At 40.3% G+C, this 144,179-nt stretch overlaps 1 protein-coding gene across 5 annotated transcripts; it reads right to left on the reverse strand.

The window, feature by feature from the left end:
* Positions 1 to 315: 315 nt before the first annotated feature.
* On the reverse strand, positions 316 to 98,932 carry LOC126339094 (armadillo segment polarity protein). Of its 5 annotated transcripts, none has more exons than XM_050001602.1 (15): positions 97,469 to 98,915; positions 97,120 to 97,348; positions 91,768 to 91,830; positions 41,033 to 41,260; positions 40,127 to 40,314; positions 39,867 to 40,016; positions 39,576 to 39,730; positions 39,167 to 39,468; positions 38,879 to 39,027; positions 34,471 to 34,932; positions 29,454 to 29,621; positions 23,024 to 23,174; positions 17,954 to 18,105; positions 7,665 to 7,770; positions 316 to 1,311 (listed from the first exon to the last, which is right to left on the reverse strand). In XM_050001602.1, the coding sequence occupies exons 3-15, from the start codon at positions 91,802 to 91,804 to the stop codon at positions 1,088 to 1,090; spliced, it is 2,472 nt and encodes an 823-aa protein (XP_049857559.1). In that variant the 5' UTR covers positions 91,805 to 91,830; positions 97,120 to 97,348; positions 97,469 to 98,915; the 3' UTR covers positions 316 to 1,087. The 5 variants fall into 5 exon arrangements, with proteins under 5 accessions (XP_049857559.1, XP_049857562.1, XP_049857560.1 ...); XM_050001604.1 differs by lacking the exon at positions 7,665 to 7,770 and adding an exon at positions 14,830 to 14,929 and having other exon boundaries at positions 1,223 to 1,311; positions 97,469 to 98,932; XM_050001605.1 differs by lacking the exon at positions 7,665 to 7,770 and having other exon boundaries at positions 97,469 to 98,929.
* Between the last annotated feature and the right edge of the window lie 45,247 nt (positions 98,933 to 144,179).

Raw genomic sequence — 144,179 nt, forward strand, 5'->3', positions numbered from 1 at the left:
CTCCTTTTATGCTACTCCCACCCCCCACCCTCGGTCTAACCTGCAGCACTTCACTGTCTGTCACCCCCATCATAGTATCGCTCCCCCTCCCCGCTACAGTGTCCTTCATACGCCTGTGTGTGTGTGTGTGTGTGTGTGTGTGTGTGTGTGTGTGTGTGTGTGTGTGTGTGTGTGGCATCTCTGCTATATGGTGAGTAGCAACTTTCCTTCTCATAATATTGTTACATTCCACCTTGGATTTTCCACTGTTTGTTTGACGACACTTTTTTTACTTGTGAGGGAACATTTTCTGAATAGCAATAATAATCAAACTCCTTATATTTAATAACTTTATTTGATGTTCTGGCTAAAGTAAGAAGAAAAATATATGGTCCCTACATGTAATTAAAGAATATCCAAGATACTTTTCGTCTGAAGTAGGAAAGCAAATGGACCATTCAACATACACGAAGCAGAATTACACAGCTAAAAGTACTCAGTATTATAGCAGATTTCACTACACATACATAAATGTTTTGCTACTATGATCACACACAATTTTATGACTGAGTGATATGAACAATAACTAATGATATCCCCTGCAGTGCTCAATAACAGTTACATCTAATTAAATAACTGTGCGTGAAACTCACAAATTTATTAAATGAGACACATAATTCTCACTTAAAACTGCATCTACACACCTAATGTATCAATTATGAGGCTATTAATGCAGCAAAAAAATCATCTTTCCATAATGACAGTGGCTTACACATCATTCTGTTTACATAATATTCCAAAATCTACATAACTCAGTAACATTTGCTTCCAATTCATTCATACAAAATGGAATAATGAATCAAAATTATATGAGAACACTCAACAAAATTGTTTATAAAATTTTGGTTATGAATTCTCTCAAAGCTGTCATGAAATAGGAATGATAAACCTAAAATTAACATGTGAATGAGATATCTTCACTGTGGTACAGCCAGTCTGCCACACACAATAACCTTCTAACATGCAAAGTATGTCACTCACTTCACCATGAACATAAAAACATACACACGTTAATAACACTCCTGACAGACACCGCACCAAATTTAAATTACAAGTCAGTGTCATACCAAGCAGCCACTTGGTTATTGTCCTGTGGTGGCTGTGGTAATTCCTCCAAGTGGTCAAAGTTGAGGTCTGTTGATTCAGCACCTGGTACATCCATGGTGTCCATGGGTCCATAATTGGATCCACCACCGCCGCCACCACCACCAGTGGCAGGGTGAGAGTTTATGTCAAGTCCTTGAATAGAGTCTACTGGTAGCGTGTCATAGCCTGTAAAATTACTTAAATGTAAATCTACTGCTTTATGATGAACTGATGCATATAAAATTTAAATAGGAATCTGAAAAACAGTTCTTAATATGGAAAAAAACAGAAACATAGCTGAAAATTAGATCTACAATTTGTCTTGGGAGCTACAATGACTTTCTCCACCTGAAGCTTCAGTATTTGGGAACTTTGCTAATGAGAACAAGAGGAGAAAACTGAACCAATTGCCAACTCAAAAAATCACGCAAAGTACTGATTTGGAAATATAAAAATCTGGTCATTTACAGTACTCAGGAGTTGAAAGTTAAGTTAAAAGTGAAGCAGTTGGGAAATAAGTAAAAGTAACTTATTAAGCACGTATTTCCGTACTTGTGATTTCGGTTCAATTCAAAAGCTGATGTCAAAATAAACTGTTTACAGGTCACCTGCGAACAATCAATTTCCTCTGTGATATCTTTCCTGCCTGGAAACATGTTGAGAATATAGCTCATCTAAGTCATAACAGTGCTCAAATGTAATTAATTTTAATTACAGACAACTGCTCAAATATTCATTTTGTAAGATTGTGAGCTCTACACAGGTAGGACCAAATTAAAATTATTATATTATGAATCTGACATTACCGTACTTTATGCTCAGCTGATCACTTTAGACAGACTGATCTAGTCTGCTGATGTCAGGAATACTTTCACATGATGCAAGCAGTCTACAGCCGTGTGTGTGTGTGTGTGTGTGTGTGTGTGTGTGTGTGTGTGTGTGTGTGTGTGTGTGCGTGCGCGCGCGCACTCGCGCATAAGTGCGCTCTTATAAGAATCAATAAGGATACGAGTTTCACAACAAGTTTTATTAACTGGGCACATTAACTGTACATAAAGGGCAGTACAAACAAAGGACAATGTGGCTTGCCCTTTACGGTGGAGTAATGTACGTGAAGTATCAAATACATCAAAGCTTCAGATGAGTAGGCCCTATTTAGATTTCCATCTCCCCCCCCCATACACACACACACACACACCAGTGAATTCACATACATTTCTTAAAGTCTGCACTAATGGTATTTTTTCCTCAAAAACTTAGTTAAGCAAGACCAAAAACTTAGTTAAGCAAGACAAAACAAACCTACCCATGTTTAAAGAAACATGTGAACTTATCAAACTTTTATCATAACATACTACAAGCTGCTATGATTATTATTCCACTAACACTGGATTTATTACAAAAAATCAAACAGATTTAGCAAGTAACATGATAAAACTACCATACAAATATTTAGTCTTTGATATACTTTTTAGTATTTTACAGTGATGATGATGAGCTATTTACTCTTCTGTGCATTTGCAGTGCTTATAACATGCTACTAAATACTTACTAAGACATAAATTTCTACATTCTGCCACAAATATATTACAATAAAAAAAGTAACTCTCATACTATATCTTCAATTAACACAGGTATTAGCAGTATTGTGTGTGAACACAAACTCTATAAGCAGTGGAAAGCAGTCATTAATCATGCAGTGTACTATGTATGTGTTAATATGAAAGATACCAACTTTACTAATTTATGAGTTAGGAACTGGAGATATACCGCAACTCCCTGCTCGGTGGTCAGCTGCTATACAATACAACTGTTGTTAGATTCTTGTTGATGTTATAGCACAAATACATTAGTTCAAGCTACCAAAATTGTGATCAGCATTTCATCTCAGGCACACAGTTAAAATGTTATCTTTGAATTAGTAACTGCACAAAAATTACCTACAAACTATATTTTAGTAAATCCCTAATAACAGTCACAGTGGCTTGAAGGTCAAGCCAAGACTACAAATGACTACCTGAGAGTTCAGTTCTTGGTCAGTTCTTCCATTTTTTCCTAGTACTCAATGTGATTTTCTAGTGTTGGGAAATATTTATAACTGTGAAAAATTGTATGTCTGGTGGCCAAGTGAGATAGTTCTAAGGTCAGGGGAAAGCAAGGGCATACTACCCCTGACAGGCTATGCTATAGAAAATACTGTGATGATCTTTGGTTTATTGGCTGAAACATAATAAATGGTGACATGGGTCAAGTATGAAACTGTGTTCTGTATCAATTCTAGTTTGTTTTTTGGGGCTTAACACCAAAACTAGGAAAATGGATATTTAATTCGGTCTATCAAAAGAACTATCTTGCCTAATCATGCCTAGAAAACTATGAATCAGTATACTGAAAAAGAAGACTGTGAAAGAGCACTGTATCCTCAATGGTAAGGCAACCGAATTTTATAACAATAGGTAACCATTGATGCAAGAAGAACATGCAAAACTATGAATGTGCAAAATATGTGGTAGACAGAAAGCACAGTAAAGCTGAACTGAAAGGGAGGAGTAGTAGTTACATGGAAACAAGAGCATACAGCAGTTGTTGGGGAACAGACACCCCAACTTTTGATGTTCAGAGAAGATGAGACAGGGGAAGCATCCAGATAACATAGGTTGGGAGGCAACAATCGGAATAGCTGGCAGTGCCTTGCAGAATAAAGTGCTCTGGTATCAGATGGTCCTTGCTCACAGGTTGTCAGCAGTTATTCTGAACGACAGTTTAATGGTTAGTGATCCAAACTAAAAAGAAGCCACACAGAGCACATGACATAAAATATGGATGCTTTCACAAGTGGTTATCCCTCTGATGGGATAGGAAGCGTTTAGCGAATTCATGAACAGGTGCTGCCTCTGTACCATTCATCAAGGGCATGGGAGGATACAAAATGGCCGATCTATAACACGATTTGAAAAGAATAAGTGACAGTGACAGCTCCAGTCTTTAACAATCAGACTCCCCTCAGCATTTCTCCACTAATTAACTATGAGCTATAACAGCATTATCTGATATTAGTGAAGATAAAAAGGAACACCCACACAAGAGAGTGCAGCATGATATACACTGTGGTCAGAAAATATCTGAAACACTTGTAGGGATGTTGCAGGGCAGGTTGTACTGAGGTATGAATGTTACGAAAAAAATTCGGTACGTTGTGCTGTTTCAGAGTTATTTAGCATTGAAGTTATCCAATCAGATCGTCGCACGCATAAATTCAAGTTTCAGCTAACGAAACAAAGCACTCGTTGGGCAACACTGCTCCTGGCAGGCCACTTGAGTGTGAAAGCGCGACGCCACGATTACATAAATTCTATGCTAAATACCTTGGAAATGGAGCAATGTATCGAGTTTTTTTTTCTTAACATTTAAGTCTCAATACAACCTGCCCTGTAATATCTCTACAAGCATTTCACACATTTTCTGACCACCCTGTATTTCTTTTTGCTTATGTCAAGGTCCTTCTCATGATTAAGAATAATTTGGAATCATTTATGTTACTCTTAACAAATTTGGCTGGTGAATTTGTTTCTCTCTTTATTTGTTACATTAACTTTTCTTTTAATTTACTAAAGACTGCAAATTTGTTCATTTCTGCTACAGATAGTGACTTCTCTGCAAGTTTATTCTATCCACACTGCAACACTTGAAAGCTAGTAACCTTAAAAATGTTACACTGTATTTATAGTTGTAATCTGTTTTATTAACAACTGGCCAGGAACCGTAATTTACTGTAGTCTATGTGATACAAATTTCAGTAACCCAGTTCATCTACAGCTACATGATTACTCTGCAATTCACACTTAAGCGTCTGGCAGAGGATTCTTCGAACAACCATCTGGCTATTTCGCTACTGTTCCACTCTTCAAAGGCAGGTAGGAAAAATATCACTTATTTTTCTGTATAACCTCTGATTTTTATTTTATTATGATGATCATTTCTTCCTATACAATTAGCAGACAGTAAAATATTTTTACTTTCAGAGGAGAAATTTGGTTACTGAAATTTCATGAAAAGATCTCACGGCAATGAAAAATGCCCAAACTCGCTTGCCATATCCATGACACCTTCTCCCCTGTTTTGCAATAGGCCTAATATTAAACGAGCTGCCCTTCTCTGGATTTTATTGGTGTCATCCGTTAATCCTATCTGGTAAGGATTGCATACCACACAGCCAAGGTCTTCAGTAGAAATGTTGCATCTTCTAAGTGTTCTGCCAATAAAACACAATCTTTGGTTTGCCTTCCACACAACATTATCTATGTGATCATTACAATTAAAGTTGTTCGTAATCGTAATCCCTAGGTACTTAATTGAATAGACAACTTTTAAATTTGTGTGATTTATTGTATAGGTGAAACTTAACAGATTTATTTTCATACTCATATGGATGACCTCACACTTTTCCTTTTTCAGAGACCATTTCCAGTTTTCAAACCATACAGATATTTTGTCAATCATTCTGATGATGATGATGATCACGATGATGTTTGGTTTATGGGGCGCTCAACTGCACGTTTATCAGCACTCCTACAAATTCCCAACCTTTTCTCAGCCCAATCTCGCCTCTTTCATAAATGATGATGAAGACAACACAAACACCTAGTCATCTCGAGACTGGTGAAAATCCCTGCCCCCACCGGGAATCGAACTTGGGACCGCGTGCTAAGGAAGCAAGAATGTGACCGGAAACCACGAGCTGCGAACTCAATCATTTTGCAATTGGTTTTGATTTTCTGATTAAATAACAAGATGGTAAATGACTGCATCATCTGAAAATAATAGAACTGTTCTGACTGTCTCCTAAATTTTTTATATAGATTAGGAACAGTGCCAGAAATCTTCTGGAAATCTAGAAATATGGAATCAATTTGAGATCCCCAGTCCATATCACTCATTACATCATACGAATAAAGAGCTAGTTGTGTTTGACATGAACGATATTGTCTGATCTGACATGTCAAAAGGTCTTTTTCTTCAGGGTAATTAATAATGTTTGAAAACAATATATGTTCCGCAATCCTACTGCAAATTGTCATCAGTAAAATGTGTCTGCAATTAATAAGATTACTCCTACTTCCTTCTTGAGTACTGGTGTAACCTGTGCAACATTCCATTATTTTAGTATGGATCTTTTGTCCAGTGAGCAGTTGTATATGGGGCTATTGTATTAGAATCCTCTGAAAGAAGCCTAACTTGTATATGATCTGAACCCAAAGACTTGCCTTTATATGTGATTTAAGATGCTTCGCTACATAAAGGATATCTACTTTTAAGGTACTCATGTTGGCAACTGTTCTCGATTCGAATTCTGGAATATTTACTTCACCTGCTTTCGTGAAGTAACTTTACAAAACTAAGTTTAATAACGCCATCTTACGACGCTGTCACTGATAATATTACCACTGGTATTGGGCAGTGAAGGACTGAGTGTGTCTTGCCTCTGGCATACTTTAAATATGACCAGAATCTCTCTGGATTTTCTGTCATTTCAATGCAGTTTTTCCACTACAAACATCAGCTGTTTCACTCCATGCATAGAATAGCTGAGATTATGGTCTTATGCCAACTACATGATTGTTGCAATGTGGAAATGAATTATGCACCATTATTGGGATTAATCACACCAATATCAACTAAGTTTTATCGAATGCTGAGCAACACTGGCTGCTTTGAAGTAGTTTCAAAACACAGGTTATCTTATGTGCACTATTATTTTACTGAGCCTTGTTAGGTACTTAGCCTGCATCTGAATTGGTTTTGCTGAAGGACAGGCATATCTGGAAAAGTAACTTACAAGGGAAAATTAAAAATACTAGCTAAGAGGAGCATTTCATCAACCAATGTCAATTGCTTACAACTTCTGGTCAGAATATTTTCCTCTGTATCTTCTTGAGGCAAATAATTAACAATTGTACCAACTCTTACATATGGATGCCACAATGTTGCAATGATCTAGGTGGTCCGATGAATGACAATTTTAGCACTGCAACCACCATATATCTTTGAGCTGACAATAAATAGTTACTTAAAACCTCAGTACTGAAGATGATATGCATTCTCTTCTTCAACAACCCTTACACTACCAGATATCTTAACTTTTTTTAAAAAAAGGTTGGAGCTGAATTGACAATATTAATTGCTAAATAAATCGAAGTGTCAGCATCAGCAATGGGGCCGTAAATATTAACTGCAAACCGGTTATCATCCCTGTGCTAGTACAGCGGCATTTTACAAATAAACTGGTTGGGCTTTATGACTGACCCAATATAAAATTACTGATACAGTAATTAAAATGGTCATGGATTTTTGAGTGTGTCAAAAAAGTTTTATATTTCATTGATTCAAGTTGATAACATATTTAAATGAAATTCTCATGCCTGTTAAGAGAGAGATTTATATGAGGTAATAATTCCTTTCTTGTGGCCTGAAACACTGATACAATTTTAAGTAGCTATATTTACTTGCATATATTTTGGAGGATGAGGGAACGAACCTACCTTGCATCGGATACTGACGACCTCCATGACTGCTGTGAACACTAGGTGGTCCCTGTCCATACATTACTGCTGAATAGCCCTGGTCTGGGCCTAGTGCAAGCATATCCTGCAATGGGGTAGCAGATGCAAACAACCACATACAAATCATGCTTTATAAAACAATAATAATAAAAAACCATCACCGCTGGACTTTGGCACAGGCTTTCATAACTGGGCCTCTATGTATAACTGATGGGAATTTCTAATATAACAATTTTCATGCAAAAATAAAAGCTAATGAACTATATATAAACACACAAAACACATACACATAGTAAAACAAGTTCAAAATACTAATATATGTATATGCACTCTATAACAATGGAGTAACTTTTAATATGATAGACAGAATTTCATACATTAATGTAGTTTCCAAGGTTGCACTAAGATAGTTTTTCTACCTCATACTACTGCATATAGGATGATCATCATCTTAAAGATTCTTCATTTATAGAATAATATTTGCACTGTGCTCCTTACACTGGCAACCTTTAATGTAACTGAAGTATTTTGCTCACCTTACACACCACAGACCAATGATCCTTGAACTCGGCTGTGTAATTTTTTGTTTTCTTTCATTTTCATTTTGCTCAGAAAGACCAGCAGAAGACATACATTGACCTGATGATCCAAGTGAATATTGCATAACTCTCATTTTATTATAAAGTGAAAGAGCATTGTAATATGACTGCTCCATCTTCATCACTTCTTACAAGAATACAGTGTGGAGCCAATAGATTAATTTCCCAGTACTGATTTCTACTGCAGGTTATCTGCTGTAGGCTCCTTGACAATGGCAAATTGTAGAAGCTGTTCATATTGTCACCAATAATGTTGAAAATGTTACTTACGCTGCATACATAACTAAAAAGTACATTACGATGGATACCGAATTTCTCAATGGCACTCCTTACCAGACTAAGTTCACATTAATTTCATGTGACTCACTGGTCTGGTGCAAGTCTTTCAATTGGACGTCACTTCGGCAACTGGCGTGTCCGTAACTTACCACAGTTACCAAATGGGGGAAACAGGATCTACAGTTTAACATAGAATTTGAGTTACATGTCATTTTCAGTGACTCCTCGCGTTGTTGAGAGGTGAAGGCTAGGTTAAAATGCAAACTGAAAAAGCCAAGGTTCAACCAGGGTTTGAAACCACGACCTCTTCATTTAGAGTCAAGTGCTTCACTGCTAAACCACCAGGCCTAACTAGGTGTACATTCATCCAAAATTTCACAAGGAAAGAGAGATTCTTCTGAAATAATCCAATTATTTTGGAACCTCTTATGACAAAATTCACTGAATCCTATCATGAAAAAAGCATACCATTTACTCTTGTTTCTCAAGAAAGGGTGGTACTAAAACTGAAACAAATGTTTACAATGAGTGATTTGTTCAACTCCTCACAAGAGCAGTTACAAACACATAGCCAAACTACTTTGAATGCTACTTTGCGTGATTAACAAATCCAGAAGCATCCTCACATATGAGCATGCCAATATGAAACTATTAGCTAATTAGCAGCAGCTCCAAATAATGAAATAATTCTTGATAAATAAGCATAAAATAAGACCTCAGAATCATAAAAAACATGCTTCTACATCATAGATAATTTAGTGATTTTTTACCTTAAATACACAACTTAGCCTTGTCAAGTTGCCAGTTCAAGTATTTGATTACCTTGAGGAATATTTTCAAACACAGAGGGCCAAAAGTAAGTACACAGTACAGGCTTAAGAAATGAATTATTTCTTGTGAAGATATCTGAAGTAGTAGCAAGCTATGATATTGACAAGTGTGTAGTTTCTTCATGTAACAGCTTTCATTAGTTACATCAGACGATTTCCTACAAGACACTGAGAATGTTAAATCTTGTACAACCAAATTTACATTACAAAAACTGATATACTGCCTCTGCATCTCATGCTACAAGTAATGCAGTAAACAAATATCTTATTTTTGGAAATTTCTCAGTATTTTCCCCAATTACTTTTAAAACAGCTGAAGTTCACCATTATTATGCAAAATTCTCAATCAATATATGTGGAGAAGATGAAGGGGCTTGATATTTCCTAGTTATTACAAATGTACAGGTGTATTCCAAAAGCAGCCAAATGGAACCAGACTTTTCAGTCAGCTATCAATATACCTTTAAAATGTAACAGTACACAACCTACATACACGGGGTATTTAGGGTTTCTATAACTGAAATGAAAAGGAAAAAAATGGCCAAATTGACCTGCTATTCAAGGTTTCTAAAGCAGAAATATACTAGACAAGAAACTACTCACTCAGGGGAAGTTCAATGAATTGCTATCTTCTAAAGAGAAAGCACACACAATTCTCAACACTATTCATTAGGGTTTTAAAAATCGCAATTACTTCAGACCATGCAATCCAATATGGTACAGCAGAAAGAGTAGCACAAGATGTGGAAGGTATAAGTGTGTGTGCTGTTGAAGTACGCCTGGTACATGGAAAAGCGAAAGGGTAAAATGACATACGCAGCCTTTGAAAAACTTAATCTGACACAATGGAAACTTAAATTATTCCTCAACTAATATTTACCATATTATGAAAAATAAGCAAAACATACTGCACAAACTTCCATGAACTATGAAATAATTTGAAAATAAATCACAGCTGGACAAATGAAAAATAGGAAGAAAATTGGAAGCAGGCAATGAGGAATGAAAAAAAAGGTAGGTACGCAGGTAGGGGATGGGGACAGGGTGGAGGGGGGAGTGGAGGAGAGAGAGGGAGGGAGGGAGGGAGGGAGGGAGAGGGTGCGGGGAGAGAGAAAGAGATGGGAAACAAAGTGGATGAAGGGAATGAGCAGACGAATGGTGATGGAGGAAGCAGCAGGGGACATAGTGTAACAGATGAAGGCCAGGGGGAGCAGATGTAGTGAGGAAAGAGGGAACAGGGGATGGGAAGAGGAATGGGGAGGGCAACACGAGGAAAGGAGCATGATGGGAGGAAGGGAGGGTGCGGTGGGAGGAAACAGGAGCAGAGGGAATAGAGGGTTGTGAGGGAAATGGAGGCTGAGGGTGGGAATGGGGGCAAATGGGGTGATGGGGAGAGGAAAGGGGAGCAAAGGGGAGAGGAAGGGTGGGGAAAGGGGAAGGGAATGGGCAGAGGGGAGGGGAAAGGGGGAGAGGATGGGGAAAGGGGATGGGTAAAGGGGAGGGAAAAGGGGGAGAGGATGGGCAAAGGGTGGGGGGAAAGGGGGAGAGGATGGGCAAAGGGTGGGGGGAAAGGGGGAGAGGATGGGCAAAGGGTGGGGGGAAAGGGGGAGAGGATGGGCAAAGGGTGGGGGGGAAAGGGGGAGAGGATGGGCAAAGGGTGGGGAGGAAAGGGGGAGAGGATGGGCAAAGGGTGGGGAGGAAAGGGGGAGAGGATGGGCAAAGGGTGGGGAGGAAAGGGGGAGAGGATGGGCAAAGGGTGGGGAGGAAAGGGGGAGAGGATGGGCAAAGGGTGGGGAGGAAAGGGGGAGAGGATGGGCAAAGGGTGGGGAGGAAAGGGGGAGAGGATGGGCAAAGGGTGGGGAGGAAAGGGGGAGAGGATGGGCAAAGGGTGGGGAGGAAAGGGGGAGAGGATGGGCAAAGGGTGGGGAGGAAAGGGGGAGAGGATGGGCAAAGGGTGGGGGGGAAAGGGGGAGAGGATGGGCAAAGGGTGGGGGGGAAAGGGGGAGAGGATGGGCAAAGGGTGGGGGGGAAAGGGGGAGAGGATGGGCAAAGGGGAGGGAGAAAGGGGGAGAGGATGGGCAAAGGGGAGGGAAAGGGGGATAGATGTGGAAAGGAGAGGAGAGGGGGGCAAATAGGGGAGAGGGGATAAAGGGGGGATAGATGTGCTAAGAACGGTAGAAAGGGGCAAAGGGGGGAGAGGGGAGAGAGGGGGATAGACGTGCAAAGGGAGGGGCGAGAGAGGCAAAGGGAGAGGAAACGGAAGGAAAAGGGGGCGAAGGGCAGAGGAAAGGGGGCATATGGGAGAGGAAATGGAGGGAAAAGGGGGCCTAGGGGAAAGGGGAGGGGAAAGAGGGCCTAGGGGAGGGGAAAGAGGGCATAAGAGAGGTAAGGGCGGTGTAGGGGGAGGAAGGGGAGAGGAGGAAAGGGAGGCATAGAGGGAGGAAAGGGGGTGTAGGGGGAGGAAGGGAAGAGGAAAGGGGGTGTAGGGGGAGGAAGGGAAGAGGAAAGGGGGTGTACGGGGAGGAAGGGAAGAGGAAAGGGGGTGTAGGGGGAGGAAGGGAAGAGGAAAGGGGGTGTAGGGGGAGGAAGGGTGGTGTAGCGAGAGGTAAGGGGAGAGAAATGGGGGTGTAGGGGGATGAAGGAGTGATGAAAGGGGGGTGTAGGGGGAGGAAGGAGTGAACAAAGGGGGTGTAGGAGGAGGAAAGGGGGGAGTAGGGGGGAGGAAACGAGGGCGGGGCGGAGAGAGGAAACGAGGGCGGGGCGGAGAGAGGAAACGAGGGCGGGGCGGAGAGAGGAAACGAGGGCGGGGCGGAGAGAGGAAACGAGGGCGGGGCGGAGAGAGGAAACGAGGGCGGGGCGGAGAGAGGAAACGAGGGCGGGGCGGAGAGAGGAAACGAGGGCGGGGCGGAGAGAGGAAACGAGGGCGGGGCGGAGAGAGGAAAGGAGGGGTGGAGGATGGGAAAAGGGAAAAAGAGAGAGGAAAATTTGAAAAGTAAGCTTGACTGGCATTCACACTAGACCCTCAGCTTACATGTTCATCCTCGAATGTGATAGCCAGTCAAGCCTTGCAACATACTGCTCAGTTAACGTCCTGTACGCCATTAACCCAATGCAATAGAGGTAAAATTTAATAAATGCTCACCATGGATGTTTATTTACCTCTTTTTTATCGTTGGCTCAATACTTAAACGCTTTCTCTGCAGTCACAAATATTGAAACGGATATAGAGAAGGCTTTTACGTAAGTCTGTGGGCTTTTGTGGCCGTTTCACTGTTGGTAAGACCTTCTAGGACTGTTGGTAAGACCTTCTAGGTTTTTGGGCTGGAATAGGTTCCTCTTCAGTTTCTTCTTACACAACTGATATTCGCCTCTTCTGTTCCACTTTGTTCAGCTAGTGAGAACACCAGAAGATCTTGAAGAAAATCCTATCAGAGGAGTCAATTATCAAGCAGAAACTGAAGAAGGATGCCACACAGCCTAATGACATACGATATTTTACCCTAAAGGCTTTTATTTTTGTGTATTTGTGGTTATATGCCTAATGTTTGGAAATGCATTAAGTAAAATCAGATTCTGTCATTCAGAATGATCTATTTCTATAATTTTCTTCTGTGTAACGCATGACCTTTACCTTGAGCACTCTTATTATTACATATGGGATCAAAAATCTCTTTCGAACTTTCTCAATGTGACAAAAAGCAGGCATCAGTAACTACTAACACCAACACAGAATTCCTTTCCATGACACTTTGTTTTGTTTTCAGACACATAGGCAATAAAATTATGATACAAACTCATTTGCCTCCCCCCCCCCCCCCCCCTCAATCCCTAAGCACCCAGTCCCTCCAAGCCCTACACAAAACTTTTACTAACAGTGAATATCTCTCGTTTTCAGTTTTGCTGAAGCCAACGTATGTTTTTCCCATTACCTTTATGTTTAACAAAGATTTAACTCTTGTCAGTTGTTACTAATACATTTAATGTATTGGGAATTATTTGGACAGCAACTTTACCGATTATTTAGATAAGGTAGTCATCGGATAAAAGTTGAGGATTACCAAGTAATGCAGGTATAGTTTTTATGCAAATTGAAAATATCACAAAAAGTAACATGGTTTTTTCCAGACACAGAAAGTAAGGAAACTGCTGAAGAATATGGGCTCAGAATGAAGCAACACACTATTGTGTGCATGTAAGATCAGACAAAGTGCCAAGTATGAATTACGACAATAACTTTTTTAGAGACAAGCACATCAGAAATGCAGATGATAACTCTTCAAAGATTAGACAGGTGAGTGGAAACTTAGTAAGCATTTATATTACTAAACAGCTATAATGGTCACCCAGTCACAGCTACAAGTTTCCCATCTAATGGCTTCCAAGGCAACAAAAATTTGTTTTCAGTATTTCATATCTTTATTGACCAAATTGAAAACAATAAGTTTACAATGCTGTTATAATCTACTCATTAAGGTTTTACATGTTAGCCCGAAATACAAATTAACTGATTAGTAAAGTATCACATGTATGAAACTGTTTTAAATACGTTAGTTAATTCTTGAAAGAAAAAGAATTTGGGTTACTGGTTGTATCTGTTCAGCTAGTAAAGTACCTCAGTTGTTTAAGACACTGAACTAGTAAGTGGAAGAACAGGTTCAAATATCCACCTAGCAATCATGATCTGGCTTTTGCCTACCGTTTCTAAATAACTTCAGGAGAATGCCGAGACAACTCCTTGGAGAGAAAAAAAAAAGGGGGGGAGAGGTGCTGTAGATTTTCTACCTTGTTCTAGGCCATTTTCAATTTGGTGTCGTCTCTAATACTCATGTTGTACTGGAATATCCAATATCCAAAAGTTTTAGTTATCAAATTTGTATGTCTGACTTGGGTGGGGGTGGTGGTGGTGGGGGTGGGGGGGAAGAAGGTTACATCCTACTGTCCACTAAAACTACTTATGAAACACAAAACAAAAAGAATAATAAACTGGACAAAGACCTTCACAAGAGATGTTATTTACAAGTTGCTGAGTTAACTATTTCAGTGGCTTACTTTAAGGAATCTTATCACTGATATTGAACTTGCAGTTCTTATTTGTCTGATCTTCCATTAAACACTCTAAAACCTTTCCTGTAGAGGAGCTGATCCCATTCAATGAAGTATCAGATGGCTGTTTATATTAAGGTATGTATTGCAATAAAACATGATAGGATACTTAAGAAGAAGTGCTGTATGTTTCATGTCATAGATGGTTTCAAACAAAAACTGGTATTTCCAGTTTTTATGAAGCTCTAAGCCCAACTGTGAAACCAAGTTATCATGTACAAACAGTGCTGAATGAGATACTAAAGGGTGCAAAGTGTAATCAAAGGCTGCGTAATGTACAGAAGAATCAAGTGTGAAAATGGTATATGTGCCCTGACACACTGCGCCAATTACCTCTTGAGTGACTTCTTCAATCATGTGACTCATCTGGCAGAAGAGATGTCATATGAAGGATGTAGTTGTTCCTTGAATCTTGATCTTGCAGATTTTGCCACTGAGTACACCATTGTTTATGAGAGCAATTAGTGAAATGATTACATATATGAAATGAATATGGGTGATTATACTAACTATACACAAAGTAGTTTTAGAAATGATTTCAGCATTAAAATTTTGATAAACAGCATTAAAAACAGCTGTCTGGAGAAAACGAGTTGCTTCTAAACTATTATTACAGAAACAGTGTGGGCTGACAGGAAAGATAATCAGTATATAATGATACAAGTGTAATGTAGTTATTCAGAAGTCAGTAGAACCCCAAATCAAAAGATAAATACAAGGTTGCACAGCGATAAAATTGGCAAAAACTTCCTTTTTAAGTTGTTTGTGCTCCTTGTATGTGTCATTTGAGGTTCTGAGTAACTTTACTTCTCATATCTACACATCCACTTGCAATTTATTTTTAAATCTGCTCTTACCTTAGATCACATCTTCTTGTGGACAGTAACCATCACCATCTACCTGTCTAGTTGCTAACCAACCACATGTGATTGTTTTCTCTCAGACTTTGTTACAGAGAATGTTTATGTTTTTCACTGCTGACAATAAACACCCTGGAATTTGGTGACTGCGTAAGGCATACATTCTTGCAATAAGAATAATTTGATTACTGTATGAACCTTACGGATTCATAAAGATGGAGAATGTTGCCTTTCTTTCTGTCAACTCTGTTCCAGTTGTTCCAACTTCAATTATTTGTATGCAGGCACTTTTAGTCTGCTTTACACAACTGAGTCACATTTTAGATTATGTTTGCTTTTAACTCTTCTAACAGATATCTGAGATTTAGGGGGGGGGGGGGGGGAAATGAGATTACGATAACACTGAATAAAAGCTCTGTTTCTGTAGATGTTTTCAGTGTTTACAATCTAAAACTGGTAACCTCTTGAGTTTCTTAGAAAATACAAAATACTAACATTATCACACAGCACACACTGTTAAGACATGAAGATTCTAAACAGCAGAAAAGATCAGTACCACAGGGGCACAATTTAAGCTGTCAAACAATTCCAATAAATGTTACTTTATATCAATGCCCTTTTCACTACTATCTGAAACCATAAGTGGAGAAAAGAGATTCACAGTTGAGACACTAATTATTGTTTTTATAGTAAAGTACCAGTTTGCAGTTGAGACTGGCAACAAATCAATAATGTGTTAGGAGCTATAAGGGGGGAAAAAAGTACAATGAATAACTGAAATGACGTTACATGGAAATTTTTGTAAACTTTAATCAAGTAAGAGTGTCTTTTAACACTAATATCATCACTCGTAGAAAATACCTTTATTGCTACAACAAACACAATACATATATATTTAACACAATAGCGTCTTTTGTAATGCCACCTAAAACAATTACTTCATTGTGTTAATATACTTCCCATTTTTCATTTATAGCTAATTTCCCCTCATTAGATGTCAGTAGCACCTTGACCGAAGTACTTGAGTAAAAACATGTTCTTGTATTTTCTTCCTTTTTGTGAGTTACAACTCATTTTCAGTTGTTAGAAAATAAAGCAAATTAAAACAAAAATATTACACTCCGTTTGGTGTTTAGTTCAATTGGAAAAACAGGCAGCTACAAAACTGTTCTTTCAACTACTTCAGCAGCAATGAATGGTTCTTTCATGTCTTTTATCAGCAATGTTGATTAACATTCTTTAAGAAAAAAGGAGTTTAATGATTTAGAAAATAGCCATCATTGCTTGCTCAAAGGCGATATTCATCCATGTAATGTCAAATGCTCACTAGTTATGACTGCTGTCGGAAAAAAAAGGTAGGCAACCATTTGAAATTAATGATAGTAATGGCTCTTTTTTTAATCAGGCAGCAACAAATTACAGCTGTCAAAACTTGTTTCTTTCTCCAAGCATAAGAAAAAGGCTTTCACATTATTGTTTTAAGTGTTTCAAAAATATGTTAGTTTATTTTCTGTTTCTCTATTTCTGCAAATAAGACACACTACTCTTTACAACAATATATGAAGAGTGCCGGATTTGAACAGAACTTTAGTACTACAGATTATTTGAAAGTGTTAGGCACCTGCTCTGGAGGAACAGAGTGGAGAGTAAGAAAAAATTTCAAAGGAATTCTCTTTCAAAAATTACTAGTATATGTGAAGTTGACAATTACAGCACCTGCAGCAAGTGGAAAGCCTTTTAGGAGATGAAGAAAGAGAAATGAGCTTGGCAATACAACTTCTTTAAAAAAAATTATATCACTATTAGTGATGAAATATGTTATTTCAACCACAAGGTTAATCCGCAACAACAGGCACAAATAGGGACAAAAAATTGGTTTCAAGTAAAAAGCATAATTGGATCAATTTCAGGAACAGACTCTTAACACAATTACGGAAAAAAGCATACCCATACATGTAGTGATGTAGCATCCGATGTGTAGCAATTGTCACCCGTGCATATAAGGGCCAAGTAGTGATGGGATATGTACAGTCCCCCCCCCCCCCCCCCCCCTCGTTACTACTAGTCAAATGCTACATAATGTCATGATAAACTATGCACACAGAGAGATAATATATGAGAAGTAATGTGGGAGGCAGGAAGGAGTAAGGAGAGGTGGAGGGTAGGAGGAGAGGTAGAGGGGTGGAGGAGAAGTAGAGAGGTGGAGGAGAAGTAGTACAAACTACGACTATTCGAGTTTTCACAGATTATGTCTCAGCAAAGCTTATTAAGTTCATTAATAAAGTATGAAGCCACTTTTAGTTAAACAATATGTTATCTATTAACTCATCTCAGATCTATATGGGAGTGCTGGCTTTCTTGGCAAAACCATGAAGACTTCATCAATTTTAAATTTCTTCACAACTTTGCCACAACATGTAACACAACCACAAAACTGGTGTTAAATTTTTTATACTTCTACCTATATTCTTCAAAACTGCTATCTGAACTGACAAAAATGCTACATTCTAGTAGTAGTGTCTGCAACAGCAATAAAACGCAACCTTGACAAAGGCTAAGTCTGATACAATGCAGATTAATAAAACCAAAAGTCATACCTGCAAATCTGGTCCTATTGGTATGTCACCTCCATTCCACATAATTTGTTCCTCTCTGAACAGAGAGTTTGTTAACTCCATTGACAGTCGTTTTTTGTAATCTTGTGGTTTGTCTTCAGACATTCGGAATAGAACAGCTGCGGCATAGGTTGCTAACAGAAACAACAAATATTACTAACTTAATAAAAAAAGAATATAAGATACAAGCTTTCACAACTACTGTACATACTCTTGAGAACTCCAAAGTTAAAGTTTATCATATGGAGTTAGATATCCACTTGGCACATAATTCTGACACATGGTACTAAAAACACTACTTAGTGAGAGCAAATTTAACACCAGTTAATCAACAACACAGAAAGAGAATATAATGTACAATACAACATATTGTTTTATGCCCATTTGTAGTGGACATACTACAATACAGTTACTCAACCTCATAATTTGCACTGAAAGGAAATCAATTACCCAAAAGAAGTGAAGTGGAACTCTAAATATTGAAGTCAGGGTCCATAAAACACTGGTAATATATCAACTGTAAATTACTTTATTTATATTTAAAGCTATGGAGCATATATCATCACAAGTTGCAGTTAACTCCACCCTCCCCCCCCCCCCCCTTTTTGCACCTTTCTTTTGTCCAGTGGTATATTGAGCCATGCAGTATTTGTGTGTGTGTGTGTGTGTGTGTGTGTGTGTGTGTGTGTGTGTGTGTGTGTGTGTGTGTGTGTCTGTCTCTGTCTGTAATGGTACTTTGACTACCGCGCCTCCGCCAATACAAAGATATAAATTACGAACGCGCACGCAGAAGAGCGCTGCGCCAGCGACCAATTTTTAAACATAATTTTGTTCGGCATTTTACTTTTGTGTAGGTTTTTGTTTTTAACAACTAATTGATTACACTCTCTCTCTGGTCTTCATACGAAAGACGTGTATTTTTCGGTGCTGAGTTGAATGCGCTTTTGGGTGGAAATTAAAATTATATTACAAAGCGAGGTTGTTTCAATAGTGATTCGAGGTGGATATCACCAAATTTGTAAACTGATCATGACAGTGACAACTAGAAGAAGATTTCAACAGACGGAGAAAAGTGAAAGACGGGTCGTCCTACAAGAGAAATTAGGAGGACAGCCATGAAGACTATATTGTAATTAGTACTGCGTTTCTAACAAGATTATAAGGTAAATTTCAGTTAGTTTCTGATGCTATTTCCGTATAGTCGCTTTTTGTAGTGTTGCCGACCCGGTCTGCTATGAATGGTCAAATTGCAGCACGATCTCAATCAATAATATGAAGTCCGCCTTATCCGTAACTGAAACCACCAAAATTCAAAACCCAATCAGATTTTCTATTTTATATTTTTCATGGCAGAACCCCGAGAAAAGGGAACACAGCAGCGCGCGCGCGTCGAGATGCCGCTTTCAAAATATTCCTGAACTACTTATAAGAATAAATTCAGTGTATGTTGTGCCATTTAAAATTATTCTGAATGAAAATACAGTTTGAAAATTTTGGAGAAAGAACAATTGCAACAAGAAACAATGTTTTAACGTATATATGTGGTGCCTCTTCTTTCAGAAATGTCTGTTGAAATGTGCGAGTAATGAGGATATTGGGCAAGGGGCACTACATTGCCAGTGTGGCGATAACTTGAGAATTTGGGTCTGACGGGAGGTGTGCTGGAGTAGTTCGTGCAGTTGCAATGACTACTGTGTCTGGGTGGCTTAGCTGTCAGAGCATCTGCCTAGTAAGCAGGAGACCTGGCTTCGAATCAAGGTTCAGCACAAAATTTTCAATTTTCCCCACTGATTTCAATCAATGCCTGCTTACATCCATTTCTGTAATTCCTTTGTTTCTTAATATAGTTTATGATCTGCAGTTACCTGTTGTCAATTACAGCCATTATCGTCTGAACCAAAATCTGTCTTTTAGGTAAACCTTAATGCACTACACCATGAAACTGTATGAATTAATTAATTGGGACTAACTCAATAAATGGAGGTGGAGCAATATAGCATTGTCACTAATACTGAATAGGCACATTACAATTTTACAAATATGGACAAGTTCATCCTGTTTCCAAAAAAGATCAGTCCACTCCATACAGCAGTATGAAATATTCCTTTTCCACTGAACGAACAACAGAAAGTGAAGTTTCCAAAATGCAACAAAAGTTACAGAGAGAATGATACATCAATCAGAATCTTCTACTGTGAGACCTGCACACCAAAAAGTACACACAATCAAGAAAATGGGTAAAATCACCTCAATTTGTTACAAGCAACTAATGAACAGGATGGTATTGAGTTGCACAAGCACTTGTACCAATTCTGGCTGTTCATTGAACTTCTTTGACATTCATTTCTTAGCGATGTATTTCCTGGTTCTCGCTAGGGAACAGTCTTGCGGCTCTTTGAAGGATTTTAATGGCAAGCATAGCTCCCTGCAGGGTCTTGCTTTGCTGGGTGTTCTGAATGCTAACAGGGGTTTGGTTGCTGGAGACTGAGACCTGCTTGATGTGTAGTGATTGGTGATCATTTACTGTGAAGAGTTTGCCTGCACCACTTCAAAACTCAGGGCTTCCCTCTACCTTTGTGATTGTCACTTGTGTTTTCTGAGCTGGCACAGTTCACATTTCTGCTGCTATGGTTGGTGGATGTGGTCTTACCAGCATTCCTTATTTCACCTATTTTTGCTGTACAAATACAGGGTGAGCCCCTCGTTTTGCATGTGATTAAGTACTGGATGTAACTCACGAAAATCCCTGCTCTTTGCTGAGGCTTTGTCTCTGAAATCTGTTTTAGATTCATACCTATAGCTTTGTGTAGCTTTTGCTAGTGGCCGTTATTTTGCCTGTGTTTTTGATGTGGATCAGCACCCTTGGTAACTTGAATATGCCCAAATTATTCATAAGACAATTGTAACGGGGCTCACATTTTGGCCAGTTCTAGTTCCAATATACCTGAGTATGTACAGACATTGAATTGTTACAATGTCTTATTTGAATGCTCAACTGTTCAGACTTTTAATGAAAAATCTCTTGTATTTAAAACACTCCTGCATTTATTCTCTAAGATTTTATGTGCGTTTTATTCTGACCATCCTGGTATTCAAATTGATTCATAAGATTTTTATTTTCAATTGTCTGGTTATCTTAAAGCTTGTATTGGTTAAACATCCGCCCCCGGTAGCTGAGTGGTCAGCACGACAGATTGTCAATCCAAAGGGCCCAGGTTCGATTCCACGCTGGGTCGGAGATTTTCTCCGCTCAGGGACTAGGTGTTGTGTTGTCCTGATCATCATCATTTCATCCCCATCGACACGCAAGTCGCCAAAGTGGCGTCAAATCGAAAGACTTGCACCAGGCGAACCGTCTACCTGACGGGAGGCCCTCGTCACATGACATTTCATTTTCATTGGTTAAACAAGCACAGTACCTTTGTTTCCAGTTTATTACGTCAAGGCCAAAGACCAGTGTGTGATCTGCAATTTATTTCTGTTATGTAATTTTAATGTGTATTCTGTATTTGTTTTACAGTCTGATCTGAACCAAGCAACTGTGTGATGTGTGAGCTCAGCTCAAGCCAATAACCTTATGTTGGTTGACGTATTCATTTCCAACTCCTTGTAATTCTGTTTAAGAACTGTCAAACAATGTGTCTTTTTTTTGCTCTTTTCTCAAGCATCATTTCAAACATTTATTTTCTTGAAACTTCCTGGCAGATTAAAACTGTGTGCCCGACCGAGACTCGAACTCGGGACCTTTGCCTTTCGCGGGCAAGTGCTCTACCAACTGAGCTACCGAAGCACGACTCACGCCCGGTACTCACAGCTTTACTTCTGCCAGTATCCGTCTCCTACCTTCCAAACTTTACAGAAGCTCTTCTGGCAACCATGCAGAACTAGCACTCCTGAAAGAAAGGATACTGTGGAGACATGGCTTAGCCACAGCCTGGGGGATGTTTCCAGAATGAGATTTTCACTCTGCAGCGGAGTGTGCACTGATATGAAACTTCCTGGCACATTAAAACTGTGTGCCCGACCGAGACTCGAACTCGGGACCTTTGCCTTTCGCGGGCAAGTGCTCTACCAACTGAGCTACCGAAGCACGACTCACGCCCGGTACTCACAGCTTTACTTCTGCCAGTATCCGTCTCCTACCTTCCAAACTTTACAGAAGCTCTTCTGGCAACATGCAGAACTAGCACTCCTGAAAGAAAGGATACTGTGGAGACATGGCTTAGCCACAGCCTGGGGGATGTTTCCAGAATGAGATTTTCACTCTGCAGCGGAGTGTGCACTGATTACACAAATTAAATTTTGTCTGAGTAAATATTTTCTGTATTTTTCAAATTCTGCTTACGTGTGATTCTAAAATATTATTCTAATTTTTTGTTAATCGTCTTTCGATTGCCTCTGGGGCTAGATCATAAGTATTGTCACATTTAAACAATACACTCTTCAAGTTGAAAATTTAAAAAAAAGACATAAAATGTTGGCTTCAGTGCCAGAGACTATTGTGGTGTGTGTATGTGTGTGTTGTCACATTTTAACAATACATTCTTAAAAAAATAAAAATAAAATAAATAAAATAAAATGTTTGGCTTCAGTGCCAGAGATTGTGTGTGTGGTTTTTTTTCCCTCTACAAAGGCCTTGTTGGACTCATTTCGTGAAGCATTTTGCTGTGCCTATCTGCTACTCAGGCTCTCCTATATGGTGAGTAGCAAATATATTTTTCATAATATTGATATATTCACTCAGCACCTTATCATTTCCAGTTCCAGGCTTCTTACTGTTTGAGGTATTGCGTGACAAAACATGCATCACTGCCCTACACGAGAGGATGAGAGGGGGGGAAACGATATTTTCAAAGGAAACCTCCTTGCACTTGCCTTGAGCAAGTTACGGGAACCACAGAAAACCTAATTCTCTACGGCCAGACATGGATTTGAACCAACAACCTCCCAAATGTGAGTCCACTGCCTTACCAACATATCACCTCATTCAGTGAACAACAGTTGCTCTTTATGAGAGATCATTACACATTCAGCAACAAATAAATAACTCACCAACTCCTTCATTCCTTGAATGCAATAATTCTGTAAGGGGAGCTGTGGCACCTTCTTGTTCAATCATTTCTGCTCCTTCTTTGTCTGCTGCTAGTTCGCAGAGGACTCCTGCAGCAACTCTCTGTATGTTCTCTATCTCGTTAAACAGAAGCTGTATGAAGATAATCAGAGGTTTACATAACAGAAGAAAGTTATGTAAAATAATTATAATAAATGACTAAAATAAGGTTTCAAATTAACTGGAATATTACTTGAATTAATATGCAAATATAATATTTCACTGAACCAAAACTGGCTTTGAAGCACGCTTAGCAAGCTGTTCATTGCTCAATACATCCAATCTACATATTAATGAAGGCAGGAGGCAAAAGAACTTCTGGAGTAAAATCAGCAATTTATCATGATATATCAGAGTATACAGCGCATGAGAGCCGAAGCTAAAAGCAAATTTTATTCCATACAAAATATACTGTAACACTTACTGATATAAAAATACATCACTCGAAGCAAAGCAAATTATCAGGGCCAAGTGTACTCTTACTGATACACATTGCACGCTTACAAAGCCCCCAACTCAATACCAGTTTCACCTTGCTTCTGCTTTCTTTACAGTACAACTTTAAACAACATTCATAAAAAAGTAATCAAACTGTATGACAAATTACTTTGTGTAGAACAGATGACATAACAAGTTATAGAAAATAATCATTTGTCTGGGAAAGGTTTAATAACATTGGTGTTAATCAAATATTAACCTCTGACATAACTGAACATTACATAATTCTCAATTCTGTGTACACCAACATACTCAATGAAAATTTATAAACTGGTTTGTGCGGAAATGTGGTCTATGTACTCTAGCTTTAGGGACCATCTATGCAGGCATCTGCTCCCTGATCTTGGTACAGCAAGGATTGTGAAGAAACCTACACTGCAGTGTCAGTAGCAGGTGTCCTGCAGCAGAGCAAATGATATGCGCTTTAAGAATGTTGAAATGGAGAAGTCTGTGCATATTGGATTTGAACTGACACAGCTCACATGGATCAACAGGCAACACATAGTCCAGTATCATGCAGGGCTGATAACTCCAGATTGCGTAACGTTACGCTGTTCAAAGAGTTTGACTGGAACAGATGGAAGCAGTACGCTTATATTTTGAAGCGTATTGTTAAAGATAAGCTGGTGACTTTAAACATAAAGAATAAACTCAGCCTAACAACCAAGCATTGCTGCTTTGCGATAGTGTATGAAGTGAAATGTATATAGGCGATGAGGCATTATTAAGTTCTTTGAATACTGTTCACATGAATCGTCACTATTAGCCTCTGTTTGTTTGTTTGTGAGGATGGAGAGCATGGATATGTTGCTGGAGAGTGGCATAATATTATGTGTGGATGTCGTAACTTCGTCGGAGGATGAGACTATGATGTCATCTGCTTAGGAGACAAACAAAGAAATGTAGGCAAAGTGGACCTACACAACGATAACATTTTTAATGTAGAATTTAAGCATGGTAATCAGCCTTTTGGTACATATGCTGTAAATTTAACTAGGATTTCAAAGTATGAGATAGAGGAAATGGTAATCTTTAACAATATGTTTGATAAAGTAAGTATTTATACGTTTAGGGTGTGTGCTTAGGGCACATTTACGAACTGAATATACATCTAAGGACACTCAAGCTCCTAAAATAATACTGAAGAATAAATGGTGCATCCAACTTAACTACAAGCTTAATGTCTTTGGGTGTACCCTAACAGATGTGTGTGAGTATGAGTATGGTAGATAATCATAAGTAGTTAGTTTCTGCTTTAAGTGAAAGATTATGGATTACTACCCCACTTAGTTCTCTGGTAGGATTGTTTCTCCTGGTTATCAGGAGGTCCCTACGTTATAAATAATCTTGTACATCCACTGATAGTTGGTTCTAGACAGTGGTGTGAAATTGTGCAAACTTCATGTTGAATTTCAGAGGGGAAACATGATGGACACAAGCTGTTATTTGGCCCCTGGGTTGCCTTTGCACTCATGGAAAGAAAAAGAGGAAGCAAACGGATGAAAGAGTGGTATAAGAAGAGAGGAGCACTGACCATAAAATTTACTGAGACACTTGGGGATAAGCAGCCCAAATGACTATATCAACTTTCCAAAGACAGAACTCACTAATTTAATGTACTTTTGTAAACGGTTATATTGATACTTGAAAAAGATGCTCATTCTCAACTCAGTATCTCTCAATCACTATACATTATTTAACTAAACTTTGCACTTAAATGTCACCTCAGTCAAGCCCAACTGTGATAGGAAACTGCATAGCTATTACAGAAAGCTTGAAATATTACATAAGGCAAGGAAAGGTTTGTATATGTTTTTAAGGCTCAAATTTTGGTTATACTTGAATTAGAAGGGATTACGTAGCCTTGCAAAAGTTCATGACAAGTACCAAAGTGTTGGTTGGACACGAGTAGCCCATCAACTCAAGTTGTTCTTTTTTTGCACTTACCATAATTAGTCCCCAATGAATTTAACTTCTTTACTACTCGTTGCTTATTTGTTTACAGATAATTTTCCTCACAGTATTGCTTGTTTTTATTTTGTTTGTTATTATACTCATTTACACACCATACACAGCTGCAAACCCCTACAGAAGTCTAGTAATTCTAAAATGAACATGTGTTACAAAGATTTTGAGGACACTTCTACGATGCAGTTTACACAGGAAAAAAAAAAAAAAAAAAAAAAAAAAAAAAAAAAAAAAAAAAAAAAAAAAAAAAAACGCAAAATAAATAGTTTTGCACTCAACTGTGTGGGACTGCACTGAAAAAATATATACAAAATTAGCCAGAGACTACACAGTACAACCAGTTTTTACAACAAAAATCTAATTTCAGTAGATCTGTCAACATCAGTATGAAGTATTATTACGAGAAAAGGAAAGTTGCTACTCACCATATAGCGGAGATGCTGGGTCGTGATAGGCACAATAAAAAGATTCACACAATCATAGCTTTTGGCCATTAAGGCCTTTGTCAGCAGTAGTGTGTGTGTGTCTATTGCTGACAAAGGCCTTAATGGCCGAAAGCTATGATTGTGTGAATCTTTTTATTGTGCCTATCGCGACTCAGCATCTCCGCTATTTGGTGGGTTGCAACTTTCCTTCTCTCGTATTGCTACATCCCATCCTGGATTTTTCATTGCTTAATTGATCAATATTAATGACAGTCTAGAGGCAGGTGTAAACACAAAAGCCAAAAATATTAAAATCGGGAAAGTTTGAAGTGTAGGATGTTGGACACACAATCAGAGAGATGCAATGTTTCAGAAGAAGGGGGAAAACTGGAATGGAAACAAAACAAAGCTGTCACATTGCTTTGGAATAGCAAATTGTAATTGGAAATTGATAGAATTTGAAGAAATTCTCTTTACATTAGGAAGAACTATATGGAAAACTCAACAATGAGAGAATTGCTTATAAGATGTTGCAGCAGAAGCACTGTATTTAGTGTCTGAAAAGGAGAAGGAGAAAGGACTCTGAATGACATGCTTAAGTGTAGCCTAAAGAACATGATAGGAATGGACGCTGAAAACGATCAGTTGAAGGAAATGGAATGAAGAAGACAACTGATATTGTCAGCAGGAGTCACAAAACTAAAGAATAACACAAAGCACTGCTTGATACAACAATAAGTGCTCTGAAAAAGTGGGAGGGGGAGTGGAAAGAGAAAATTGTTAGAAAATACAGTACTCACTTATCTAATTTTTCATTCAGGAAAAATATAGTACGTTTTTTAGCAGATAGCTGAAACATAAGATACAGCCAGTTCTTGGATACTACAATTTTCATTTTAGGAAAGTTTGTAGAACCTGATAAGTAACTAGAATGGTGACAGCATTAACAGTCTGAGAACAAATTTGTGTCAAGAATCATTCAACAGGATTGGATTGACTTGTTCAAGAAGCTGACAGCAGTTTTCAAAGAAATTTGTAACAACATAAGTGAGAAATATTCATCATCAATCAGATTAAGAGATACACAAGAAGATTGCTCCCTATCATCTGACCTGTTCTCTTTAAATGGAGAATACCTTACAAGGCTTATCTTAGTCTCACAAAGAATAGATCTAGCAACTGGATGGCAGTGCCTTTGAGACTATTTAGTGAGTAGGTGATATAGTGTAAGTATGGCGCGGGAGGGGGCAGTGGCATGCATGCGGAGGGGATTATAAAATGTGATAAAATGGCTGGTGGATGTAGAGTAATTATGGTGTCAAAGTCAAATCAGATACTCCACAAGTAAATCATATATTTTTATAGCATGTGTGAAGCAGAAAGAGGAACATAACAGTCACTACATTGACTCACATAGTACGTCAAAATGCTTTGTGTTGCGACAGTGGGAAAGGCATGTCGCTTTGCATACAAATTAGGAGATGTTCAATATAAATCACATTTGGTGGGGTTTACAAGTGTGAAATCATGTTCATAGGTCATTTTCAGTGGCAAAACTCTCAAAGCTGTTGTGGCCCCACTGCAAAATTTGTGCTGTTCTCTGATCATATGCGATCAGTGAAGATGGACATCGATAGTGTGATTTGTTTAAGAGTGGAATGTCAAATATTCATTATGATGTGAAAGTATCCATCTAGCCACCTGCCTGTAGCCTAAAAAAGGGTGAAAACTGACAGTTCACATGATCTCAACAGTCTGACAATTTTTCTCAGATTTATCTACATCTACATCTACATCTACATTTATCAGTGTGTTTTGGATGAAACTGTGACCAAACAATTACGATCCTACAATTTCTAACGAAGGAAGATTAGAGATTAACGTCCCATTGACAACAAGGTCATCATGGTGCCCAGCAAAGCTAATACACTCCCAAGTGCATTGACCCTGCTGGAGGGCAATTGTCCAGCATATGTAAAAATGTAAAAAGTGTTGAGGAATTTTGATGAAGTGTGCCTTGTGCAACGAGACCCAGCCGTTGCCCAACCCAAATAAAATTGATGGCGAGCCATCTGCTGCGGTCTGCTACTGTGGTCACAGCACTGGCTGCTATCACAGTAAGACACTTGCGGTGCTACTAACATTCAAAGGTGAATCATAAAACAATTTTCTTACTGCTATCAGTCACTCTCAGGAACGATTCTCCGCTTTCATAAGCTGATTTCAGCTAAAAAACAATTTCTTCTTCAGTAAAAAGATCATTTATATCACTGTCCATTATCGCGAATGAAGCTACAAGCATGGAACCACTTCCAAGCACTGTTAAACACATAATAAGGCAGTAACAATGTGCTGTGGCTGCACGCACTTTTGTATTTACGCGGTATTGTTTACAGTATCCATAGATTGTAGATAGGCAGTATTTAATTCTCTACAGTTCTGCGGTATTGCCATCTATTTATTTGCTGTGACATGTACGCGGCATTATTTTAAATAATTTTTTCATGGTAAATAATTAAAAATTCATCATTAATGGTGTTAAGAGGAGATGTGCGTACAGTCAACGACATCATCTGACTGAAAAGTGAAAAATTGGCAATTTGTCAGTTACGCGGTATTGTTCTTCATCGATGATATGTAGCTTCTATCTGAAACAAGACATCAAATTTCTGCTGTGAAGACACTGATGAAGTGGTCAGCATATTTACTTCAAGAGACAATCAGAAGGAATGCATGTACTATTTATGACTAGGCAATATGAAAGACTGCATTTGACCAAAACAAAATATGTATGCTTTCTATTACATCAATCCCTTATGCTTCACCAGTTACAAATGTAAACGACACTGAAGGAAAAAAAGATAGCCTGGACAGTCTACACACATACTTTTCAAGCAATTGTTGATTCTTGATTCACACTTAGGAATGAATGACAGAAATTCACTGTCTGCATAATTGTGATGTACAAATCTAAGCCCAGAGATATTATGCAAAAAAGATGAATCTATGAATTTGGAATGAATACTATGGTAGTTGTATCTGGTAGGTTGTGTGTATGTATTAGGTAGCAAAATCAAATGACAAAAGCTATGCTGCATTAACCATTATTTGGTTTGTATCAATCAGCTTTATACTTACCATGTGACTGCTCTTAGCAGCTTAGTGCAGCTCTGCCAGATACTGACAGAAGTTTTGTGCTCTAACAAGTTGATGCAGTCATCATGAAACATTATACTGCTTTATGTGTATTACCAATGCAGAACTTATCCTGGAATGTTAAAAACATCTGCATTTCATGACAAGCACGATCTCCAGTACTTAATTCAATATTAATCCCCAGATGAAGGCAAATTTTTTTGGCCATGTTGCACCTTGATTACATGGCAACACACAAATTTTGTATAGTTTAAATTGCTCTTTTCTCCTTGGATTGAAAAATGATGTATCTGTATTACTACATATAGAAACAAACAACAAGTACCTGAACAAAGATTGGTATAACCATCTGTCCACGGATAATAGCTCTGTTGTTCGATTCGCGTGCCAAAATATGCAAAGCTCCAACAGTTCCTTCAACAATTTCTTCCATGCGAACACCATCAGCATAAGCTCCTGGCTGCTGGCTGCCACTGCTGGCTATAGACTGACGCTGCAACAAAAACTTCAGCTATTGAATATGAAACCAAGAATTACACAAAACTATGCCCTGGCCAAAATTAATTTAGGATTGACGGCTATGAAGGAAGTAGTTGGGTGAGGCTCACACAGGAAGTACGCATTCTGCCAAATTCACAAGACCTGTACCTGAATCAATCACCAGCAGTTCAGTTCACAAACCTTCAGTCCCACCACTTCAAAACTTCCCACATCTACAATATTCAGCATAGCTAATCTCATGAGATATATGGCTGTAGTAATGACCAACAGTCACCAAACCTTCACTCATATAACTACAAAACTTACCTCTTACACTATGCTTCAGTTTCAGGCAGCTTGCTATCCTCTGTGATTATTCGTTGCATGCTGTGATTTTGTTTGCCTTCATTTCTTATGCCTGTGGGACTCAGTTTAGGTGTTGTGTGATGTTGTTGTTGTTGTCTTCAGTCCTAAGACTGGTTTGATGCAGCTCTCCATGCTACTCTATCCTGTGCAAGCTGCTTCATCTCCCAGTACCTACTGCAACCTACATCCTTCTGAATCTGCTTAGTGTACTCATCTCTCGGTCTCCCTCTACGATTTTTACCCTCCACGCTGTCCTCCAACGCTAAATTTGTGATCCCTTGATGCCTCAAAACATGTCCTACCAACCGATCCCTTCTTCTAGTCAAGTTGTGCCACAAACTTCTCTTCTCCCCAATCCTATTCAATACCTCCTCATTAGTTACGTGCTCTATCCACCTTATCTTCAGTATTCTTCTGTAGCACCACATTTCGAAAGCTTCTATTCTCTTCTTGTCCAAACTAGTTATCGTCCATGTTTCACTTCCATACATGGCTACACTCCAAACAAATACTTTCAGAAACGACTTCCTGATACATAAATCTATATTCGATGTTAACAAATTTCTCTTCTTCAGAAACGCTTTCCTTGCCATTGCCAGTCTACATTTTATATCCTCTCTACTTCGACCATCATCAGTTATTTTACTTCCTAAATAGCAAAACTCCTTTACTACTTTAAGTGTCTCATTTCCTAATCTAATTCCCTCAACATCACCCGATTTAATTTGACTACATTCCATTATCCTCGTTTTGCTTTTGTTGATGTTCATCTTATATCCTCCTTTCAAGACACTGTCCATTCCGTTCAACTGCTCTTCCAAGTCCTTTGTGGTCTCTGACAGAATTACAATGTCATCGGCGAACCTCAAAGTTTTTACTTCGTCTCCATGAATTTTAATACCTACTCCAAATTTTTCTTTTGTTTCCTTTACTGCTTGCTCAATATACAGATTGAATAACATCGGGGAGAGGCTACAACCCTGTCTCACTCCTTTCCCAACCACTGCTTCCCTTTCATGCCCCTCGACTTTTATGACTGCCATCTGGTTTCTGTACAAATTGTAAATAGCCTTTCGCTCCCTGTATTTTACCCCTGCCACCTTTAGAATTTGAAAAAGAGTATTCCAGTCAACATTGTCAAAAGCTTTCTCTAAGTCTACAAATGCTAGAAACGTAGGTTTGCCTTTTCTTAATCTTTCTTCTAAGATAAGTCGTAAGGTCAGTAGTGTGATACTGAACAATATTAGAAGCAAGTTAGTCACATGTTACAAGCGGAGAAGTCTGACTTCATATAGCGGATAGCAGCAGGTGGTCAGTCGAGAGAAACCGAATAAAATATTCTCAGCCTTCCAGCTGCGTCAAGTATTTAAAATGCTATGGGCTGTCAAACAAGCACTCTTTAACCAATGTTAAATGGAGTGACTGATTATTGATGGGCTGCTATTTTTATGTCCTCCTTTCTTCTAGCTGCTGGCTGTGACATCTCTGGTGTTCATAGCATCGCCATGTATGGGCATACACTGACTTCATCATGAAACCCCCTTTGTGGCTCACACTGATGGTTTCTAGAACTGTTTAATTAAAGAAGCCATTGAAGTACAAATCACTGAAAACATCCTTAATGATGGCAACCAGCAAATGTGAAGTCAATGTATGTCCTCATCAAGCAATGGCATGAGCACCAGTGACAACATATGTGGCAGCTAGAATATACAACATTGTTCCTGCAACAGTGATTCTACTAGACAATAGTGAGTTGAAATTTGTGGTACTTTAATCACCTGGTGTGGCTGGAAGCCTGAGAACATTTTATTCAATGTTATTGTTGCGAGACTCTGCATTCTTACAGTTGAGAGAATATTCTGTGCATTACATGCCTAAATAGAGAAAGAAAAACTTAATAGTGGATCACTTTTTTCAATTAATTAAGTGATCAAATGAACTGCTGTAGCTTTCAGTACAACAAGGAAACTGCTGTGGAGACTAGCAAGTACGTGTTTGGGGGAGGGGGGTTGGGGGGGGGGGAGTGTGTGTGTGTGTGTGTGAGAGAGAGAGAGAGAGAGAGAGAGAGAGAGAGAGAGAGAGAGAGAGGAAGCTGAAAACTTAAGGAAAATTCCCAACATACATTAATTATACAGATAGTGCATAAAACATCTAATTATTGATTATCTTTCAGGGAAGAAGTCAGTTTCAATGCTGGTACACAATGTTACCTTCAGTTCTACATGCACAACTAGGAGTTTTGCTATGGACATTTATGTGGCAGTGTTGATGGGCATGTAAGATATAGGTAAGGGAAGTCCATAGAAATAATTTCAATGAAATGGTGGGACCTGATGAAATGTGGATCCATTCTGGCCATGTTCTCAAGCAGGGCTCGACGGATAGCACAATTAAAGGAAAAATGACCGTATCATATAGCAAAGGAGGCAGACTACTACTCCTGCAGACAGACACCTCACAAGGTTTTCTCACAAACTGTCCCCAGATTTTTAAATCAAAGAAAACAGAAAATTGACTTTTTACCAAGTTGTTATTGATTATGCTTCTTCCTGTTCTGCTGTTGAAAAGGCATCTACCAAGCCAAAGAATCATAATTATGAAGTAAGTGGTACTCTTAATAGGTGAAACTTAGGCTGCTACCTTATCACTGCCATTTCAATCTGACAGAAACAATATGGACACAAGTTAAAGATTATGTGGGCAGGTATAATAATAAATTTACTCCATCTGCAGATGAAGCACTCACCAACAAAGCTGTTAGGAAAGTCACCTTGAGAGATTATAAGTAAGTTGGCTACTATTCACAGCCTACAATGGAAAAAGTATGCAGAATGAAACTGTTTTGGAAAATTCAGCAAAGAAAATAATCATTTCATAAAAAAACCAGTGACAGTGACACTTCAAGCATATGCGATCGTGAAAAGAGCCTAGTGTGTAAGCTTCCCGCACGTATATTGAAAAAGTGGAGATTCCTGATATTTTAATTACAAGATCATTAACAGCAACCACCTACAAATGAAGATAAAAAATCTCACGAATTCAATCTTTATTACACAAAAGAGATATAACTTTGTGATGCTGAATTACTATATTGTTTACCACTATGCAATCTTTATTACACAAGAGAGATATCACTTTGTGATGCTGAATTACTGTATTTTGTACCACTATTTATCTTTCTTGCAATTCCAGTTAGCCTGTTTCAGACAAATTTTCGTACCTCAATTTAGCATGCATACATATTAATTTTTGGTTGTTGTTATGTTTGAAATAAGTAGAGTGATCATAAAATGTAATAACACATCGATTAAAACCTAGGGATCTGTTTCTCATAATGAAACCAAACTGATGATCACTACTGACGTAAGAGAGGAGCATTATGCACCACATTTAACTCCAATTATCTCGTGTTATACACCAAATTTTAGTTAGTGAATATATGATTTATTGTGAAGATTTAAATTGTATAATGTTCATCTAATTTCAATAACTAAAAAGTTTGCTTGCCACATATCAACAATTTGGCAACAATCAGGAAATACGCTATTGCTGTCTTCCTTCCACATATCATCTAAAACATCGATATTTTTAAACAAAATTAAATGAAACTACAGTACATCTGTTCTGAAACACAATTACTCTAATTCCATTTTTGTACAATTAGTAATCTGCAAGTTCGAACAAGCTGAGTGAAGGGTAAGTTTGTGTGTGAGTGTTCCATTAACTCTGTTCTGCATCTCCACATGCACTTGCTGAAGCATCACTGCTAGAGTAAATTAGAACCGAGTACAGGAATGGCTGTCCCCATCATTAAGTAGAGCATGAAAGCACAACAATGCACACAACATGTTATGTAGACAAAATGTAAGATGCAGTATATAAAAAAAAAAGGAAAGAGAGACTAGAAACTTTATGAAAACCAGGGAACTGGATACAGTGCTCCAGGAGATAAGTCCACTACAACAGAAATGTTGAGAAGTTAGAGAAGATCTGAAGTTTACATACAGAACCATTTTACGAAAAAATGGACATTCTCCTGAACTCTAGAAGCAATTATCTATCTTCTGTAGAATCAAGGTTGTGGAATCTATCATATTTGTACTGCAAAGGATAGGAAGAACAAACACACACACACACACACACACACACACACACACACGCACATGGGGCCCCAAAAGCACTAATTAATAAATAGTGTGATGGCATAATGGTTAAGGCACAGGGCTCATTACAGTGATGACCAAATTCTAACCAGCTCTTTTGATTATAATTTCTGTGGAATAAAATGAAGTTTGGATCAAACAGAAAGAATAAAGCCACATGAAAGGAAGGTGACATTGGGAAGAAAAAATTAAAAAAAATAAATACGAAATAGAATCTACAAAACTATAGAGTTAAACAAATTTTCACGACTTAGACTTTCATATGGAACATTATACTAAGTAAGTACAGTTCAGAGAATGTGTGAGAAATAAATGACTTTGAGTACTTACTCTCTGCGTATCCTGGAATGCTCTCATAAGAAGTCGCACAAGATGATGAATTGCACCATGTTCACGCAGTGGAGCATGATTGGCAGGACACAGAGCCAAGTTTCGTATCAGTCCAATGACTGCCTTAACAAGAGGCCAACGAGATGGTGCCTGCAGTAACTTTACAATGACTTGCATTCCATAGTTAGCACGAACTGCATTCTGTGCCATTTCTGCTTCAATATGACGAGATGTCAAGTGGCGAAGTGCACATACCGCAGGTTCAGTTATTTCTTCACGATCACCAGCATTTCGAATGGTATTTACGAGGGCATCTACTCCGCCAACCTGACATACTGTAACTTTGTTCCGCTGGTTGTTGCAAGTGAGATTTGAGAGAATACCAGCAGCACATGTCACAACATTCACATCTGCTGATGCCAGCAACTGCACTAAACTCTGCAGAAGACCTTCCAAACCATCCTGCAATTGAAAGAGCAATGCCTATTGTATTAGGTACACACAAAATTCTGCTGTAATATGAACAAACAAATATTGCTGGCACTGCCAATGGCAAAAACAAAAATAAAATCCAATAGAAAGAGTTTCTCAAGCTGTAACCCACCAGTTTATCTGATTACAATCATTGCTCAATTTTTTGATACTGCATAAGTAATATGAGATTGTGTTCAAATCTATGAAGTAGGCCTTGACTTCATGTTAAGCTTTTCAGTGTTGTTTTTGGGATATAAATTCTCTTAGAGAACCAGTACTGTATTATCTCACATTTGGTTCTTTATTATGGCATAATGCTATATATGCTAGAAGATTAAAACGGGCATTTGAAATGCAGCGAATAGTTGAAACTACACTATAGTGTGGAATCTACCCTTCCTCGAGTGTTTGAGATAGGACATCAAAAATTTGCAAAAATCGACTTTTCAAATATATGTTAATTTTGTAGTGCACATCTTTTTGAACAGTCCGATACATAAAAACATATATGATCGAGAAAATGTAAGACATGTTATTTGGTGTTAAGTGTGCCAAAGTGCAGTGCCACGCCTCTTCACACAGCATTCTTCTGCACATCACCGTATTTCGCTCTGTGCAACTCAAATGTGTATATTTTGTAATGCATGCCACCAAACTATATTCAGGACAGTGGAAATTAAAATGTCCTGTGGTGCCTCCCCAGCTCCCACTCAGCCAGTCTGACATCCTGCCCCACTTCTTTTATTTAAAAAATAAATAAATAAAATAAAAAATTAAAAAATCACAATTAATATGGGTGGCGTTAATTGTAACCAGGAGAACAAGAACACTCAGAAAATTTGCACACTTTATTGCCTATTAGCTAATAAATTACTATTTTGTGTGACATAAAATTAAAAATAGACTACATAAAACCAGTAAAGACAAGAGACAAGCAAGACAGTACACATTTCTTCAATCCTTAGGTTCTAGCATTTTTTCCCTCTAATGTTGCTACAGCTTTACATGGCATGCGTTGCTTTTTGTGAAAGAATCTGTTACCTCATCAAAGTTTTGCTACATGAAAAATCTAAATGTCATTGTCTAATACTGAAAAAGCTGTTACAACAAATAATAACCTAAGCCTAGTGTGGTTTCTCGATCTGATTACGTCTATTTTGTCACTGTCTGTTAGATAAAACAAAGTAGGCCTTTCTAATATTGCAGCAATTGCAACACACACCAAATAAACGACACTGTTTTGGCAAAAAATGTCATTTTTAAAACACTACAGAACATAATTCACGAAGTACCAATATCAAAAGTTTATTAGGCTTACTACAAGCACAAAGCTTTATGTTGGAAAGACAATTTCACATTTCATTCATAGGCACCAGTTTCTCAAGTGTGAGATCAAAAAGTAATAGCATAAATTTTTTATACTAATTTGGAATCACCATATTCCTCCATAATTTGTGTGATGTCCCTGTTTCTTCTCCTTCCGCGTTCTAACTAACAATCTTGCCACCATTAATTCTGTAACTGTTCCTGCCATTGTGAAAAACCTATTCTCCAGTTAATTTCACTAACTCTGCCAGAAATACCAGTTTAGTTATCCCGTGACTATTCTCCGGTTAGGCATTATTACGTGTTCGTACCAAGCATTTTTCATCCTACTCCAAGACAGAACTTCAGCAGCTGCTAGCTGGGGACTGTACAACCGACCCTTACTAGTGTAGCAATCTGGCCAAACATTTTCTGCCAAAATTTCATTTTCTTGGATACACTGAGGAGATAATACGTAATCTTTCTTACCTGTTATTCCTGTTAGTTGCTTATTTCCACTCTGATAGTCTGAATCTATGGATTTTTTTTCTTTTTTTAGTAATTATAACAACGCTGATCATTCGCAAAACCAGTCAGCCACACAGACAAAGAGCGACTGGCATTCACTCGTACGGTTTTATTATGCTCAGTTTGTAAAGCCCCATCCCCTTTTGTCAGCAGGAAAATTTATTGCTAGATGCACCGAGGATTCCCCTGGCAGAGACATTAAGTACACTATGCACGGATTCAAAAATCAGCTTAGATTTATTCAGAAATCAATTTCAATTTTGAATGTGTCAAAAATGTTTAAAAACTAACAAGGATGCATTTAAAATCATATGAATAATCAATAGACCAACATGCGCTAGATGCTAGGCATGAAAAGAATATGAAAATGGGGACACACCCCCCTCCCCCCAAGATCCGGGCCCAATGCGCATACGTGAATCTGGCAACTTGGTCGCCAATAAAATTTTCCTGGGTAGCATCTGGTTACTTGCTGCTAGTACTTACTCAGCCAAAGGCCACACTTCTGTAGCCAGAAGTGAGAGAAGGTACTACTCATATGCGACTCAGCTGTGTATGCGCATGAGCCTGCTCGTAACTATCAAACGAATCTAATGTAAACAGTTGGAATGTCACACAAATCGGAGGCAATTTGATGTTATGAAGCATTGCGTAGTGTTCCTAAAGCCTTTGACACATTTTGCTGCTGGCAGATGCTTGTATGAACACTGTGTTTTGTTGTTGTATATGGCGTATTTCCTTTGCAATTTAAGTTTTATTTTCGGTTTTTTTTTCTCTCATTCGTGCTTTACCGGTGCAGTATTATTCTTCTGTAGTGGGATACAGTAATCTCCTTTGTTAGAGGATCAGTTCTTACCAACCAAATTACACAAACTTAACTGAAAACTAAAACAATGAAAAATTCCTGGAATTCTAAAAAATTACTGGGTTTTTCCCAGTTTTCTCCTGGATGAAAAAATTCCCGGGTTTTTCCCGGATCTCCTGGGTTGTATACACCCTGGTAAAACAAATATTTTTTGTTCTCCGATATTTTGTGTCTTCTGTAGGAGAACACTAGTAGGAAAAAATACCTGGACCTTGTGCAACTTTTCAGTATGCCACAAAAACAAAGTAAACAACACAATAAGGATTAAGAAGACACGAAATCACAAAATCCATTTATATAGCAGGAGTGAACTCGAGCAGAATATAATCTAACCTCCAATGTTAGCAGACGCCGCCACAGTCCCTTGTTTCTGCACGTGCTTGCAGCATACTTGGAAATTTAGAACTCCACATATGGCACCATGTATAGATCACTGACATCACAGACACACTTGTGTCATGGTTGGTCGCTCATTTACACGCAAGTACAAAAGGTGCATACACTTCGAATAGTCAATTTTGATCAGTAATTTGCTCTTGAAAAACTGGCTTTAGTGTGGTGTGGTGGCTGCTTTGGCTTTTGTGTGACATAACAAGTCGCCTGCTAATAAGAATTCACTAGCCAGAAATGGCTGACATTTCCTTGAATCTGATTGAGCATATTCTTTGAGACACAGAGTTTGAATCTAAAAGGTCGAAAATTGATAGTGTTGCCAAATACACAACATTGGATATACATGCAAATGGCTTAGTCCAAAACACTTTGCAACAACTGTCCTGTTTTTCGATTGCTGCTACAACCTAAGAGTAGCTGTATCATAATTGTGCTGTGAAGATAAAACATTGCAAGCTGTATTGTCAATGCCGATTGTGGATTACAATAGCATTTCCTCTCAACTTCCCTCTCTGCAACAGCCAAAAATATTCGATTAACTGCGCCACCACCTGCAATGCACCGTGCCACTTATAACTTGTTCAATCACATCAAATGTCACTACAAAGAAAACGGACGAAGCCAAGCGAGTCTAGCAAGAACGTAGATTGAGGTTAACCTTACTAGGAAGATGCATAAAATTGGGGAATTTTTTTCAGTGACCTTGGTTTTAAGGCTGGAAATTTCAGGCACAGAAACACAAAAAATGTAAAATCGGAGAACATAAAACTGAAGTTCCACTGTATATGAAAACATTTCATGGACTGCCAGGCCTATGAAGCCTATAAATAAAAATGTACTTACAACTTTAGTTCCGGCATCTGAAAGATTGCGCAGAGTCCACAGGCAGTTCTGGACAAGGCGTTGGCTTGGATGGCCAAGGTGCATAGCTAATGCTTGCATGCCTCCAGCTTCAACAATTGCTGGCTTGTTACTGGAGCAGACTGACAATACTGTTGAAACAGAAATGAAATTAGCTTTATGATTATAAGATGAACACCAATTCTCAGCTACAAATTTATCAATTCAAACCCAATATATGTTTCATGTTTAATGCTGGTAACAACTCTTCCTTTCCAAGCTAATCAATACCTTTCAGAACACGTGATGTTGTCCATAGCAGCTTCTCATAATCATAAGAACGGAGTATGCGAACTAACTCCACAGGCCCTTGAGAGGCCAAGATAATGAGTTTACTTTCTTGGTTTCCATATGCCAATATTTGGAGACAGTCTGTTACTATGGCAAGAAATTTCACATTGTTCCGCTGCAACAGTGCAACCATTTTTTGCAGACCTCCAGCCAATCTAACTGCCATTTTCGAACCTTCTTGGTGCAAAAGAAGATTATGCAGTGTAGTAATGGCATAGAATAGTACAGACTCAACTGGCGAGCTGAAAGAAAATTTAGACAGCAATCAGACCTGTGAACTGAAAAGCACGGGTTGGAACTTCAATATTACTTTCATAAGAATAGGTAACCAGTTTTCTTCTAGTTGTACCTGAGCAGTTTTACAAGAGCTGGAATGCCACCACTTTTGAAAATGGCAAGCAAACCCTGACGATGGTGAGATAAGTTGTGTAATGTACCAACAGCTGCTTTTGTCGACTCCAGATCATTGCTATTTGAAATTGCTCGTACCAAAGCAGCAACCATCTGTAAAGGCCATTTAAAAAGGTGGTGTCAGTGAAACTGAATACCAGGAGATTGGATGAAGAGAGACCTTCATACTTTTAACTTGAGCTATTAAATACTTGCACAACACAGAATGATAAAAATGACAGTTTATTACCTGTGGACTGTTCATGATAGCATGCCTTGATGCTTCCTTTCTTGACAGTTGGTGAACCATCATTGCAGCTTGAGACACTACAACCTGATCTTCATCATTCAACAGTTTTATAAGTTCAGGTATTGCTCTAGTTGCCAAATCAGCATCATCCTGTAGGATGTGAAAACACACATATGAACAATGGAAATCATACAAAGCTACAGGGGTCAATACTACAGGGCAAATCCAGTACACTGAAAAATAATGTAAACATTTCACACCTGGTAATTAATTAGGTTGACTACTGCATGTTTGAGCATCTGGCTTGGTTCTGCTAGACGTTGAACTGCAGTTGGCTGAGCTGGATCAAATTGTGTGGATGGAATCTCTATGCCTTCTTCTAGAGTTTCGGGGAACATTGCAGCACGAACTCTCTGAGAACGTGTCTGACTCAATTGCTGATTCATCTCTGTAAATCCAACAATGAACATAAAATTAATACAACATACAATAGGAAAAAAATGAGAAATTAACATCTATGCAAAAAAGAAATCCATTTTAAATAACTTATAATTTATGAGTTTAATCTATAACCAATGGAATATGAATGCTTTGGAATGAAGTGAGGAGACTGGATAGTTTCACTTCCACAAAAAAATGCTTTTGATTTGAATATTAACATTTCAATGAACTAAGAACATATTGTTTGAAACATCTCAACAAACTTACTTCACAATCTTTGTAGACCTACAGCAGTGTTTATTGTGTTGTACATGGCCACACTGTACAAAATATAGATAATGATAATGCTCCACAGTTAACTTTGATGTAACCTATAATGACATTGGGGTAACAAGTAAACTAACTACGAAATTCAACTAATCGCACTTACTCATTCAAGTATGGTGTACATTCAATGTTTGTTTTCTGAAATATTCTTTGCCTTCTAGAGTTGACACAGTGAAATGTGACTGAATAATAATCACAATGACACACTTATCAAATTATCATTAGACATTAATTCCAGAGTCGACAAAATATTGTAAAACAACTTTGATACAACTCTTAAATAAAAGAGCATAGAAAATATCCATTATGACAAATATATTCTGTAATGCAGTTGTGCCTGTAGTTTTCAATATCATAATTTTACATGTAAACACATAAAGAAATTAAAAAAAGCTTACCATCAACTTGGTCCTGGGTAAAACCTTGGGCAAATCCTTGATCTAAGTCAAACATCAGTTGGTCTGACTCCATGTCTTCTTCTTTTCCAGTCAATGATGGAGCCTGGGTTGTGGCTCCAGAATGGATACCTGAGTCACCCAGGTAAGAGTTTTGCTGCCACATGATGGTTTGTTCTTTTGCTGAACCTATGGGTAGATCACTAGGCTGTTGGTAATTGCCGTGTGATACTAAACAGAAAAAAAAAGATAAATAAAAGAACATCATACACTACAACATGAAAATTCTAAATATAATACAAATCCACATGGCCAAAAACATAACAGAAGCCCTTAAACCAATAAAACACTCAATCACAAAAAGAATAATAATAATAACAATAATAATAATAATGTTGCAACATTACTAGTAATGAAAACATACACATGGGAAAAAAATTAATTTGCAATTTTGCGCTCCCCCCCCCCCCCCCCCCCCCCCCCCAACACACACAAGTGGATGAGCACGCATACACTCCCATCTCCATCCTGAATAATACTATGGCCAAAAGCTTGTATGTAGGTCTTTTTGTCTTGGCTGTCTGCAACTCAATGTGTCACCTTTACAGTGAGTAGCAACCTATCCTTTTCATAATATTGTTAAAGTAACAAATTAAGTACACACGATCCAATGGCAGATTTCAGATCCATTTCCAGGTTATGTCGCTGCTAAAAGAAGTATTATGATCAATTTCTAAGCAAAGACAGTTCAAATTATCTCAAAGATTGCTTCCGAGTTTTTGTAGATCTATAGCAATGTCTAAAATATTACTTCTTTCAATATGATTCCATGAAAAATATAGCTAAGGAGCAATATGGCAAAAGGTTACTTGAGATAACCACATGGAGTGGGGTGCAAATCCCAGACAAATTATTCTGTTTTGGGTTTTCTGAGCTTTGAGACAAATGTTGGTAAGGACAAACGGTGATAACACCAGCCAAAGAGAGGACAGTTGCTTCCTATCACTGTCCTTGTTCAATTAAACTAACACCCTATTCTTAATTATATGGATGCCACTGGAGGGAGCATTATAAAGTAGTTAAATGTCCCACTGACTACAAGACTAGGGATGCAGTACAGATTCTGTTTGGACAAGAATGGACAAGGAATTCAGCTGTGTTTTCCCAGAGGAATCATCCTGTTATTTATGGAAATGATTGAAAATCTAACCCTGGACTGCCAGGTTTGAACCCCATTTCCTCAAATCTGAATCCATTGTTCTTGTATAATCTTGCTCAGTTGGATGTCAGTATGACATTTATAATGATCCAATCTTCCTCCTTTTCGAACTGCAAATATATATAACAAATATATCTACGAGGCTGTTCACAAACAAATCAGTAAGAGTGAGGTGATTCTTGAGTAGTCTACCGTAGTAGTCGGCCGTGGTCCGGTAGTATATGTCGGACCCGCGTGTCGCCACACGGCAGGTCTAGAGAGACTTCCTAGCACTCGCCCAGTTGTACAGCCGACTTTGCTAGTGATGGTTCACTGACTTCTACGCTCTCATTTGCCGAGACGATAGTTAGCATAGCCTTCAGCTACGTTATTTGCTACGACCTAGCAAGGTGCCATTATCAGTTTCTATTGATATTGTGAATCATGTACCATCAAGACCGACGTTCGTCATTAATGGATTAAAGTTAAGTGTTCCACCAGCTACGTCCATTTTTCTAAATTCTAATTTCTTTGTCCTGTTCCAGACCTCACGTCAGCCTGCGTGAGCTAAATCGGGCGCCTTTCGGCCTCCTCTAGTAACACGGTGTTGGCTCTCCTGCCAACCACAACAAGCTGAACAGTGGAAAAAAGATTCAAAGAGTAGTAAGATGCGTCAAAAATTAGTATGTCAAAGTGATCACAAACTACAGCAGTACCATATGTCCAAAAGTCTCTCTGCAGTGGCGAGCCTAATGTGTCAGCACATTCACGTCTCGCCTGTATGTGTTCCATTGACATGCAGTGGAAGGAGGTAGGGGTGGGGGGGGGGGGGGGGGAGGGAGGTTGGGAGGTGTCGTAGTATTATGTATGCATTGCAGCTATTAGTTGTGTAATGGTCTAGTTCTTGTGTAAGCTGAGTGGAGTGAGAATGCTTACCATTGCAGAAAGAGTGTTTTTAGTGGAACAGCTTTTCCATACAGGAGGAAACTTTACAAAGCATGTGAGGTGGCAATTTAGATTGTGTTTTTCTGCTTTGAGATGTTCACATTGTGATACTGAACACTATTTAATTCACAAATTTCAGACAACAGATTCAGTTCATAATGTGACACGAACAGGTAGGCACACAATTTTAACTGAGGAGATTATAGCAACAGACTAAAGTCTCTCATACGACAGCATGTAAGGTCGTAACTGAAAAATTGGGGATGTATCCCTACAAAATTGCTATGCAGCACTTACACTTTATGGGCCATGTGAAACGAATAGCATATTGTGACTAGTTTCAGCAATTTGTTAACTGACACGGAGCTGGTGTTTCAGATCGAATCTTTTCCAGTGATGAGGCTTGGTTTCAACTATCTGGCTACATTACTTACCAAAATTCACAAATTTGGTCATCAGAAATCCCACACGCTTTAAGAGAAATTTGGTGTGTGGGTTGCCACAACAGAGTGGAAATTATAGGGCTGATCTTTCTGGACACTATCGTCACTTCTGGTGGCAACTGTTCCCCGATAAGTTATCCATTTATCGCCCAGATGAATGAAAATATTAAAATACAATCAATCATTCATTTTTCCAACAAGACAATGCTACTGCTCGTATGGTGCACCAGACCCTATGACTTTTAGATGAAATCTTTGAAGATGGAGTAATTACAAAAGGTCTCTAGCAACCCCCAGTTAACAGATATGTCTCCACCCATTTCCTTTGGGATGTGGCTAAAATGTTTGTATATCAAAATAACCCAAATACATCAGATGAACTGGAGACAGCAATAACTGATTATCAGCATTTGATTACATGTGAAACATTGGTCAGGGTGCCTGTTGATTTCTGTCTTGGGTTCTTCAGACGGCGTTTGTCTGACCATTTTTCCAATGTTTTGTCAGCACAAGTGGCTGACGTCAAAGCTTCACTCTCCATTGCTGGTGGTGGACTGCACTTGAGCTTGTTGTCACAGATTATATGTACCTGGCTTGCCAACGTCCAAGGGCTTTTTGGTGGTCATTTCTGGTGCAGTTCTCCTCTAGTTATTTGCATCTTGCAACCACAGTTTACTGTAGCAAAGCAATCCAAGAACCATTCACCTTAAGGCTTTTTTCTTTCTGGTTAAAGCTATTCTCATGTTCTCATTCTTCTGTATTTCTCTAGCTTCTCTGAACATCTGCCCCAACCTTCAGTGCCACTTAAGTTCTGTGATCCTGATGTTGATTGATAGTCCAGTCATTCAAACATTAACTTTTCTGCATGTGCGGGTATGCAGAATATTCTCGACATCGCAAGTGGGTCCCTTTACTCGTTTGCCGATCTGAAACTCTCTTTGATCTTCTTTGTTGGTTTATATATAGTCTTTACGCCTTGTTTGCAGAATATAAGGTCGATTCTGTCCATGATTCTGGGTATGTATAGTTGTTGTTGTTGTCTTCAGTCCTGAGACTGGTTTGATGCAGCTCTCCATGCTACTCTATCCTGTGCAAGCTGCTTCATCTCCCAGTACCTACTGCAACCTACATCCTTCTGAATCTGCTTAGTGTACTCATCTCTCGGCCTCCCTCTACGATTTTTACCCTCCACGCTGCCCTCCAATGCTAAATTTGTGATCCCTTGATGCCTCAAAACATGTCCTACCAACCGATCCCTTCTTCTAGTCAAGTTGTGCCACAAACTTCTCTTCTCCCCAATCCTATTCAATACCTCCTCATTAGTTACGTGATCTATCCACCTTATCTTCAGTATTCTTCTGTAGCACCACATTTCGAAAGCTTCTATTCTCTTCTTGTCCAGACTAGTTATCGTCCATGTTTCACTTCCATACATGGCTACACTCCAAACAAATACTTTCAGAAACGACTTCCTGATACATAAATCTATATTCGATGTTAACAAATTTCTCTTCTTCAGAAACGCTTTCCTTGCCATTGCCAGTCTACATTTTATATCCTCTCTACTTCGACCATCATCAGTTATTTTACTTCCTAAATAGCAAAACTCCTTTACTACTTTAAGTGTCTCATTTCCTAATCTAATTCCCTCAGCATCACCCGATTTAATTTGACTACATTCCATTATCCTCGTTTTGCTTTTGTTAATGTTCATCTTATATCCTCCTTTCAAGACACTGTCCATTCCGTTCAACTGCTCTTCCAAGTCCTTTGCCGTCTCTGACAGAATTACAATGTCATCGGCGAACCTCAAAGTTTTTACTTCGTCTCCTTGAATTTTAATACCTACTCCAAATTTTTCTTTTATTTCCTTTACTGCTTGCTCAATATACAGATTGAATAACATCGGGGAGAGGCTACAACCCTGTCTCACTCCTTTCCCAACCACTGCTTCCCTTTCATGCCCCTCGACTCTTATTACTGCCATCTGGTTTCTGTACAAATTATAAATAGCCTTTCGCTCCCTGTATTTTACCCCTGCCACCTTTAGAGTTTGAAAAAGAGTATTCCAGTCAACATTGTCAAAAGCTTTCTCTAAGTCTACAAATGCTAGAAACGTAGGTTTGCCTTTTCTTAATCTTTCTTCTAAGATAAGTCGTAAGGTCAGTATTGCCTCACGTGTTCCAACATTTCGACGGAATCCAAACTGATCCTCCCCGAGGTCTGCATCTACCAGTTTTTCCATTCGTCTGTAAAGAATTCGCGTTAGTATTTTGCAGCCGTGGCTTATTAAACTGATAGTTCGGTAATTTTCACATCTGTCAGCACCTGCTTTCTTTGGGATTGGAATTATTATATTCTTCTTGAAGTCTGAGGGTATTTCGCCTGTCTCATACATCTTGTTCACCAGATGGTAGAGTTTTGTCATGACTGGCTCTCCCAAGGCCGTCAGTAGTTCTAACGGAATGTTGTCTACTCCGGGGGCCTTGTTTCGACTCAGGTCTTTCAGTGCTCTGTCAAACTCTTCACGCAGTATCGTATTTCCCATTTCGTCTTCATCTACATCCTCTTCTATTTCCATAATATTGTCCTCAAGTACATCGCCCTTGTATAAACCTTCTATATACTCCTTCCACCTTTCTGCCTTCCCTTCTTTGCTTAGAACTGGGCTGCCATCTGAGCTCTTGATATGCATACACGTGGTTCTCTTCTCTCCAAAGGTCTCTTTAATTTTCCTGTAGGCAGTATCTATCTTACCCCTAGTGAGATAAGCTTCTACATCCTTACATTTGTCCTCTAGCCATCCCTGTTTAGCCATTTTGCACTTCCTGTCGATCTCATTTTTGAGACGTTTGTATTCCTTTTTGCCTGCTTCATTTACTGCATTTTTATATTTTCTCCTTTCATCAATTAGATTCAATATTTCTTCTGTTACCCAAGGATTTCTAGCAGCCCTCGTCTTTGTACCTACTTTATCCTCTGCTGCCTTCACTAGTATAGTAGGCCTTACTAAAGATTTCTTTTTCTGATGTGTCACTTCCCTGAGTGTTTGACTGTGTTACATTTCTTATAAAACTGTTGGAGTACCCATTACCTCTCAAAATGCTTGCCAGGTGTTGCTTCTCACATCTGAGGAGCAGCAGCTCACATATTCGTCTTGCTCGCACTACGAGTGCATTAATCATGCCTCTTTTCTGGTTTGGTTGGTGATCTGACAGTATGTGTAGGTATCAATTCATGTGTCAGTTTTCGATACATGCTGTGTCCTAGGTTTTTGCCATCCCTTGTCACCAGCACATCTAAAGGATAGCTATTTATCCTTTTCTACTTCCATGGTACATTTTTCCATGAAGCAGTTGGCCACCACTGGACTAAGAGAACTACCCATGGCGACACTCCCAGCTGTTCACAAAGTTGCCACTCCATGTGAAATAGCTCATGGCAAGACATACATGAAAGGGCTTGGTGATGTCTTGCAAGAAAATGGAACTGGTGTGTTTCAGAGTGTTGCTGAGAGGCACTTTGGTAAACAAAGAAACAACATCAAAGCTGACCAGGATATCGTTTGGTTCAAGTTTTAGTTTCTTTGGCTTCTCAATGAAATGTCCTAAATCCTTTACGTATATGTCAGTCTTCCCCACATGTGGCTGGAGCAGAGAGGCCATGTATTTTCCCAGTTTATACATCAGTGTGCCAGGAGCACTACCAATCAAGTCTTAATGGAAAATTATTGCTATGGATCTTCAGCAATCCAGACAGCTGAGTTGGTGGGGCTCCTGTGTTGCACAGGTTTCTCTGTGTGCCGAAAGAAGAAGCTATGATTAACCGATTCATATTCCATGTAATCCGCTGCATCAGATCTACACCTTGTTTCCGGTATGTCGTTGGATCTAATAGGTTCTGGATCTTCTGCTCATAATCTTTGGTCTTCATTACGACATTCGAATTTCCCTTATCAGCAGGCAGTACCACAATACTCTTTTCGGAATTGCAAGCTGGTAGTTTTGCTTGGCACAGTTTCCTAGCTATTTCAGTGTGTATTTCCTCAACTCGGAATGGTCCGAATGGCCGCTTTGCTATCAATAATGATGCCTTCCATAAGTAAAGTTTTTGGGACGATAGTGAAATTCCTTACTTTTTTGAAGGACAGACTGTTTCTTTTTGGTCAATCATCATTCACTGAGATTGACCACTATGCATGATATGTCGGGAAGCGCCTTGTCAATCAGCTTCTGGTATCTTACAAAATTTTTCTTCAGTCGCTTAGTGCAGCGACATATACATAAAGGATATAGGACATTTCATTGAGAAGCTAAAGAAACTAAAACTTGGAACCAAACGACATCCTGGTCAGCATCCTAGTCAGACTTAGTTCTGAATGCTCCTGTGAGTGATGCTGTTGATCTTGTCCGAGTTGTCTCGATGCATTCTGCTACTTAGTTGATAAATGTTAAATGCACCTCATCCATTCTTGCCAAGTACCACTGTGTTGCATGAATTTACTTACTAGGAAAAGCTCTTTCCATCCTGCCATATATACCATGTGCTATTGTGGTGGTGAAAAGATTCATACATTTGAAAAACTTTGGTGTAGCCCTTTCATGCTGACACCATGACAGAAAGGCAAGAGAGGACATCAATTGTGCTTTCTTCTTCCGTTGTTGGTCACGGCCTCAGTACAACTGCATATCCACTCCCTGTAGAGATGTAGTACAAAATTGTTATGGCTTTTGTGTCCACTTGTGACAAATTGCCTGTGGGCTCCTGTCTTGGGTTCTTCGGCCAACATTTTTTTGTTGATTTTTCTAATGTTTTGGCAGCACGAATGGCTGGCATTGTCAAAGATTTACCCTCCGTTGCTGGTGGTGGACTGGAGTTGAGCTCGCAACTGCAGATTATATGTACCTGGTGTGCCAATGTGGTCATTTCTGGCGTGGTTTTCCTTTTACTGCCTCCAATCATCATTTTCAGGAGCACAGGAATCCAGGATCTGTTCAACTTGGTTTTCCTCTTTCTTCTGGAAACTATTCTCATGTTCTTCTCTAAACAAGCGGGTGTGATAGATCTTCTCTACAGGCGACAGTGAATTTTACTATGCAGTCAGCATCAAACTGTGCTTGCTCTGCCATAGTTGATTTCTTCACCTGCCCCAATATCACACTGGGAATGTACGGCACAAAGGTAGTGTATCGAAACATGACACACATGGACCAATACCTGCACAAACTGTCGAATCACCACCCAAGCCAGAAAGGGGCATGATTAACACACTCATAACTTGAGCAAGACAAATATGTGAGCCACAGCATCTGACATATGATATGCAACACCTCGAAAGTGTTCCAAGGAGCAAAGGGTACTCCACCACGGGTACTTTTCATATTTAAAAAGTGTAAATGAGTCAAGACACATGACACATTCCAAGAGTGACAACCAGAATCGATTGTGTATTGCGCGAACATAGCTTGACAACTGTTTATAAACTGACAAACAAGGATCCACTTGCAATGTTGGGAATATACCGCATACCATGCACATGCAGAAACGTTTATGTTGGAATGACTGGGCGATCAAACAACACCGTGATCACAGAATGTAAGTGGCACGGCAGGGTGCGACAGGCTGAAGAAATTAGTCACGAGAGCACGCACTATGTGAAGCTGAGAGAAGCTATAGAAATACACAAAAATGAGGACACCTTCAACAAGAAAGACGATGGTTACAGGTAGCACGAGGAGAACCGCACGGGAAACAACCTCGGAAAAGTCCTTGGACATTATCGTGCCAGGTACATATGATCTGCGGCCGCAAGCTCAACTCCAGTCCACCACCAGCAATGCACGATGAAGCTTTGACAATGCCAGCCACTTGTCCTGGTGAAATGTCAGAAAAATCATGAAACAAACATCGGCTGAAGAACTCGAGACAGAAGCCAACATGCAGTTTGTCAACAAATGGCCACGAAAGCCTTAATTTTGTACTGGTAGTACATTAAAGAGGAAAACATTTCCAGCATCTACTGTGATAATGGTGAGTACAGTGTATCTAGTTGTAAATTAATTAATTTCAATGTTTTAGTTGTAATAATGTTGAATACCATCTCGCATCACAACTGCAGCCCCTAGGAGTGAATCCCAGCCCCTAGATTATACAGGGACACTAATGTGCTGCCAACATGAAGGCGAGGTGAGACACGCAGAGCTTGCTACTGCTAAGAGACTTTGCAGATGGACTGTAGTTGACACAAAAATGTGAAAGCTTATTCTTAAAATTATAAGTGTGGTCATTTCAAGATAAGGCAAGAAATATATTAACTTCTTCCACATATATCTTGCAAAAATTACCACAACACAGACTGTAGACCATATTGATGCATAACAGCCTACAGACAAGTCCACTTTCCACCCGGGCTTTTATACATATTAGAGGGAAAAAAATTACCTTAAAAAGTGGAGATTATGGGACCTAAGAAGATGGGTGGTATGGTTTGGAAGGAGAGAATTAATAATTCAAGATGCATAGTCATAATTCACCAAAAGTGGAATGGTTTACTACAAAACATTTCAACATCATAAAAATAAAGTAATTGGAAATGATCTGTAACATTTTCTGATTAAGTGCTTCAGCTCTTATCAAATCTTAAAGACAAATTAATTTTGCTGTTGCATGAATATACCAGGAAAAGAAAGAGAGAATGCAAGTCACAAACCAGTAAATAAAACAGTAATGAACCTCGCTTCATAGCAGAAAAACAAAAAATTATAAATATGGCCTATTCCATCAAAACTGTTGTTCACAAGTAATAACACAGCTTACAGTTTCATACCTGCACCTCTGTTGTTATTTTGTCTTTTTTTTGCACACAAATTCTGGGAAATCCGTTCCTATTCAAATATATACCATCTGTAATGTCTTCAGAATGCTTCTACATGTGACTCCCTGCTTACTACTAGCAGCAAATATAAAATTATGCAGCTTGAAATTTTTACTACTTTTCCTACTTTCATTTGCATTACATTATTGGTCCATACTTTCTCTGCATAATTTTCTCTCCTCAAGAAAGTAGTCAACGTGTCAACAAAACATAAATGAAGTAAATTACACTTTATAAATAAATGTTGGCAACACTGCTGGTATTTACTATTTGTCTAGTAATTTAAGATACTTCCAATGCAAGACAGAAAAAAAAGTCCCAAGCGCATTTCCGACACGGTGTGTCTACATAATAATGAAAAATACAACATGCGATATAAAAATATTTTACGACTGTAGACAACCTCCCACAATATGGAGGAATCATAGAGAGTTTTCCTTGGCCATATCAACTTGAGTGTTCATAATCCTCTACACAGAGCGCCCCAGGAAAAATGGTCAATATTCAGGGATATGACAGGTGCACTCGCTCGAAGCAAAAGACTTGATATGGACATCTGCCCCAGTCTGAAAGGTTTCCAAGATAGAACACGTTTATATAAATTTGTTTTTGGTATAGTGGCATTCATCTGTGTGTCTTGCTCATCCAAACTTTTTGATGTTTCATTCTAGCCCAACTTACTACACCACTTTCAACCTCTTATCAGGATGTATTTCCGCCATTAAACCAGCCCACTGAGTGCACAGTTGTCCATGGCATGTTGGGAGTGAAGCAGAGAGAGGGAGTGAGTGCATACTTGAGAGCAACATCAGTTAACTATGTTTGTGTACACATTGGTTAAAATGCAACATATCAACACTAATGAAGAACAAGCACATATGGTGTATGGTTACAGCTTCTGCAGTGGTAAGAGCTGCTGCTGTCAAACCATTGGCACTTTCTGACACATCAAATTCTTGATCGTAGAGTGTTTACCAGTTTCAACAAACTGTGTGAAACAGGCATCCTTTAAAGTTCCCATATCTCTCTCTTTTTGAATTCGTAGTACAATAACCTGTGCAGTAATAGCAACATGTTGCTAAATACAGAGTGTCTACAATTTGAACATTGACAACAATGTCACATGACTTGAATTATGTCAATGGTTAAATGACAGTAATCATCATTTGCTTCAATAAATGCTACTCGCTGATGAAGCCACATTTGCATGGAATGGTGTCAACATATGTAATAATCACTGATGGTAAAGGTAAAATCCACACGCTATAGTGGAAACCAATTTCCAAGGTCGCTTTTTGATCGATGGTACGGCTAGACTGAACATTTTAGGGGGGTGAATGATGGGGCGGAATTACTTGTATTTTTTGGGAAATTCATTTATTGAACATCTTGGGGATGTTTCTTCGGCCATGAAGACTACAATATACATAAGTGATCTGAAAGACAGAGTGAGCAGCAATTTACAGGTATTTGGTTATGATGCTGTGATATACAGGAAGGTATCATTGAGTGACTGTAGGAGGATACAAGGTGACCTCGACAGAATTACTAATTGATGTGGTGGTGGTAGCTTGCTCTAAATGTAGATAAATGTAAATCAATCCTGATTAGTAGGAAAAACAATCCTGTACTGTTCGAATACAGCATTTGTAGTGTGCTGTTGAGACAGTCGCATTGATTGAATATGGAGGTGTAGCACTGCTAAGCAATATGAAATGTAATGAGCATGTCAGGGTTGGTAGTAGCCAAGGCGAATGGTTGATTTCCGTTTATTGGGAAAATTTTGGGACACTGTGGTTTACCTGTAAAGGAGATAGCATTATAGAACGCTGGTGTGACACATTCTTGATTACTGCTCAAGCTAATGCTCAAAGTTGTAATGATGTTGGGACGCCAGTGACAAGACGGGCGACACCTTTGGTGTCATTGGAATCCCCTGGTGGTCCGGAACCCACTGAGGCTTTTGATACGTAACATCTGGCCGGTCCGTCCTCACTCCAGAGTGGGTGACTGGCGGTGGTGGGATCATGTGACACTGGGCAAAAGGCGAAAGAGGGAGCAGGCCATGTGTCTGGCTCCCTACGTCTTTAGCAAGAGGTACAAGGTGCTTCGTAGTGTTGTTGATAATTCTGAGCCAGCACGGTTGCCTTTTCTTTTAGGCCAGTGGTCAATTTTCCTGTCCAGTCTGGACAAGTACAGAGGGTGGGTATGCTAGTCATTGGGAGCTCCAATGCTAGGCAGGTGAGGGAGCCCCTCAGGGAGATAGCACGCAAGACGTGAAAAAATTCCAGAGTGCATTTGGTATGTTTGCCGGGAGGTCTCATCCGTGATGTTGAGGAGGACCTGCCGGCACCTATCAAGCACACTGGGTGCTACCAGTTGCGTGTGGTGGCATATGTTAGCACGAATGCCACTTGCTGCTTGGGTTCCGAGGCCATCCTCGGCTCCTTTCGGCAGCTGGCTGATTTGGTGATGGCAAATAGCAACGCACGCGGGGTGCAGGCTAAGAAGTCTATTTGATTGCGGTCCTCTGGTTTAGAGCAGTGTCGAAGGTCTAAACCAGAGGCTCAGACAGCTCTGTGACGCTGTCGGATGTGAATTTCTTGACCTCTACTATTGCGTGCAGAATTGTAGGGTTCTCCTTAATAGGTCACATGTGCACTACACACAGATACCGGCTACTACGGTAGTGGAGTACGTGTGGCGTGCACATGGTGCTTTATTAGGTTAGAGAACCCCTCCCTTGGGAGCTAACACGAACTGCTTGTTGAATCAGGCACAGTGACTTCACAGAATCTTGGGTCATTGCAGTTCAGAGATAGAAAAAATTAATATGATTTTAATAAACTGCAGGAGCATCCAAGGAAAGGTCCCAGAATTAGTATTGCTTATTGAAGCTTATAATGCACAGATAGTATTGGGTGTGTGTGTGTGTGTGTGTGTTTGAGGTTTACGGGCGCTAAACAGCGTGGTCATCAGCGCCCAAGCGCATAGAAACAGGAACACAGGCGGTGAAGGGACGAAGACGGACGCCGAACAAGGAGAACGGCTAAAAGACACAGGCCTGACGCAGTTCCAAATGCGCACATACAGAGGCAAAACAAGAGGAGAAGAAGCACACTAAAAAAGGAAAGGAAACACAAGGAAAAGAGAACAGATACCGAAGTGAAACAAGGAGGTAATCGTGACTGGCGGACCTCTTACCTAAAAACTGGGTGAGCCAGTCACCCAGCAGCACATTAAAACCTTCTCCCTAAAATCCGAGGCAACAGATTGGACAGGACACAAAACCGTAAAACTTTAACCACAGTCGCTGCGTCGTCTTGCAAAATAGAGGGCAAATCCGGTGGCAAGGAAACCACCGCCCTCTGGTCAGAGAATAAAAGACAGTCAAGTAAAATGTGGCGGACAGTAATCTGGACGCCACAAGCACTGCAGATTGGGGGGTCCTCCCGCCGGAGTAAAAAACCATGCGTGAAGGGACTGTGTCCAACGCGGAGGCGAGTGAGGAGAAACTCATCCCGCCTGTATGACTGGTAGGACGTACGCCATGGTCGCGTAGTGGCCTTTACCAGACGCAGCTTATTGTCAGAAACTGCCAACCACTCCTCTTCCCATTGATGCATAACACGAAAACGCAAAAGGGAGGTTACAGCATGGAGGGGGACGGCACATTCAACAACGTGAGGGAGGGAACATGCATCTTTGGCAGCCACATCCGCCAGTTCGTTGCCCCTAATACCCACGTGCCCCGGCACCCAGCAGAAAGAAACCTCCTTCCCCTGCCGTTGCAGGTGGAGTAGGGCATCATGGATGTTCTGGACGACCGTATCCGCTGGGTACAAGTGTTGAATGGTCTGAAGGGCACTCAGGGAGTCAGAACAGATGAGGAACTTAATACTGGGAACACATCTCATCTGCTCCAATGCCCGCAGTATTGCAAACAATTCGGCATCGAGGATGGTAAACACCGCAGGAAGCCGTAACTTGACGACTCGATCAGGGAAAACAACAGCACAACCAACAGTGTCCCCCTGTTTAGAGCCATCTGTGAATACAGGTACATGGTCCGGATGCTGGTTTAAAATATCGTAAAATAAGGAGGTAAAAACAAACGCCGGAGTGCAGTTCCTCCGGTTCTCCGACAAGTCTAAGAGGATGCTGGGCCTCTGGAGCAACCAGGGAGGCAGGCGGGTAAAACCTTGTCGTTGGGGGGCCACACGCTCCACACCAAGGGACTCAAGCAAATGCTTGGCACGAATGCCAAATGGTTTTGTTGCCCTGGGACGACTGGAAAAGAGACGTTCCATAGGCGGTCGGGCAACGGTAGGGTACGCAGGGGAGGTAGGACAGCAAGGAAATGACACACCCGTCGCACCATGAGGAGTTTCCGCCGGATGGCGAGCGGCGGTTCCCCTGCCTCAGCACACAGGCTGGGGATGGGACTGGTACGGAAGGCACCAGTGGCCAGCCTGATACCCTCATGGTGTACTGCGTCAAGGATCTTCAGATACGAAGGCCTTGCTGACCCATACACGGTGCAAGCATAGTCAAGACGCGATCGGACGAAAGCCCTATAAAACTGCAGCAGACGCGCCCGATCTGCTCCCCAGGACCGATGGCTCAGACACTTCAAAATATTCAGTGCCTTCAGGGCCCGCACCTTGAGGTCTTTAAGGTGAGGCAACCACGACAACTTGGAATCAAAAGTGAGGCCCAGGAACCTCACAGTGTCTCTAAAAGGAAGAACGGTGTCCCTCAGACGCAATTCAGGGGAGGTAAAAAGACGCCGAGAACGATTAAAATGAACACACACAGATTTGTCTGCAGAAAAGGTAAAACCCGTCTTTGCAGTCCATGCCTCTAAGCGCTTTATCGTAAGCTGTAACTGCCGACTAGCACTGACAAGACTGGAGGAAGAACAGAAAACAGCAAAATCGTCCACAAACAAGGAGCATTGGGCAGGACTCCGGATAGTGGACGTGATACTGTTAATAGCAACGGCAAAGAGGGTGACACTTAAAACGCTGCCCTGAGGAACACCATTCTCCTGCACGTACAAATCCGATAGCACATTACCAACCCAATACCGAAAGAGGCGGTGAGAAAGAAAGGACCGAATGAAGATGGGGAGACGGCCACGAAAGCCCCACTCATGGAGTTGATTGAGGATAAGGCGGCGCCAAGTAGTGTCATACGCCTTATTAATGTCAAAGAAGACCCCTAGACAATGCTGGTTACGTAGAAAGGCCTGCTGGATGGCGGCCTCAAGCAGGGTCAAGTTGTCTATAGTGGAACGACATCTCCGAAAGCCACACTGAGAGGGGCTAAGGAGCTGCCTGGTCTCGAGCAGCCAAACCAGGCGGCGGTTGACCATGCGTTCCAACGTCTTCCCAACACAGCTTGTCAAGGCAATACTCCGATAACTACTGGGATGCGTTCGGTCCTTCCCTGGTTTGAGGAGGGGAATCAAAATTGCCTCCCTCCACGAGTCAGGGTACGTGCCAGATAACCATATCATATTGAAACAGTTCAGGAGAACTTCTTTGGATGGCAGCGACAGGTGCCGCAGCATGCTGTACCGGATTTGATCATGACCAGGCACAGTATCATGAGCCACAGACAGCGCAGAATCCAGTTCCCACATTGTGAAGGGGCAGTTACAGGGTTCAGAATTTAGAGACCGGGAGTCCAAGTGACCCCTTTCGACGGCAGTGCGGTAGCGGCAGAAATCTGGATCACAGTTAATAGTGGCGGTAGATTCCGCAAAATGCATGGCCAGTGTCTGGGCAATGTCTCTCGGCGCCGTGAGGAGACATCCCTGATGCAGCAATGCCGTGACAGGTAGCTGGCTGAGTTTCCCGGAAATCCTCCTGATGGCTTCCCATACTTTCGTAGAACTAGTGGAGCGAGAGATGGAATTCAAGAACGATTGCCATGACCGTCGTTTGCTCTCTTTAATCACCCGCCGCGCTCTGGCCCTTGCCACTCGAAAGGCCGCAAGATTGTCAGCTGAGGGACGGAACTTGAAGCGGCGCAGTGCTGCACGGCGGGCACGGATGGCTGAGTGGCACTCAGTGGTCCACCAAGGGACAGGACGCCTCTTGGGATGACCGTGGGATGGACAATTCAGCAGCATGAGAGATCACGGCTGCAACATGGTCTACCCATTCGTGGATGCTGGCACGGTGTTCCAAAACAGCCAGTTGGCTGAAAAGTGTCCAGTCAGCTCTGCAAAGGTGCCACCGGGGCGGCACTGGTAATGCCACAGCCTCATCCAGGAGGCGAATCCAGAGGGGGAAGTGGTCACTAGAATGGAGGTCAGCTGCAGCCTCCCACAGAGCAGAATCCGCGAGTGCTGGAGAGCAAAAGGAAAGGTCAATAGCCGATGACGATCCGCAAGCAGCACAGAAATGAGTGGGAGCACCAGAGTTGAGGAGGCACAGTTCTTCAGACATCATGACGCTTTCCAGAATGCGACCCCTGGGGCAAGTAGTCGGAGAGCCCCATAAGACATTATGAGCGTTGAAGTCCCCCAGAAGAAGAAATGGGCGGGGGAGTTGGCTAATAAGGTCCGTGAGAGCCTCAGTGTCTATCGCATCCGGAGGTGGTAAATAAACAGAACAGACTGTGAGCCTCCGACCCACAAGAATGTCAACCGCAACTGCTTGCAAGTCGGTGACGAGAGGGAGCTCAGATGAGGGGTGCACATCACGGACAAAAACTGCAACACCACCCTTTGCCCTTTGCCCCGTCAGATCATCTTTTCGATATGCGGTATAGCCGCGTAAAGAAGGAGAATCAGTGGCCCGAAAATGTGTCTCTTGGAGACATAAGCACAAGGGGCACTCTCGTATGAGGAGTTGTAATTCGGCCACATGCGTCCTGAAACCATTCAGGTTCCACTGTAATATGGGAGCCAGTGATCAGGGTGGCTGAACTTTCACCCTGCCTCTGTGCTTTGGAGGAGAGACCGTACTGGCCGGAGATTTATTCCTGGGGCGAGAAGATCGCCCCCGGTCGACATCAATGTCCATAAGATCCGATGAGGACCCACGGGAGATGTCAGACAGCACGATGGCATCATCATCGGACCGACGCTGACTAGTCTCCTCAGGTGGCAGAACCTTCATCTTCTGAGGCTTTGTCTTGGGGGGCTTGGAATGCAGAGCCTTGTCAACAGTTGGAGGTTGACTCGCCTGGGCAGAAGGCGCCATATGGGGGGAGGCTGGAAGTACCTCAATGTCAGCAACCACGGCCTTGTCCGATGTAGCGGGGAGAGCCGCAGATTGCAAAACAACCGCAGCAGCACAAGTGCACTGGCAAGCGCAGGTTTTAGTGCTAACACTAGCAACCTCCGTTTGTGTAGCAACAGTGGCCAGTTGTACCGGTTTTTTGAGAGCGGAAGCGAAAGATGTGGAAAACACAGGAGGTTGCATGGCCTTAAAGATCTTCTTGGCCTCACCATAGGGGATGCGCTTAGATGTTTTAATCTCCTGTACCTTCCGCTCTTCGAGATAGATGGGGCAGATCCGGCTCCAGACAGGGTGACTCCCAGAGCAATTCACGCACTTCACAGGCGATGAACAATCGGCTCCGTCATGGGCAGGCTGACCACATTTACCACACGTGGCTATTCCATTGCACCCCAACGTAGTATGCCCAAAGCGCTGACATTTAAAACAGCGCATTGGGTTGGGGAAATATGGCCGTACGGACAAACGTAAGAAACCCGCTTTAACATGCTCCGGGAGTCTCGGGCAACTGAATGTGAGAATAAACGAGTCAGATTTGACGAGGTCCCCATTGACTCGTTTCATAATGTGCTGCACGTCAACAATTCCTTCGTCAGCCCACTCAGATTTTAGCACGTCTATGGGGATATCCACCAAGTCCCTACACGTCACAACACCCTTACTATAGTTCAAAGTGGAGTGGAGCTCGGTCTCGACAGCGTACTCTCCTAGACAAATTGCTTTCCGAAGGGCAGCGACTTGACGGGAACTAGAAGTTTCAACTAACAGAGTCCCATTACGCAGTCGCTTTACAGATTTCAGTGTTCCTGCAATTCCCTCAAGACCCTTGTGGATGTAAAAGGGAGAAACCCTCTCAAAGCTACCCTCCTTCCTTTTAATAATCAAAAACACATTCTGATTATCAGCATGTGCTCCGTTACTACATTCTGTTAAATCTCTAGCAACACCAGGCGCTGGAGGACTCGCAGCGCGTAGCCGCTTTTTCGATTGGGTGTGTTTTCCTACCAGCGGCCCACCCAAGCCACTGGTAGGGGGAAAAGTAGAGGTCGAAGGGTCCATTGTGGTCCCACGAGCAACTAGGGAACTAAAAGTCCGCACAGACAGAGCCCCGCGTGCCTGAGTAAGCTTTATACAACTGGGGTGCGGCAGGTGCCCCAGAGGTTGCCCGCTTGCGACTGTTCCACCCCAACAGCCATGCATCTTCTAGGCGCGGAGCACACCGAAAGATTGAGGGGTTTTTATAGAGGTTGGCCTTCCTCGCAATCCAGGCGGTCAAGCCAAGATTACCATTCCCCGCAGCACACAACGTTTCACCGCCGCGCCGTACGGTGGTCGCTGAAGCATGTCCGGGGGTTACGGTGACAGGACACTGGCGGCGCAGACCAGTCCCCAGCTCAGGACCCCGGGTTCGCCAAGCCCGTACTCGGCAAGTGAATGCTGAGCCCCTGGGGGAATAGTATTGGGAACAGAAAGCTGGTCGAAGCCAGATGTCAATGACAATGAAATCCTAAGTTCAGACTGGAATGTTTATCGTAAGGATAGGTTAGTCGCCAATGGTGGCAGCATGTTTATTACAGTAAAAAATTTGATAAAATCTAGTGAGGTTATCATAGATTACAAATGTGAATTAATCTGGGTGAAACTGAGAATCAAAAATGGTCAAAAATAGTGATTGGACGCTTTTGTAGACCACCTGGGTCAGGATCTGTAGTTGTAGAGCACTTCAGACATAGCTTGCAGAATTTTCCTGATTATGCCAAAGTAATAGGGGGTAACATCAACTTGCCAGGTATAGACTGGGAGTGTTAAGCCAACAAAACTGGTGCCACAGACAGGGAGGGAATCGTGTAGCATTGCTCTGGATGTCTTGTCCGAAAAATTGTGAGGATAAGGTCTTACACCTCCTGGCAACAAACAGACCTGAACTTATTGAATCAGGTAACAAAGAGGAAGGTATCAGTGATCACAAGGCTGCGACAGCATCTATGATGATGGTCCTACACGGAATGTAAAGAAAGGTACGAAGATATATTTGCTCAGCAAGATTGACGATACAAATCTCAGAATATCTCAGCAATCAGCATCAAATATTCGGTGATGAGAACGAAGATGTGGAGAACAAATGGAAAAAAATTCAAAGGCATCGTTCAATATGCCCTAGACAAGTATGTTATGAGTAAGGTTTTAAGAGATGGGAAAGATCCACCATGGTCACCACTGCTTAATAACCGCGTTTGAAAATCGCTACATAAACAAAGAGCATTTCATCTCAGATTCAAGAGAAGTAAAAACCTAGCTGACAAACAAAAACTGAACGAAGTGAGAATGAGTAAGGAGAGCAATGAGAGAAGTGTTCAATGATTTTTAAAGTAAGACGTTGTCAACTGACCTGAGTAAAAACCTCAAGAGATTTTCATCATATTTAAATCAGTAAGTGGGTCAAAATCATCTATTCATTCTCTCAGCGACCACATCGGCACCAAAACGGAAGATAACAGAGAGAAGGCCGGAATACTGAATTCGGTCTTCCGTAGTTGTTTCACCGCAGAAGATCGTAACACTGTCCCTCCGTTCAATCGTTGTGCAAACATTGAAATAGCAGATATTGAACTAAAAGGTACTATAAAGAGTATGCGAAAGAACTTGCTCCCTTTCTAGGGGTAATTTATCGTAGATCACTTGAGCAACGAAAGGTACCTAACAACTGATAAAAAGTGCAGGTCATTCCCACTTTTAAGAAAGGTCATAAGACAGATCTACACAATTATAGACCTATATCGTTTATGCCAATTTGTTGAATTATGGAACATGTTTTATGCTAACGAATTATGACGTTTTTGAACAATGAACAGCTCCTCTATAAAAATCTACAGGGATTCCCCGAACAGAGATCCTGTGAAACTCAGCTCACTCTGTTCCTCCACGAGATCCACAATGCAGTGGACAATGGCAGTCAGGCTGATGCTGTGTTCCTTGACTTCAGTAAGGCATTTGACAGAGTCCCACATTGCCATTTAATGAAAAGAATATGAGCTTACGGAGTATCGGAGCAGACCTGCGATTGGATTCAAGACTTTCTTGTGGACAGAACTCAACATGTCGCTCTTGTTGTTGTTGTTGTCTTCAGTCCTGAGACTGGTTTGATGCAGCTCTCCATGCTACTCTGTCCTGTGCTAGCTTCTTCATCTCCCAGACCTACTGCAACCTACATCCTTCTGAATTTGCTTAGTGTATTCATCTCTTGGTCTCCCTCTATGATTCTTACCCTCCACGCTGCCCTCCAATGCTAAATTTGTGATCCCTTGATGCCTCAGGACATGACCTACCAACCGATCCCTTCTTCTAGTCGAGTTGTACCATAAACTTCTCTTCTCCCCAATCCTATTCAATACCTCCTCATTAGTTACTTGGTCTATCCACCTTATCTTCAGCATTCTTCTGTAGCACCACATTTCGAAAGCTTCTATTCTCTTCTCGTCCAAACTAGTTATGGTCCATGTTTCACTTCCATACATGGCTACACTCCATACAAATACTTTCAGAAACAACTTCCTGATACATAAATCTATATTCGATGTTAACAAATTTCTCTTCTTCAGAAACGCTTTCCTTGCCATTGCCAGTCTACATTTTATATACTCTCTCCTTCGACCATCATCAGTTATTTTACTTCCTAAATAGCAAAACTCCTTTACTACTTTAAGTGTCTCATTTCTTAATCTAATTCCCTCAGCATCACCTGATTTAATTTGACTACATTCCATTATCCTCGTTTTGCTTTTGTTGATGTTCATCTTATATCCTCCTTTCAAGACACTGTCCATTCCGTTCAACTGCTCTTTCAGGTCCTTTGCTGTCTCTGACAGAATTAGAATGTCATCAGTGAACCTCTAAGTTTTTACTTCTTCTCCATGAATTTTAATACCTACTCCGAATTTTTCTTTCGTTTCCTTTACTGCTTGTTCAATATACAGATTGAATAACATCGGGGAGAGGCTACAACCCTGTCTCACTCCTTTCCCAACCACTGCTTCCCTTTCATGCCCCTCGACTTTTATGACTGCCATCTGGTTTCTGTACAAATTGTAAATAGCCTTTCGCTCCCTGTATTTTACCCCTGCCACCTTCAGAATTTGAAAGAGAGTATTCCAGTCAACATTGTCAAAAGCTTTCTCTTAGTCTACAAATGCTAGAAACATAGGTTTGCCTTTTCTTAATCTTTCTTCTAAGATAAGTCGTAAGGTCAGTATGGCCTCACGGGTTCCAACATTTCTACAGAATCCAAATTGATCTTCCCTGCGGTCCGCATCTACCAGTTTTTCCATTCGTCTGTAAAGAATTCGTGTTAGTATTTTGCAGCTGTGACTTATTAAACTGATAGTTCGGTAATTTTCACATCTGTCAGCACCTGCTTTCTTTGGGATTGGAATTATTATATTCTTCTTGAAGTCTGAGGGTATTTCGCCTGTCTCATACATCTTGCTCACCAGCTGGTAGAGTTTTGTCATGACTGGCTCTCCCAAGGCCGTCAGTAGTTCTAATGGAATGTTGTCTACTACGGGGGCCTTGTTTCGACTCGGGTCTTTCAGTGCTCTGTCAAACTCTTCACGCAGTATCTTATCTCCCATTTCGTCTTCATCTACATCCTCTTCCATTTCCATAATACTGTCCTCAAGTACATCACCCTTGTATAAACCTTCTATATACTCTTTCCACCTTTCTGCCTTCCCTTCTTTGCTTAGAACTGGGTTGCCATCTGAGCTCTTGATATTCATACACGTGGATCTATTCTCTCCAAAGGTCTCTTTAACTTTCATGTAGGCAGCATCTATCTTACCCCTAGTGAGATAAGCTTCTACATCCTTACATTTGTCCTCTAGCCATCCCTGCTTAGCCATTTTGCACTTCCTGTCCATCTCATTTTTGAGACGTTTGTATTCCTTTTTGCCTGCTTCATTTACTGCATTTTTATATTTTCTCCTTTCATCAATTAAATTCAATATTTCTTCTGTTACCCAAGGATTTCTAGCAGCCCTCGTCTTTTTACCTACTTTATCCTCTGCTGCCTTCACGACTTCATCCCTCAGAGTTACCCATTCTTCTTCTACTGTGTTTCTTTCCCCCATTCCTGTCAATTGTTCCCTTATGCTCTCCTTGAAACTCTGTACAACCTCTGGTTTAGACAGTTAATCCAGGTCCCATCTCCTTTAATTCCCACCTTTTTGCAGTTTCTTCAGTTTTAATCTATAGGTCATAACCAATAGCTTGTGGTCAGAGTCCACAACTGCCCCTGGAAATGTCCTACAATTTAAAACCTGATACCTAAATCTCTGTCTTACCATGTCGCTCTTAACAGAACTAAATCGACAGCGGTAAAGGTAATATCCGGAGTACCACCAGGAAGCGTGATAGGACCATTGCTGTTTACAGTATATATAAATGATCTAGTAAAAAGCATCAAATGATCTTTAAGGCTATTTGGAGATGATGCAGTTGTCTGTACCAAAGTAGCAATGCCAGAAGATAGTAAGAATTTGCAGAACGACTTGCAGAATTGATGAATGGTGCAGGCTCTGGCAGTTGGCCCAGAATGTAAATACAGTAGAGTGTCAATTATCCAAAGTAATTGGGGGACATGGGTGTTCGGAATACTGGTTTGTTCGGATAATCGAACTGTACAGTAAATTTATTCATAAAAACAGGCATCTCTTTTAGTATTACAAAGTAACATACAAAGGCAATTTCAGTAGGAATATATAGTAAGTGGCACAGTTTATTAAACAAAAATATATACATATTACATACGCATTTTGCATGAACAATACACACAGTATACAAAATTAACGTTTAAAAAAATCGTTTATTTTGGTCTGTCTGCGCAAGCCTACACGCTTATGAGCAGCTAAGTCACGTACTTTTTTCATTACAGATATCTGAAACTGGTCACTTTCATCTTGGGCTTCAAACCATCGCAAGGCAGTATCTGAACAAGTGAACGCCTCAGGAGCTTTTGGTATACTTTCATCTTCACTTTCTATGGCACTGATTGATGAGATGCTGGTAGCGTCATCTTTATCAGTGACAACGTTTACAATCTCTCTGTCCTGCACGATTTGGTGTCCTGGATCTGCATCATCGATATTCATCCAGCCATGAACGTCTTATTCATCTTGTGAAGGCCCCATTAGAAGCAATGTTCGGCGAGCAGTGGCCCAGTGCGGCGACTACTGTGGGAAACTTGGTTTGGGAGTGAGGGGGATGATGGGCGGTAGTGTGGGAGAGTAACAGGTGCGAGCGAGTACACAGTTCGGTTAAGCGGTCGTTCGGTTGACCAACGTTCGGATAATCGACACTCTACTGTAAATGTCACACTTTGCGCATTAGTAGGAAAAGAAATCCATTACTGTACAGCTACACTATTGATGACAACCATTTGGAGACAGCATCTGCCGTAAAATATCTAGGAGTCACTATCCAGCGCGACATCAAGTGGAATGACCATATAAAACAGATAGTGGGAATAGCAGACATAAGTCTTAGATTCATCGAAAGAATCTTAAGGAAATGTAACTCATCCACGAAAGAAGTGGTTTATCAGCCAACTGTTCGCCCGATTCTTGAATATTGTTCATCTATCTCGGATCCCTATCAGGTAGGACTGATAAAGGAGATGGAAAAGATCCAACAAAGAGCAGTGCATTTCATCACCTGATCATTTAGCTGGAAAGAGTGTTATGGAGATGCTAAACAAACTCGAGTGGCAGACATTACAAGAGAGACGTTGTGCATCATGGAGAGATTTACTATTGAAATTTTGGGACAGCACCCCCCACATACATCTCATGTTTTGACCACGAGGAGAAAATTTGTGAAATTAGAGCCAATACGGAGGCTTACCAAGAATCATTCTTTCCATGCACAATTCACGAGTGGAACAGGGTTGAATGGATCAGATAGTAGTACCGAAAGTACCCTCTGCCACCCACCATGAGGTGGCTTGGGAATATCATGTAGATGTAGATTCTACTGTTACGAACATACATTTAGCTTTAAGGATCATTAAGGTAAGATGAGAGAAGTTAGGGCTTGTACAGAGGCTTACCGAGTCATTTTCCCTCTATTTGCAAGTGGAACACGAAAGGAACTGACTTATAACTGTATGTGATATCCTCCGCTATGAGCTGTACAGTGACTTGTGGAGTATTTATGTAGATGTACTTAGAGCACGATGGAGCCCCTCGACATTTTACCAGACGTGTGAGAGATCTTGCACCAATAGATTTTTATTTATGAGGTTGCATCAAATTCGAGTTGTACAAACGAAAGGTAAATGCGCAATACGAACTACTCGGTCACATCTTGGATGCTACTGCCCTCATTACGGAACATGTAGAGGCAACCAATACACCATGTTCTCCCAAGGGTGCACCAATGCATGAAGTTGATGGACGTACATCTGAATATTATTGTGAACTGAATAGCTATAAAATGGCATGTACAATAATTCCTAGAGGAGTAGGAGTTAAAAATATGTATTTTTCAATTGATAATTTGTAAACTCTTTGTTGTAATATTTATTAATTTTTGTATATGCTCCTGACAGTGTATTGAATAGTACAGAAAATAAACAACAATGTACATTGAATATGTTCTGCCTCCAAAATATACTTTCATTATGAACAATACTTGTGTGATATATTACATATATTGTCTTATTTGGGGATTATTGTGAAGACTGGAATAAAATACTTCACACATTAATATGTTAAACATGTAAGTAGCTATAATATAAATGATTCAGTAATGAAAGTGGTGAATAACAATGTGAGAAAATATTTGTTTAGTATCTAGTTTTGATACTTTATTAGCCAATAATTGCTACTTTTTGACTTTAACAACAAAAATTTGGGAGAGAGAGATTTTAACACCAAGAAAATATTGTACTAACTTCTTCCAAAAACTTCTACATCTTTATTTTACTAAAGTTTGGTTTTATGAGTTTGTTAATTACAATCTCTCTCTCTCTCTCTCTCTCTCTCTCTCTCTCTCTCATATTTTAAAAGGATGAGAATTTTTCTAAAACACTTTTTTATTTTTAGGTAATGGGGTGTGTTTGGTTCTCACGGAAGTATTTTGGCCTCGATGAGAATATGTTTCTCAAAATTATTGCTCATCTTTCATATTTACTCTTCTTTGAAAACTGGTCTTCCATACAACAAATGAGCTGTGAAACAATTGAAACAGACTTTATTTGCAGAAAAAGAAAGCAGAAGAAAAATATTTTTCTTCCAGATATATATTTTTTTTATTTCAAAGGTATCAAAGGAGAAAATATAAAAATGCAGTAAATGAAGCAGGAAAAAAGGAATACAAATGTCTCAAAAAGAATACAAATGTCTCAAAAATGAGATCAACAGGAAGTGCAAAATGGCTAAGCAGGGATGGCTAGAGGACAAATGTAAGGATGTAGATGCATATATCACTAGGGGTGAAATAGATACAGCCTACAGGAAAATTAAAGAGACCTTTGGAGAAAAGAGAACCACTTGTATGAATATCAAGAGCTCAGATGGAAAACCAGTTTTAAGCAAAGAAGGGAAAGCAGAAAGGTGGAAGGAGTATATAGAGGGTCCAAACACAGGCGATGTACATGAGGACAATACTATGGAAATGTAAGAGGATTTAGATGACAATGAAATGGAAGATATGATACTGTGTGAAGAATTTGATAGAGCACTGAAAGACCTAAGTCAAAACAAGGCTGCGGGAACAGACAACATTTCATTAGAACTACTGATAGCCTTGGGGGAGCTGAACAAGACTCTAGCATCTGGTAAGCAAGATCAAGATGCATGAGGCAGGTTAAATATCCTCAGAATTCAAGAATATCATCATCATCATCATCATCATCATCATCATCATCATCATCATCATCATCATCATCCTCTCCCCTCTATCCAACATCTGGCCGTGTTGGGGTATCAACGGTACTTCGCCACTTTACTCGGTATTTCCACCATTCTTCTTCCACAATCTGGTTCCATAGCAGTTTTCTCCTCCTTAAACTCATCTTTATTGTATCAATCCATCTTGTTCTCGGTCTTCCTCTTGGTCTCTTGCTCTCAATCTTGAACTCCATCATTTTTCTTGGTATTCTTCCTTCTCCCATCCTCTTCACATGTCCAAAGCATTTTAATATATTCTTTTCAATTTTTTGGTCAACTTCTCTACTCCCTTTTCCCTCCTAACATCTTCATTTTTCACTCTGTCTCTCCTCATCTTTCCTAGCATACTTCACTTCACTTCACTTCACTTGATTGTATCCTACTCTCCTCTCTTCTATTCATAGTCCAAGACTCTGAGTTGTACATTAGTATGGGTGTGAAGTAAGTCTTGTATAGCACCAGCCTGCACCTCATTGGCACTTCCCTGCCCCACACCAAGCCCCTCACACACTGGTAAAATGTACTACCCTGCTGTATTCTTTTCTAATTTCTGTCTCCAAACAAGCATTCCCCATTAATACACTTCCCAATATTTAAAGTTGTCCACTGTTTCAATATCCTGTCCCTCAATATGAATTGTCCCTTGCCCCCTCTATCCCCTCTGGTTACAACCATGGTCTTGCTTTTCTCGATCTTATCATTTAGAATGTCTGTTTTTGTACCACATTACTGCTTGTTCCCCACACCACAATATCATCTGCAAATAGTAACAGCTTCATCTCCCTTCCTCTATGGGCTTCTTTCGCCTCTATTTCATCCATCATCATCATAAATAGTAGTGGTGATACCACACTTCCTTGTCTTAGCCCCGTAACATTCTTAAATGATTCAGTTCTTTCAACTGCTGTCTGCAAACAAGTAGAGCTTTTTTCATACATTGCCTGGATGACTTCAAGTATTTGCTTTCCAACTCCCTTTCTCTTCAAGGTTGCCCATACCTTTTCCCTGGGAACACTTCCTTCACTAGGTCGAGAAATGTTATCACCAGATCTTTCCCATAATCCCAATGTCTATCCACATCAACTGTCTCGTACTACAGATTGGGTCCACTATTTATCTACCATGATGAAAGCCATACTGATCCTCTTTAACTGTCCTTCCAATTTTTCTCTCACTCTCCTTTCCAGTATCATCTCCATTATTTTTGCTACTTGGGATATGATTGCGATCCCTCAATAGTTGTCACATAGTTTCCTGTCACCCTTCTTGAAAACTGGGAATTATTATTCCCTTTCCCCATTCTTCAGGTACACATTTTTCGGTCCGAATGCATCTTATTAGTCTATTTAGCCACTGTAGCCCAACTGGTCCAGCTGCCTTTATCATCTCCACAGTAATTTCATCTATCCCAGGTGCTTTTCCTGTTTTCCTTCTTCTCAGAGCTAGTTCCACTTTTAACATTGTTATATCCTCCTCTTCTTCCCCTGCCTACTCCTATTCCTTTGCCATTGCCGTTCTTCACATTTAGTAATTTATCAAAGTACTCTTTCCATCTTTTCCTTATCTTCTCTGGTTGCATTAATATCTTTCCACTTTCCACTTTCACTAGCTTTGTGTATGTTTTTTCCTTCCTCATACTCTTTGTAATTTCACATATCATCCTCTTACCATTAGTAACACCTTTTTCCAACTCTTGGGTGAATTTCTCTCAGCTTTTCCTCTTTTCTTCTGCTACTATTTTCTTACACTTATTTTTACCATTAGCTGCTCAGTTTCTGTTCCATTCATGCATGGCTTTCTTCTTTTCTTTTACTGCCTCCTTCACCCTCTCATTCCACCATGGTGTCTCCTTTTCCTTTACCCTTCTGGACACACTGCCACAGGTCTTCTCAGCACAGCTTACAAACACTTCGAGCTTACCCCATTCCTCTTCCACATTGCCATACTCAGTGTTAGGGTTCAAATGGCTCTCAGCACTATCGGATTTTATGCTTAAGTAACTCCTTAAACTTTTCTTGTACCATGCCATTCTTTAGTTTCTACACTTTTATTATCCTTTCTCTTTCTTCCTTTATGTCTTTCAATTCGTCGAATCTCATCTTTGCCACCACCACTCTAAGGTCTCCATCAAAAGCCTCTCCTGGGTGTGCAGTTACATCCATCAACTGTGTCTGATTTTTCTTTTCAACCAGAAAGTAAACGATGACCGTCTTCGTCCGTCTATCACCCCTTCCATATCTCGTTACCTATTGGCTATTCTCTTTACGGAACCATGTGTTGCCCAAAATCAGCACGTTTGTTTCACAGAAATCAACCAGTTTCTCTTCTTCCTCATTTTTCCTCCCATTTCCAGATGGGCCCGTTATCTCCTCCTTCCATAGCCCTTCTTTGTCTACCTGTGCATTTAGGTCACCCATTACTATTGCTTCCACATCTGTAATTATACTCTCACATACCTCTCGAAAATCCTCTATGTTCTCTTCTTTATTTCCAGTTTGTGGTGCATATACCTGGATGAAGTCCTTCACTATATTCCTTGTCCTCAGCTGAATCCTCATCACCCTATCACTTATGTATTCGACTGCTTCCACATATTCCTCTAGGTCTGGTTTTACTACAATACCTACTCCATTTCTGGCTTCTTGTCCACCACTACAGCAGAGTGTGTAGCCTTTCCTCATTTTTTTCCTTCCTATTCCCTTCCATCTAACTTCACTAAGTCCCATCAGTTCTATGCTCTCCTTTTCCATGAAGTCTATCAACTCTTCTGCCTTCCCAGTAAGGGCCATCACATTTATGATACCCACCTTCATTGTGTTGGTGCCCAGTAGCCCACTTCTCACAGCTCCCCCGGCACCCCAAGAACTGCGCGTCACCTGCAGGGAACACCCTAACCTTTTCCGAGGCTGGTTTTGAAGTACCATTTCATTCACAGGCTATTATTATGATGGGGTTGCCACTCCGAAAGGCACTTTAGAGCTGCTGCCAGCATATGTTTCAGTCACCCCTAACATGGAGAACAGACGCCATTTGTTGCTGCCCCTCTGGAGTACAGACACGATGGGGAGTAAGAAATGAAGACAGTTTTTCCACTTTTCCACCATTGGGACTTGTAAAATCCTCTTCCGCTTTCCAACTGTTGTCGGTCTTCACCTGTTACCCTGGGGAGAGGCCCTTACAGGGCACTACCATCTGGAGCCAGATGGACCCTGGCTTTTTACTGAGGTGGTTACTCCTCCCCCTAATCCTTCCTCACCACTTGCAAGGTGCGGCCCCGGGCTTGGGACCAGCAATGGCGGAAGAATTCAAGAAGAATATAATAATTGTAATCCCAAAGAAAGCAAGGTTTCACAGGCGTGAAAATTACAAAACTATCAGTTTAGAAGCCAACCTTGGGGAAGATCAGTTTGGATTCGTAGAAACACAGGAACATGTGAGGCAATACTGACCCTATGATTTATCTTAAAATATAGATTAAGGAAACGCAAACCTACCTTTCTAGCATTTGTAGACTTAGAGAAAGCTTTTGACAATGTTTACTGGAGTACTCTTTCAAATTCTGAAGGTGGCAAGGGTCAAATACAAGGAGCGAAAGGCTATTTACAATTTACACAGAAACCAGATGGGAGTTATAAAAGTCTAGGGGCGCAAAAGGGAAGCAGTGGTTGTGAAAGGAGTGAGACAGGGTTGTAGCCTATTCCCGATGTTATTCAATCTCTATATTGAGAAAGTAGTAAAGGAAACAAAAGAAAAAATTGGAATAAGGATTAAAATCCATGGAGAAGAAACAAAAACTTTGACGTTTGCCAATGACATTGTTAATCTGTCAGGCACAGCAAAGGGCCTGGAAGAGCAGCTGAACGGAATGGACAGTGTCTTGAAAGGAGGATATACGTGGGTTGTTTTTTAAGTAAGGGCTGTTCGCGCATATAGTCCTGTAGTTCGCGCGGACACCGCAACAAGCCACCCCGCCACTTTCCAGCATCTTTCCCGTTCACACTGATGCAAGTTGTAGCTCTGTAGCTGACGTGTACGCATCGCTGTGCTACTTTATAATGTTTACGATTATTGAATCACCCGCCGCGTGTGAGATACGGTCAGTGATATGTTTTTTGACCGCGAGAAGCCTATCAGCTGCAGAAAATCATCATCAGTTAACAGTTTATGGCTTGAATGCAATAAGTGAAGGTAAAGTGCGTCAATGGGTTAGAGAGATTAAAAATGGCCGTCAAAATGTCCATGACGAACGCTCAGGCCGGCCCTCTGTGATCACTGATGATTTGGTGGCTGCAGTCGAAACAAAGATTCGTGAGGACAGAAGATTCACAATTTCCACTCTTTCTTTGGAATTTCCACAAGTTTCAAGATCAGTTTTGTACAAAATTGTGTCTGAAAACCTAAACTTTAAGAAACTGTGTTCTCAGTGAGTACCCAGACTCCTCACAGACGACCACAAAGGGTAGAGATTTGCCACTTCATTGGACTTTTTGATTCGTTACGAGGAAGAAGGGGATGGATGACATGTTGAGTCAAATTGTCACTGGAGATGAAACATGGGTATCCCATTTCACTCCCGAAAGCAAGCGACAATCGATGAAATGGCGACACACAACCTCACCCGTCAAGGTCAAAGCCAAACAGACGCTGTCAAAGTGCAAGATTATGGCAACTGTGTTCTGGGACAGGCGCGCTGTTTTGGTAGTGGACTTTATGCCACGAGGAACATCAATCAACTCAGATGCCTACTGTGTAACTCTAAAGAAGCTCCGCAGAACAATTCAAAACAAAAGGCGCGGCATGCTGACAAGAGGAGTTTTGCTCCTGCACGATAACGCTAGGCCTCACACTTCTCAAAAGACTCGGGATTTGATTGATTCTTTTGGCTGGGAAGTTTTGGACCATGCACCATACATCCCCGACCTTGCTCCTAGCGATTTTCAGCTTTTCCGGTACCTGAAACACAATCTTGGCGGGCAGCGCTTCAATGACGACGATGAAGTGAAAGTGGCCATAAACTCTTGGCTGTCGGAGCAGGCAGCCGAATTCTTTGAAGAGGGAATTAAAAACTTAGTTGTTCGGTATGACTAGTGCTTAAATAAACAAGGCAACTATGTAGAAAAATAGGTAAAAGTGTGTAGAATCAGAACATAAGTTTTTTTTACAAAAGTATTTCTATTTTTTAAAAATAAAAATGGCCCTTACTTAAAAAAAAACAACCCTCATAAGATGAACAACAACAAAAGCAAAACGCGAATAATGGAATGTAATCGAATTAAATCAGGTAACGCTGAGGGAATTAGATTAGCAAATTAGATGCTTAAAGTAGTAGATGAGTTTTGCTATTTGGGGTGCAAAATAACCGATGATGCTCGAAGTAGAGAGGATATAAAATGTGGATGGGTAATGGCAAGGAAAGTGTTTCTGAAGAAGAGAAATCTGTTTTAACATTTGAATGTCAAGAAGTCTTTTCTGAAAGTATTTGTATGTATGGAAGTGAAACATGGACGATAAATAGTTTGGACAAGAAGAGAATTGAAGTTTTTGAAATGAGCGCTACAGAAGAATGCTGAAGATTAGACTGATGGATCATATAACTAATGAGGAGGTACTGAGTAGAACTGGGAAGAAGAGGAATTTGTGGCACAACTTGACTAGAAGAAAGGGTATGTTAGTATGACATGTTCCGACCCATCAAGGGATCACGAATTTAGTATTGGAGGGCAGCGTGGAAGGTAAAAATCGAAGAGGGAGACCAAGTGATGAATACACTATGCAGATTTGGAAGGACATAGGTTGCAGTAGTTATTTGGATATGAGAAGCTTGTACAGGATAGAATATCATCGAGAGCTGCATCAATCCAGAATCTATGGACTGAAAGCAACAATATTTTTTGAAATTTGCTACAATCACAGAGAGATGGATAGAGTTAACCATACTTATCTTAAGGAACTTCAACTCCCAGTAAAGCCTATAGAAACACAGAAAAATAATTTGTACCACTCCTGACTTGAGAACCACACACTCCATCTTCATGGAAAGATGCTGCTGTCGAGAGGGCTGACCAATTGTTTCCTCTTCTCTGACCCCAAGTAGAAACCTGTTTCTCAAGTTGTGCTGCTTTTTCAATCAATCAAAATCTCATCTACCCAGTGAATGTTTGCCTTTACTCCTTTTGTTATTTATTACGTTTTTCTATCAGCTACTCTGGAAGTTACGAAGGTGAGTGCTGGCCAACCAAATTACGTAGATTTAATAAATTTCTGAGAGGAATTTTTGGAAATACTGTTATACTTTCAGTACATGGAAATTCAGTTCGCAAAATGAATCAACCACAAAGGGAGGGGAGAATATAATCAACAACAATTGTATGACAGTCCACCAAATTAAAACTTAGGGCTACAATGACATAATTTTTAAAGGAATGTAGCCATGTATAAAATTAATACCAACAGCACTAGCACAATTACACAGTGGGTAACAAGAATTAATAGCAACATAATGCTGAAGTTCCAAGTTCAAAATTCTGTAGAAAGAGAACCACTGCTCAGAATGACATCAAATTTTAACAGCATGTTATTAGTTTGGAGGAAACTTATGGAACAAAATAAATTAATGAAAATCTGACCAATAGGTGACACAGTTAGCTTTTCCTTAGTTTGTGTCCGAGACACTCAACATGATTCTCAATGAAAGATCACGCGCTGCTGGTAAAGCTCTTTAACAAGAACGGTGACTGCACACTGGCAGCCCTGCAGAAGTTCTGGACATTCAAGGGTATGAAAAAAGGGATTCGTCGGATGTAATGTCTGCGACGGGTCTGGAGAAAACGATTACGAAATTTGAAAAGACAAGTTCTTTTGAAAAGTAATGTCGCAGAGAGAGGAAAGCAGTTGATCTGGCATCTGTCGAAGATGTGGCCACAGCATTGCAGGAGGGGGCAAGTGGTAATGTGCAAACATGCAGTGCACAGGGAAGTGACCAAATATTCTATATGCCTGTGAGCACAGTGCATCAAATCCTACGAAACATTGCATACTGCTATCTGTGCAAAACCATTTACATTCAAGAACTGCTTCCTGCAGATCTGTCAGCAAGATAAATGTTCACTCTGGAATTTTTAACTAGCATGGAAGTGGAAAAAGTATGGCCACTGAACATTCTATGGACAGACGAAACCCATTTCCATCAACCAGTACTCCTTAATTCTACTTTTGGTTGATTTGGAAGATGGGACCAAACAGTGACGACGTCAGTCCCATCGGATTAGGGAAAGATGGGGAAGGAAGTTAGCCACGCCCTTTCAAAGGAACCATCCCGGCATTTGACTGAAGAAATTTAGGGAAATCGCGGAAAACCTAAATCACAATGGCTGGACGTGGTTCATTCTACAAAGGTGACTGCATGGTATAGGTTGATGCCTTTGTTTATTGTTTACTGTAGAGCCAATTTTTTCAAGGAGATCGAGTCCTGGGGGTCCTGTTATCTTTACCGTTACTGGTAAATGCTAAGGGTCTTTTGCGCACCGATGTCATTCCAAATCTTCAGCAGCATGAATGTGTGGATAGGATCATTTTTATGCAAGATGGTACTTCTCTGCACACTGCACAGCCAGTGAAGTATTAGAATTATCAGAAAACATTTCCATACAGCCTGGACATCCAGGTCACCTGACAACCTGGTCTTAATTAATGTGACTTCTGGCTGTGGGGTTTTCTGAAAGATGTGTTCAGTGCTCCAATTACAAACGAAGCTGAATTGAAGGCATGCATTACACAACACATTATGGACGGGACCCCTCAAGACATTCCGATATGTTATCGAACATTATGAGGTTTGATTTCAACTTGCAGCAGAAAACGGTGGACAAAATACTGAATATGTCTTGTGCCAGTTTCACAACAATCAGGAACCGATGTCATTTTGCTTTTTATTTCGTTCTTGGCCCCAGGACAATAAAAAACTGAATTTTCCTATCCAGTGTGGTATGACCTAGCTGTGGTGGATGGGCTTACCTAACAGGGCCATAACTGTTGACAGCTGAATTCTTGGAGTCATGGACACTGAACAGTACAGATGATGTAATGTACAACTCAAACCATGGCCTTCGTACTGCGATTCATCTGACCTTTGTAGCCAGCCCAATTTATGTTGAGACACTTATAGTGCCATCTATTGGTAAAAGGTTACTTTATTTATTCATTTTGTTCCATGATATTCCTTGTTTTAATATCCTGATGTTCAAATCTGACATCATTCCAAACTGTGGTTTTCTTTCTAGTGTTTTCAAACTAGAACTGTAATTGGGGGCACCCTACATGTACTGACAGGGTCAAAATTATTTCAAATGATGCACTTATATAGATATGCAAATATTTTAATATGTTATTCTACAAGTAAAACTAAAGAAAATAGTTCATATAAACATAGGTCTGCAAATGTTTAGTTACAGAGTCACAGTTAATAAAAGATTTTGCCTGAAATTGAACAACTTCACTAGTATGAAGCCATCACAAAACTGTACAAGGTTAAAGTAAGCACAATTTTCATTTATTTTGTTGTTATTGGTCTGGTCAATCTAATAAAACATGTCCCAGACATGTATCTGCAATAGTTCTTCAGAACATCCAGGGAAGTGAAGATTATTATACAAATAAATTTGTTTACTTTCCATTAAGAATGTTAGCGAGTTGTTTCATTGTTTCCCAACCTTGAAATGAGTTAATTTTATGTATTGTTCAGTGAAAGAACATAATAACAGCAGTGTATTTAAGTGAAACCACATAATAACTGTTGTAGTTTGTAGATTATTTATGAAATAGGGATGCCCTTCAAATTTACAACAAGGTAATATGCCGATATGGTGTTTATTTATGGGAAATGTGGTGGTAACGCTAAAGCTGTAGTTAACAAATATCGCATATGTTACCCAACTCTGAGGATTCCAAATGCACGAACCATTAGTGGAGTATTTTGAATGTTACGGGAGACAGGTCTCTATGTAGCTTCCACAATCAGTATGAGTGCTCGATACATGAAGATATTATGGATGCTGCTCAACGTTGCCCGGGTACCAGTACATGACAGATCTCTCAACGATTAGGCATTTCACAATCTTAAGGTCTGGCGTCCCCCCATGAACCATGTACCTTGCCGTTGGTGGGGAGGCTTGCGTGCCTCAGCGGTACAGATGGCCGTGCCGTAGGTGCAACCACAACGGAGGGCTATCTGTTGAGAGGCCAGACAAACATGTGGTTCCTGAAGAGGGGCAGCAGCCTTTTCAGTAGTTGCAGGTGCAACAACCTGGATGATTGACTGATCTGGCCTTGCAACATTAACCAAAACGGCCTTGCTGTGCTGGTACTGCGAATGGCTGAAAGCAAGGGGAAACTACAGCCGTAATTTTTCCCGAGGACATGCAGCTTTACTGTATGATTAAATGATGATGGCATCCTCTTGGGTAAAATATTCTGGAGGTAAAATAGTCCCCCATTCGGATCTCCGGGCGGGGACTACTCAGGAGGATGTCGTTATCAGGAGAAAGAAAACTGGCGTTCTACGGATCGGAGCGTGGAATGTCAGATCCCTTAATCGGGCAGGTAGGTTAGAATATTTAAAAAGGGAAATGGATACGTTAAAGTTAGATATAGAGGGAATTAGTGAAGTTCGGTGGCAGGAGGAACAAGACTTCTGGTCGGGTGAATACAGGGTTATAAATACAAAATCAAATAGGGGTAATGCAGGAGTAGGTTTGATAATGAATTAAAAAATAGGAGTGCGGGTAAGCTACTACAAATAGCATAGTGAACGCATTATTGTGGCCAAGACAGACGCAAAGCCCATGCCTGCTACAGTAGTACAAGTTTATATGCCAACTAGCTCTGCAGATGATGAAGAAATTGATGAAATGTATGATGAGATAAAAGAAATTATTCAGGTAGTGGAGGGAGACGAAAATTTAATAGTCATGGGTGACTGGAATTCGTCAGTAGGAAAAGGGAGAAAGGGAAACATAGTAGGTGATTATGGATTGGGGCTAAGAAATGAAAGAGGAAGCTGTCTGGTAGAATTTTGCAGAGAGAATAACTTAATCATAGCTAACACTTGGTTCAAGAATCATAAAATAAGGTTGTATACATGGAAGAATCCTGCAGATACTAAAAGGTATCAAATAGATTATATAATGGTAAGGCAGAGATTTAGGAATCAGGTTTTAAATTGTAGGACACTTCCAGGGGCAGATGTGGACTCTGACCACAATCTATTGGTTATGACCTGTAGGTTAAAACTGAAGAAACTGCAAAAAGGTGTGAATTTAAGGACATGGGATCTGGATAAGCTGAAAGAACCAGAGGTTGTACAGAGTTTCAAGGAGAGCATAAGGGAACAATTGACAGGAAAGGGGGAAAGAAACACAGTAGAAGAAGAATGGGTAACTCTGAGGGATGAAGTCGTGAAGGCAGCAGAGGATAAAGTAGGTAAAAAGACGAGGACTGCTAGAAATCCTTGGGTAACAGAAGAAATATTGAATTTAATTGATGAAAGGAGAAAATATAAAAATGCAGTAAATGAAGCAGGCAAAAAGGAATACAAACGTCTCAAAGATGAGATCGACAGGAAGTGCAAAATGGCTAAGCAGCGATGGCTAGAGGACAAATGTAAGGATGTAGAGGCTTATCTCACTAGGGGTAAGATAGATACTGCCTGCAGGAAAATTAAAGAGACCTTTGGAGAGAAGAGATCCACGTGTATGAATATCAAGACCTCAGATGGCAACCCAGTTCTAAGCAAAGAAGGGAAGGCAGAAAGGTGGAAAGAGTATATAGAAGGTTTATACAAGGGTGATGTACCTGAGGACAATATTATGGAAATGGAAGAGGATGTAGATGAAGACGAAATGGGAGATAAGATACTGCGTGAAGAGTTTGACAGAGCACTGAAAGACCTGAGTCGAAACAAGGCCCCCGGAGTAGACAACATTCCATTAGAACTACTGACGGCCTTGGGAGAGCCAGTCATGACAAAACTCTACCAGCTGGTGAGCAAGATGTATGAGACAGGCAAAATACCCTCAGACTTCAAGAAGAATATAATAATTCCAATCCCAAAGAAATCAGGTGCTGACAGTTGTGAAAATTACCGAACTACCAGTTTAATAAGTCAAAGCTGCAAAATACTAACACGAATTCTTTACAGACAAATGGAAAGACTGGTAGATGCGGACCGCAGGGAGGATCAATTTGGATTCTGTAGAAATGTTGGAACCCGTGAGGCCATACTGACCTTACGACTTATCTTAGAAGAAAGATTAAGAAAAGGCAAACCTACGTTTCTAGCATTTGTAGACTAAGAGAAAGCTTTTGACAATGTTGACTGGAATATTCTCTTTCAAATTCTGAAGGTGGCAGGGGTAAAATACAGGGAGCGAAAAGCTATTTACAATTTGTACAGAAACCAGATGGCAGTTATAAGAGTTGAGGGACGTGAAAGGGAAGCAGTGGTTGGGAAAGGAATGAGACAGGGTTGTAGCCTCTCCCCGATGTTATTCAATCTGTATATTGAACAAGCAGTAAAGGAAACAAAAGAAAAATTTGGATTAGGTATTAAAATTCATGGAGAAGAAGGTTCGCCGATGACATTGTAATTCTGTCAGAGACGGCAAAGGACTTGGAAGAGCAGTTGAACGGAATGGATAGTGTCTTGAAAGGAGGATATAAGATGAACATCAACAAAAGCAAAACGAGGATAATGGAATGCAGTCAAATTAAATCAGGTGATGCTGAGGGAATTAGATTAGGAAATGAGACACTTAAAGTAGTAAAGGAGTTTTGCTATTTAGGAAGTAAAATAACTGATGATCGTCGAAGTAGAGAGGATATAAAACGTAGACTGGCAATGGCAAGGAAAGCGTTTCTGAAGAAGAGAAAGTTGTTAACATCAAATATAGATTTATGTATCAGGAAGTCGTTTCTGAAAGTATTTGTTGGAGTGTAGCCATGTATGGAAGTGAAACATGGACGATAACTAGTTTGGACAAGAGGAGAATAGAAGCTTTCAAAATGTGGTGCTACAGAAGAATGCTGAAGATAAGGTGGATAGATCACGTAACTAATGAGGAGGTATTGAATAGGATTGGGGAGAAGAGAAGTTTGTGGCACAACTTGACTAGAAGAAGGGATCGGTTGGTAGGACATGTTTTGAGGCATCAAGGGATCACCAATTTAGCACTGGAGGGCAGCGTGGAGGGTAAAAATCGTACAGGGAGACCAAGAGATGAATACACTACGCAGATTCAGAAGGATGTAGGTTGCAGTAGGTACTGGGAGAACAAGAAGCTTGCACAGGATAGAGTAGCATGGAGAGCTGCATCAAACCAGTCTCAGGACTGAAGAAGACGACGACGACAACAACTACGTCTGGCTTACATTTAAGTACAATAGACTGTATCCTTAGCATAAACAAAAAGTGCATCATTTACATCCGGGAGATTCTGCCCTTCACTTGGAGTTGTGCAACTGGTTAAATACTGAAACTTCCTGGCAGATTAAAACTGTGTGCCCGACCGAGACTCGAACTCGGGACCTTTGCCTTTCGCGGGCAAGTGCTCTACCGAAGCACGACTCACGTCCGGTACTCACAGCTTTACTTCTGCCAGTATCCGTCTCCTACCTTCCAAACTTTTTTCGCAGAAGAGCTTCTGTAAAGTTTGGAAGGTAGGAGACGGATACTGGCAGAAGTAAAGCTGTGAGTACCGGACGTGAGTCATGCTTCGGTAGAGCACTTGCCCGCGAAAGGCAAAGGTCCCGAGTTCGAGTCTCGGTCGGGCACACAGTTTTAATCTGCCAGGAAGTTTCATATCAGCGCACACTCCGCTGCAGAGTGAAAATCTCATTCTGGAAACATCCCCCAGGCTGTGGCTAAGCCATGTCTCCGCAGTATCCTTTCTTTTAGGAGTGCTAGTTCTGCAAGGTTCGCAGAAGAGCTTCTGTAAAGTTTGGAAGGTAGGAGACGGATACTGGCAGAAGTAAAGCTGTGAGTACCGGACGTGAGTCGTGCTTCGGTAGAGCACTTGCCCGCGAAAGGCAAAGGTCCCGAGTTCGAGTCTCGGTCGGGCACACAGTTTTAATCTGCCAGGAAGTTTCATATCAGCGCACACTCCGCTGCAGAGTGAAAATCTCATTCTGGAAACATCCCCCAGGCTGTGGCTAAGCCATGTCTCCGCAGTATCCTTTCTTTCAGGAGTGCTAGTTCTGCAAGGTTCGCAGAAGAGCTTCTGTAAAGTTTGGAAGGTAGGAGACGGATACTGGCAGAAGTAAAGCTGTGAGTACCGGACGTGAGTCGTGCTTCGGTAGAGCACTTGCCCGCGAAAGGCAAAGGTCCCGAGTTCGAGTCTCGGTCGGGCACACAGTTTTAATCTGCCAGGAAGTTTCATATCAGCGCACACTCCGCTGCAGAGTGAAAATCTCATTCTGGTTAAATACTAATCGGCAGTTACACAAATACATTTTATTTACTGATGAGGCATAGTTTACTCAAAATGGTATAAACAATTTACATAACGAGCACGTATGGTCAGAGACAAACCCACATGCCACAGAGCAACTCAATTTCTAGCAGTGATTCAGCATAAATGTGTGGTGTGGTATAATTAACACACACTTTATTGGACCATTCATTTTCTCAGGACGTCTAACTGGCGAGACGTAGTTACAATTCCTCCAAGAAGAAATGCCCCACTTGCTACAGTTTATGAAGGCAAAGACAATACTCATGAGGCATTACTTGCTTGCATTATGAATGCAATAGACAAAATTAAGGGAAACTGAACCGAGCAACAAAATTGGTTCATACAAATGCAGCTAAATGCTTTGAACTCAGTGGAGATATTTTTGAACATTTATTGTGAATGTATTGGGAAATTGTATGTACACTATACAACTTCATTAAACTGAGCCTTGTTTTTTCCGGTTTAATGTGAATTCAAGTGCGCAATGGTATTAATAAAAGCAGATGATCTGACACATTCACACAGTTTCAGTTAATGTTATTGCCATGGTTTTTCCAAAATTAAATTCTTTACACCTTCTGTTGAAAACTTTGTACAATTGTCTGGAATCAAAAAACCAATTGGACCAAGTAGTTAATACATTAAAAATTTTACAAAATTACTTTTTCACTTCTCTGGATGTTCTGGAAAACTACTGCAGATATACATCTGGGACATGTTTTATTCGATTCATCAGATCCATAACAACAAAATAAATGAAAATCATGCTTTACTTCAACCTCATACAGTTTTGTGATGACTTCATACTAGCAAAGTTGCTAAATTTCAGGCAAAATCTTTTATGAGCTGCAACTCCGCAACTAATACTTTGTGGACCTATGTTTATACAAACTTTTTCTTTTGTTTTGCTCGTAGAATAACATTAAAATATTTGCATATCTCCGTGAATCGTCCTGTACACAGAACCCAATAGTCAATTACTGAGTAATGGATTACATGCATGCTTCTCCTTGCAAATACAATTCCTTTCTTGAATGAATTGATGAATTAAGTTTTAAGCACTAAACAGTATGGTCATGTAAGCAACGGAAACCTTTCTCCCCATAGCTAAACTGCTGAGACCTGAACTATTTTCCTGAGTTGATGTCAGTAGTCTATTCTCTAACAGTTCTTCCCTTGCCATTTTCTGTTTATCTTTAATCTACATTGAGCCTGACATAATGTAATTTCTGTTTCCTAAATTTTTCCTCTGTTTAAGCCAGTCAGGCTATGTCATCTGTGAATCTTAAAAATGATTCATGCTTTTTTTTATACTTGCTGCTTGGTGAAAATCTATTGGATAAATTACCGGTGAAATAGGTTTTAATTGTGACACGTACGACTCAGGTCAGCAATTCCATACTCTGAGCAGGAATTCGGCTAAAGTTTTATAACACAGATTTTTAAAAAACTGGTATTAAGTTGACATTAGTTGTTCATGGATATACTGTTGATGTGATTATTAAACTATAAAATAATGGCACTCCTGACGGCTCCCTTGTACAAAATGAAACTGATCCCAGATAGTATTTCATGCACCTTGAGAAAGGTAGTCCAACTTACATCATCTGCATCTGCCCAGGCCAATTTTATTTATTCATCCATGTTTCTTCCAATCGTAACACTGATAACTTCACTCTTCTCTAAATTTTAAATTAGTGTCTCCAAGGAAGAGGTGCATGTTAAATAATTTCACATTTTACTTTCCTTTTTCTGTGTGCAATGTACTTTTAATATTTAATTTTTTTTCCAAAGGTAAGAACATTAGTTATTACATGATTAACAAGTTTCACAAGGGACAATAACTTCAGGCAATGTACCAAAATGTTTTTATTTTAATGCAAATCAATAGGAATTGAGTAATTTGATGGCACAAAAAATCACATTTGCACAAACTATCTTCTACGATGTTTATGAGTTTTGATTCAAAAACTTCTAAAAAAGTTCTCTGTCTCACCATATTTACTTCAGCTGAAGGTCGTGGTCACTTTTGAGCACAACACTTGTTAGACCAGTTGGGAAATCTAAGCCACAAATGAAACTCGATGCTATCTTTTTGATTAACAGCAATAAGTACTATCTCTACTTTTTTTCCCTTCATACCTCTCTCTCTCTCTCTCCCCCCCCCCCCCCCATCCTAAGACTGTTTGACAAAACAGAATGTTTACCCTTGCTTTTTGTGGAGAATACACTTCATGGCACTTACCCACACTTACTAAACAGCCTGTATTAACATTTTAATTTGTCAGTATCCTTTCACTTTCTGATCTCTACAGAGGCGTCATGTATACTGTGGGAGTGTACCATCCCAACTAAAAGAATATAGCAATAGTTACACCACAACCTTAGGGTGGCTTTTACAATCATTTGCCTTGTAATTTCAAAGCTTTTGTAATTTCACAACATATATTCAACTATATTGTGAAAGAGTCATTTAATAGGTTTTCTGCCTGTAAACGGAAAGGAAACTACCTACTATCTGGTACTATTTTGAGACTGTCTTTACAAATTTCTTTGATGACATCAAAACACGTATTTTAACAATCTTATACTGATTAAAAGAACAAAGAATTTTGAAAATATATCTCATCAATCAATAGTATGAAATGGAGTTACAATTCTAAATTCTGAAGGCTCTAATCAGTAAAGACATTTTAAAACCATCTTTTGGAGTATAAATATATCTGTTATCTACAGTATGCATTGATGTATCTGAGCAAAAACCTAAAGGTATTAACTTACATTTGAGTGAGTTAAAATGAGCTGTCAGCTTTGTGTCACAACAGACATTTTCTGACACACTGTGTAATAAAACACCAAAAAATTTTGCATTACATTATTTTACGTATTGCAAGAATTAGTGAACAGGTAACCTAAAACAGCTGCCAAAAAATTCACAAGAAGCCTGCTGCACCTTTGCTAGGAGATAAGTATTTTGCAACTCAGGATTTCTGAGAAGGTACTCTTCGGGCAACAGTACACATTTTTTTTTTAATCTAATTTACCCAGTGACGAGTGCCTTGTCTTCAGAAAATAAACACAATGGTTTACTTGTTTGTTAATAGTGTAACACAAGTATTAAATCAGCAGAAATTTCCAAATGAATTGGTCTGCACGAAAAGTGTAAACAGAAACACTGTTAGTGTAATGAACACATTATTTGTTTTATTCACTTTCTATACATCCCTGATATACGCTGATTTATTTCATTTGCAGCTTTTTGTAATTGCAGCTTGCATAAAGTCAATTTTGAAACACACACACACACACACACACACACACACACACACACACACACAGAGAGAGAGAGAGAGAGAGAGAGAGAGAGAAGTAAGGGTGCTGGGCAGCAGCAAGAATGACGTTCACCACAAAAAGGGGATGGAAATCATTAAACATGCATCACTAATCCCATTTTGAAATCTGCATGTAACAAAACAATACTGTCAGTTAATTCTGATAAACGATTATGGTCAGAAGCATGTAAATACATTAACATGGTAACAGCTACATTATTTACATTTTGGTATGTTATACTGAAAGATTTCCAATCACAATGGAAAACGAAACAGCTGTCTATTACTGCTATTAAAGATAACACTAAAAAAAAAAAAAAAACGCCTCAAAAGTTTGAGGCAAAGCACGGCATCTACTTTTAAGAAAGCTCAACTTCCTTACATGTCATGAAGTTTCCTTCTAAATACTGAAACCTCTCATGTTTAAAATGGTTTATTTATAGGGTACCGCCACAGACAAATTATCCACAAATGATATTTTATAACAGTTATACATCATCTCACTTTTAAGAAGACAAAGAAACAATACACCAGGAATATACTTAATTCATTTACTGCAAAAGGTGCCATAAAATAATGTACGTGACACAACAATGTACCAGTATTGATCTGAAACATGACCCTTTTGCTTATTTGTCAGCTATTTTGTATACAGCAACTGATAAATTGTTTGTATTGCTATTCACTAAATTCTGTCCAAACTTTAACCCAAATAATTTTGTCGTAATTTCAGACAAAATATACTTATAATGTGACTCAAAGCTTTCCCAGCAGATGTGTTGTAAATAGTCTTCAGGGGTTTGCCTCTATAATTATAATACTTATAAATAAAATAATACATATAATACTAATAATAATACTAAAATTATCTGGTCTTAATGTGCTAGAACTCTGCATATCAAATCGTACTCATTTTTCTACACGAAATGAAAAGCAAATATTGAATTTTGAAATTTCATTAGCAGCCTTGTTAAGCCTTACCACTTGACAGTAACACCTGTTGTTTTAATGTATTATAATATAAAGTGTTCTGAAGTATGAGAAGTGTTTAGACTGGGTTGTTACACAAATGACATACCAAATGAAATACAATAGCGTAGAAAACTATCGGGTAACCAAAATTGGTTAATGAACTTTGTTATGCTGTCAGAAATCAAGGACATGCTTTGCTTCTGCAAATATGAATTCATTGGACAATTAAGTTTTATAAATTAAACAGTGGAGACAGTTTAAATTTATAGTGTCGTACAAATGATAACTCCACATATGTGAGAAATTGTGAATTCTGAACTCATGAGTACACTTTCTAATGACCATGAAATAATAAGTCACACTGTATACAGCTATTACAAAAGTAATAGCTGGCAATGACATACAATCAAATTTTGTGAGTGTTTAATTTGAAAATCATGATTTGGTTCTCAGCTGGGCATTCAATGATGACAAATCACTTCATCTTAAAGGGAGGTAATCTTTCAAAGCATCCAGCTGCTGATACAGAAGATCCCAAGGCTGTGGAACTTTTAGTGGGATACAGTACAACTAAATACAGTCTCAAAAATGAAGGTCTTTGGGCTTTTCTTCATCACTGTAAAACTTTGTGCTCATATCTCAATATGATATACATGTTATCAACTGTGCACCACAGGGCATTTCATAGCTTTGGTTATTGAACCAAAGCTGAAATTTCATGAGGTACTAGAGTGGAGCTTCACCTCACTAGCACACTGATGTACATCACTACTTATACTAGAAACAGTCAATGCATTAGAAAAAGTTTAAATGGTAAGGATGCTTTTATGCTCTTTAGATGGGTCTCCCAGTCTTCAAATTTTACAGTTTCGATTTTTTTTAAGGCCCTGTTACAGTTGGTTTGCTACCATTGCCAATATCAATATATGTACATATTGATAGTTTACAAGTTACTTCCTTTCCCAATTTTCTGTTTATTTTTTAAGTAAGTTTTGTGTTTCAGACAGTTTTTTATATTTTTTTGAAGGAGCACACTGCCATTTGCCTGTATTATTGTTTATTTAAGTACAACCCAGGTTTCAGTCTTTTATGCCATTTTCAAGTATTTCATTTTATGTCTTTCACATATATTGCAGGATACTTAACACATTGTTAGGCCACACAGGCCAACTTTGAGCTTGACAACATGTTAAGTGTCCTGTTAAAGACATCAAATCAAATACTTGAAAATGGGATAAAAGAATGAAACCTGGGTTGCACTTAAATAAACAATAAAATAGTCAAATGGCAATGTGTTCTTTTAAAAAATTTTGAGTTATTCGAAATGGAAGTTCAATATTTATATGGCTTTGTAATAAGCTTTGTAATTTCCCGAAGTCGGGACAAAAGGCGTGTTGCACTGAAATGCACCCAAATGTGTTTCAAATGTGTTGAAAAGCTATTCAAGAGACATAATGTTACAATAGTTTCTGATCCCTCCTCCATTCTCATTTTGTCTCATTACTGGAACTAACGTTACAATTTGGAAGGCCAAAGCATCAATGAACGGATTACTGTTTTCAGACTGGTGGCAGCTGTTCTTGCAGAAGGAGCTAATAACGTGACAGTCTTTTGATCTATTAACATTTGATTTTTACTTTCTATTTAGACTCCACCTTTTTTCCATCACAAGTTGCAATTCACTGAACATGGAGTACTACTCAGAACAGTAGCACCCCCCCCCCCCCCCCCCCCACACACACACACTTTTCAATACAATTGTACCTCACTACACTGCTGTAAATTTTATCCATCACGACTTCCTTGCCTGTAGTAAATGTGAATTATTTAAAGAATTTACTACTTCAGTTCCACAACCAGTTAATGAAAGCTGAAAACCAATAATAATGATACACTTCCTGAAACTAATTAGCTGTATAAAGCTGCACGGAGTACTTCCTATTGCCTTCAGGGAAGACTACTCGTTTCCTACAGTCGCTGTCATTTAGATCATAGGAAAGATGATTGTCTCTTTTCGTAAAAAGATTCTCACAAAAATTCCAACAGACTAGTGACAGAAGGCAACATGGTGTATGCTGCATTGCTTGTATCGTCAGACAAAGAACAAATATTTGTGCCATGCTTATAAATTTGGAAAATAAAGAGTAAGAACAAGCAGAATAGAAAGGTGGTTGCAGCATCCAAAAAGCTATCAGTATGTTAATGATGTGCTAGTGAAGATTTAAATAGGTATTACACCAACGTCGGATTTTGCGTTACATAAAACTATTACAAATAATATTGAAGTAGTTACTGATTACTTTATTTCTCACAGGAAAGTAGTGTCTATTCAAATAAATTTTCTTGTTACTTTCTAATGCAAAATGTGGCACAGAAAGTAATTCAAAAGGGTGCCATTGTCTCTAGAATTACCTTAAGTATAACAACTGCAAAGACAAACAGTTTCCAGAGCATTTCTTTCTAAATAAATTAAATTAGTCAATTAGATGCAAGGTTTGAGGAGAAAAGTTAATGAGTAATCAATAGTTCATAAGTGAGTGTCAATATTCGATTTCACAATGAGCTCTCGCATCATCAAAAATGACAGGAGTTCATGCAGAAGATTAATCCATCAGAAGTTTACATAGTACCACAACTGTATTGCTTTCATTTCAGTTATCACGTTTCAATTAAAATTGTAAGAAGTAACTGCTACAGGTGGCAAATTTCTACATGGGCTCACACACCGGTTCCTCATTAAAAATATCAATTATGAGGAAAATTAATTGCATGTATGTAACTTGGTCTTGCTACTAAAAGTAAGTCTAACTTCCATCAATTCTCCCAATTCCCTCCATACTCAACAAATAAAAAATCTCCATGTCCTTATAAACCACTAGACAAATCACCATCACCAGTTTCAGTGTCTTTTGGTAACTGGGCGCAATCACTGCCCTATCCCCCGCAGAATCTCTTCAGCCATAGAAAACTCAAGGTTCTCTCTGTCATGTCTTCACACATCAACCCACATCAAAACCACAAGACAGCCAGCAAAACAAGAATATAGTGGTGGTACAGTATGAACTCCCAAGCATACTGCAGCTATGTGGACAATATAATGTTTCAACACATGCGTTGTGGCATTTTTGGTGCCTAATTTTGCTCAGTTGGGCAAAGATACGGTGCGGGGGGCGAGAGGAGGGACAATGTCTGCTGATATTCATCAACACAATATGGCTGTGTTGGCAATAGTTGAGATTCCATACTGAATATACTCATTATTACCATTAACATGTGGTACAGAAGACACTGAGCAGGATCATAAGGGTATAATCAATTTTATTTCTGGTTACAAACATCCTGTTGCATAATGTAAGCTTGATTCATGAAGAAACTAAGCATACTCAGAAAACAAATCTTTATGGTTATGATAGCAGCCATAATTTTGGTTTGTAACTGAGTATGGTAAGTGCTACATGAGGTTCAGACTCATGTAACAACGGTGTACAAAACAGAAGAAGACTTTTCCAAGTTGTTCTATGGTAGTTGCTGCCCCATTACCAGCTGTCATTCAGTTTTTATTCTGGTCCACGCACAAGTGCTCAATTACTATATTCCATCTTTGACAAATGAGTAAGCATTTCTGCAACCCGAGGACAACATTAGTATAATTAACAACTCAGTGCCTCTTACATGAATTGAGTGACATCACTTCATGTTGAATGAAAAAGCCACCAGTCTTTTTACATATGGAGCAGCACAGCTAAACGGTAACATTTGACGTTGACACTGGCAACCCTCAACAGGGTCAATAAGTGGAAAAATGACAGACATTCAGTTGCAGTGGAGCTGTGCAGAGTGTATGGTTGCTGTGAAAACATATTACCAATGTGTTCACAGAGCTTTGTTCTTTATTGGTATCATGGAATTCTCTGTCTGCCATATGGAACACTTTACCCTACCTACACTAGCTCGCAACAACTCTCTTCGGACTGATGATGAAATCTGACCTGACCCAGGAGCTTAGTGACAGCTGCAAAAGTGTTTCAGCAGCATTACAAAATCCTGTCCTACAGTCAATTTCCTTCTTCACACACAAACAAAATGTGGGTTTGTAACTTTGAAAACAGCTTAGTGGTGTGTCTTGTCTGTATGTACCCTAAAAAACATTAATTTTGGGCAAGCTGAAGTGGTGAGAACTTGGCTCATCACTGGGGCTCTGACACCTGAACATGCAAAGAGGCTTCACAATTGCATTCTTACAGGCTTCAGATTGTTGAACAACCATCCGTATTGCAGGTGTGATTCTGTGGAAACTTGTTGGCTAAAATCAGCAAGAATGCCAATTTCCCTGAAAATTTTTGAATGTTAGATGAAGCCCATTTTCACCTAAGTGGCTCTGAATATGAGAATATGCCTTACTGGACACAGGTGAATCCTGAGATGCTTCATAAGGGTCTGTTACCCAGTGCTAAAGTTAGGCCTGTTTCACACTGGAACACTTATGGTCACCAGTGCCAGTCACCAGTAATTGTGATGAACACTCCTGGAGGGCAGCGTGGAGGGTAAAAATCATAGAGGGAGACCAAGAGATGAATACACTAAGCAGATTCAGAAGGATGTAGGTTGCAGTAGGTACTGGGAGATCAAGAAGCTTGCACAGGATAGAGTAGCATGGAGAGCTGCATCAAACCAGTCTCAGGACTGAAGACCGCAACAACAAAAACAACCCCTGGATCTCTGGTGTCAGACACTGCAGTTATTGCCAACTGATAACTCAGTGAAATGGACTCAGGCGAGGAGGAACTTTTGTTGGTACTTCTTAAGGAGGAGGCTGAGGAGGAGGAGGAGGAGGAGGAGGAGGAGAAAGAAGACAAAAATGTTCATTACACATATATCCACTGCTACGTGATCGGCTGGAGAAAGGATTATTTTATACTCTTTGTCGATCTGAGACAAGATGAGAAGTTTTTTCAGTATTTCCAAATGGCGAAAACTTAATTTGATAAATCACGGGAATGGACAATGATATTTTAACTGTATTTTTCGGACCATAAGATGACGATAAGACGCGTCCTTAATTTTGTTATGAAAATTTTGAAATATAAGTATTTCTTTAGATTTCTTCTTCATTTGCCCTGTAGGAGTGAGTTCATGGTTCTCCACACTAATCCATTTTGTCCCTTCTTATCACATTAAGACTGCATAAAGGTACACTTGATACTGGTAAATGCAAAAGAAAAGGGTGTGAGGGATGAAAATGTGCTTTAAGGTTACTACCCTCCTAGCCTTTACAGGCGTAGCAACTACACTTCGCTAGTCTTTTATGGTCCAAAAAATAGGTTATTAAATTTGAAAAAAGAACATACAACATACCAATTTTTTTTTCCATACATACTAGTTTCGTTGCAAATCAGGCACAAACTTCGTTATAATTTCTTGTCAAGCATTCGTTTTCACCACTTTGTTGCTATAGTCAACGCTTTTGACATCCCAAATAGCAGGACGGTTTTTTTACTTCACTTATAAAATCTTCAGCAGTAATCAAATCTAAACTCATGGCTACAATGTGTACAGTATAATGTACAATGAATGTTTTGTGTCATTTTCTCAAAAATGACTGCCATCTGTTAAGAAACCTGCAGTGCTGTGTCTGTGATCTGTGGCTCTGTCTCCCAGTGCAAACACTCCCAATTCAAACTAATGCATGTCCAGCAGTGACTTCTAAGAATACAGTGACCTTGTGCATCGCATGTGGCGAAGGTGAGTAACTGCTGCGTCACAGTAGCTCAGAGAGGCTGTGTGGTGTCCCGGTGTGAATGCTCCAGTTCAAATGCATGTATCTCTGTTGGAGACCGTTGCTGGTGACTGTCGCCACTGTCCCAGTGTGAAAGGGGCCTTACTGTAATGGTCTGTAGTGTTGTGCCATGGGGTGATGGGCCCTTATTCCTTTAAAGATGAAGGAGACACTGCTGTCAGTATGACGTCTCAATACTTCCAAAGAATGTCGACATCGTTTGCCTGCCCCAAACTGCAGACCATGAATCCTTTGACTGCTTTTTGTGGAGATATCTGAAAAGTGTTGAGTACCGGACTACTCCAATATACCTGGCCCAGCTAAAGACTCAGATTGAAGAAAACATTGCCAATAAACCAAATTAACACACTGGGCCAACTTGTGCAAATATTCAGAATTGGTTTAGTGAATGTATATGGCAAAATGCAGAGCACTTAAATGACATAATATTTAAAAAAGATCCCTAATGGTGTTTCTACTCTTGTGGAACACACACTTCAGCATCAAATTCAGTTAGTAATTTTCTGTAATATTTTTTGTATAATTGTTTCACATTTTCCCATTTCTTTGTACCATCATGTATAATAGAATTTTTGACCCAACAGACTCAATATCATCTTAAACATTTATTATTTTACGACTGACACCTCACCCATAAATAAGGAAACACTTTCATTCTAGTATAGTCTTACAAACAGTATTAATTGCACGTGTAGATAGGCCCAACGAATTCTGTCTGACATACAGAACACATTGCCCTACCTGCAATAGCTTGCAACAATTCTCTTCAGGCTGTTGTTGAAATCTGACCTCAACAGAGAGTTTCCCTAAGACTGAAATTAGCTCCTTATATTTACAGATATGGCAAAGGTGTTCCAAACTGGGGACTGAAGGTCTAGCTGCCAATACACAAATGGACAAACCCTGACATGGTCAAAAGTTTATTTTACTCTTCTGTTTTATAACTTTCTAGCTCTCTCAAGTGTAGTTGGTCTTCTTGAGTTAGCTAAAAACACTCCAAACTAGAAAGCAAGAACTTATATTTGCCACACAGTTTGAATCACAAAGTGGTTCTCGTCAAGTCATGCAAAAATGAACACTGAAGGAAACTGCCTTCTTTAATGCTTCTTATATTTGTCTCAAACACTAACATTGTGGCCAACTTTGTAAACATGGAATTATTAAAAACTAAATAAAGTCACAAAAAGATAAACTGTTTTGATTTTTCTGAACTTCATAAAGGATGGAATGCCTTTTCACAAGATACATCACAAACCAAACAATTTCTTACTCGAGTACAAAGAGGAGGGAGTGTTCTTCCATTCAGATTCTCGTGGAAGATATAAATCTGTATAACGGGGGCAACATTTATTTTTCGTTGTTCTGCTATCCTTTATAACTGAAATACATGTGAGTGAACAGCATACTAACTGAAAGCCCATGTTTACGATGCATCCGCAAATACTCAATTACAGCAACATATCATACTTACTAAGTCTAGACTGTGGCTGCTGCATCTGGTAACTCATGGTGTCATGGAATCTTCAAGGAATTCCTACAACAGAGGTTACCAATGAACAGCACAATATATTAACTGAAAATCAAATGGATAGCATTAAATTTTTTTTTTTTTTTTTTTTTTTTTTTTTTTTTGCAAAGAAACAGTCCAGCCAAACAGTTTAGTGCACTTTTCACACGTAAAAATAATGAACCAATGCTCAGTGATAAATACTTTTTTTTTTCAAGTGTTTTCACAGCAGTACATACACAGTATGCACTTGAAACTATCCCAGAAAGAACAGAATGTAATCTGAACCAGATTCACCTCTGCCAATGATGCCCAACAAAAATACAGACTATTTCACGGAAACAGAAATGAGATTCAGAAACCTGAGAGATCACTAATTCAAAACAAAATACCAGCTCCCTTGTTGCATACATACTATAACAATTTGAAACTCTGCAATCTGATGTTTCAACATGATTCGACATCCTGTGAATGCAGAGCAAAGTAACATGTTCACCAAAATACTGCATTCACGATGAATAGTGTTTATTTTGTGACAACATACTGCTACTATTACATACTTCATAATGGTGCACTCATACCAATATAAGTAAACCTACATGTGCAGTTCAACATACAATTTCGAAAGGTTTAAAAGTTAACTACTCTCAGAATATTTACTAACAAAGCAGACATACAAAGTACCTAATTTCAAGAATTGGTCTAAATAGTACAATGAAAAATGTTCCACAAGAGCACAGCTTCAATCCAAACAATTTTATATGTCAAAAGTGATAGTGATTATAGCATCATCAGTATTATTGGACCTGAGTGAGGGTGCTTTGGTCATCTTATTTATCACACATCAGCGCATATATCCACAGCTGACTAGCAAGCACTGGCAGTGTGATGCACTTTCCTTAGTCAACACTTTACTTGTTTACTGTAATGTCACCATGTTTTTCTAATAACGAGCAATTGCAAAAATATTATGGTTGACTTATACTGCTGCAACTAAGGTGATATCACAGTGCAGTGGAAGTCTGCAAGTAGGTAATTATGCTTTCTGTGCAGAAAGAGGTTGAGAACACTTTTCACCATTAATAGCATGCCCTGTGTCTGTACACTATGCACACTCCAGTTGTCCCGTGGCAACACTCATATTATCCTCACAAGGAGAATGTTCACATTCCAGACTCCCTCTCAAAAGGTTTTACGCACTTGGGAAATGATAAGTATTGCTTGTTATGTGGCCCATATTAAAAACTATGGTGGCTAAATGGCCAAACAATAGCTGCATATGCAAGAAAATTAATTTTAAATATTCTACATGTACCCTGAAGCACATAACACGGAAATTAAGCAGAATCAGTATCTGTTACCATGACTACACATTGCCCCACCACTCACTTTTTTACGTACCCATGAACCGATAAAAGTGTACAAAAAAAGAATAGATTCCTTATCGTACTAAAATGTCCCACATTTGGAAATTAGTTCACACGTCAGTTTGCAAATACAACACTAGTCCATTAAATTTTCTTTATAGAAGAATAATTAAAATATTTATGCTTGTGTTAAAAAGTGATATTCAATGATTATTCTGCAGTATTGAAGTAATTTTATTATATTATTTTACTCAATGTCAGCCCGAAATTAAATATAAATGGCCAACACTCTGGACTTGTTCTCACAGCAGTCTTTGTTCTTAAAAAAAACTTTTGAAAAATCGTTAAAAGAGAGAGAGAAAGAGAGAGAGAGAGAAAGAGAGAGAGAGAGAGAGAGAGAGAGAGAGAGAGAGAGAGAGAGGGGGGGGGGGGGGCAGGCACCTACAGATTGGTTGTAGCCCCCTTTCAAAATACCACACATTATATATACATATTTTGTGTTGCTCTGTAGCACAACCAGAGGTCTTGTTTAGGTTGCAGGTGACAACTTGAGAATTAGTTGCAAAGCCAAGAGATAAGAATGTAAAATATAGCTTGTGGTACTAACAGGCTACTCTGTAGCACAGGCTTTTAATTATTTCACAATTATAAAAATTAGTGGATAGTGAAAAATGCTTGACATTATAGCAAATATTCTACAAGAATTTTTGTGCATATTATGCACATATATTAGACAAACTACACTACTGTGATGTCACTATTTTTGACATAAAATATGTCTCAAGATTCTAAGACAAATTGACTATACAATTGTGGATAATTTCGTTGTGGTTCAACTTCAAACGAATATGGGATGATTTTAACTAATCTGTTTTGACATAAATCCTGGATGACGGTTAATAAGCGAAACCAGTAGATTACTGATGGGACAATAAACAGCTGATTGTAAAATGCAGTTTATAAAAGATACCGAAAACAACACAATGTGGAGCAGGGGTATGGGCCAGTTATAATGCAACTCGAGACAGTGGGGACTTAGTTGAACTTGTGAATACACATGCTGCCCTTTGTATATGACCAATATATGATTTGGTATTGGTCACACACACACACACACACACACAGACACACACACACAGACACACACACACACAGACACACACAGACACACACACACACACACGCGAGATATATTCAAAGCTGAGAAGCACAAATGCTTTGCAAGCAGTCTTCTTTGTAGACTGGCTGCATTTTCCCAGTACCCTGCCAATGAACTGAAGTCTGCCACCTACTTGACATACAATTAGGCATATGTGATCATTGCATTTCAAATCCCTAAAAATTGTTAAATCCTGGTATTTGTGTGATTTGCGGATTCCATTTGTCATTAACTGATATTCTACTATAGGACAATTCTCTATATTTTGTGAAGTGTGCAATCTTCTTTCACTACATTTGATACTAGGCACTGAAATATTTTTGACAGTACAAAACTAAATGAGTTGAGTTTATTAAAGTTTACAGATAGCTCATTTGGGAAACACTTCACTAAGAAAAATATCTTTTACCATTTTCCCTGCTGACACTTCTTCATTCGGCTTGGCCACATTACTAGTAGCATTTGGCATAAAGTTCTAAAATTTGCCTCATTCACCCAAAATTACAAACAGTAATAGGACCATAATCGAACTCTGCGAAATATGCATGTAGACGAGTCTTCATATTTGTATTATTTGAGACATCCTAGTGTAACTTTCTGCCCACTGTTTTTTTTTTTTTAAATAGGAGCCAAACCGGCTGACCAATGTATGTCAGGATAGTTAACTTCCCTAAACAAAATATTGCAGCAGACAAAAGCTTTCAACAAAATGCAGAAGATACTAAAGTATGTACATTTCATAACGATAAAAACTGTGTATTCAGTGTACATAAAAAATTGCTGCCTCAGTAATTCCTTTTGAAATGTGAACTATAGTTGACAAGATACTCCATCCCCACACACATGTGAAAACTGAGTGCATTACCTTCTCAAAAAATTTAAATGTTAGGAGCGACAATGGCCAGTAGTTGCCGACATCTGTGGAGTCAACTTCCTTATAACAGGCCAGTAAAAGTTGCCTCTTTTGTAGTACATCTACAACGTGCATCGTACACATTTTCTGAATTTACCTTATGTTTTAATTGATATGACAGGTGTACAAAAATGGCAAAATATGTATAAATATGGTGTGAAAGTAAACATTATGCTATGCTGCAGGTCAATATTGATTGGTTGACTTGTTGGGGGAGGGGACCAAACAGCGAGGTCACTGATCTCATTGGTTTACAGAAGGATGGGGAAGGAAGTCAGCTGTGCCCTTTCAAAGAAACCATCCCAGCATTTCCCTGAAGAGATTTAGGGAAAACACGAAAAACCTAAATCACGATGACTGTCATCGCCCTGAATGAGAGCCCAGTGTGCTATGCTAACCACTGCGCCACCTAGCTCCATGCACATCAATATTACCACAATCTTTATTTGGCATTCACAATCATTGGATTTGCAAACTCTCAAATTACCTCCGTTCACTGATCTTAGACCTCAGGCTATGCAACAATCAAGATTTGGGATAGGATGGAGTGAGGGAGCCCTAACAGTACATTTTAATCTGCCTCTGAAGATATCCTGACATATGACTAATAATAGTTAATACTGCCCTCTTCCCCGGGAGATGGTATTAAAAGCTACACAAGAACTAGCTCTCACAAGGCTTATCTGTTTCTATATTCAACATTTATCTGATTTTCTTATCTGGCCCATAAATTTTCGACAAAATGGGCATAGTTAAAAGAAGGAGAGCAAATAAAGTGTGACAGTAGTTTATAATGTAAACTTCATACTCTACGTCAATCAACTGAGTCGGATGAGATTTGATTGTTTGAAAACACTTATTGATACATCTGCTGGTCAGTGACGCAAGGTTCGAGTATGTGTATTTCTTGCTACGCTACTGAAAATACAAGTCATAATCAATAGCAACCAACAGGTGTTTCGATGGCATACTGAATTTCACAATATTCGATTCTGAGCAATACTCTTCACTAAATGTTTGCTTTCGGTGAATTCAATGTCTGAACATTACACACTGTAGCCAGCAGTTTTATTCTGAACATCTGTATACAGTACATCAGTTCATGTATTTGCGAGCCAGTTTACCGATACGTCAAAAATTTTCTTCTGGCATAACACCGTACAACCATTCAGGTCTTAAATGAACAGACATATTAAGCACCTCAATATCTGCGAGGCATTGTGTGTTAAATAAGGTGTACGTATCCCTACAAGTGACAACTCCAATCACAGAACTGTGAAAGTCACTACAACCCAAAGGCACGAGAAACTCTATACAATCCTTCTGTTATCAGTAATTTCGAAAGTTAAAGAATATACCCACATAAAAGATCATAGCTACCGAAAATACACATTCCACTCGAACTGCCTAGTTGTTCAATACATCTTACAACTCAGTCACATTATATCAATCTTTAGACGAAAACAATGAAGATGGTAGATATTTACCAATAAACACGTCACCGCTAGGTTCAACAATCACACTAAACACAAAGTATCTGTTTAAACTTTGAGAAATCGGTCACTGGGGGCATTACACTCATCGATCGCGGCCATTGTATTGGTTTTCGTCACACAACTAATAAAATATTATTACGATCGCAAATAGTTCATTCGTATAGAGATCCAAAGGTAAAGAACTGAATCATAAACTTCTGGCGTATCTCAAGGCTCGTTGAAGAGAGGACAAAAAAACACTTTACGCTATCAGTTCACTTTGACAGTCCATCCGACCTTATACACGTACCACACCCTACTCTTACCGCTCTGTTGTGTTTCAGATGACATAAGAGTTCTATTTCTCTACAGTAGCACACATATAGTACCAAGAACACATACCAATTAACCGGAGTCCCGAAACTTTTGTCGTTCGCAAGATAATCGGACAACTCCGGCGTATTATTACACTTCACAGCATTGAAGATGGCGTCCACCTGCCAACATACAATCTATGCATGGCATCCTGTAGACGCTATGAGAGTAATGGCATCGCGCGGTGACCAATCACAGCGCAATCGTGTGCGCATGAGTCACTTTATTTTCAGCGCGTCAGTCTTTGAAGAGGTTCCTGGAAAAATCCGTATAAAGAACTTAAACTTTGGAAAGGATGTTGTTCAAGCATACTTCAATCTCGTATTCAAAACATCCCGCTCTGAAATATGTTAAGTCAAACTCAGAAGAAAATTACCGAAATGTATGTATAATCATTAAGTGGAAATTGTTCAATAGAAATTTCAGCTTTAATGCATTGTTACACTACAGATCGCATTAGTTTTCTGCAGAAGAATTTTCGACGCGAAAACCTCGCTGGTTCGAACTTAAGTCGTCTGATTTAAATCCAAATGAAATTTCGTCCGTAGCTTGTGCACAAACTGTCACACTATTTATGCAAATAGCAACGTGTAAATGGGCACCTTTATTTTAGTTCTGATTCTACGTATGCATCAGTATCAGAAAAATCACCAAATGACACGAGAAGAGCAACAAATTATGCACGATTTGATTCTTATACTGATCTCAAGAAGTCACTGCAGGTTCCCAATTTACTTTTCATTGCCGTAACTGGGGTGGCTTTGCCTACCATCAATTCACTTTGTCCGACTAGCCGGTAATAGAAGTGGTGCTACCTGTCACCCAACAGGCGTAGTTTACGTAGCTCACATCGTTTTTGGTAGGCAGAGCTGTTCGAATAGGAAATATTGAGGCAAATCACACGATCGTATTGTGAAACCTATTACAGTTTCCCCATTGTTTACGATTTTGAGTAGTTAACTTTCTGTTGTAAAGGTTGGGTTTGTTTGGCGAAAAATGGTTAGTTATTTTTGTTCTTTATTATATTGCATTTGAGAGAACATCGCAAGTTTGCATGTTCAACCAAACTTAAATGACATGTCGAAAAAATGTACACGGCGGTATTTTTTGGAGCACTTTGAAGTAACTATCTCGTCCTCATTTTCTAATGAGAGTTAAGGTTAGGTTAACCTGCCCTTTGGCATGTTAACTGACATGCTTTCGGTTTCCGAACCCCCATTTAAATGGTGCTCCCAAAATCCGATTTCGTAAACCGATTACGAAATGCCATTTATGAGTGGTCATGTAAACGCTTCAAAATCGATTTTGGAAATCCGCTTCTAATTGCTGATTTTCCAATTCCGCTATCGATTTTCACGTTCCCGTAAACGCAACCGCTTTTAAAAGTACGCGAGTTGTCAAGTTAAGTCTTATTTTCAGAATATTCGGTTAATATGGACAGTGAAGGAGAAGCAGATACATTAAGACTGAGCTTGAAGCTAACAATATTAAAGAGAAGAGGCTGTGGTGACAATCAGCTGTTTTGCAGACGCCATATTTAAAAGGGTCAGCAAATCCTCTTCAGACCATAACATGTAAACAAGACAGCGAAAAATGATTTCCGAAATTCGATTTCTGTTTAGCGGAAAATGTGTCACATGTACACGTAGTGACGGTAACTGAAGTGTATTCGTGTCTCAGTAGTCGACCGTGCGGACGAAAGCTACACGGAAAAACTGGCAACACGCCGAGAAGTTCGTCTCCTGATCACTCCAGGCGCTACAAGAGTCTTGAAGCCATCTAATTGGATGATTGGAACCCGTACAATTGTCCAATGCGATCGAAGAGCGGCTGATTCAGTTGTGCCGTGCTGCACTGTAGCTGCAGTTTTTTCCGTTTTTGTAGTGTTTCTCACTTCATATCGGGATACTACAAATTATGTTTCGTTATAATATGATTATAGATTTAAATTTTCATTAACTTAATTGAGGAGCTGGAGAGAATTCGTGCTGAAAATAATGTCCCCAATTAATACTAATGTAATATATCCGATTTACAGTATTTTAACTATGTATGAATGAAATATATTATCTTCTATCACGAATTAAGCTGTGTGGTTTCCTTTCGCCTACCTAAATAAGACGTCTCTAAAGCAATCTCAAGAGTTGCTTTTGAAGTGGAAAAGTGTTTGTGAACTATCACCTGATGTGAACTTTGCTACTGCTTTTGTTTGGGGGGAACCCTCTCAGAAGAAGACTTAACGAATAAAACTAGGCTTAAGCTAAACAGGGCTGTGTTTTCAAAACAAATGACAAGTGTTCGTTACGTAGCTGCTAATATCAGAAGTGAATCGGTCGAAATTCACAAGTCCTTATCATGAATGTGACGATACGTTCGCTAAATGAATAATTAAATTATTACCATGTGATAGCCGTGCTGTGGCTAGTGAATTACCAAGCACGAGTTGTGCTGAAAGTGTAGTTCTTTGAGTGTTGCTCTCCGTAAATTTTTTGTTCCCTCTCAAAATGAATCTACAGATGGTGAGTACTCATGCTTACACGTAACATCATTTAATCAGGAAACTGTAGTTATGGGTACAGGAATTTCAAAAGCAGACTACAGTTCCTGAAAATCAAAATGTATAGGAATACTCTAACAAGGCTAGCAAAATGTAAACCAAAGCTACATCATGGGAAAAAAAATGAACTAAAAGCACTTAAAGATTTGTATGACAGCAATGCTTTCTCTTTTATAGAAAACAATTTAAAGTCTATTGCTGGAGATTCCATGTTGTTGTTGTTGTTGTTGTTGTTGTTGTTGTTGGCGTCTTCAGTCCTGAGACTGGTTTGATGCAGCTCTCCATGCTACTCTATCCTGTGCAAGCTTCATCATCTCCCAGTACCTACTGCAGCCTACATCCTTCTGAATCTGCTTAGTGTATTCATCTCTTGGTCTCCATCTACGATTTTTACTCTCCACACTGCCCTCCAATACTAAATTGCTGATCCCGTGATGCCTCAGAACATGTCCTACTAACCGATACCTTCTTCTAGTCAAGTTGTGCCACAAACTCCTCTTCTCCCCAATCCTGTTCAATACTTCCTCATTAGTTATGTGATCTATCCATCTAATCTTCTGCATTCTTCTGTAGCACCACATTTCGAAAGCTTCTATTCTCTTCTTGTCCAAAATATTTATCGTCCATGTTTCATTTCTGTACATGGATACACTCCATACAAATACTTTCAGAAACAACTTCCTGATACATAAATCTATACTCGATGTTAACAAATTTCTCTTCTTCAGAAAAGCTTTCCTTGCCTTTGCCAGTCTACATTTTAAATCCTCTCTACTTCGACCATCATCAGTTATTTTGCTCCCCAAATAGCAAAACTCCTTTACTACTTTAAGTGTCTCATTTCCTAATCTAATTCCCTCAGCATCACCCGATTTAATTCGACTACATTCCATTATCCTCATTTTGCTTTTGTTGATGTTCATCTTATATCCTCCTTTCAAGACACTATCCATTCCGTTCAACTTCTCTTCCAGGTCCTTTGCTGTCTCTGACAGAATTACAATGTCATCGGCGAACCTTCTTCTCCATGAATTTTAATACGGACTCCGAATTTTTCTTTTGATTCCTTCACTGCTTGCCCAATATACAGATTGAATAGCATAGGGGAGAGGCTACAACCCTGTCTCACTCCCTTACCAACCGCTGCTTCCCTTTCACGTCCCTCAACTCTTATAACTGCCATCTGGTTTCTGTACAAATTGTAAATAGCTTTTCACTCCCTGTATTTTACCCCTGCCACCTTCAGAATTTGAAAGAGAGTATTCCAGTCAACATTGTCAAAAGCTTTCTCCAAGTCTTCAAAAGCTAGAAACGTAGGTTTTCCTTTCCTTAATCTCGCTTCTAAGATAAGTCGTAGGGTCAGTATAGCCTCACGTGTTCCAACATTTCTACGGAATCCAACTGATCTTCCCCGAGGTTGGCTTCTACTATTTTTTCCTTTCGTCTGTAAGGAATTCGCATTAGTATTTTCAGCCATGACTTATTAAACTGATAGTTCGGCAATTTTCACATCTGTCAACACCTGCTTTCTTTGGGATTGGAATTATTATATTCTTCTTGAAGTCTGAGGGTATTTCGCCTGTCTCATACATCTTGCTCATCAGATGGTAGAGTTTCATCAGGACTGGCTCCCCCAAGGCTGTCAGTAGTTCTAATGGGATGTTGTCGACTCCCGGAGCTTTGTTTAGACTCAGGTCTTTCAGTGCTCTGTCAATCTCTTCATGCAGTATCATATCTCCCATTTCATCTTCATCTACATCCTCTTCCATTTCCATAATATTGTCCTCAAGTACATCGCCCTTGTACAGACCCTCTATATACTCCTTCCACCTTTCTGCTTTCCCTTCTTTGCTTAGAACTGAGTTTACATCTGAGCTCTTGATATTCATACATGTGGTCCTCCTTTCTCCAAAGGTCTCTTAAATTTTCCTGTAGGCAGTATCTATCTTACCCCTAGTGAGATAAGCCTCTACATCCTTACATTTGTCCTCTAGCCATCCCTGCTTATCCAGTTTGCACTTCCTGTCGATCTCATTTTTGAGACCTTTTTATTCCTTTTAGCCTGCTTTATTTACTGTATTTTTATATTTTCTCCTTTCATCAATTAAATTCAATATTTCTTGTGTTACCCAAGGATTTCTACTAGCCTTCTTCCTTTTACCTACTTGATCCTCTGCTGCCTTCACTACTTCATCCCTCAAAGCTACCCATTCTTCTTTTACTGTATTTCTTTCCCCCATTGTTGTCAATTGCTCTCTTATGCTCTCCCTGAAACTCTGTACAACCTCTGGTTGTTTCAGTTTATCCAGCCCCATCTCCTTGAATTGCCACCTTTTTGCAGTTTCTTCAGTTTCAATCTATAGTTCATAACCAATACATTGTGGTCAGAGTCTACATCTGCCCCTGGAAATGTCCTACAATTTAAAACCTGGTTCCTAAATCTCTGTCTTACCATTATATAATCTATCTGGAACCTGTCAGTATCTCCAGGCTTCTTCCATGTATACAATCTTCTTTTATGATTCTTGAACCAAGTGTTAGCTATGATTAAGTTATGCTCTGTGCAAAATTCTACCAGACAGCTTCCTCTTTCATTTCTTAGCCCCTATCCATATTCACCTACTACGTTTCCTTCTCTCCCTTTTCCTACTGACGAATTCCAGTCACCCATGACTATTAAATTTTCGTCTCCCTTCACTATCTGAATAATTTCTCTTATTTCTTCATACATTTCTTCAATTTCTTCACCATCTGCAGAGCTAGTATGTATATAAACTTGTACTACTGTGGTATGCGTGGGCTTCGTATCTATCTTGGCCACAATAATGCGTTCACTATGCTGTTTGTAGTAGTTTACCCGCATTCCTATTTTCCTATTCATTATTAAACCTACTCCTACATTACCCCTATTTGATTTTGTGTTTATAACCCTGTAGTCACCTGACCAGACGTCTTGTTCCTCCTGCCACCAAACTTCACTAATTCCCACTATATCTAACTTTAACCTATCCATTTCCCTTTTTAAATTTTCTAACCTACCTGCCCGATTAAGGGATCTGACATTCCATGCTCCGATCCATAGAACGCCAGTTTTCTTTCTCCTTATAACTACGTCCTCTTGAGTAGTCCCCGCCCGGAGATCTGAATGGGGGACTACTTTACCTCCGGAATATTTACCCAAGAGGATGCCATCATCATTTAACCACACTGTAAAGCTGCATGCCCTCGGGAAAAATTACAGCCGTAGTTTCTCCTTGCTTTCAGCCGTTCGCAGTACCAGCACAGCAAGGGCGTTTTGGTTAGTGTTACAAGGCCAGATCAGTCAATCATCCATACTGTTGCCCCTGCAACTACTGAAAAGGCTGGTGCCCCTCTTCAGGAACCACACGTTTGTCTGGCCTCTCAACAGATACCTCTCTGTTGTGGTTGGACCTACGTTACGGCTCTCTGTATCACTGAGGCATGCAAACCTCCCCACCAACGACAAGGTCCATGGTTCATGGTTCAGATTCCATAAACATCCTATTAAGGAACTCCTATGGATCAGCAAATGCTAGGCGATAGACATCTAAGTAAAAGGTGTGCCCTTACACAAGTGAAGTCTGTGACTGTACACATGTGTGTCAGTTTATTTTTCCATGCATGTTGTGAAGCATCTGAAATCCCTTATCTGCTATACCTTTCAACCCTGGATTGAACAAATCACAGGGTTTCAGGATATAGGAAGTTCAAATGTATAAGCAGACCATGCATTGATATTCATGGTGAAAGGTATACATAAAATTGGTAGCAGGTTGTTGAATTGAATTTTATTTGATCCCGTAGGATTACGCGCTGTACAGTGAACGTACATGTGATACGGGACATCTCAAAAATACAAAAACCTTTGTATCATACTTCCTAACTATTTTAACAGCAGTGATTATAATTAACAATATTTACAAATTTAACATGAGTAAATGAGCTGCGGTGTTTGCAAATATTTTACAACACTGTAAAATTCCTTTTCCACCTGATAGTCTTCTAGGTTCTTTGAAAACCTAGTGTCATGTATGTTGTCAGGCAGTTTTTTGGCAGACTCCTAAATAATGTGATACCTGAGTCCTGGAGTCCTTTTTCAAGCACTGTCAGTCAGAGAGGTATGGCCTTCTTCCTGTGTGTGCTGTGGGCATGTACACTAGCATTTGATAGTCCACTTTGCGACATATAGTATAGTTTTGTATATGTCTACAAGGAGGAAAAAATTAAGGTGCCTAGTCCTTTGAAGCAGTTTCTACATGTTTCAGAAGTTTTCGTCTTGATGTAGTTCTGACAGCTTTTTTTTTTTTTTTTTTTTTTTTTTTAATGTGAACACCCTTTTTATTTCTTGAGTATTTGTGTTTCTACACTGCCACTCCATACTGCAGGTATGGTTTGAAGAGTCCATGGTACACTGTGCACAGAAAGTGTTTGCCTGCATATTGTGCAAGCATTATAAATATGACAGAGGTGAGTTACTTACAAGACAGAATTAGTATGTTGTTAACATTTCAGCTTGTCATCCACAGTAGTACGTAATAATCTAGTGGCTTCTGCTTCTTTTAGTCTCATTTCGTCCACCTCTAAACCGAAGTGCAGAGCCTTCTCCTTATTTCTGAACACTGCATACATAAGTCTTTTTTAGGTTTATAACTAGTCCATTTTTCATAAGCCATTGAGCTTTGGCGTTTGAAAATATGTATGCTCTTTGTTCTTTGTAGTCATGTCATCTGCATACAGTATTTTCTTCTCTTTCTCTTCAACACCTACGTCATTAACAAACAGATTAAACAGCAAGGGTACCATTACTGATTGCTGCGGCACTCCATATTTGATGGTCTTGGTTGTTGACTGATATGCATTCCCTATTGACACTTATTGCTTCTTGTTGCATAGTTGTAATTCTACCCACTTCTCTGCTTGCCCTCGAATACCAGTTTACCAATTTTTTTTATCAGTATTTCATGCTCAATAGTGTCCAATGCTTTGTAGAGATTCAGAAACATTGCAGATACAAATTGTTTTTCGTATAAGGACTGTATAATGTACTATTCTGTCAGACTGGCAATTGCTGATTCCGTAGATCTATTCTTTCTGAAACCGTGCTATGATGGTATGAGAATGTTGTATTTGTCCAGATATTCAACTAATCTATTATGTACAAGCATTACCAAGGTTTTTAAGAAACCTGATATCAGTGAAACTGGCCTGTAGTTGTTGACGTCGTCCTTACCCCATTTCTTGTACACTGGTACCACCTTGCCTATCTTCAGTTTCTCCGTAAAAATTCCATCCCTGGAGACCTGTCTGCTGTGTCCAGCAATGGTGAGATTATTTGCTCACTTACTTTATTTATTACATGATTCGATATTTCATCATCACCAGCTGATTTCTTGGACTTCAGTTCATTTTCTGTGACTGGTTTCAAGAACATGGTTGTGCTTGACTTTTGTGATAACTTAGTGGCCTTCTTTTGTGGACTATTTCTTTCCAGTTTTAAGTTCTCTGCAACATTTATATAGTTAACATTGAGTATATTAGCTACTTCTCTACCATTTGTAACCATTGATTTACTTATTTTCATTGACCTGACACCTATTTCAGTGTTTGATCCACTTTTTTCCAGTCTTTCATTATTAACTGCTTTCTAAGCTGCCTTTGTCTTGTTTCTTGAGTTCATAATGGTTGCATAAATTGCTCTTGATTTTGCCTCTCAAAATATTTTTCCATACTTCTTTTGTAAAACTTTGTAATTTTCAGCTTCACCCCTCCATCTCAGACCTATAGCTTCCTTCTCAGTTCTGTTATTTCACTGGTAACCCACTTTGTCTGATCCTGCATCTTTTCTTGTCTCCCTACTTTTGGGAAAGCTACATTAAAATCATGTTTAATTGTTGTAATAAATGAATCATATTTTTCATAGACATACTGTATCTGTAGAGCTTCATTCCAGGTTTCCGTGCTTAATATGGTTGCTTATTACTTCACAAGTATTACTTTAAAAGTTCTTTTACGTATGTTAATATAAGGCAACTGCAAGAAATAGGACTGAAGATAGTTTGTACAGTTTGTAACCAGGGTGCAACCAACCAGAGAGCACTGAAAGAACTCTGCAATGATCAACTGAATCCAGTCCATTTCATTTCTTAGTTAGTGTGAACCTATTGCAGTGATTTATGTCATATACATCCATACTCTGCAAGCCACCTGACGGTGTGTGGCGGAGGGTACCCTGAGTACCTCTATCGGTTCTCCCTTCCATTCCAGTCTCGTATTGTACGTGGAAAGAAGGATTGTCGGTATGATTCTGTGTGGGCTGTAATCTCTCTGGTTTTATCCTCATGGTCTCTTCGCGAGATATACGTAGGAGGGAGCAATATACTGCTTGACTCTTCGGTGAAGGTATGTTCTCGAAACTTTAACAAAAGCCCGTACCGAGCTACTGAGCGTCTCTCCTGCAGTCTTCCACTGGAGTTTATCTATCATCTCCGTAACGCTTTCATGATTACTAAATGATCCTGTAATGAAGTGCGCTGCTCTCCGTTGGATCTTCTCTATCTCTTCTATCAACCCTATCTGGTGCGGATCCCACATGGCTGAGCAGTATTCAAGCAGTGGGCGAACAAGTGTACTGTAACCTACTTCCTTTGTTGTCGGATTGCATTTCCTTAGGATTCTGCCAATGAGTCTCAGTCTGGCACCTGCCTTACCGACGATCAACTTGATATGATCATTCCATTTTAAATCATTCCTAATGTGTACTCCCAGATAATTTATGGAATTAACTGCTTCCAGATGCTGACCTGTATTTTGTAGCTAAATGATAAGGGACCTATCTTTCTATGTATTTGCATCACATTACACTTGTCTACATTGAGATTCAATTGCCACTCCGTGCACCATGTGTCAATTCGCTGCAGATACTCCTGCATTTCAGTACAATTTTCCATTGTTGCAACCTCTCGATACACCACAGCATCATCTGCAAAAAGCCTCAGTGAACTTCCGATGTCATCTCACACCTATTAAAGAATTCTAGAAAGTTGGGTTTAAAAAAAGAGACCAGTTTTGAATTTTTTAGAGGGCTTTTCCTCTGGATCAGTAGGAGATGTTTAAGACTTTGCCAAAACTGCAGAGCATCATTTTGTGACTTAAAGGCTTATTTTATTAAAATGAAAGTTAAGGTAGCTGCAACTCACCTTAGTCATATGATTGCTGCACTTATTGAAACATCTGTAGCGTTTAATACTTTACCTGCCGAGGCATATACACTGCAGACTGTTGAAAAGGTACACTGTCTCTAATTCACTAAACAGTTCCCATTACTATCCACAATATAGCAAATCTTATAAGTGCACCCTCTCTGAAGAGTCCCCGTATACTGAAATGTAGTATAGTGTATTAAATGAACCGGAAAGTGTTGGAGCTAGGTTTAAAAAATGGCTTCAATTTTTTAAGCATGAGGGCCTTCAATCAAGACTCACTGGTGAATGTTTTTGTTGCATGTTTGAAGCTCCAACACAAACTTTCAGTTCAAGGCAGCATTGGAAACAGTTACAACAAATAACAAGGCAGCACTGGAAACAGTTACAACAAATAACATATCCCTACCTGTAAATTCATTATGTAATTGTGAGGATGATAGATGCATGCCATTAAGCAGTTTAAGGCAATTTCTGGGATCTTATAATGACACCTTTCTTGACTCCACAAAAGATGATTGCATAGTTGATGAAAAAGTTTTATACAGTGTCTTTACTGATAACACTACTGGTGCTGGTTACAGTGGTGATGAAGAGGCTGATGTAAGAAATGACAGACAAGCATCGGCATACATAGCTGGTTACCTTCCGTGAAACATGGGTGGAACGTTTCAAACCAACTGTGATCACTGTAAAAGGCTCTGTTTACTTCAACACCTACAGAGGATTATATATTTACAAGTTTCAGGGAATAAAATACCTTAAATACACTGTTATTGTCTGCAAATGACAGCCTAAAGCCCATTTTAACGAAAGGTCAGTCAGTTTTATGGATTTTTATTTAAATATGGGCAACAGGAAAAATTGGAAAATAAACTACACTCCTGGAAATTGAAATAAGAACACCGCGAATCCATTGTCCCAGGAAGGGGAAACTTTATTGACACATTCCTGGGGTCAGATACATCACATGATCACACTGACAGAACCACAGGCACATAGACACAGGCAACAGAGCATGCACAATGTCGGCACTAGTACAGTGTATATCCACCTTTCGCAGCAATGCAGGCTGCTATTCTCCCATGGAGACGATTGTAGAGATGCTGGATGTAGTCCTGTGGAACGGCTTGCCATGCCATTTCCACCTGGCGCCTCAGTTGGACCAGCGTTCGTGCTGGACGTGCAGACCACGTGAGACGACGCTTCATCCAGTCCAAAACATGCTCAATGGGGGACAGATCCGGAGATCTTGCTGGCCAGGGTAATTGACTTACACCTTCTAGAGCACGTTGGGTGGCACGGGATACATGCGGACGTGCATTGTCCTGTTGGAACAGCAAGTTTCCTTGCCGGTCTAGGAATGGTAGAACGATGGGTTCGATGACGGTTTGGATGTACCGTGCACTATTCAGTGTCCCCTCGACGATCACCAGAGGTGTACGGCCAGTGTAGGAGATCGCTCCCTACACCATGATGCCGGGTGTTGGCCCTGTGTGCCTCGGTCGTATGTAGTCCTGATTGTGGCGCTCACCTGCACGGCGCCAAACACGCATACGACCATCATTGGCACCAAGGCAGAAGCGACTCTCATCGCTGAAGACGACACGTCTCCATTCGTTCCTCCATTCACGCCTGTCGCGACACCACTGGAGGCGGGCTGCATGATGTTGGGGCGTGCGCGGAAGACGGCCTAACGGTGTGCGGGACCGTAGCCCAGCTTCATGGAGACGGTTGCGAATGGTCCTCGCCGATACCCCAGGAGCAACAGTGTCCCTAATTTGCTGGGAAGTGGCGGTGCGGTCCCCTACGGCACTGTGTAGGATCCTACGGTCTTGGCGTGCATCCGTGCGTTGCTGCGGTCCGGTCCCAGGTCGACGGGCACGTGCACCTTCCGCCGACCACTGGCGACAACATCGATGTACTGTGGAGACCTCACGCCCCACGTGTTGAGCAATTCGGCGGTACGTCCACCCGGCCTCCCACATGCCCACTATACGCCCTCGCTCAAAGTCCGTCAACTGCACATACGGTTCACATCCACACTGTCGCGGCATGCTACCAGTGTTAAAGACTGCGATGGAGCTCCATTTGCCACGGCAAACTGGCTGACACTGACGGCGGCGGTGCACAAATGCTGCGCAGCTAGTGCCATTCGACGGCCAACACCGCGGTTCCTGGTGTGTCCGCTGTGCCGTGCGTGTGATCATTGCTTGTACAGCCCTCTCGCAGTGTCCGGAGCAAGTATGGTGGGTCTGACACACCGGTGTCAATGTGTTCTTTTTTCCATTTCCAGGTGTGTATAAACATTGTTTAGATTTCCAGAAGGGATAACATTTTGTAAAGCCCACTTCTCTGAACATTTTATATTAAAAAAATATTATGTTACCATTTTTGATTAACAAGTGATCTCAGATTGGAAACATGCCATCTGTTGTAAAAGAATAGATTGGGTTATGAAAAAATAATAAAAAGTTTAAAACTGTTTGACAGTTCAGAGATAAATTTTAATATTTGCTTCAGAAATTACAAAAATAGTAGTTGATTTTTGTTTTCAGTTAATTGCTTTTATCCCCATTTTTGTCTGATACTTTTTTCCTAATCTTGAGGTTATATTTGCTTTTGTGGTGAAGCATTTGATTGATTGACTGATTTATTTATTCATCTGTAGAACAATACACATTGTATGGATGTCGTCAAATGGTTGTACAATATTTCTTATTAGTATAAACATTCCTCTTAACAGTATTTATAGTTCCTATACTTGATTCTACTTTTCTAATCATATCACGAAATTGTTACATAGTACAATATTTGTGGACATTAAGTTGCAGTCTACAATTATTTTAAATATTCACTTACACTGTAGTAGCTATTATGTAGTAAATATTTTTTAGGCTTTGGCTAAACGTGTGGGGACCATTTTCATCTTTTATTTCTTGTGGCAGTCTAGTATATTCACTATTCTGAGTTTGTTTACTTGTTTCTTCTGTTTAGATAGAAACACTGTCTGGATTTGGTTCCATGGTCATATATTTTGCTGTCTGTGGTGTACAGATTAAGGTTTTTTTCTTATATACATAATATTGTGTTAGATACATTCACATGGAACTTTCAGAATTCTAGCTTTTTGAATAATTCTTTATGGTGTGCCCTGTTACAACTATTTGTTACTATTCGTACCGCTGTTTTATGTATCTTGAAAGTAGTCTGTATGTTGAATGCATACATCCAAAGTAGGCTACTTTGAGGCATGAAATGCTGCACACAGGTCCAACAATTCGCTCAGGATAACTTCTTTGCTAAAATTCTCACATGTTCTGTCCATTTCAATGGGCTATCTACATTCATTCCCAAAAATTTAGTATTAGTTACACAATCTAGTACATCATTATTTACTTTCAATATATTATCATTGAGTTTTTAATTTAGTTGAGATATATACAGTTTATCTCTTTCACATACAAAATTACTCTATTTGTTAATGACAAGTTGTGGATGTCTCAGAGGGCTTCAAGGGAGTTTTCTGCTCACCGAGTTTAATTTTTGTCCAACGGTGTTGCATTTGCAATCATATTTTCTCTATACCTGACACTCTGTGGGAAATAATTTAGATATAAAAGGAAGAGAGCTGGGCGCAATACACTTCCCTGGGGGATACCTATATTAATATATTTAGATCTGATAAGTGTTCTACTACTTTTCTGTTAGGAATATATGGTAGATGTCAACTCTTTGCACCCAGTTTTCCCTTATGACTTAAACCAATTCTGTGCTGTTCTCCTTATTCCTAATATTTCTAATTTTTGGTGTGAAATTCTGTGATCAGCTGTGTCAGATGCCTTTGATAGATTCAAGAAAATACCTGTTGTATCCTCACCCTTGTCTAGTGCTTTGGTACACTTATTTTAAGATGTAGTAACCTTTTAAAGGAAGTAAGTGGTTAATAACGCAAGTTTCCTGAAATTGGCCTACAGTTGTGACGAATTTTAGATAACAAGTAGGCCTAAATGGTTTAACCATTTGTACTGATGATACGGTAGCTAAACATGGAATAGATGATACTGTTTTTGTGGCAGTGTAGGAATTCTAATCATCGGAATGAAAGTTATTTGATGGGTGATTGTACTGTAGGTACATTCTCAGTTTTCTCTTAATTACTGCTATGATGGTCAGCTAAGAAAATCATGCACCAGTAGGCTGTCAATGTAAAAATCAGCTCTTTATACTACAGTTATTGTTGTAAAGCTGAGATAGAGGACATTGTTTACACTTGGTGACATACGCACAATAAGATAGTTTCACCAACTGTTAAAAGTGGGCATGGGTGAGAGAGAATGTGTTGAATAAAGGAACTTAATTGTTTGCCTGCAGGTAGACTTATCATTCGTGGTTAAATTGCGTTAATTCACTTACATGTGTGTCTTGAGGAAAATGCGATAATGTATTAGCTGTAGCTTGAACATGCAAGGAGGAAGGTAGATTGGTGTTTTACTTCCCATCAACTGAACTTGCGTAACATAAGAAAAATGTAAAGATAAGATTAAGAAACCAAAATTTTCTTTTAGTAGATTAATGAATTATTCTAATTAATGTTCCTCTATTAATGATGAAATATACTTCTGTTCACTTCATGAGGGTTTTTTCCATAGTTTTGTGTAATCAGTATAATCTACCCTTAAAAAGAGAATACCATTTATGCTGTGATGAAAGTGAGTTAGTCACTGCTGTATTGCAGTATGTTATAGCTATGTGGCTGTTGCTGTTCTTGTCGTCTTCAGTTCTATGATTAGATTGATGTAATTCTCCATGCTACTCTACCCTGTGCAAGCTTCTTCATCTCTGACTAAGAACAACCGCCTACATCCATCTGAATCTGCTTACTCTTGGCCTCGTACAATTTGTCTCACTCCCTTCTCAACCACTGTTTCCATTTCATGCCACTCAAATCTTATAACTGCCGTCTCAACATTGTCAAAGTTGTCTCTAAGTCTACATAGACCTTGCACACCAGATGGAAGAGTTTTGTCATGGCTGGCTCTCCCAAGGCTACCAGTAGTTCTGATGGAATGTTGTCTATTCCTGGGGCCTTGTTTAGACTTAGGTCTCTCAGTGCTTTGTCAAATCCTTTTTCCAACTCATTTTCATCTATGACCTCTTCTGTTTGTATAATATTGCCTGCAAGTTTATCTCCCTTTATAGACCCTCTACATACTCCTTCCACATTTCAGTTTTCCCTTCTCTGCTTAGGACATGTTTTCCATCTGAGCTCATGATGTTGAAGCAGCAGCTTCTCTTTTCTCCAAAGGCCTCTGTAATTTTCCCATAGACTGTATCTATATTTCTCCTTGTGATATATGCTTCTAAATCCTAGCATTTGGCTTAGCTATTTTGCACTTTCTGTTGATCTCATTTTAAAAAAAAAAATATTTGTGTTCTCTTTCACCTGCTTCATTTACTGCATTTCTTTATTTTCACCTTTCATCAATTAAATTCATTATCTCCTGTGCTATCCAAGGATTTCTACTTGGCCATGTGTCTTTTACCTATTTGATCCTCTGCTGCCTTCACTATTTCATCTCTCTAAAGCTACCCATTCATCTTCTACTGTATTCCTTTCCCCTGTCCTTGTCAAACATTGCCTAATGCTGCCTCTGAAATTCTCAACGTCTTGCTCTTTCAACTTGTCCAGGTCCCGTCTTTTAATTTCCTGCCTTTTTGCAGTTTCTTCTCTTATAATATACAGTTCATAACCAATAAATTGAGGTCAGAGTCCACATCCTCCCTGGAAATGTCTTAAGATTTAAAATCTAGTCCCTAAATCTCTGTCTTACCATTATAAAATCAATCTGAAACCTTCCGGTGTCCCCAAGTCTCTTGAATGTATACAACCTTCTTTCTTCCTCTTTCATTCCTTTCTCCCAGTTCATATTTACCTACTATTTTTACTTCTCTTCCCTTTTCTACTATCATATTCCAGTTACCCATCACTATTAAATTTTCATCAGACATTTCTTCAGTCTCTTCACCGTCAGCAGAGCTAGTTGGTATAGAAACTTTTTCTGCTGTGGTGGGTGTGGATTTTGTGTCTCTTTTTGCTACATTAATGCATTCACTATGCTGTTCATAGTAGCTTACACACATTTCTATTCTCTTATTCATTATTGAACCTACTCTAACATTACCCATATTTGATTTTGTATTTATAATTCTGTATTCATCCAACCAGAAGTCCTGTTTCACCTGCCATTGAAGCTTACTATTCCCACAATGTTGTACCAGAACCTATCCATTTACCTTTTCAAATTTTTTAACCTATCTGCCCAATTGCAGGATCTAACATTCCACACTCCAATCCCTGAGTAGTCCCTGCCCAGAGATCCAAATGGGCGGCTATTTTACCTCCAGATTATTTTACCCAAGAGGATACCATCATTATTTAACCAAACAGTAGAGCTGCACACCCTTGGGAAAACATTACGGCTGTAGTGTCCCCTTGCTTTCAACCATTCACAGTACCAACAAACCCCCCAGGGGGTCCACAACTCTTTTGTGGATATGTGCGTAGAAAGCACAGGCCCCCGAACTAGTGTGGCCCTCCTTCCTTTCTGGGCTGCATACCGTCCTTTTCCACATGCTTCCCGCCCCCCCTGTCCCCCCCCCCCCCCTCCCCGCTCATCTCTCTCTCTTCCCTCTTCCATCAGTGCCACAGTTCCTTGTTGTTTCTCCCCCTCTGGGAGTATGTTTAGTGCCTACAGACGCTTGAAACTATAAAACAGTCTCTCTTCTTCGCTTTCTCTGCTGGCAAGTCTCTGTCCTTCTCTTTTCCTTACCTCTTCTCCTTATCCTCTTCTCCGCTGTGGCGTTTGAGACCTCTCTTCTTTCCTTTCCTTTTCTTTGTTCCTCCCTTTCTCTTTTTTCCTCCCTGTGCGTCTCTGAAGGCCGACTCACGCATTCCCATCCGTAGCCGGTGATGGGGTAACACGTAATTCCCCACCCCGGGTAGATAGGTAGGTCACGTACGTACCCCCTGGTAATGGCCTGGCCCAGGTAGGAGTGATTACCCGAACTGGTACCTTCCGAAAGTGTCAATTGGTCCCTCCGTCCGTTTCTCGGGAGGTGTGACCTGAGGTGTGAACAATCACCTCAGGTGGGAGTGCCCTCAGAGAGGGCCCCCACAAGGAAGGAGCGCGCCATCGGAGACACTGGTAATCATGAGGGATACTCACACAATGGTTTCCTCATCATCTACTATGTCTCTCCTCACAAGCAGAAGTCCAATGAGACTCAGCCACAGACAATTCTTCCATCAGTGCCACAGTTTCTTGTTGTTTCTCGGTTGGATAAAGGTCAAGACTTCTCCACAGTCAACCCTTTCATTATTCAGAAAGGTGTCGACACAATTACAAGTCCTGTAAAGTCTTGTTCCCGATTACGAAATGGCACCTTGTTGTTAGAAACAGTCAGTGCCCTCCAGGCACAAAAATTGCTGCGTACTTCACTGCTACATGCCTTCCCTGTCCGGGTGGAAGCGCACCACACTTTAAATTCATCATGTGGGGTGGTTTATACACGCTCCCTCCACGGATTGTCTGACGAGGAAATTCAAAACTACCTGTCTGACCAGGGCGTAAAGGCTGTTCATTGAGTCATGAAAAAGGTTGCCAAGGACTTGGTTCCGACCCATACTGTCTTCTTGACATTTGACAGAGTTCAACTTCCATCGACCATAAAAGTGGGCTATGAGATAATTTCCATTCGCCCTTACATCCCAAACCCCAATGTGTTGCTATTGGTGTCAGCGGTTCAATCATACCAGCCACTCATGTTCCAATCCAGCCAAATGTGTTACATGTGGCAAGGATGCCCATGAGGGTGCTTGACCACTTCTATCCCCTCGTTGCATCAACTGTATGGGTGACCAAGCTGCTTCCTCTAGAGATTGCCCTATTTTCAAAGACGAAATCAGAGTGAAGGAAAAGGTGTCGTCGACCTTTGCTGCTCGAAAGTTATTCACCAGTCGAAAGCCCACTGTGCCTCACGCAGGTAATTACAGCACTGTCCTTGCCTCTCCTTGGCCTACAAAGGAGGCAGCCACGTAGACTTGTGATCCAACTTTAGTGCCATGGCCGTCAGATCAGCCAGTGCAAAGATCGCCCGTTCAACCTTCCCACTATCACCTGCTCACTCTATGGTTCGCCCTTCATCGGGTTCTGCTAAATCACGAGCCCCAAAATCAGACACCCGAACTTCCAAAAAAGAGCCTACTCGTGAAGATTTTTACATACTCCGACTTCACAACCATTGATTCCTCCCTTATCTCAACATCCTGTCTCCAAGAAGGCTAATAAGAAACCCAGTTCCTCTCCTTCTCTGTCACGGTGTGTCTCATCTACAGCACCTCCTGCCGGTAACCGCCCTCAGCCGTCTTCTGTGTCGCCAAGGTGCAGTGCTGGCGGCTGATCAACCGGCCGATAGCTGGTGGCAGGAGCTGCTCCTGAACAACCTATGGATCAGGATCTTCTGCCTTTGGCTGAATGCCGTTCCACGCTATCGGTCGCCGGCTCTGAGCAGTCATTGAGTTGAGGGCAACCTTGGCCACATTCTTCTCTTTTCTGTCCACCCTATGCCCATTATCCATTGGAATATCCGTGGCATTTGAACCAATCAGGATGAATTGTCGATCGTCTTAAGATCCAAGTCGCTGTTCATCTTCTGTCTTCAGGAGACAAAGCTGCGTCTCCACAATCCCTTTGTTTTCCCTCATTTTCATTCAGTCCGATTTGATCTCCCCTCTGTTGAAGGCACTCCAGCACATGGAGGACTCATGATTCTTCTCCATGATACTGTCCATTATCACCCAATCCCCTTTAACAGTTCCTTCCAAGCTGTTGCTGTCTGTCTTTCTCTTTCTGGGTACACCTTCTCTCTTTGTATTGTATACATTCCATCGTCCACACCAGTGTCAAGAGCTGATCTCCTTCATCTTCTTAGTCAGCTTCTGCCCCCCTATTTGCTGGTTGGGGACTTCAATGCCCACCACCCGCTTTGGGGATCTCCGCGTCCTTGTCTGCCCGGCTCACTATTGATAGACGTCTTCCACCAAGCGGATCTTGTTTGCCTCAACACTGGGGACCCTACATTTTTATCTGCCTCCGTGACAAATTTCTCCCATTTGGACCTTGTGGTCGGTACTATTCCGCTAGCTCGGCACTTTGAATGCTTCGCTCTTGCTGATACACACTCGAGTGATCACTTTCCCTGTGTGCTTAGATTGCAGCCACAACTGCCATATATTCGCCCGAGACGCAGGAAGTTTGTCCGAGCCGATTGGACTCTCTCTTTTTTTTTTCATCTCTAGCGACATTCAATGACTGTCACTTTCCTAGCGTTGACGAAGAGGTCACCCATGTTACAGAAGTTATTCTTACAGCCGCGGAATGTTCAGTACCTCGCACCTCTGATTTGCCCCGGTGCCCCCCCAGTTCCTTGGTGGAATGAGGCATACCATGATGCAATACGTGAGCGGCGATGTGCTCTTTGTGTTTTCCGCCACCATCCTACTTTGGCTAACTGTATCCGCTATAAGCAGTTCCATGCGCGATGCCATTGCATCATCTGTGGTAGCAAGAAGGCGAGCTGGCCATGTGCGATGCCATCGCATCATCCGCGATAGCAAGAAGGCAAGCTGGGACTTCTTTTCTAGCTCATTTAACACCTTCACTCCCTCCTCTCGTAAGTTTGGAGTCGGATTCGACAATTATCTGGTGTGCCTAGTTTCTCCCCGGTATCTGAGCTCACTTAGTGGACCCTGTCACAATTTCTAACTCATTAGGTCAACACTTTGCTGAGATTTCGAGCTCTTCAAATCACCCGCCAGCTTTTCTCCTGAAGAAACGTGCAGCGGAAGTGCGACCTCTTGCTTTTTCCTCTCAAAATCGCGAAAGCTGTAATACTGTTTTCTCCTTGCAGGAACTCCAACACGCATTCTCTTCCTCTCGCTCTTCGGCTCCAAGACCAGATGGTATCCACATCCAAATGGTGCTGCATCTTTTCCCAGAAGATGGCGGGAAGCTATCGTTGTTCCTGTTCCAAAACCTGGAAAGGACTAACATCTCCCCTCTAGCTATCCCCCGATTTCTCTCACGAGTAGTGTATGTAAGGTTTTGGAGCATATGGGGAATTGCTGCTTAGCCTGGTGGCTGGAGTCCGGAAGTCTTTTAACACCTGCCCAATGCGGTTTCCGAAAGCATCATTCTGCCGTTGACCATCTTGTTGCTCTCTCCACTTATATCATGAACAATTTTCTCATGAAACACCAAACAGTAGCAATATTTTGTGATCTGGAGAGAGCATACGATACCTGTTGGAGGACAGGCATCCTCCGCATGCTGTTCTCTTGGGGCTTTCCAGGTCAGCTGCCCCTTTTTATCCGTGAATTTATAGCAGAGCGCACATTTAAAGTGCGGGTGAACACTACTCTCTCCTGTACTTTCTCCCAAGAAAATGTGGTACCCCAGGGCTCCGTGCTAAGTGTTGTACTGTTTGCCATTACCATAAATCCAATTATGGATTGTCTCCTTCCCAATGTCTCGGGCTTCCTCTTTGTGGACGATTTTGCAATCTACTACAGCTCTCAATGGAGTCGCCTTCTTGAACAACGTCTTCAAGGATGTCTCGATCACCTCCACTCTGGGAGCATCGAAACCGGCTTTCACTTTTCTCCCAGTAAGACTGTTTGTGTCAATTTTTGGCATTGTACGGAGTTTCTTCTGCCTTCCTTACATCTAGGCCCTGTCAACCTTCTGTTCACAGACATTGCTAAATTCTTGATGTTTGACAGAAAACTGTGCTGGTCTTCCCACGTTTCCTATCTTTTGGCTCGCTGTCTGCGAACCCTCAACACCCTTCGTGTTCTGAATGGTACCTCCTGGGGAGCGGACTGAGTGGTCCTTCTACACCTCTATCGTGCCTTAGTGCGCTCAAAATTGGACTATAGAAGTGTAATTTACTCCTGTGCTCGGCCGTCTATTCTTTGGTGTCTCGACTCTGTCCACCACCGTGCATTACGTTTAGCGTTTGGAGCTTTTTCCACCAGCCCTGTGGAAAGCCTTTATGCTGAGACAGCTGAACCTCTGCTGTCCAATCGGCGAGCTGTCCTTCTGAGTCGTTATGCTAGCCATCTATCTTCCATGCCTGCTAATCTGGCCCATGCCATTTTTTTCTACGCCTCCTTAGATTTAGGGTATGCAGGCCACCTGGTCGGCCAACCACCTTCACACTCGGTGTGATTTTAGTTCCGTTTGTCTGGTCTTTGTCTGTCTTTCTTGTATTGTGTCGTCCCTTGTCTTAGTTCTCCGTTTTTAACGACTGACAGTTTTTATTTCGTGTGATTTTATCGTGGAACAAGGGACCGATGACCTTAGCAGTCTGGTCCCTTCAATCCCACACCCAACCAACCTATGCAGGCCACCCTTCCTCTCTACTACCACAGGGAGTCCGCTTCCGTTAACTCCTACATTCTCTTTCCTTCCACTTTCCTAAAACTTTCTTGACAGCTTGGGACACAGCACTACCTTGGCTCCGGCCCCAGACCTGCCTGCTCCATGACCTTTGTCAGTTTCCTAAGGATGGTACCCCCTTCTCTTGTTTATCGTTGGGCATTTGCTGCACTATGCGCACAAATGAAGGATGCCACATTTATTTCCACTGATAGTTCAAAAACATCATTTGGTGTTGGGAGTGCCTATATTGTTGAGGACACCCCTAATTGATTTCGGCTTCCCGACCAGTGTTCGGTTTTTACTCCAGAGCTTTACGCTGTTCTCCAGGCTGTCCAATACATCTGTCGCCATAAGTGGATACAGTATATTATCTGCTCAGATTCACTCAGCTCTCTCCTCAGTCTCCAAGCTGTCCTCCCTCTGCTCCACCGGATTCAGGACTGCCTCCACTTGGGGGGCATCTCTGTGGCGTTCCTCTGGATCCCAGGACATGTTTGTATCTGTGGAAATAGCGGCCAAGGCTGCAGTCTCTCTTCCTCAGCATAGTTTTCTTCAGCGATAACAGAGTGTTTTACATCTTCGTGTTGCTCTCCTATGGCACACACATTGGTCGACACTTCCCAATAATAAATTGCGGGACATGAAAGCTCTTCCCTGTGCTTGGACCTCTTCCTCCTGAACTCGTCACCGGGAGGAGATAATTGTAACTAGACTCTGGATAGGGCACTGTCTTTTTAGCCATCGACATCTTTTAAGTGGATCCTCCCCCGCTTTGTCCCCACTGCTCTCAACTGTGGACCTTTTACTTGAGTGGCCCTATTTTACTCCGTTACACGCCCGTCTACAGCTGTCACCGGATATATCTTCCATTTTAGCAGATGACATGTGCTCAGCCGATTGTGTTTTCGAGTTTATTAGTGTCAGCGAGATGATGTTAGTCATTTGAAGCTCTTTTTGGGGACAAACAACCCCCCTTCTATAGTGGTTTTATAAGCTTTTCTTCTGTTTTTAGTTTCCCCACTTTTTTGAGTTTCACTATCATTGCTGCTGGTTTCCAGTTTTTTTTTTTTTTTACCTTTTCCTAAGTCACAGACTGGACGTTAATGACCATAGCAGTTTTGCGCCCTAAAACCATTAAAAACCAACAAATAAGACAATATTGATTGAATGTTACAAGGCCAGATTAATCAATCATCTAGACCGTTGCTCCAGCAGCCACTGAAAAGGCTCCTGCCCCTCTTCAGAAACCATACATTTATCTGGTCTCTCAACAGATTGTTCTGGTTGCAACTATGGTATGGCTGTCTCTATCACTGAGGGACGCAGGCTGCCACATCAGTGGCAAGGTCCATGGTTCATGAGGGGAAGATAGCCACGTTTAAATTGTTTTATTCTGATGCCAGCCGAGAACATAACTTTGGAAGTTCAGAAGATTTGTATTTGTAAAGCAGTGTTGTCTTTGTCTTTAGTTCATCTCCACATAATGTGGGGTGCTGCTATCACTCTTCATTTCCATCTTTTAACATGGGACTTGCGCTTCTCGAAAACCAGATGGACCACGAATTTTTAATGATGAAGAGGAGCACTCATTTGTTGCCCACTTCGTCAAGCTATCAGAGTTTGGTTTTCCTGTGCACGTAAGTGACTTTAGATCAGTTGTGAGAGGCTGCTACCAATGTAGAGGAATAACTTTTAATATATTTAAAGACAATACACCAGGCTTTGATTGGGTTAAAAGGTTTCTGTGCAATCATACTAAATTGTCAGTGAAGTTTACACAAAATATACAGAATGAGGACCTGTGTTTCAGAACCAACCATTAGCACATACTTAGAGCATCTAAGTGTATTGCTCACAGCAAGATTTTTAACTGTGACAAGACAAATGTATCAGATAACCCTGGAAATAATAGTGTAAAACTGGGAGCTAAATATCTGAATCACATATGTAACCACAGCAACCTTGATAACATTTTTTGCAGCAAACCTGAAGGTAAATTGTTGCCACCTTATGTGGTTTTCAGAGCTGGCAATTTGTGCTTGGTTAATTGATTTGGGGGAGGGGACCAAACAGTAAGGTCATAGGTCCCATGGGATTAGGGTAGGATGGGGAAGGAAGTTGACCATGCCCTTTAAAAGAAACCATCCCGGCATTTGCCTGAAGCGGTTTAGGGAAATAACAGTAAACCTGAATGAGGGTGACTGGGCGCAGGTTTTAACAGTTGTCCTCCTGAATAACCATTTGTGGTCTTCCTGGATGAGAATGGGCCACTTGGAGCTAGATAACGGAGGTTGCATCTAGTGTGGAATTTTTTTTGTTTTCTCTAAAAACCATTTAAGGCAGGTTTTTTTTTTAATTTAGCATCTTTGGATTAACCAGCTTCCACACTACCAGAGGCATTAAAGAAATCCTTTGTATCTTCAACATTTTGACCAGCAGCTGGAGAGAAAAAAACCAAGAAGATACGTGCAATCTGTCTGCATTTACCCCATGATGGGGTAAGTGTGGCCAATCTATGAGATTGTTTGGTGAAGGCAGAAGACAGGAAACAACTATCAGACCTCTCTCCACTACTGACTCACCTGGGACTACAGGGAACACAAATCCAGCTCCTTTTTTCAGAAAATAGAAAATGCACATCCCTCTTTCCCAACTGTATTCCTAACTTGGCCAACATAATATTTAAAAGTCTTCTTGGTGGCAAAATGAACCAAAACAAAATCGAAAGACCTCACTTCATGACCATCTATTGACCCTTAAAAGGTTTGGGCTTCATCATCATCTGTTTCGCTGCATCTCTCTTACCCAGATGAAAGGGTTTCTAATTCACTGTCTGTATAATCACCAATTTTATTTATTTACTGAGAACTGCAATTTGTTCTTGCTCTGGATCAAGGTCTTGTTTAAAACTGGTCTTATATTACTCAGTGCCGCTGCTTCCAATTCATCTTTTGACTGTAGAACTAGTGTACGCTGCAGATTTTGTTTGCCTTGATTTACCTTCTTGTCTCATGGCTTTTGGGAAAGGTCTGTACTCTTCAAGAGGTGGAATTTCAGTTAGGCCTGCACATGGAGTGGAAAGTGAAGCATCACACAAAGTTGCATGGTCCACAGGAGAAAGTGTATCACATCTTGATGTAGAGGCCTCTCATTGCTAAGTTACTTGTGATGGTCCAAAATCTTCTTCAGTAAAAATTCAACTTCCTAAGTTGCCACAATCCAGGCACCTTGATGCAAGATGCAGGAAAGTAGATATGCATTCCCACGAAATGTAGTGATCTCTGAAATAGTGACTTGGCATCCAGGATGCATCCTCATCCAGTCAGCCATTGCTGTTATTAGGTATCCCTTAAGCAGTCCATATACCATAATATCTAGTGTCTGCATCCTGTGGGAACAATGTAGTGGAAATGCCAGAAGGGTGATTCCAACATCCCTGGCCCTATTGATAATGTCAGTGCTAATATAACTTGTACAGTTGTCCAGAAGTGTGACTATGTGGCCATCTTTCAAACTACTTATCTGATTAGCTGTATACTTCACAACTTCAAGAAACAATTTGGTTGTCATATATCGAGATTTTTATTAATTTACATGTGTGGTTCCGTAGGAACAAATTGATGAGAAAATCTCCAAGGCCATGAAACGTATCAGTACATGAAATTACAACATAAAAGTAATAACGTATAAAATAAAATGTTTATGAACCCAAAATAAGTCAAGCCATAAATTTAAGTAAACTCAAATCAACAATATAACATAAGAATCGGCGAAATTTTTCAAGGAACTCTTCAACAGAATATGAGTGACCCATGAGAAAACTCTTCAGTTTCAATTTGAAAGCGCATGGATTACTGCTAAGATTTTTGAATTCTTATGGTAGTTTATTTAAAATGGATGCAGCAGTACACAGCACACCTTTCTGCACAGTTACGGAAGTGCGATCCAGATGCTGATTGTATTTCTACTGAGTATTAACTGAGTGAAAGCCACTAATTCTTGGGAATAAGCTGATATTGTTAACAAGAAATGACAGTAAAGAATATGTATTATTTATTTATTTATTTATTTATATTTTTTTGAGGTCTATGCAAAAATTCCCAGACTAGTGAAAAAGAGTCAGCAAGATGTTTGCAAACTTATACCACTTATTGCCCAAACTTTCTGTTTATGAGCCAAAAATATTTCTCATTCTAATGGGAAGAGTTAGCCAAAAATATAATACCATACGACATAAGTGAATGAAAATAAACAAAGTAGCCCAATTTACGTGTCAAAAAATCACTTATTTCAGACACCGTTTCAATAGTAAAAATGGGAGCATTGAGTCTTTGAACAAGATATCGTAACACCTAGACATTTGAACTGATCAGTTTCACTACTTGTATGCCCATTCTGTGAAATTAAAATGTTGGGTTTTGTTGAATTGTGTGTTTAAAACTGTAAAAACTGAGCCTTACCGTGATTTAGCATTAGTTTATTTTCTACAAGCTATGAACTGCTCTACTTGAGACAAAGTCAATGTTGCACACAATATCCTTTACTACCAAGCTAGTGTAATCACCAAACAGAAATAATTTAGAATTACCCATAATACTAGAGGGCATATCATTTGTGTAAACAAGAAACAGGAGTGGCCCCAATGCTGATCCCTGGGGCACCCCCACCCCATTTTACCGTAACCCACTCAGACACCTCATCACAGCCATTCTCAACACTGTGGTTAATAACCTTTCACTGATTGCTGTTAAAGTAAGAGGTGAACCAATAGACTTCCCATATTCCATAATGGTCCTACTTCTGGAGCAGAGCAATATTTTCTGATAAACACAATCAAATGCCATAGTTAAATTGAAAAATTTGCCTAGCATTTGGAAACTTTTATTTTATCCATCCAGCACCTCACAGAGAAAAAAGAATATAGCATCTTCAGTTGTTAAATGACTTCTAAAGCCGAACTGTGCATTTAATAGCAAATTAAGTGATATAAAATGATGAATTGTCCTTACATACACAACCTTTTCAATAACTTTAGCAAACACTGATGGCATAGAAATAGATCTAAAATTAGCTATGTTACCCCTTTCTCACTTTTTACAAAGTGGATTTACTACTGAGTACTTTAATTGTTCAGGAAACTGGCCATTCTTAAAGGAAAAAATTCAAATATGACTAAGTACAGGGCTAACATGTGCAGTGCAGTACTTAAATATTCTGCTAGGTATGCTAATATATCCATGAGAGATCTTAGTTTTCAGTGATTAGTCAGTATCACAGAGGAATATTTCAGACATCAGTTTCAGAAAGGCATTTCCCAAGAGAGTTTTATGATTCCCTGTAGAAATTAAGTTTTTTATTTGATTCACCAGCAATGCTCAGACAATGATTGTTAAATACTGTACATTTATCTGACTTATCGATAACAGAAATATTTTTACTACAAACTGACTTTATATTGTGCTGCTGACCAGACACTTCCTTCACAACTGACCATATGGTTTTACTTTTATCCTGTGAATGAGATATTCTATTTGTGAACCACATTATCTTTGTCTTCCTCATAAAATTTTTAAGTACCTTACAATACTTTTTGTAATGTGACACTAGCTTGAGTGTGTCTACTTCTAATGTTTTGATATAATTCCCACTTTGTTCTACATGATATTCTTATCCCATTAGTCAGCCACTCAGGCTGCCTTTTACTGCTAGTCCCCATTTAGAACATTCTATGGACAGAACTCTCAAAGAGCATGAGAAATATGTTAAGGAAAGCATTATATTTGTCATCTATGTTATCGGCACTATAAACATCCTGCCACTCTTGTCCCTTAATGAGGTTTAAAAAATGCTCTATTGCCATTGGATTATCTTCCTACATAGTTTGTAGTTATATGTGACATTTGTTTGAGTACAAAAGTCTTTTAGTGTTAAAATTTGTGCATCGTTGTGTTGGAAAAAACAGTCTGCATCAGATCATATGAGTTTCGGAGATCTGCCAACATCCTGTTTCTTGCACAATCATATTCAAAATTAATATTGAAGTCACCATATATGGTACTTCCCATAAAGTGAACCAAGAACCCTCTCTAGCTTGAGCAGAAATCCAAAACTTCCATTTGACGCACCATCCAGAAATTTGTGCTTCGTATGGACTCGCAAAAAAAAATGAACGTTGGTGGTATAGTCATTCCTGAGGCTGCACAGAAGGCACACATAGCCACATTTTCACCTCTTTTTCATGATGCCACCACTCCCAATTGCTTATTACCACAATAACTTTAGATGGCTGCATTACCATAGGAATGTCACATTCATCAAAGTTCATTAGCCTATCTGGAGTGAACTCGCGTTTGTCCAATGCACTCAAAAGGATGTCGAAGAAAAGGTTAATATTTACTTTGTTAAATGCTGCATCCCTTACAAAGCTCATTATTTTCAAGTTTACAAAGAGATAGCTTCTGTTGCCTCTGTAAGAATTCCTATATCCAGTTATTGGGGCCTTCTTTTACCACAGAGTAAACTATTTTATCATCAATATTAGCCCTGTCAATTTTGTGGATATTTGTCCTCACAATCTACAATATAGAAAATTTACTTGAAATCATTTATAAAAGTAAAATTATGAAACTGAAAGTTGGCCTCTGTTTTAAACCAGGACTGGGGTAGCAGTGGACACAGTCCACACTTACCCCTCTTCAGTTGTTCACACTTGCCCCAAGGGGCCATTTTCAGTATGAAACCAAATAGTAATGAATTTATTTTATTTAGCTGAAACATTGCACAAGAAAAATATAGGCCACTTTTTATAGATTTATAAACCACAACATTATGCACTAACCTTCTCTACTAATTTTTAAATTTGTTTACCGAAAAAATAAAATAGAAAGGACTGAAATAGTATTTTCACTTCTCTTGCATGCAACAATAACTATTCTGGTGCCAAATTTTGTTTGATTGTTTACTACATCCTGTGGAACTGCCAACATAAACATACAAAAATTCCAAAGATTATTTCTGTGAAATTGTTTCATGTATATTGTTACCCTGTGTCCACACTGACCCCACTCTCCCCTAAATTGCACAAAATGTGAGTGATTAGTTGTTATGTTTTTGAAGACTGATTCATTAGTGTGTTCCTACTTGCTGTGTGTAATTTGCTAGGAGATATTGTCCTCATTGGAGACAACCTGTCCTCACATATTAGCAGTGAAGTATTAGAACTGTGTGGAAGAATCAAATCAAATCAAGTTCATTTGTCTACCATCTAAAGCAACCCATCTAGTTCAGCCTCTGAATGTTATTTTCTAGAGGTCACTCAGACAAGCTTGGGGAAAAGTTTCATTTGTTTGAAGAGACTATGCTGGAAGATCACAGTTCCACAGAATTCCAAAGGATTAAATGCCCGGTCTTTTAAGAAAATTAGTAGATGCAGTTGAGCTTAGCAGACAATAAAATTTGATTTCTGGTTTTAGGAAGTGTGGAATTATTCCTATTGATACAGATCCTGTATTAGCTTGTGTTCCAAGTAAAGATGCAGATTCTTAAATTGTCGAAGAAGTTTTTACAGATTCATTGATTGCTCGTAGAAATGAAATGGTTGGGAGCGATCAGTCTGGGCGGAGAAGGAAGAAAATCAGTATTCATGCTGGGAAGTGTCACCGTAAGAGTTGGTGTCCAGCTCCAACAAACTAAACAAGTGAAACCGAAGAGAAACCCAGTCAACAACTGAAGTTCTCTACAGCGCATGAAAAATCTTCCTCAAATGATGGCAGTGATGTTTGATGATTCAGACATAGATCCAGAAACATTTTCTGACTTAGCTGATCCATCAGGGACTACAGATAATTTTTATTTATGTAAGATTGATAATTTTGTCATAGTTAAATATTATGAATTACAATTCCAGGGAAGATTGTTAAAATTACAGAAGATGGTCCAACAGTTGACTATGGACTTAAGGAAACATTAATGGCATTGGCCTGAGAAGCACAACAAGTTGCAGTATGAATGGAAAAATGTTGTGAAGAAAACAATCACCGCACCAGGTTTTATCCAAGAGAAAAACTCTCTTTGTGGTTCCAGAGTTGAATAAATACATTCATTAAGCACTTTAGATATGTGTTATGTTTGAATTAACATTGTCCTGAGTGAAAGTTTTGTAATTTAAGTGTGTAAAATAACAAAATTGAGAATTTTTAAAAAAAAGTTTCTATTAAAATTTAGTTTTTTAATTTTCACAAAAATTTGCTGTAGAGTTATTTATAGCTATTGTATATCAAATATTTTCGTCACTGTATAGTAACAGTAAGATTACATTCATCCACGAGTCTTTCGAAACATTTATTCAATGTATTTCGTACCTCAAGCCAATGAAACAACAAGTAGAAGTGAAATCATTGCACTTTTTTTGAAGCAATGTTAGATTAATTGTAGCACACAGAGAGACATTTAAACAGCCATTCTTCTCATGCTCCATGGGACAGAAAGATGCCCTAGTAGCTTGTACACTGGGAAGTACTCTCAGTCATGCACTTCACAGTGGTTTACAAAGTATAAATGTAGATATATTCGCAAACATAAATTATGAATGACTTAACAGTTCTATGGTTCGCCAGGTGTAACTAAAAACATTGGCAAGAGTCCCAGTTCACTAATACTGTCACATTGGAGGAGATTTCAATTACAACAATTGATTGAGTTAATTACAGTTTTGTAAGTGATGTGTATGACAAGGCACCATGCGGAACAATATTAAATGCTTTTTTTAAAATCTTATTGGCACCTATAGTTCAGAAACCCGCTAATGATAAATATGTTATGATAATATAAAGCAGCCCAGATAACAATGAATTATTTACTTTTAATTACAGTAACTGGAGCCATTGCCAGACCAAAGGCTCCAGATGATTTAAGAAGCCAATTCATGGAGTTACTGACGCTTTTCACTCACTGCTCAAGCAGTCAGCCAGAACCTTTGGTCAGAAGATGGCTGTGCAGACCGAAAGCAGTTACCGGAATTGTAAATAAATGATTTATTGTGATATGGACTGCTATTTATTATGAAAATACTATGTATGATCACTGGTTTATGAATGAGGTTGCAAATATGTTAGACCCAAGGGAAAAAATAGAAACATTCTCATTAAGATTGTTCACAATGAAATCAGAAGCAAACCTGACTGCTAAAGTAGAAAAGGCAACTAAACAAGTAGCAGGATCTACATATTGAGTAAATTTGATGAAGGAGCAGTAGTGTCACATCTGAGTGAAGACCTCAAAACATTTTGATCTGGCCAGTAGCAAGTAGGGCAACAGTAGCTCGGGTTTAGAAGTACAGTTGATCAATCACTGGATAGATTTACACCTAGCAGTTAGTTCTCAGATCTGGTCGGTTGGAAGTAAATTAAAGATTCAAACTAGTGCTCTTTCTCTGGTTATGTACAGTGTTGTTATGGGAGGCAGTGAGGACATGATAAAGGCAGTCATTTACAGAATACAATGGATCAACTGACACTGTCTATTTGAATATAGTTTACATGCCATACTGAGAAACAAGTATATCAACAATATTATGAAAAGGTTAGATTGTTACTCACTGTACAGATGTCAAGCTGAGTTGCAGACAGGCCCGATGAAAAAATTGTGGCATATTAGCTTTCAGTCAAAGCCTTAAGAAAGTAAGCACAGCTCATACAACTGCAACACAAACATGTTGAATGGGAACAATAATCCAAGTTGGGGTAGGGAAGGAAAAGGGACAGCAGGGTATGGGTGGGACAAGAGGAATCTGCTCTGTGTGGTGGAGCATACAGGGACTAAGAAGGCAGGTCATGGCTGACAGGTCTTGGGAGACTGTGCGGGGAAAAAGATCACTGGACAGAGGGGGCAGAAACAGTTGGGTGTAGGGTTTGGGACAGCAGGTTACTGTAGGTAGAGGCTGGGATGTTTGGGATTTGGAGAATGTGTTGTAAGGAAACTCCCACCTATGCAGATCAGAAAAGCTGGTTATGGAAGGGCCCAGGTTGTGAAGGAGCCATTGAAATCAAGCCTATTGTATTAAGCTGCATGTGGTTGCACAGGTTGGTCCATTTTGCCCTTTGCCACAATTTGGCAGTGGCCATTCATCCTCATGGACAGTCCATCCACCCAGTACTTCCTATTCCAATTGTGTCGCAGGCTTATTCTACCTCATCAGAGACAATGTCACCTGTCAAAACAGCCGTGTTATATACCAGCTGTGCTGCAATCACTATTCATCTTTTTATATTGGTATGACTACCAAGCAATATAAAAAGCTGAATAGTGATTATGGCCTCTGATAGGATAGGATAAGCCTATGGCAGGACTGGAGCAAGAAGTTCCTGCTCCTGGGTCTACCACAGGGCAGGAGGTTGGGACTGAGAGTGGCAAAGGAATGAACTAGGGTGTTGTGGAGGTTGGGTAGGTGACGGAACATCACTTTGGAATAGGAGGATACCATGCAGGTGCCTATGGCTGTGCAATAGATTTGTTTGCAAATATTCCCTTTAAAGGAGGTGCAGTTGCACTTGCCAACCTGTCTACGGCCCATCTAGAGGAAACGTTTCTATTCTCCCAAAACCCCAAACCTCTTGTCTGGTTCAGGTTCACTGATGATATCTTTATGATTTGGACCCAGACCCAGGGCACCTTAGATGCCCTATCCTCATTTCTTCACAACCTCAATACATTCTCTCTCATACACTTCAATTGCTGCTCTTCGATCAAGTGTGCCACCTTCCTGGGAATTGACCACCTCCTCTCTAATGGCTCCATCTACACCCCTGTTCACATTAAACAACCAACAGTGCATGTATTTCAACAGATGTCACCCCTTCCACACCAAATAATAATTACTCTCATACAGCCTGGCCATGTAGGGACAGCATATTTGCAGTGACAGAGCTTCCTTTCCCCAGTATGCTGAAGGTCTCACTAAGGCATTCACAGACTGGCACAATCTCGCAGACCTAGTCTGCGAACAGATTTCCTATGCCATAGCCAGCCTATCCATGATCTTTTCCACACCTCCCAAAGAAGGTTACTGCAGTTATAAATAAATAATTTATTGTGATCTGGACTGCTGTTTATTTTTAAAATACTTAGTATGATCACTGTGGTTCCTTAATGAGGTTGGAAATATGTTAGATCTAATGGAGAAAATATATGTTTGTTGTCATTAAGGATGTCCACAATGAAACTAGAAGTAACCATAATTGCTAAAATAGAAAAGGCAACTAAACAAGTAGCGAGATCTACGTACTGAGTAAACTTGATGAAGGAGCGGTAGTGCCATGTCTGAATGAAGATCTCAAAACATTTCAATCTGGCCAGGAGCATGTAGGATAACAGTAGCTCAGGTTTAGAAGAATATTTGATCAAACACTGGACATATACCCAGCAGTTAGTCTGCAGATCTTGTTAACTGGAAGTACATCAAAGGTTCCAACTAGTAAACTCTCTCTGATTATTTACAGTGTTGTCATAGGAGGCAATGAGGGTATGGCTAAAGCAGTCATTTACAAAACAGAATGGATCAAAAGTGATACTGTGTATTTGAATATAGTTAACATGCCATACTGAGAAGCAGGTATATCAGCAATATTGTGGGAAGATCAAAGTGTTCCCCATTGTAAATATGCCACATTGAGTTGCAGACATGCACAATGAAAAGACTGTTATATTAATTTTTGGCCAAAGCCTCCTTCTGAAAAGAGAAATGCACACACATTCCACAAGCAAGCACACCTCACACATACAAGACCAGTACCTTTAGCTACGTTGATAAGACTGCAACACATCACTATGTGACAAAAAGTATCTGGACATCTGGCTGAAAATGACTTAAAAGTTTTTGGTGCACTGCATCGGTAATGCTGGAATTCAATATGGTGTTGGCCCACCTTTAGCCTTGATGACAGCTTCCACTCTTGCAGGCATACATTCAATCAGGTGCTGGAAGATTTCTTGGGGAATGGCTACCCATTCGTCACAGAGTGCTGCACTGAGAAGAGAAATCGATGTTGGTCAGTGAGGCCTGGCACGAAGTCGGCATTCCAAAACATCTGAAAGTTGTTCTGCAGGATTCAGGTCAGGACTCTGTGCAGGCCAGTCCATTACAGGGATGTTATTGTCTTGTAACCACTCCACCACAGGCCGTGCATTATGAACAAGTGCTAGATCACATTGAAAGGTGCAATCGTCATCCATGAATTGCTCTTCAACAGTGGGAAGAAAGAAGGTGCTTAAAATATGAATGTAGGCTTGTGGTGTGATAGTGCCATGCTAAAAAACAAGGGGTGCAAGCACCCTCCTTGAAAAACATGTCCACACCATAACACTACCGCCTCTGAATTTTACTGTTGGCACTATACACACTGGCAGATGACGTTCACTGGGCATTCACCATACGCATACCCTGCCATCGGGTCGCCACATTGTGTACCGTGATTCAACACTCCACACAATGTTTTCCACCATTCAATCATCCAATGTTTACGCTCCTTACACCAAGTGAGGTATCGTTTGCCATTTACCAGCGTGATGTGTGACTTATGAGCAGCTGCTCAACCATGAAATCAAAGTTTTCTCACCTCCTGCCTAACTATCATAGTACTTGCAGTGGATCCCAATGAAGTTTGGAATTCCTGTGTGATGGTCTGGATAGATGTCTGCCTATTACACATTACGACCCTCTTCAACTGTCGGCAGTCTCTGTCACTCAGCAGATGAGGTCAGCCTTTTACGCTTTTGTGCTGTATGTGTCCCTTCACATTTCCACTTCACTATCAAATTGGAAATAATGGACCTAGAGGTGTTTAGGAGTGTGGAAATCTCGCATACAGACATATGACACAAGTGACTTCCAATCACCTGACCACATTCAAAGTCCAGGATTTCAGTGGAGTGCCCCATTCTGCTCTTTCACAATGTCTAATGACCACTGAGAGTACCTGGCAGTAGGTGGCAGCACGATGCACCTAAAATGAAAAACATACTTTTAGGGGGTGTCGGGATACTTTTGATCACATAGTGCACTTCTTGAACAGGAGCAACAGTCTGGTATGGTACAGATAAGGGAAAGGGATAGCATGGTACAGGTGGGGGAAGAGGAACTGACACTGCCTGTTGAAGAGGTGGCAGGACAGGGCTGACAGGCGCAGCACCCAGCACCAGGAGACTGTTGGGGGGGGGGGGGGGGGGGGGAGCAGAAAGGAGCAAAGAAGTGGAAAAGACCAGTGGATGTGTCCACAGAAAGTGCCTCTGAAGAGAGGGGAAGTATGAAGAGATGGAAGGACAGAGCTGGTGGAAGCAGTTGGGTCTAGGGTATGAGGACAGTAGGTTAACACAGGTTGAGGCCAGGATGATTTGGTGAGTGAACACTGTGTTGTGAGAGTAACTCACATTTGTGAAGACAAGAAAAGCTGGTGGTGGAGAAGAGGATCCAAATGGCTGGGTTGTGAAGCAGTCATTGAAACCAGGCACATTATGTTAAGCTGCATGTTGTGCCACAGAGTGGCTGACTTTGGTCTTGGCCATAGTTTGACAGTGGCCATTCTTCCTTGTGGACAGCTGGTTGGCAGTCATACCAATATAAAAACCTGAATAATGAATTGCAGCAGAGCTGGTATGTAACATGGCTGCTTTGACAGGTGGCCCAGCCTCTGATGGGGTAGAATAAGCTTGTGGCAGGATTGGAATAGAAAGTGCTGGGTAAAAGGATTGGGCAGCTCTTGTACCTGTGTCTTCCACAGCAGTATTGTTCTGTGGCAAATGGTTGGGACTGTGAGAGGCGTAGGGATGGACTAGAATGTTGTGGAGATTGGGTGGACGACAGAACACAGAGATGTGGGAAGGATCATGGGTAGGGTGCCCCTAATTTCAAGCATTATAATAGATAATCAAACTCTGACAAAGGAAGTTGTTCGGCTGTGCCAGTCTGGAGTGGGTCTGGGTGAGGAAAGACACTCCTTTTTAGCTGGTTCTTCAAGGTGGTGGGAGGATTGTGGGTGTGTGGGGATATGGCACGGGAAATCTGTTTACAGAATAGGTCTGCAGGGTTGTGCCAGTCTGTGAATACCTCGGTGAGGCCTTCGCAGATAGATGGTGCTGTAATAGTCGCAAACGTATAACTACATGGTATCACGCAACATTGTGCCAGTGTGGACGGTATTTGCTTCGTGGTACATTACCCGTGTTAAAATGGACCGTTTACCAATTGCGGAAAAGGTCGATGTCGTGTTGGTGTATGGCTATTGTGATCAAAATGCCCAACGGGCATGTGCTATGTATGCTGCTTGGTATTCTGGACGACATCATCCAAGTGTCCGGACTGTTCACCGGATAGGGACGTTATTTAAGGAAACAGGAAGTGTTCAGCCACATGTGAAACGTCAACCAGGACCTGCAACAAATGATGATGCCCAAGTAGGTGTTTTAGCTGATGTCATGGCTAATCCGCACATCAGTAGCAGACAAACTGCGCGAGAATTGTGAATCTCAAAAATGTCGGTGTTGAGAATGCTACATCAACATCAATTGCACCTGTACCATATTTCTATGCACCAGGAATTGCTTGGCGACAATTTTGAACGTCATATACAGTTCTGCCACTGGGCACAAGAGTAATTATTTTTTGCACGTGTTGTATTTAGTGACGTTGCATCATTCACCAACAGCGGCAACGTAAACCAGCATAATATGCACTATTGGCCAACAGAACATCCACGATGGCTGCGACAAGTGGAACATCGTCGACCTTGGCGGTTTAATGTATGGTGTGGCATTATGGGAGCTAGGATAATTGGACCCCATTTTATCGATGGCAATCTAAATGGTGGAATGTATGCCGATTTCCTACATAATGTTCTACTGATGTTACTACAAGATGTTTCACTGCATGACAGAATGGCGATGTAGTTCCAACATGATGGATGTCCTGCACATAGCTCGCATGCAGTTGAAACGGTATTGAACAGCATATTTCATGACAGGTCATCGAAGCACCATACCTCAGCCTGCACATTCACCGGATCTGACGTCCTCGGATTTCTTTCTGTGGGGAAAGTTGAAGGATATTTGCTATAGTGATCCACTGACAATACCTGACAACATGCGTCAGCACATTGTCAATGCATGTGCGAACATTACAGAAGGCGAACTACTTGCTGTTGAGAGGAATGTCTTTACACGTGTTGCCAAATTCATTGAGGTTGACGGACATCATTTTGAGCATTTATTGCATTAATGTGGTATTTACAGGTAATCACGCTGTAACAGCATGCTTTCTCAGGAATGATAATTTCACAAAGGTACATGTATCACATTGGAACTACAGAAATAAAATGTTCAAATGTATCTACATTCTGTATTTTAATTTAAAACACCTACCTGTTACCAACTGTTCATCTAAAATTGTGATCCATATGTTTGTGACTATTACAGTGCCATCTATCACAAAGCGAAAAAAGTGGTCCAACTAAAACATTCATATTTCTGTATGTACTACATGAATATGTAATAAAAATGGGAGTTCCTATTTTTAAAAAAAATGCAGTTGATATTCATTTGACCTATGGCAGCACCATCTAGTGGGCCAACCATAGCACCATCTGGTTCCCCCCTTCGAGTTACACAAGTTTAGTTCCTTGTATTTTTTTTCATTTGACACTTATTTTGTGAGATATTTGGCCCCGTCATGATCAATGGACCACTCTATATGTCGCCAGGAAGGTGGTAACAGAATTAATGGATGATTTTAGATAGTGGTAGAACACTGTATATGGACGACTTGTACACTAGTGTTTCACTATCTAAAAAGGTATTGCAGTGAGAGACAGACTTGGTAGAAATGTTACATGCAAATTGAAAGAATAATCATGATGATGTGGCCAAGGCGAAATTGAAGAAAGGGGATGTTCTAACACTACAGAATGAAGACAAAACTGTAGTCGTTAAGTGGAAGGATAAATGAGAAGCGCTAATGTTTAGTATGAAACATGATGATGCAGTGGTCCAAGTTACCCAAAAAGGAAAAGAAACTAGTAATCCTGCTATAATCATTGGCTATAACTAAAGAAAGGCCTTTACCAAACTCTAGGACCAGATGGCCTCATATATCAACTGTCAAATGGTATAAGAGGCGTGTCTTCCATTTCATGACTTCTACATCTGTTGTAAATGACATGCATTTTTACAATAAATTAAACAACAAGATAATTAGCATCTGTTATTTCAAAGAAACTCTTTGTCGAAGCACTCGTGTATCCTACTTGGAATCCAAACCTGCCAAGACCTTCCAGCTGCAATCCTGAATACTTAATGAAAGAATGTGATGGGCAGGTAAGCATAAGGTGCAGCTCATGCTACAAAAGCATGGCCCTGTGGCAGAACTCTACTTATGCTTGCAAAAATGCGAAAAAAAATTAACACATTCTGTGAGACATGCAGCTTATCAATATGCTTTGAATGTTTCCAAAAACATCGCTAAATGGACCTGTAGCAAAAGTTTCTTTCACATTTCTGGTGGCTTTTCTTTTCATTGAGGAAGTAGCTAAAATGTAGCATCAGTTTAACTTTTATTTCACAATTTCACTGAATTTTGTTTAGATTCTTATTTTCTTTATTATTACAAGGGCAATTATCACTCATTTTGTCATAAACATTTGGATAAATAATATGTTATTAGTTATGAGATCTAGCCTAGTTCACAAATTATATTTTTGTTTCATGAGCATTTTATAACATATGTTGCATTCATAAAAACAAAATAAAAAATGTAATTATGCGAAATGTCATATGTTTCATATTCTTGATCCTCAAAACTCAATATCATTATATACATTCTGCCCAGTCTGCATATGGTTTTGTTGTTCATTGGGACCACAAAATCCTCTGATGTATGTTTATAACATACAAAATGTGCTCACAGGTGTACACACTGACTTGAAATAAGACACATTGATTAAACATGGCTGAGCACACAGACTGACACAGGTGTTTCAAAATGCCACCAGTGGGCATATGGTGTTCAACGTGTTAATGGATGTACAGAAAAGGGACAACATCCTCATTCTAGCACCACAATAAACCAGCCCCCAGACAATAATGCATTCAGATGTAAAGAATATAGGTTCATGAAACAAAACCATGGATCCAAATCAAATAAAAAGATGCATTGCGTAAAATGTTCTTTGTAATAAAAACAATCTAACAGAATCACTTCAGTTGAAATTACAAGTTTAGTTTTACCAATCAGAATGTTAATATAAGTCACAGTGAAGCCTAAACTAAAATGTACACAGTTAAATTTCAGTCTTGGAATCAAGGCTATTTTCAAATATAAAAGATCTCACAAAAATTTGCAATGGTGACCTAGCACATACACTTCAGTAGAAATTGCATGAAAAATAACATCATTCCAAATTATATAAAAACTGACATCAAGTACTTTTAAGTGTTCTGTGTACAACTATATTTTGAGCTAATCCTTTTTATTGTATTACTGTGACAATTCCTATATCACTGTGAGATGATCCTTGGATGAAATGAATAAATAAGTAAATGCTAAATAAAAATGAACATTGCATCCACAAATAAAACTTTGGCAATTGAATGGTAAATATGGCTGTGAAATGAACTCAAGGTGCTTTACATGAATAACAGTAAATGTGTAATTTAAATTAATATTACTAACAGTCACAGAAAAAGCTAACCACAAATATTCGCATTTATATCCTAACACAATCATTTGGAAATTTGTATCTCCATCAGAAAGATCACACTCTTATCATTTAAATCATGATATTTTACACCGTCAATGCTCATGGTCATATCTACATTGACAAAAAATAAAAATCTACATAAAGTTGAAGAAATGCAGAAACAATGAGTTATCATAAGATGGTGTTTGTAGAGTACAACCAAAACTAATAGACACTGGTAGACAATCTTCAAGTCTTACAATTGAAAATATTGTAGGTGTGTACAGTATGCATATCATGCAACTTGATCGATTGGCTACAGCAATGCCGAATCGAACTATGGCGTGCAAGGCTTACCAGTACTGTGGGATGGATACACCAAGCGAAAGACTACCACTCGGGAGTACATGGAGATCCCTCAACAGACTACGCTTGGGTGTCACAAAATGTAAGAGCAATCTGACCAAATGGGGTTTCCTAGAGGAGCCGCCACTCTGCGAGTGTGGAGCAACGCAGACGATCTTCCACCTGCTCCAGTGTACCCAATGTCCAGCAACATGCACAACAGAAGACCTGCTACATGCAACGCCAAATGCAATAGAGGTCGTTAACTTCTGGGCAGCAAAAGTGTAAATAATTATCTTGTAAATGTATCTACAAACAACATGTAAATATTGCACATTATTTTATATATTGTAAATGCTTCTGACATAAATAAATCAATTGGCTGACTGATTAATTCAATCATCATGTTCCTGAGATCCTGTCAACTAGGAAAACATTCATGAATGTAGAACAAGTTAAGGTATACATAAGGAAAAAACTGCACCAAAGCACATTACTCCAATCTAAACCCAATGCAGTTACCCACAATCTACATGAAAAATATTTTTGCTTCTTATACTGTAAATCACTGTTCAGCTGAAACCGATTTTTATTTACAGCAACAAAAACCATTAAGGGCTAAGTTCATTGGGAAATGAGTGTAAGGTATTCCAAGATTCTTAAAACAGCCTCTGCAAGATGTGCAGCTCTCAAGGTACTTTACATAATATTCTTACTTTTTACTTCTGTTGAACACTTCAGATGCACTGTACCGGATAATGTTGTGTCAAGACAACAGGCACTGAAAATGTGCAAAATATGCCAATGTTCTTGTCTTTAGGTGAACACAATGAGATATACTGCTTAGGATGAAACATGTCAAATGAACTTCTTGGTATCGCTATCCATAATTTATTTGTCCAAGGATCATTTCACAATGATGTAGGATGTGCCAGCTTAATATAGGATATGTTTAATGAGGAGAGGACAGGACAGGTTATCTTATTTTATCTACTGTCAATTCCATGAAAGTGTGTGGCTCCACACCTGTCATGTAGACTGATGAAATGCAGACAGCATTTGAAGCCTGCTAGACAAGCCTCAAATAGGCCAATCTCCTTGCGCACCCAATCATCGATACCCCATTAGCCATTTTCTCAGTTGCCTAATCCCATGCTGTTGGTGCTATCTTACAACAGAAGGTAATTGTGTGCTGGCAACCATTGGGTTTCTTCTCCAAGATCATGGAGAAACACAGCTATTGGCCACCATTTTACACTGAACTGTTAGCTGAATGAGAAGGATGTGGAATGAGTCAGGTTTACATTTTTATAGAGATACAATAAACGTATGTACAGTGCCAAAAATGTAGCAAATTGATGAACAAGCATGAAGTTGAAGTAAAAGTAATAAGATATGTTCCAAGTAACCTTGAGATAATTACCAGTATTGCTACAATCTCTGTATATCAGGGAATTTGAAATGTGTCACGTAAATCTGAAAAAGAGTCTCATTTTTGTGTCAGTAGGTGAAATGATTTGTTTACTGAGATGTGCATCGTCACTGGCTGGATGCAGCTGAGTATGTGCACCGCTTCCTTGCTCTCTCATTCATGCTGCTTCATCCCTTCATACCACTCCCCTCAGCTTGCAGTCAGTGCTGCCACCACTATTTGCTACTGGCTAGCAGCTGCTGACGAGAGGCAGGGAGGTACGAGGTGTGGTTCGTTTGGATTTGATTCTCAGAGATTGATGACACAGAGGCTAGAGATGGTGGCCATGTGCCCATGAGTTGTCTCTGAGTGAATGTGTATGTGCTCTCACTTTCAAACAAAGGCTATTGCAAAAAGCTTAGTTCTGAGAGAGTGATTATCTTTTCTATATGCTTGTGTGCAGTTCATCGATCATCTTTACAGTGAGTTGCTACCTATGCTCATAAGTATTGATTCTCAGAGTATTTGTGCAAATTATCTGTTGCATGGATGAATCACCATAGTCTCATTTCATCGACGTGGTGGCTGTGACACATGAATTTCGTGACAGTCCAAAACCACAGGCTATTTCTGTGGGTATCTGTAATGGATTGGGCCTACTGATCTGAAGCCTATTGCCCACCCATGTGCAGGCCCCGCCAATCGAATCCAGTCTCACCGAACTGTCCGCAGGCTGGGTCTGTCTGTGTTTGGCATAATGCAGTGGATTTTTGTGGTTTATCCATGGACCCAGGACTACGGTGTTCCTCGACAGGCAAGGCCACAGTGGATGGATTTCAGGAATTTCGACTGTCTCGCCACACGTACATTGTACAATGCAGCATTTTATAGACATTTTATTTATTGAAGTACATTTTGGCATTTCGAAAGTAGTTTATATAGTAGAAAGTATGGATGACAAGAGGAATCACTGGCAGTTTCTATGCTACATACTCATATATTTTTTGAAAGAAAAATCACACAATACCTATAAAATAATAGACATAACACAGTGGGTAGTAACCGACAATAACAAACATAGTAGAACCAACACTTCATTGCCAGTCACCTATAGTGTCGGTTTATACAACTCTTCTCTGTATTATGCACTTCTTTCAAGAGGCATACTTTTTTCTGAAGTAATTTCTGAAAACAGTGAAGGTATTTTAAATTCGTCTTGTGACTCCAAGTAAATGCATATTTTTGTCACCAAATGTGTTTTATTTTATTGGAATAAAATAGTGACAGTGGTCTCAATGAGAAACATATACCATTTGGCTTGCTTTCTCCACCTAAAAATAGTTAATTACAAAAGATGTTGTTATTAGTACTTAAGATTTTTGCTCAAATGAGGGAGAAATACAGGAGTCCTTACATATTTTTGAGATCTCAAAATTTGTCAGGGAAAAATGCTAAAACTTGTCTGGAAATCAGGAAAATATCAGGGAATTTCATTTGGGGAAACTTGTGGCTACCCTGATTATTGAAAATAATTTCAGCTACAGAAAAAAAGAATATGTAGGGAGCTGAGCTTGCTGGTCGCTCCACACTAACCAGTCGGCAACGTTGCTAACAACCAACGCCAGAAGACCACGCTCTACCTATTGTGGCGCAAGCATCGGAGTGTGTGTGGATGTCAGAAGCATGCTACCTGTAGTAACCATGTTAATATTGTTGTCAATCAGCTTGTATTGTAGACGATCAAGGAAATAAAGTATCAGTGCTCTAAAGTGAAGTGTACAAATAATAAATACCTACAAAGTGGTGACCCCGATGAAAGTATCATGGAGCAGTTACACCAACGGTTATGACAGCAACAAGAAGAGATTAAGCACTTTCAGCAACAATTATGCCACCAGGAGCAACTTATACAACAGCAGCAGCAGTTACTGCGCGATCAGCAGCTCAAATACATGGAAGAGGTGGCCACACTACAACAGTGACACGAGGAGCAGCTTTGAACATGGCTGGAAGAAAGGGGATCACCTACCGCAGAATAACAAGAGTGGACGCAGGTGTGCTGCCAGGAAAGAGTGTGTCCGGCCTCCCTGGTGCCTCCTGCTGCCCTCTGCCTACGGTGAACGACAGTTCTATCTACACCTCAGGCAGGACTGTCCCATTACCTTCCTGCAGCCGCAAGGTCGCCAAGTCATTCTTCCCACCACCACCCCCCAGGACAGCCCCAGCTGCTCAAGTGAGCCGCGTGGCTTTCAAAGCACCAGCCCTCTGGACGGAGTGTCTATCACTTTGGTTCATGCACATCGAAAGCCATTTTGTCATTGCTGAGATAACACAAGATGCCACAAAATATGCACATGTGGTGGCACTACTGGACAGCTGCTCCACCAGTGATGTGATCACCAACCCGCTGGTTTCTGGGAAGTACGAAATTCTAAAAGGTGAGCTCATTTGGCATCTCTCCCTCTCTAACATGCACCACTTAAGACAGTTGTTGCTTAGGGAGGAAATCATCAATAGGAAGCCGCCACAGTTTCTGTGACATCTCCACACCTTGGCTGACCAGACGTCCCAAACCCTCTGCTATGATCTATATGGATGTTGCGCTTGCCGGAAATGCATTGCATCCTGCTCACACTGACGCAAGAGGAGAACTTGAGCAAGCTGGCAGAGATCGCAAACACAGTAACCAAGGCTGGAGCTCTGAAGGTTTTGCACTACAATACCTGCCAAAGAGAGGCTGGACGACATCACTTCGCGCCTCGACGCGCTGACGTGGCAGGTCACAGCTCTCGGCGTATATAAACAGCAAGACCGCATGCTATTATGCGGATGATGCAGCGCATGCTCCTCGCCCTTGCCAGACTGGAATGAATGCTTTTACCACCATCATTTTGGCGACAGAACACATAGATGCAGGTCGCTGTGTTCCTGGGCAGGCAACGCGAACGGTCATATGTACATGTGGCCTTGTGACTTAAAATCTGAACATTGGGTTATGGAGGTCATTCAAGTGGCGACTTGTAGTTGCAGACGTCACTTGTGCTATAATCAGACTGGATTTCGTGTCCTATTACGACCTCATACTGGATATAAGGAACGCTTCCCTTTTGGATTGTGTTCATCGTTGAAGTTGGCATGCCAGCCTACACAGTGCAGTGAGTCATTGATACACATCCTTGTGGCGCCAGTGCCGTTAGCACAACTGTTAAACGAGTTCCCAACAGTTACGCGATCCACCAGAGTACCGTCATAACCCTGCCACTTGACAGTGCATCACATCAGGACCACGCCTGGTCCTCCAGCTTTCTTACAGCCCAGACGGCTGGCCCCCAAGAAACTGTGCATTGTATAAGCAGAATTTGATGCAAAGACCCAAGCAGGCATGGCACGACCACCTGAAAGCAACTGGGCATCTGCTCTGCACCTGGCAGCAAAGAAACCAGATGGTTGGCGTCCCTTTGGTGGCTACAGAGGACTCAACACCTGTGCAATTGCCGACCAATACCCTGTGCGCCACATCGGAGATTTTGCTTGCCAATTGGCGGGGTGCAACATTTTCTCAACTTTAGACCTAGTAAAAGTCTACAACCAAATACCAGTGGCAACAGAGACAGAGGATGTCCATAAAACTACAATAACCACACCCTTTGGACTGTTTGAATTCCCATGCACGTCATATGGCCTCCAAATCGCAGCACAGACCTTTCAGGGTTTTATTGATGAAGTCTTGTGTGGATTGGGCTTCTGCTTCACATACATCAACGACTTGTCGGTGGCACTATCATCCACAGAAGAACATGAAAGACACCTATGCATGGTTTTCCAAAGATTTGATGACTATGGAATCCTCATAAAACCAGCCAGATTTTGGGTTTCCATGACCAGTACGTCTCCCCCAGCTGAGCGCATCACCACACTCGCAACTTACTCTGCTCCAAAAACAGTGCGTGAATTGCATCGTTACCTGGGGATGATCAACTTCTGCTGTCGTTTCTTACCCTGAGCTGCTGAAGTGCAGGCACCACTCCATGCCACCCTCACTTGCCTCAAAGTGTGTGGCTTCATACCTGTCATGTGGACTGATGAATTGCAGACAGCATTTGAAGCCTGCTAGACAAGCCTCAAACAGGCCACTCTCCTTGCGCACCCAATCACTCATGCCCCATTAGCCATTTTCTCAGTCGCCTAAGCCCATGCTGTTGGATCTGTCTTACAACAGAAGGTAATTGTGTGCTGGCAACCATTGGGTATCTTCTCCAAGAAGATCATGGAGAAACACCGCTGTTGGCCACCATTTTGCACTGAACTGTTAGCAGCCGATGAGGCAGTTAGGTACTTCAGATTCATGCTTTTACTATATACACAGATCACCAGCCATTGACTTTCGCGTTTCTCCAGCCAAGAAATAACTATACCCTTTACAAATCAACCAACTAAATTTTATTTCGCAGTCCACAACAGACATCCAGAATATAAGTGGTTCGAAAAACGTCACTGCTGACACCTTCTATAGAGTGGAAAGCATTTCCGCACCCATGAATTTTGCCGAGCTAGCTGCAGCGCAAAATGACAACGAAGAGTTAAAGGACTTGCTGAAAGGCAAGATGGCTTTGCCCTTGCGTCCCATACCACTGCCAGGTACTGAGGGGCTGGTACATTGTGGAGTCAGCAGGCTGACAGAGGCCACAAGTACCTGCCCCTCTACGACGAAGGGTTTTTGATACTCTACATGGACTCAGCCACCCAGGAACCCGCGCTATGAGGGCACTAGTAATGCAGCATTTTGTGTGGCCCCGTATACAGAGGGACTGCCGTACATGGACTCAGATTTGCTTTCCCTGCCAAAAGTGCAAATTAACATGCCACTTAAGAGCTCCACTAGGAAGATTTGACATCCCAGAGCCTCGGTTCTCACACATCCACCTGGACTTGGTAGAACCACTCCAGTCACCCGTAACTACCGGCACTGTCGCACAGCAATTGACAGGTATAGCAGGTGGCCAGAAGTATTCCCACTGGAAATGCAGACAACCAAGAATGTGGCACACGCCTTCACTGGTGGTTGGATTTCACGTTTTGGCTGTCCCCAATAAGTAACGTCCAACCAGGGGTGGCAATGGGAAGGGGACGTCTTCTGTGCAATGGCCCAGTTGTATGGGATACACCTGACAAGGGCTTCATCATACCAGCCTCAAATGGCATTGTGAAGTGTCTGCACTGTTCCTTGAAGGCCGCAATAATGTGCCACATGACAGATTCATTGATTGACGCCCTCCCAGTAGTGCTATTGGGACTGTGCAGTGCACAAAAAGAAGACATACAGTCATCTCCAGCGGAACTAGTGTATGGCAAACCCCTGCGTCTACCAGGAGAGTTTTTCACACAGCAAACTGGACCCCAACACTCTACTCAAGACTTCTTAACAGAACTCCGCAGGCAATTTGAGGCCATGTGACCAAGTGAAACTTCATGGCATGGAAAACAGGCTACCTTTGTGTACAAAGATTTGGCAGTGACGAAGTAAGTTTTTCTCCAACGTGGCCCGTTGTGCAGGGCACTGGAACTGCCATATCGAGGCTTGTATGCTGTCATGGGATGGAATGATAGAACCCTCACTCTCCGCATTAAATGGGTAGACACAGTAGTGTTCATCGACTGGTGCAAGCCAACCTACGTAAGTGTAGAAGATGCTGCTAAAATGCAGGCTACTACCGGTAACAGGGTACCTGTTGAACCATAGCCGATGGCACAGCAACATCACACAGATCAGCGCTGCCCGCCAGGAAACCAACCAGCCACCGGCCACACAGACGCAACAGTTACTCCGCGATAACAGCTGACCTACCGATGTTCAGCCACAACAGAAACCTGATACAGACGTAAAGTGCAGTTCCGTTTCGATCCGGTGGACATTCACAGTTCAAGTCAGTAACATTTTTCTTTCCTCCTCACTTTTTTTCCTCTCTTGTGGAGGTGTGGTGTACCGACCCAAGCTACACACTAACCAGTAAGCAACGTTGCGAATGACCAACGCCAGAAGACCGCGCTCTCCAGTGGCCAGCCAGCCTCTACCTACCACTGTGCGAGCATCGGAGTGTGTGCGGTTGTCAGAAGTGTGCCACCTGTAGTAACCATGTTAATACTGTTGTTGATCAGCTTGTACTGTAGACAATCGAGGAAATAAGTATCAGTGCTCTAAAGTTAAGTGTACAGTTAATAAATGCCTACAAATATTTATGCATTGACAGGTTGAAAGTAGCGTGAGCATGGACAGATGTGTCTCGTGCACCCTTGTGACAAACCATATGGTAGGATAGGTGATGCTTGTGC

This window comes from Schistocerca gregaria, chromosome 1 (assembly GCF_023897955.1).
Source record: "Schistocerca gregaria isolate iqSchGreg1 chromosome 1, iqSchGreg1.2, whole genome shotgun sequence".
Lineage (NCBI taxonomy): Eukaryota > Metazoa > Arthropoda > Insecta > Orthoptera > Acrididae > Schistocerca > Schistocerca gregaria.

What these genes read in the sequence shown, in the direction of transcription:
- LOC126339094 (XM_050001602.1), bottom strand. Translation starts at nt 91,804, where the DNA reads ATGAGTTACCAGATGCAGCAGCCACAGTCTAGACTTA. An exon ending in GCAGCCACAGTCTAGACTTA is followed by an intron (nt 41,261 to 91,767) that starts GTAAGTATGATA and finishes TTTTCTGTTTAG; the next exon opens with TATCACACGGCAATTACCAA. An exon ending in CAGATGCCGGAACTAAAGTT is followed by an intron (nt 34,933 to 38,878) that starts GTAAGTACATTT and finishes TTTCAATTGCAG; the next exon opens with GATGGTTTGGAAGGTCTTCT.